This window comes from Diabrotica virgifera, chromosome 9 (assembly GCF_917563875.1).
Source record: "Diabrotica virgifera virgifera chromosome 9, PGI_DIABVI_V3a".
Lineage (NCBI taxonomy): Eukaryota > Metazoa > Arthropoda > Insecta > Coleoptera > Chrysomelidae > Diabrotica > Diabrotica virgifera.
The window spans coordinates 202,435,009-202,552,412 of record NC_065451.1 but is presented as its reverse complement, the minus strand read 5'-3'; the positions used below and the strand labels follow the sequence as shown (position 1 = coordinate 202,552,412).

Below are 117,404 nucleotides of genomic sequence, written 5' to 3'. Positions count from 1 at the left end.
GGGGCAACACCCCTTATGACGTACGGGTATGAAACTCCATATTATCCTATTCCCAGACCGCTAGAATATACATGTAAAATTTCATAAAAATCTGTTCAGTCGTTCTCGAGTTATAAATGGTGTAACTAACACAACATCGACTTTCTTTTATATATATAGATGTAAAATATTTAAATGGCTATTAAAAAATAACGGTCTGAGATAAAAAATTGAAAATTTAGGATTGTATGTATCTTTTGCTTCTACATCTCATAAAAATAGTAAAAAACGGTTTTTCCAAAAATTAAAAAAATATATCAGGGGGGGCAACACCCCTTATGACGTACGGGTATGAAACTCCATATTATCCTATTCCCAGACCGCTAGAATATACATGTAAAATTTCATAAAAATCTGTTCAGTCGTTCTCGAGTTATAAATGGTGTAACTAACACAACCTCGACTTTCTTTTATATATATAGATGTAAAATATTTAAATGGCTATTAAAAAATAACGGTCTGAGATAAAAAATTGAAAATTTAGGATTGTATGTATCTTTTGCTTCTACATCTCATAAAAATAGTAAAAAACGGTTTTTCCAAAAATTAAAAAAATATATCAAGGGGGGCAACACCCCTTATGACGTACGGGTATGAAACTCCATATTATCCTATTCCCAGACCGCTAGAATATACATGTAAAATTTCATAAAAATCTGTTCAGTCGTTCTCGAGTTATAAATGGTGTAACTAACACAACATCGACTTTCTTTTATATATATAGATGTAAAATATTTAAATGGCTATTAAAAAATAACGGTCTGAGATAAAAAATTGAAAATTTAGGATTGTATGTATCTTTTGCTTCTACATCTCATAAAAATAGTAAAAAACGGTTTTTCCAAAAATTAAAAAAATATATCAGGGGGGGCAACACCCCTTATGACGTACGGGTATGAAACTCCATATTATCCTATTCCCAGACCGCTAGAATATACATGTAAAATTTCATAAAAATCTGTTCAGTCGTTCTCGAGTTATAAATGGTGTAACTAACACAACCTCGACTTTCTTTTATATATATAGATGTAAAATATTTAAATGGCTATTAAAAAATAACGGTCTGAGATAAAAAATTGAAAATTTAGGATTGTATGTATCTTTTGCTTCTACATCTCATAAAAATAGTAAAAAACGGTTTTTCCAAAAATTAAAAAAATATATCAAGGGGGGCAACACCCCTTATGACGTACGGGTATGAAACTCCATATTATCCTATTCCCAGACCGCTAGAATATACATGTAAAATTTCATAAAAATCTGTTCAGTCGTTCTCGAGTTATAAATGGTGTAACTAACACAACATCGACTTTCTTTTATATATATAGATGTAAAATATTTAAATGGCTATTAAAAAATAACGGTCTGAGATAAAAAATTGAAAATTTAGGATTGTATGTATCTTTTGCTTCTACATCTCATAAAAATAGTAAAAAACGGTTTTTCCAAAAATTAAAAAAATATATCAGGGGGGGCAACACCCCTTATGACGTACGGGTATGAAACTCCATATTATCCTATTCCCAGACCGCTAGAATATACATGTAAAATTTCATAAAAATCTGTTCAGTCGTTCTCGAGTTATAAATGGTGTAACTAACACAACCTCGACTTTCTTTTATATATATAGATGTAAAATATTTAAATGGCTATTAAAAAATAACGGTCTGAGATAAAAAATTGAAAATTTAGGATTGTATGTATCTTTTGCTTCTACATCTCATAAAAATAGTAAAAAAACGGTTTTTTCCAAAAATTAAAAAAAATATATCAAGGGGGGCAACACCCCTTATGACGTACGGGTATGAAACTCCATATTATCCTATTCCCAGACCGCTAGAATATACATGTAAAATTTCATAAAAATCTGTTCAGTCGTTCTCGAGTTATAAATGGTGTAACTAACACAACATCGACTTTCTTTTATATATATAGATGTAAAATATTTAAATGGCTATTAAAAAATAACGGTCTGAGATAAAAAATTGAAAATTTAGGATTGTATGTATCTTTTGCTTCTACATCTCATAAAAATAGTAAAAAACGGTTTTTCCAAAAATTAAAAAAATATATCAGGGGGGGCAACACCCCTTATGACGTACGGGTATGAAACTCCATATTATCCTATTCCCAGACCGCTAGAATATACATGTAAAATTTCATAAAAATCTGTTCAGTCGTTCTCGAGTTATAAATGGTGTAACTAACACAACCTCGACTTTCTTTTATATATATAGATGTAAAATATTTAAATGGCTATTAAAAAATAACGGTCTGAGATAAAAAATTGAAAATTTAGGATTGTATGTATCTTTTGCTTCTACATCTCATAAAAATAGTAAAAAACGGTTTTTCCAAAAATTAAAAAAATATATCAAGGGGGGCAACACCCCTTATGACGTACGGGTATGAAACTCCATATTATCCTATTCCCAGACCGCTAGAATATACATGTAAAATTTCATAAAAATCTGTTCAGTCGTTCTCGAGTTATAAATGGTGTAACTAACACAACCTCGACTTTCTTTTATATATATAGATGTAAAATATTTAAATGGCTATTAAAAAATAACGGTCTGAGATAAAAAATTGAAAATTTAGGATTGTATGTATCTTTTGCTTCTACATCTCATAAAAATAGTAAAAAACGGTTTTTCCAAAAATTAAAAAAATATATCAAGGGGGGCAACACCCCTTATGACGTACGGGTATGAAACTCCATATTATCCTATTCCCAGACCGCTAGAATATACATGTAAAATTTCATAAAAATCTGTTCAGTCGTTCTCGAGTTATAAATGGTGTAACTAACACAACATCGACTTTCTTTTATATATATAGATGTAAAATATTTAAATGGCTATTAAAAAATAACGGTCTGAGATAAAAAATTGAAAATTTAGGATTGTATGTATCTTTTGCTTCTACATCTCATAAAAATAGTAAAAAACGGTTTTTCCAAAAATTAAAAAAATATATCAGGGGGGGCAACACCCCTTATGACGTACGGGTATGAAACTCCATATTATCCTATTCCCAGACCGCTAGAATATACATGTAAAATTTCATAAAAATCTGTTCAGTCGTTCTCGAGTTATAAATGGTGTAACTAACACAACCTCGACTTTCTTTTATATATATAGATGTAAAATATTTAAATGGCTATTAAAAAATAACGGTCTGAGATAAAAAATTGAAAATTTAGGATTGTATGTATCTTTTGCTTCTACATCTCATAAAAATAGTAAAAAACGGTTTTTCCAAAAATTAAAAAAATATATCAAGGGGGGCAACACCCCTTATGACGTACGGGTATGAAACTCCATATTATCCTATTCCCAGACCGCTAGAATATACATGTAAAATTTCATAAAAATCTGTTCAGTCGTTCTCGAGTTATAAATGGTGTAACTAACACAACATCGACTTTCTTTTATATATATAGATGTAAAATATTTAAATGGCTATTAAAAAATAACGGTCTGAGATAAAAAATTGAAAATTTAGGATTGTATGTATCTTTTGCTTCTACATCTCATAAAAATAGTAAAAAACGGTTTTTCCAAAAATTAAAAAAATATATCAGGGGGGGCAACACCCCTTATGACGTACGGGTATGAAACTCCATATTATCCTATTCCCAGACCGCTAGAATATACATGTAAAATTTCATAAAAATCTGTTCAGTCGTTCTCGAGTTATAAATGGTGTAACTAACACAACCTCGACTTTCTTTTATATATATAGATGTAAAATATTTAAATGGCTATTAAAAAATAACGGTCTGAGATAAAAAATTGAAAATTTAGGATTGTATGTATCTTTTGCTTCTACATCTCATAAAAATAGTAAAAAACGGTTTTTCCAAAAATTAAAAAAATATATCAAGGGGGGCAACACCCCTTATGACGTACGGGTATGAAACTCCATATTATCCTATTCCCAGACCGCTAGAATATACATGTAAAATTTCATAAAAATCTGTTCAGTCGTTCTCGAGTTATAAATGGTGTAACTAACACAACATCGACTTTCTTTTATATATATAGATGTAAAATATTTAAATGGCTATTAAAAAATAACGGTCTGAGATAAAAAATTGAAAATTTAGGATTGTATGTATCTTTTGCTTCTACATCTCATAAAAATAGTAAAAAACGGTTTTTCCAAAAATTAAAAAAATATATCAGGGGGGGCAACACCCCTTATGACGTACGGGTATGAAACTCCATATTATCCTATTCCCAGACCGCTAGAATATACATGTAAAATTTCATAAAAATCTGTTCAGTCGTTCTCGAGTTATAAATGGTGTAACTAACACAACCTCGACTTTCTTTTATATATATAGATGTAAAATATTTAAATGGCTATTAAAAAATAACGGTCTGAGATAAAAAATTGAAAATTTAGGATTGTATGTATCTTTTGCTTCTACATCTCATAAAAATAGTAAAAAACGGTTTTTCCAAAAATTAAAAAAATATATCAAGGGGGGCAACACCCCTTATGACGTACGGGTATGAAACTCCATATTATCCTATTCCCAGACCGCTAGAATATACATGTAAAATTTCATAAAAATCTGTTCAGTCGTTCTCGAGTTATAAATGGTGTAACTAACACAACATCGACTTTCTTTTATATATATAGATGTAAAATATTTAAATGGCTATTAAAAAATAACGGTCTGAGATAAAAAATTGAAAATTTAGGATTGTATGTATCTTTTGCTTCTACATCTCATAAAAATAGTAAAAAACGGTTTTTCCAAAAATTAAAAAAATATATCAGGGGGGGCAACACCCCTTATGACGTACGGGTATGAAACTCCATATTATCCTATTCCCAGACCGCTAGAATATACATGTAAAATTTCATAAAAATCTGTTCAGTCGTTCTCGAGTTATAAATGGTGTAACTAACACAACCTCGACTTTCTTTTATATATATAGATGTAAAATATTTAAATGGCTATTAAAAAATAACGGTCTGAGATAAAAAATTGAAAATTTAGGATTGTATGTATCTTTTGCTTCTACATCTCATAAAAATAGTAAAAAACGGTTTTTCCAAAAATTAAAAAAATATATCAAGGGGGGCAACACCCCTTATGACGTACGGGTATGAAACTCCATATTATCCTATTCCCAGACCGCTAGAATATACATGTAAAATTTCATAAAAATCTGTTCAGTCGTTCTCGAGTTATAAATGGTGTAACTAACACAACATCGACTTTCTTTTATATATATAGATGTAAAATATTTAAATGGCTATTAAAAAATAACGGTCTGAGATAAAAAATTGAAAATTTAGGATTGTATGTATCTTTTGCTTCTACATCTCATAAAAATAGTAAAAAACGGTTTTTCCAAAAATTAAAAAAATATATCAGGGGGGGCAACACCCCTTATGACGTACGGGTATGAAACTCCATATTATCCTATTCCCAGACCGCTAGAATATACATGTAAAATTTCATAAAAATCTGTTCAGTCGTTCTCGAGTTATAAATGGTGTAACTAACACAACCTCGACTTTCTTTTATATATATAGATGTAAAATATTTAAATGGCTATTAAAAAATAACGGTCTGAGATAAAAAATTGAAAATTTAGGATTGTATGTATCTTTTGCTTCTACATCTCATAAAAATAGTAAAAAACGGTTTTTCCAAAAATTAAAAAAATATATCAAGGGGGGCAACACCCCTTATGACGTACGGGTATGAAACTCCATATTATCCTATTCCCAGACCGCTAGAATATACATGTAAAATTTCATAAAAATCTGTTCAGTCGTTCTCGAGTTATAAATGGTGTAACTAACACAACATCGACTTTCTTTTATATATATAGATGTAAAATATTTAAATGGCTATTAAAAAATAACGGTCTGAGATAAAAAATTGAAAATTTAGGATTGTATGTATCTTTTGCTTCTACATCTCATAAAAATAGTAAAAAACGGTTTTTCCAAAAATTAAAAAAATATATCAGGGGGGGCAACACCCCTTATGACGTACGGGTATGAAACTCCATATTATCCTATTCCCAGACCGCTAGAATATACATGTAAAATTTCATAAAAATCTGTTCAGTCGTTCTCGAGTTATAAATGGTGTAACTAACACAACCTCGACTTTCTTTTATATATATAGATGTAAAATATTTAAATGGCTATTAAAAAATAACGGTCTGAGATAAAAAATTGAAAATTTAGGATTGTATGTATCTTTTGCTTCTACATCTCATAAAAATAGTAAAAAACGGTTTTTCCAAAAATTAAAAAAATATATCAAGGGGGGCAACACCCCTTATGACGTACGGGTATGAAACTCCATATTATCCTATTCCCAGACCGCTAGAATATACATGTAAAATTTCATAAAAATCTGTTCAGTCGTTCTCGAGTTATAAATGGTGTAACTAACACAACATCGACTTTCTTTTATATATATAGATGTAAAATATTTAAATGGCTATTAAAAAATAACGGTCTGAGATAAAAAATTGAAAATTTAGGATTGTATGTATCTTTTGCTTCTACATCTCATAAAAATAGTAAAAAACGGTTTTTCCAAAAATTAAAAAAATATATCAGGGGGGGCAACACCCCTTATGACGTACGGGTATGAAACTCCATATTATCCTATTCCCAGACCGCTAGAATATACATGTAAAATTTCATAAAAATCTGTTCAGTCGTTCTCGAGTTATAAATGGTGTAACTAACACAACCTCGACTTTCTTTTATATATATAGATGTAAAATATTTAAATGGCTATTAAAAAATAACGGTCTGAGATAAAAAATTGAAAATTTAGGATTGTATGTATCTTTTGCTTCTACATCTCATAAAAATAGTAAAAAACGGTTTTTCCAAAAATTAAAAAAATATATCAAGGGGGGCAACACCCCTTATGACGTACGGGTATGAAACTCCATATTATCCTATTCCCAGACCGCTAGAATATACATGTAAAATTTCATAAAAATCTGTTCAGTCGTTCTCGAGTTATAAATGGTGTAACTAACACAACATCGACTTTCTTTTATATATATAGATGTAAAATATTTAAATGGCTATTAAAAAATAACGGTCTGAGATAAAAAATTGAAAATTTAGGATTGTATGTATCTTTTGCTTCTACATCTCATAAAAATAGTAAAAAACGGTTTTTCCAAAAATTAAAAAAATATATCAGGGGGGGCAACACCCCTTATGACGTACGGGTATGAAACTCCATATTATCCTATTCCCAGACCGCTAGAATATACATGTAAAATTTCATAAAAATCTGTTCAGTCGTTCTCGAGTTATAAATGGTGTAACTAACACAACCTCGACTTTCTTTTATATATATAGATGTAAAATATTTAAATGGCTATTAAAAAATAACGGTCTGAGATAAAAAATTGAAAATTTAGGATTGTATGTATCTTTTGCTTCTACATCTCATAAAAATAGTAAAAAACGGTTTTTCCAAAAATTAAAAAAATATATCAAGGGGGGCAACACCCCTTATGACGTACGGGTATGAAACTCCATATTATCCTATTCCCAGACCGCTAGAATATACATGTAAAATTTCATAAAAATCTGTTCAGTCGTTCTCGAGTTATAAATGGTGTAACTAACACAACATCGACTTTCTTTTATATATATAGATGTAAAATATTTAAATGGCTATTAAAAAATAACGGTCTGAGATAAAAAATTGAAAATTTAGGATTGTATGTATCTTTTGCTTCTACATCTCATAAAAATAGTAAAAAACGGTTTTTCCAAAAATTAAAAAAATATATCAGGGGGGGCAACACCCCTTATGACGTACGGGTATGAAACTCCATATTATCCTATTCCCAGACCGCTAGAATATACATGTAAAATTTCATAAAAATCTGTTCAGTCGTTCTCGAGTTATAAATGGTGTAACTAACACAACCTCGACTTTCTTTTATATATATAGATGTAAAATATTTAAATGGCTATTAAAAAATAACGGTCTGAGATAAAAAATTGAAAATTTAGGATTGTATGTATCTTTTGCTTCTACATCTCATAAAAATAGTAAAAAACGGTTTTTCCAAAAATTAAAAAAATATATCAAGGGGGGCAACACCCCTTATGACGTACGGGTATGAAACTCCATATTATCCTATTCCCAGACCGCTAGAATATACATGTAAAATTTCATAAAAATCTGTTCAGTCGTTCTCGAGTTATAAATGGTGTAACTAACACAACATCGACTTTCTTTTATATATATAGATGTAAAATATTTAAATGGCTATTAAAAAATAACGGTCTGAGATAAAAAATTGAAAATTTAGGATTGTATGTATCTTTTGCTTCTACATCTCATAAAAATAGTAAAAAACGGTTTTTCCAAAAATTAAAAAAATATATCAGGGGGGGCAACACCCCTTATGACGTACGGGTATGAAACTCCATATTATCCTATTCCCAGACCGCTAGAATATACATGTAAAATTTCATAAAAATCTGTTCAGTCGTTCTCGAGTTATAAATGGTGTAACTAACACAACCTCGACTTTCTTTTATATATATAGATGTAAAATATTTAAATGGCTATTAAAAGATAACGGTCTGAGATAAAAAATTGAAAATTTAGGATTGTATGTATCTTTTGCTTCTACATCTCATAAAAATAGTAAAAAACGGTTTTTCCAAAAATTAAAAAAATATATCAGGGGGGGCAACACCCCTTATGACGTACGGGTATGAAACTCCATATTATCCTATTCCCAGACCGCTAGAATATACATGTAAAATTTCATAAAAATCTGTTCAGTCGTTCTCGAGTTATAAATGGTGTAACTAACACAACCTCGACTTTCTTTTATATATATAGATGTAAAATATTTAAATGGCTATTAAAAAATAACGGTCTGAGATAAAAAATTGAAAATTTAGGATTGTATGTATCTTTTGCTTCTACATCTCATAAAAATAGTAAAAAACGGTTTTTCCAAAAATTAAAAAAATATATCAGGGGGGGCAACACCCCTTATGACGTACGGGTATGAAACTCCATATTATCCTATTCCCAGACCGCTAGAATATACATGTAAAATTTCATAAAAATCTGTTCAGTCGTTCTCGAGTTATAAATGGTGTAACTAACACAACCTCGACTTTCTTTTATATATATAGATGTAAAATATTTAAATGGCTATTAAAAAATAACGGTCTGAGATAAAAAATTGAAAATTTAGGATTGTATGTATCTTTTGCTTCTACATCTCATAAAAATAGTAAAAAACGGTTTTTCCAAAAATTAAAAAAATATATCAAGGGGGGCAACACCCCTTATGACGTACGGGTATGAAACTCCATATTATCCTATTCCCAGACCGCTAGAATATACATGTAAAATTTCATAAAAATCTGTTCAGTCGTTCTCGAGTTATAAATGGTGTAACTAACACAACATCGACTTTCTTTTATATATATAGATGTAAAATATTTAAATGGCTATTAAAAAATAACGGTCTGAGATAAAAAATTGAAAATTTAGGATTGTATGTATCTTTTGCTTCTACATCTCATAAAAATAGTAAAAAACGGTTTTTCCAAAAATTAAAAAAATATATCAGGGGGGGCAACACCCCTTATGACGTACGGGTATGAAACTCCATATTATCCTATTCCCAGACCGCTAGAATATACATGTAAAATTTCATAAAAATCTGTTCAGTCGTTCTCGAGTTATAAATGGTGTAACTAACACAACCTCGACTTTCTTTTATATATATAGATGTAAAATATTTAAATGGCTATTAAAAAATAACGGTCTGAGATAAAAAATTGAAAATTTAGGATTGTATGTATCTTTTGCTTCTACATCTCATAAAAATAGTAAAAAACGGTTTTTCCAAAAATTAAAAAAATATATCAAGGGGGGCAACACCCCTTATGACGTACGGGTATGAAACTCCATATTATCCTATTCCCAGACCGCTAGAATATACATGTAAAATTTCATAAAAATCTGTTCAGTCGTTCTCGAGTTATAAATGGTGTAACTAACACAACATCGACTTTCTTTTATATATATAGATGTAAAATATTTAAATGGCTATTAAAAAATAACGGTCTGAGATAAAAAATTGAAAATTTAGGATTGTATGTATCTTTTGCTTCTACATCTCATAAAAATAGTAAAAAACGGTTTTTCCAAAAATTAAAAAAATATATCAGGGGGGGCAACACCCCTTATGACGTACGGGTATGAAACTCCATATTATCCTATTCCCAGACCGCTAGAATATACATGTAAAATTTCATAAAAATCTGTTCAGTCGTTCTCGAGTTATAAATGGTGTAACTAACACAACCTCGACTTTCTTTTATATATATAGATGTAAAATATTTAAATGGCTATTAAAAAATAACGGTCTGAGATAAAAAATTGAAAATTTAGGATTGTATGTATCTTTTGCTTCTACATCTCATAAAAATAGTAAAAAACGGTTTTTCCAAAAATTAAAAAAATATATCAAGGGGGGCAACACCCCTTATGACGTACGGGTATGAAACTCCATATTATCCTATTCCCAGACCGCTAGAATATACATGTAAAATTTCATAAAAATCTGTTCAGTCGTTCTCGAGTTATAAATGGTGTAACTAACACAACATCGACTTTCTTTTATATATATAGATGTAAAATATTTAAATGGCTATTAAAAAATAACGGTCTGAGATAAAAAATTGAAAATTTAGGATTGTATGTATCTTTTGCTTCTACATCTCATAAAAATAGTAAAAAACGGTTTTTCCAAAAATTAAAAAAATATATCAGGGGGGGCAACACCCCTTATGACGTACGGGTATGAAACTCCATATTATCCTATTCCCAGACCGCTAGAATATACATGTAAAATTTCATAAAAATCTGTTCAGTCGTTCTCGAGTTATAAATGGTGTAACTAACACAACCTCGACTTTCTTTTATATATATAGATGTAAAATATTTAAATGGCTATTAAAAAATAACGGTCTGAGATAAAAAATTGAAAATTTAGGATTGTATGTATCTTTTGCTTCTACATCTCATAAAAATAGTAAAAAACGGTTTTTCCAAAAATTAAAAAAATATATCAAGGGGGGCAACACCCCTTATGACGTACGGGTATGAAACTCCATATTATCCTATTCCCAGACCGCTAGAATATACATGTAAAATTTCATAAAAATCTGTTCAGTCGTTCTCGAGTTATAAATGGTGTAACTAACACAACATCGACTTTCTTTTATATATATAGATGTAAAATATTTAAATGGCTATTAAAAAATAACGGTCTGAGATAAAAAATTGAAAATTTAGGATTGTATGTATCTTTTGCTTCTACATCTCATAAAAATAGTAAAAAACGGTTTTTCCAAAAATTAAAAAAATATATCAGGGGGGGCAACACCCCTTATGACGTACGGGTATGAAACTCCATATTATCCTATTCCCAGACCGCTAGAATATACATGTAAAATTTCATAAAAATCTGTTCAGTCGTTCTCGAGTTATAAATGGTGTAACTAACACAACATCGACTTTCTTTTATATATATAGATGTAAAATATTTAAATGGCTATTAAAAAATAACGGTCTGAGATAAAAAATTGAAAATTTAGGATTGTATGTATCTTTTGCTTCTACATCTCATAAAAATAGTAAAAAACGGTTTTTCCAAAAATTAAAAAAATATATCAGGGGGGGCAACACCCCTTATGACGTACGGGTATGAAACTCCATATTATCCTATTCCCAGACCGCTAGAATATACATGTAAAATTTCATAAAAATCTGTTCAGTCGTTCTCGAGTTATAAATGGTGTAACTAACACAACCTCGACTTTCTTTTATATATATAGATGTAAAATATTTAAATGGCTATTAAAAAATAACGGTCTGAGATAAAAAATTGAAAATTTAGGATTGTATGTATCTTTTGCTTCTACATCTCATAAAAATAGTAAAAAACGGTTTTTCCAAAAATTAAAAAAATATATCAAGGGGGGCAACACCCCTTATGACGTACGGGTATGAAACTCCATATTATCCTATTCCCAGACCGCTAGAATATACATGTAAAATTTCATAAAAATCTGTTCAGTCGTTCTCGAGTTATAAATGGTGTAACTAACACAACATCGACTTTCTTTTATATATATAGATGTAAAATATTTAAATGGCTATTAAAAAATAACGGTCTGAGATAAAAAATTGAAAATTTAGGATTGTATGTATCTTTTGCTTCTACATCTCATAAAAATAGTAGAAAACGGTTTTTCCAAAAATTAAAAAAATATATCAGGGGGGGCAACACCCCTTATGACGTACGGGTATGAAACTCCATATTATCCTATTCCCAGACCGCTAGAATATACATGTAAAATTTCATAAAAATCTGTTCAGTCGTTCTCGAGTTATAAATGGTGTAACTAACACAACCTCGACTTTCTTTTATATATATAGATGTAAAATATTTAAATGGCTATTAAAAAATAACGGTCTGAGATAAAAAATTGAAAATTTAGGATTGTATGTATCTTTTGCTTCTACATCTCATAAAAATAGTAAAAAACGGTTTTTCCAAAAATTAAAAAAATATATCAAGGGGGGCAACACCCCTTATGACGTACGGGTATGAAACTCCATATTATCCTATTCCCAGACCGCTAGAATATACATGTAAAATTTCATAAAAATCTGTTCAGTCGTTCTCGAGTTATAAATGGTGTAACTAACACAACATCGACTTTCTTTTATATATATAGATGTAAAATATTTAAATGGCTATTAAAAAATAACGGTCTGAGATAAAAAATTGAAAATTTAGGATTGTATGTATCTTTTGCTTCTACATCTCATAAAAATAGTAAAAAACGGTTTTTCCAAAAATTAAAAAAATATATCAGGGGGGGCAACACCCCTTATGACGTACGGGTATGAAACTCCATATTATCCTATTCCCAGACCGCTAGAATATACATGTAAAATTTCATAAAAATCTGTTCAGTCGTTCTCGAGTTATAAATGGTGTAACTAACACAACCTCGACTTTCTTTTATATATATAGATGTAAAATATTTAAATGGCTATTAAAAAATAACGGTCTGAGATAAAAAATTGAAAATTTAGGATTGTATGTATCTTTTGCTTCTACATCTCATAAAAATAGTAAAAAACGGTTTTTCCAAAAATTAAAAAAATATATCAAGGGGGGCAACACCCCTTATGACGTACGGGTATGAAACTCCATATTATCCTATTCCCAGACCGCTAGAATATACATGTAAAATTTCATAAAAATCTGTTCAGTCGTTCTCGAGTTATAAATGGTGTAACTAACACAACATCGACTTTCTTTTATATATATAGATGTAAAATATTTAAATGGCTATTAAAAAATAACGGTCTGAGATAAAAAATTGAAAATTTAGGATTGTATGTATCTTTTGCTTCTACATCTCATAAAAATAGTAAAAAACGGTTTTTCCAAAAATTAAAAAAATATATCAGGGGGGGCAACACCCCTTATGACGTACGGGTATGAAACTCCATATTATCCTATTCCCAGACCGCTAGAATATACATGTAAAATTTCATAAAAATCTGTTCAGTCGTTCTCGAGTTATAAATGGTGTAACTAACACAACCTCGACTTTCTTTTATATATATAGATTTATAGAAGGAACAATTGGTAGCGTTTTACATTAACAACTATTGTTGTGTTGTTTATTACGGACCAAAAGCGTGAATGATTTAAAAGCACCTGAAAGCAATTACCGTAGAGGAATTATAGCCAATTAAACTCAGAATTTACCATTCCTGATAAACTAATAAGACGATAAGAGCTACAGTATGTAGATAAAGGTACAACTGTATCTTTGTTTATCGCGAGGACATACCTAACGTTATCTGTAAAGTACAAATACAGTATGCGGCAAAATAAACAGTACTGAAATATTTATAATTATTTATATCTTTAATTCTAGTCCGCAATTCTAGAAGGTCAGTCGGTTGATCCGTCTGCCTCCTTCAGCATTCCCCATATAGTCTAAGAGCTAGTGAACCCTCCGACTAACGGTCGTCCTGTAAGGCTAGAAATTTTTCTAGTGATAATTCATAGCACACCAAGGCTAAAAACCATGACCTGGCAGGCATCAGCGGTGGACGTGTATCTACAAGGTGAATCGAAAAGTGCAAATTTAGGGGGTAAAATAAACTTTCTCCTGTAAGGTTTAAATTTAAGTATGTGTTTGAGTAAGTCATTTAGAAGAAATGTGTACAATGACAGGCGATTCTGAAGAGCATAAGACCTTGCCAGGCGAGGGGAAAGATTAAGGGTTTTTCCTAAAATTATTCTTTTTGCATCGAACAAATTTTTTTTAGGTTTTTTGAATCATTCCAAACAGAAAACGTCTTTAGTGATTTTTCTCTTAATTTAATAGTTTTTGTTATATAAGCGATTGAAAATTTTAAAAATTGCTAAATAGGACATTTATCTAAAAATTTCAAAGTTGCCAAGGTACGTAGATATTATTTAAACATTGATTGATGAAATCCCAAAGAGTTTTTTGCAATACAATATCGAAAACGCCTTTGTTTTTTAATTGCTAATCAAGCGGGTGCGACACTGTAGTATAAGTGAGGACGTTTGAGTTGGCATAAATTCATTATCTCGAGAATGGGCAAATTTCAAGAGAAATCCTCAGAAATGTCGATTTTTATTTTTAAATTAGGACTTTTTGGCATATATATAATACTAGTGACGTCATCCATCTGAGCGTGATGACGTAATCGATGATTTTTTTAAATGAGAGTAGGGGTTGTGTGATAGCTCATTTGAAAGGTTATTTACTTCTCTATTCACTAATACAAAAATTAACATAATTATTTATACCGGGTGTACAAAAAAATTACCTTTTTTATTAAATTAACTTTGATTAAATTTGACAAATAGAAGAAAATTTTTTTTGTACACCCTGTACAAATAATTATGTTAATGTTTATATTACTGAATAGAGAATTAAATAACCTTTCAAATGAGCTATCACACAACCCCTACTCTTATTTAAAAAAATCATCGATTACGTCATCACTCCCAGATGGATGACGTCACTAGTATTATATATATATATATATATATATATATATATATATATATATATATATATATATGCCAAAAAGTCCTAATTCAAAAATAAAAATCGACCTGTCTGAGGATTTCTCTTGAAATTTGCCCATTCTCGAGATAATGAATTTATGCAAACTCAAACGTCCTCACTTATACTACAGTGTCGCGTCCGCTTGATTAGCAATTAAAAAAACAAAGGGGTTTTCGATACTTTATTGCAAAAAGCTCTTCGGAATTTCATCAATCAATGTTTAAAGAATATCTACGTACCTTGGCAACATTGAAATTTTTAGATAAATGTCCGATTTAGGGTTAAAAATGGCCGATTTCGCAATTTTCAAAATTTTCAATCGCTTATATAACAAAAACTATTAACTGAAGAGAAAAATCACTAAAGACGTTTTCTGTTTGGAATGATTCAAAAAAACCTAAAAAAAATTTGTTCTATGTAAAAAAGAATAATTTTAGGAAAAACCCCTAATCTTTCCCCTCGCCTGGCAAGGTCTTATGCTCTTAAGAATCGCCTGTCATTGTACACATTTCTTTTAAATGACTTACTCAAACACATACTTAAATTTAAACCTTACAGGTGAAAGTTTATTTTACCCCCTAAATTTGCACTTTATGATTCACTTGGTAGATACACGTGCACCGCTGATGCCTGCCAGGTCATGGTTTTTAGCCTTGGTGTGCTATGAATTATCACTAAAAAAATTTCTAGCCTTACAGGACGACCGTTAGTCGGAGGGTTCACTAGCTCTTAGACTAATACGTACGAATTAGGTGGCGTTAGGTCTGGTGAGTGGCGATCTCCCAAAATGATCATGCAGTATTCGAAGAGACTCCCTGGCCATGTGACAGGTTGCCTCGTCCTGCTGAAACCATTGTTGAGTTTAAGCTTGGACGGTTTTCGCGACCTTTTCCGTATGACGGAAAATAGCACTCCACGTTAAAATTTTTTCTGCAAAACTGAGAACCTCAAATTCAAGTTCAAATTCAAACCTCCTGAAGCACCATTTACACGACATTTAGGCTACGGCTCCACGGGCGAGAAATTGACGCTAGCAGTAGCCGTAAAACGAACTTAAGGTTCCGCGGAACGGAATAGGAATAGCCGAACTGTACCGACTACAGGACTTGTGCATAGTCGGTTCAGTTCGGCTATTCCCATTCCGTTCCGCGGAACCTTAAGTTCATTTTACTGCTACTGCTAGCGTCAATTTCTCGCCCGTGGAGCCGTAGCCTTACATACATACGTTATAACGACGCGACCGACGCGACGCTTCGGAAACCCCTCAGTAGGTACGTAGTAGGGATGGCGGTTTTTGACAAAACACCGGTTTTCGGTTATACCGTTTTTTTTTTGCTTACGGTTTAACCTAGCGGTTATAACCGGCCAAAAAAAACCGGTTTTTGGAAAAACCGGTTTTTGGTTTTTTTAATCCAATAGGTTACAAAGTTACATTTACAATACACTTTAGTTTGCGATAATCCATTCGACTCGATATTAATATGATCAAAATTAGTACTATCGAAAGAACATGCATTACTTTTAACACGTTTGTATATTTGTAGAATAGATACATTTTAACTAATTTAATACTTCCTGTACGAGTGTATCGTTTTGAAAACGTAGCGAAATTCTTGGAGATTCGTATTCGTAATCAGTAATTCGATATTCACAGTCGGAGCATTATTTTTGGTAATCAGAAAAAGTCATTCATCCACTTTCAATGCCAAGAGTAAAGTGTGAAAAATAGATGATGTGTGCATCTAATTCAACCAGACATTTCTTATGTAAATATTATGATTACAAATACCTTTTCAAGGAAATATTATAATAAAACTTAATAATTGTTTCTGGGAGATGTGAGATTGCACTTTCAGTTTGCTTCTGTATTTTATAAAATAAAATAAAATTTGAATTATGGTTTTGTTGTGAATAATTACTTGAGAATAATAATTATGATTGGGATCCGAAATAATACCTCACCTAATCCTAATCACCGTAAAAACCGAATAACCGGTTTTTACTTTAAAAAGAAAAAACCGGTTATAACCGGGACAAAAAAACAACCGGTAAAACCGGTTATTGCAAAGTAAAAAAAACGGTTTTAGGTTTAAACCGGTAGGTTTTTCCCATCCCTAGTACGTAGGTTTCGGCACATGACACATACAAATTTGAGGCATACGCATTTCAGTAGGTACTAGTCCAGTCCAGGGCGGATCTGTTTTGAGATGGACGTTGAGAGGTGACCCTAATTTTTTTGCAGAAATTGCTTGGAATTAACCCATATAATAATAATTGAGTTATCCTCCCACTCAAAAAGGTCCGAAACAATGTTTAAATAATCAAAATGTCAAAATATGAAGGAAAAAATCGATTTTTTTCTTCGTTTTTGATTATAACTTTAAAAGTATTCACTTCCGAGAAAAGTTACATTGGTTAAAAAATTTTAAAATTGTTACCTACCCTTGTTGCAAAATAGCAATAATTGCGAAAAAAACATACAAAAACAAGTATTCGCATTTTACGTTTTTTAACCATTTCTGCTACACTTAGGACCTTCATATTTCACCCAGAAAAACTTTATGATATGATAAAACAATACTGTAAATTTAGTAAGAATCGGTTCAATAGATTTTGCAATCCAGCTTTCGCAAAAAAAATTCATTTTTTCAAAATGTTTCAGGACTGAAAATAAAGCAGACAGCATTTTTTTACAAATAGATTTGCAATTAGCAATTTGCAATAGATGACCTTTTATTTGCAATTTTCAAAATTAAAATCGGTTAACTACCACGGCGTCAGGAATTTTTTTAAATAAACATTAATTTTTGGTGCTACGCGCAGGACAGCGGTGTTCGATTCACACAAGTTGATTTCCACCAAAATTTCGTCCAATCTTTATCTAATATATTATTTTCTTACTCTATATTTTGTTGTATGTTCATATTTTAATTCTTAAAAATCAAACTAATTTGATTATTGTATTTGAAAAATTGCTTAAACAATTGCATATGTTTAAAAATAATACACTTTTATTTTCTAAGTTAAAATATATGAACAACGAAAGTTTTTGCTAAAAAAAGTGTTAGTTCAAAGGACAGAGTATGTGTTTTTATTTTGCAATAAACAAATTTATTTATTTATTTCGAAATGTACTAAAAATTAAAATTTATCAATCATTATCAAAGGTCATTGGAATGCCCAATCAGAGCGAACGTATCCGCTGTCCTGCGCGTAGCACCAAAAATTATTGTTTATTTAAAATAATTCCTGACGCCGTGGTAGTTAACCGATTTTAATTTTGCAAAATGCAAATGAAAGGTACAGTATTCTTTTAATATGCAAAAAAATTCAACTTGCTGTCTGCTTTATTTTTACTGCTGAAACATTTTGAAAAGATTTTTTTTGCGAAAGCTGGATTGCAAAATTTATTTTGCAAAATCTGTTAAACCGATCTTAATGAAATGTATAGTATTGTTTTATCATATCATAAAGTTTTTCTGGGTGAAATATGAAGGTCCATGAATATGTACTTGTTTTTTATGGTTTTTTCGAAATTATTGCTATTTTGCAACAAGGGTGACAATTTTTAAAACTTTTAGTTAATGCTATATTGTAGGAAATTTAATTACGCAACTTTTATGTTGGTACAAATTTTCTCGAAAATGAATACTTTTAAAGTTATAATCAAAAAACCAAGAAAAAATCGAATTTTTCCTTCATTTTTTGACATTTTGATTATTTAAACAATGTTCCGGACCTTTTTGAGTGGGAGGATAACTCAAATATTATTATGTGAGTTATTTTCAAGCAATTTCTGCAAAACATATGAGTCACCTCTCAACATCCAAATGTACTAATATTTTTACAGATGCGCCCTGGTCTATACTGTTTATTTTGCCTCATAGCGTACTAGACCATACACTACAACCTAGGGAATTTAAAACTAAAGACACTGGAATAAATCGATTTCTATTCAGATATTAGCAAGGTCACTACTAAGGTACGTCATTTAGAGCTTCGAAGGTTTTCGGTACTAGATTGATGCAAACAGATTATTCAGGGTTTCTGGTACCCAGGATCACTGCTAAGTCACGTCACCTTCTGGAGTTTCAAGGGTTTTTGGCACTAAATCAATGCAAACATATTATGCGGGGGTTTTGGGGTTGATGATCACTAGTATGACATCAGAACCGACCCTCGGATTTTATCCAGTATGACTGTTATGCTCGAGTACTCTGTTTGCATCAATCTAGTATCGGGAAGCCTCGAAATAAGATACCAGGTGTTCCAGGGGTAGGGGAAGGACGTCGAAGATGACGCACCTAAGCAAAATACATTTTATTTAAGGGTAAAAAATATTTAAGCTAACTTTGAATGCTACGAGCCTGTAATTTGGACATTTCTATAACCAATTTCTAGGATTATTTTTAAATTCAATAAAAGGAAGTATTTTTTATGCGGTTTTAAAAAAAAACGCTTTTGCGCCATCTTACCTTCCACCGAGGGAAAGATGACGCACAGTGATGGTGAAGATGGCGCATGTAGGTATCTATATTAAAAGCGCAAGTGATATGAAAAGAAAATTTATTTTTTAATACTGAAAGTAAGAAAATGTAAACAAAGCTTTTTTAACATATTAACAAAAGTCACAAATGTAGTTTTCGGGACTTTTGGCTCCACTGCATTCTTTATGCACCCATTGTCCACAGCTTGTGCATCTGAACCATGTTTCCGTCTTTTTGCCGAAGTCTCCACATAATATGCAGATATCAGTTTCACCTCCCTCGTTGATTATGTCATCCAACTCATCGTCATTGCAAAGACCTTCTTCATCAAAATCGCTTTCTTCAGTATCGCTATCCTCCAAGATTTTTTTGTTTATTTTTTGTTTGATTATTTTTTGTACTTTGGCTTTCCCTTTATTTTTATTTAGTTTTAATCCTGCATCATTAACCAATACTTGTCTGGTTACTTTTTTCTTTCCTTCTTCCGACTTCGCCAGTTTTTCTTTTTTTTTATTCTCTTTTTCTTCTAAGAATTCTTTTAAAGGGGTGCTTGTTAGAATTTCAGAATGTTGCTTTTGTCGTCCATATTTTCTTTTAATTTTTTTATTGGGCAAAGGAACTGGAGAAATAAGTGAAAGAGAAATATGTGGACGTTTGGTTATTTCATTTTGTTTTGTGGGGGTTGTGTGACGACTTTCAGGAGACTGTCGGCTGGTTGATGGACGTGGTAATTCTGGTTCTCTTATAGATGGTGTTGTTATTAGTGGAGGTGTTCCCTGAGGTGCAGGTTCAGGAGAAACATCTCTATCCAAGCTATCATTGTTTAAATTATCAGCAGGAAAAAAGTCATCTTCTGTGAACTTATCAGAGTTTAACGGAAAAATTCCGCACGTTCCGAAACCAGAAACGGCCTTATCAATATTTGCCACCTGATCATATGCTAACTTAAAAATCTCGGCGACATCATATGGAGTAATTTTATCTTCAAACTCTGAGTTGCTGATCTTAGATTTTAGAAAGGAATTGCAATGGCGACCATACGCATATTTTAATGCAGAAAAAAATGACACATCAAGAAGTTGTAATTTGTGGGATGTGTGGGGTGGAATACTAACCATTATAATCCCATTCTCTTTGCAGTAATTATAAATATCCAGTGAAATATGGCTCGAGTGATTATCTAATACTAACAGCACGGGATTATCTGGACTAGACAGGACTTTTTTTTGGAAATGCTTCAGCCATAATAAAAACATAGACGTATTACTCCATCCATTATCCGTGCAGTTGTAAATCGCACCGCTTGGTCCATTTTTCTGAAGCTGTGGGCTCATCTTCCTGGGAAATATAAATAATGGAGGTATGTAGTTACCGGAGGCACTGAACGCCATTATTACCGTGATATTCTTCCCTCGTTCCCACGAAGAAATGATTCCAAACTGCTTCACTCCTTTGGGTCCAAGTCTTTTACATGATTCTTTAGGAACCGTAGATATACCGGTTTCATCAACATTGTAAATGCGATCTGGCAGAAATTTATATTTTTCTTGCACTGTTTCCAAATTTTTAAAAAGCGGTCTACTTCTATTTTATTGAAGGCTGTTATTCTATTAATGCTTGTAGCTTCTGGCTTTCTCAAGGAAATTTGAGGATTTCGTTTTATAAATCCTAGATACCAGTCTTTTCCAGCCATTTGTTTATTCTTATTAAAATTGTGTTTAATTTCATTGCGTTCTGCATAAGCAAATGCCATGGTTCTCAGCTCTATGCAAGTGATACCAAAAAATAAATTGGCCAGCTTGAGAACATGATCTAGTATCTCCTTTTCATGATGTGCCGAAAACAATGGGGCTCTACCAAGAGACTCTGATTTGACTTCCTTTAATAAATTTTTAACCTTAAGTTTTCTCCTCAATGTAGCTTCTGGTATTGAAAATGCCCTTGCCACTTCCCGAATTTTACGACCATCTCTACAAATTGCATTCAATGCTGCATTAAGAGCTGCTGCAGAAAATGATCCTCTCTGTGTTTTTCGTATATATTTTCCCATTTCTAAAAAAGAAAAAGATGCCTCAAAATGCAAAATAGACACTAAATAATAAATATTCTATACTCCATTGTTATTTAAGGTAATGAACTGAAAAGGCAAAGATGACGCACTATAACAGCAAAGATGACGCAGTCTGCGTCAACTTAGCCTGTTCAGCATAACCTACAAAAAATGGTTATCAAAATTATCCATCATCAAATATTTAACAGATAAATCCTCGCTAACTGAAAATAAATATCACCTACTCCCATGAATATGAAGAAAATCCAATGGAACCATTTTTAAACAACTTACCATTAATATTCGCAGTGTCAAAAATAACAAGAAATCAACGTGTATCGCGTTACTCTGCCTCACAGATACTAAACAGTACGAAAGCTGACCGATGAAGTTTTAAAGTAATAGTAGTTTCTAAAGGAGGGCGCCACGGGTATAAAAACTGAATTTAGTGAAGTACTTGATAAAATACAGAGGTGCGTCATCTTAGACGCTGCGTCATCTTCCCCGTCCTTCCCCTATTCTAATGGCGTATTCATGTTCAGCGACCTCAAAACCGGAATAATTTGTTTATATCAATTTAGGATGGAAAACCTTCGAAATTCCAGATGACGTGCCTTAGTAATAACCCTAGGCACCATGTGCTCCAGGGGTCGGTTATGAAGACGTGTTTATATTCAGCGATCCCAAAAACGCCTGAGTAAAAAAAATCAGCATAGGGATTACGTACACTCGATACGCATCGTATCCGCCATGTTTTCCCGTAAGGCGCTATGGGAAAACATGGCGGATACGATGCGTATCGAGTGTACGTAATCCGGGCCCTGACCTTTATATTTATTTTGACATGTTTATGCATTTTTGAGTGCACTGCAAATGCAAAATGCAATTATGTATTTCTACCCATTTTTCTATTGTAGACTTTTTTCTGACGTCATATCGAACACAATGGTCTACCTTGGTCTATACAGGGCAAACACTGAAATAACATACAGAGAGAGTCTGTAATTTGGAATAAATTCAATATCTCAAATACTAATTGCTTTTTTGAAAAATGCTCAGACCTCTCGATTAGTATTTCAAATTGTCCGTTTTGACATACAACAATAATGTATACAGGGTGTCCCAATTTAGAGATATGACGTCATCGTTGATTTTCTTAAATACTGCCATTTTGATAGCTATTTTGAAAGGGTGTGTAAAGTTATACACAACTACAAAATATCAAATTTTTATTTTCTACTATTTACAAGATAATAGAAAATAACAAAGGTATGTCTGTGATTTGGAATAAATTCAATAATTAAAATACTAATTGTTTTTTTGAAAAATGCTCAGACTCGTTGATTAGTATTTCAAATTGTCATTTTTGACATACAATAATAATGTATACAGGATGTCCCAATTTAGAGATATGACGTCATCGTTGATTTTCTTAAATGGCAACACTGTCATTTTGATAGCTATTTTGATAGGATGTGTAAAGTTATGTACAACTGCAAAATTTCAAATTTTTATTCCCTACCATTTACAATATAATAAAAAATCACAAAGTTATGAAAAACAAATAATCAAATAATTAAAAAAGTTAATTATTTCAATTATGCAAATACTCATGTTATTGTCCTCAATTATTGTCAAATTGTCAATGGGCAACGTTATGAGAATTTGCTTAATTGAAATAATTAAATTCAATTATTATTTGGTTACTTGTTTTTCACAACTTTGTTATTTTTTGTTATCTTGTAAATGGTAGAGAATAAAAATTTGAAATTTTGCAGTTGTGTATAACTTTACATACCCTATTAAAAAAGGTATCAAAATGACAGTGTTGCCATTTAAGAAAATCAACGATGACGTCATATCTCTAAATTGGGACACCCTGTATACATTATTGTTGTATGTCAAAAAGGACAATTTGAAATAATAATCGACGGGTCTGAGTATTTTTCAAAAAAACAATTAGTATTTGAGATATTGAATTTATTCCAAATTACAGACTCTCTCTGTATAATAATATTATTAATGGTCTCAGAAAACATCAAAGAAAAACGCTCGGAAATCATCAAAGGGAGCATTCAGGCAGGAAATAGATGTATGTCGTCGGTCTAATCTGTAAACTGTGAACTCCATTTATCCAAATTTTACAGGCGACACAAAAAACTATTTCTTTAATGATTAATTCGAAACTACGTATCTCCCATTTTAAAAGATAGGATGGTAAAACGGAAATAATTTATAGATACACATAATATATCACTAATATTTGTATATTGTTTAACAAGTATTTAATATTACGTACCACCAACTTTTTCTTGAAAATATCATGAAAAACAAGGGAGTTACGTATTTTTCGTACTAAATTTGGCGGCCAGAAAGATGCGGTGTATACGAAGAAGTCGCTATTTAATCATCTGGTAAAAACTTTTTTAGAGTAGAGTAGAGAGAATTTTACACTTTGGAAGAATAAAATTCTCCCTACTCTAAGGGTAAAAATATTCACATGCGTCCTTTTTTAAACGATAAGTAGGGACTTTTTGAAACAGATAGCAGAATAACTCATTTTCAGATAATTATGGAGTTACGCAGTTCACAGATTAGGACTACGATGTACAGCCTCCACAACACTATTAAATCTAAGAGAAAAGCAAGAAAAGCAAAAGATAGTATAAATAAAGCAGTGATTAGACCGGTGCTGAGCATGTATGGCTGTGAGACGTGGTCGCTGACCAAAGTATATAATTGAAAGAAAACTTGGGTGTTTTGAAAGAAAAATCCTCAGAGGAATCTTTGGATCTTATTAGCAATCAATACCTAATGAGAACAAATACCGAGGTCAAGAAGATGTATGGGGCCATCCACGTAGTCCAAGAGATTAAATCGCAACGTAAAAGATAAGCTGGTCATGTCGATAGGTCCCTAATAACCGCCCAGTCAAGATAGTCTAGGTTGGAAGGAAGCCCCCACAGGAAGGAGGCTCTTAGAACGCTCACGAATGGGATGGAGAGATAATATATTATATGATCAGATTTAAGAACAATGGGGCTGCCTACTGACCCAACTATCATGGATGAGCTCTGGACAAAAGTATCTTCAGCAGCCACTGATTCTTATGCAGGACGGAATATATAACCTACCAATATATTATATTATAAAAAATTCAAAAAATTAGTACATTAAGAGAACTGATTTTTGGTGTAAGTTGGAATAAAACATTTATTTCAAACATATTATTAAAAATAGTAATAGTAACTTTACAGTAATTAGGGGAGTGCAATTAGAACGAAAACATGCATTGTTTCGGAAAAATTCAAACAATCTTGTATTTTTCTAAAACTTTTTTTGTTAGTTTATATACTTGTTAAAGTAAAAAGTTCTACTGGCAGATTTGGCCGCTAATAGTTTATTAATTGTTTAAACAATAACAATTGTTTTGTATAAATAATTTTAAAAATATCGTTAAATTCATCATTTTACTTTGATCAAATATGTTTCTATTTTGTTTTTGATTATGCTGAATCCGAATATGGCATTGCAATTTGAAAATTCTTATACATAATCTTTTATACAGTATGTATGCGTAGCTAGGAACCACATGGAAAACTTCTTTATTATCAATTTTACGAAAAAAAGTTATTCTTCATAAAATGCTCTGGATAGTCAAAAATCTAAAACTTAACCATCAGATATCAAATTTTATCAATTTTATATGAGTTATGTCAAAAATATGAATTACGTTAAAGAGTAAAGTACCTTTATATTCCAGAATATTAAAAACAACATTTTTTTACTGAACATTTATTATTGTTGAAGCTTATTATTAAATGTATTTTAGGTAAGTTTTACAGAAAAAAGTTTTGATCACTTTGTATAAACATTTTTTTAGCTGGTAATTTTCGGTTTTTGTATTACATTTTTGTTATCTTTCTTAATTTTCTCAAAAAGAAATAGTTTATTTTATTTCTAAAGTAAAATAATTTAGTGCATTTTAAAGATTACATCCTAAGATTTAAAAAAAATATTTATACAACTGTAATAGATCTGTTCAAACTTAAGTAATACCATCTTAAAGTGGTGGTAATTCTATAAAACTACAAAGATTTCAAAAATTACATTTTTTGAGACGTCATATCATTTGAATTAAATTTTTGAGATTTTTTTTTGAATGAAACATCATTTAGTAAGATGCTTGTAAGGTAAATTGTGCAAAATTGAGAGTTTTATAAGAAAAATTGTATTAGTTACACATTTTTAAATCATTTTTAAACAACATTCATGTAAGGCTCATTTTCCGCCCACACCGTACTTATGACCATACATTTTATTCCTTTCTATTATAACCATAATATAGATTAATTATTCTTCTTTCATGCTCAATTTGTAAAATTTTATTTGATCCATTAGTTAAAGAATTACATTAAAATAACTCAACCATGCACTTACAGTGCATAGTTTACAGTGCGCCAATGTTTGTGAGAAGGGTGACTTTAGCGTTATAAATAAAAAATTATAGAGGATACAGATTTCATTTTAGAACATTCTTTATATAAGGTTTTTTTTGTAAAATTTTCTGAATTTTTCAATGGTCAAGTCAGTTTTTTTCTAAAATTTATATTTTCGGAGTTGTTTAAAAAAACCATCTAATTTCGTAGTTCATTTGTTTAATTAAAAATGAAGCACCCACTTCTCGAATAGAACTTTTTGATATGTTGTTTATTAACATTTCTTAATGAAATTACAAAAAGTTCTATCTTGTTTGATTTTTTCCGAAGTGAAAATCTATATGCACTCCCCTAAATCGTAACTTTAAAATATGATAGGTACATAGATATATTTTGTCTGTTTTTATCACAAATGGTAAGTAATTTTTGGTAGATACAGTTAAGAAGGATGATCACGGTTCATAATTTTCTTGTGGTATCAAGCCATGGAATTTCGTAGCCCATTCGTCAGCTGATTGGTCGGAAAATTCATTTACTGCCATAGAATAAGTAACTTCTTCGTTCACAAACTTTTGGTTGTGGTTTTCGATGTATCGTAAGTTCTTTTGGAATGTTTCAAATCTATATTGTTCCTCCTTTTTGGATCCGTAAGATTTCTGGAACTTTTGCTGAAAAACCCATAATCATTATTATAAAAACATACCTCAGAAAGAAGGAAGCATATACTCGTACCTTTATACAAGTGTAACCTAAATCGAGTATTCAACATGCATATATAGAAATTTTCAAAATTATGGAATAAATTCATTTTTTCGAGAATAGCCCAGTTTGGAGAAAAATCCCGAGACAAGTCCATTCTTATTTTTAAATAATTATGAATTTTTAGCATATATATCATACTAGTGACGTCATCCATTTGGGCGTGATGACGTAATTGATAATTTTTTAAAGGGGAATAGGTGTCGTGTGCTAGCTCATTTGAAAGGGTATTTAATTTTCTATCCATTAATATAAACATTAATATCATTATTTATACAAGGTGACCAAAAAATAATTTTTGAATTAAATTAATTGACGGAAAAGGAAGAATGTACCTATGTAATTTATTTAAATCAAAATACATTTTACTGCTATCAGGAAATACAAAAAATGTTTATTTCATAAATAAACATTGATTTTCGCTTAAATTAAATGTCAAACAGCCATTCTCCACCTCTTGGCAATTTGAACATTTAATTTAAGCGAAAAGCAATGTTTATTTGATAAATAAACATTTTTTCTCTTTTCTGACAGCAGTAAAATGTATTTTGAGTTAAATAAATTACATACGTCCTTCTTTTTGCGTCAATTAATTTAATTCAAAAGTTTTTTTGGCCACCCTCTATATAAATAATGATGTTACTGTGTATATTACTGAATAGAGAAGTGAATAACCTTTCAAATTAGCTATCACACAACACTTATTCCCGTTTAAAAAAATCATCGGTTACGTCATCACGCCCAAATGGATGACATCACTATTATAGAATATATGTCAAAAAATCATAATTTAAAAATAAATATCGACGTGTCTCGGGATTTTTCTCCAACGTAGCCTATTCTCGAAAAAATTAATTTATTCCATAATACTGACCCTCTCTGTATAAATACTACTATAGAGACATAAAACAAATACTATTTTAAATTTTTATTACATTTATTTTCCCCCTTAATGTAAAAAAAGTATTAAAAACAATTATGAGACACTTGTATTTCATTATACTACATTATTTTTTAACAATATAATTATTTTTAACTAAAAAATATATATTGAAAAATGTTCTGCAAATGATTTTGTAACTTCAGTTTTTTTTCATTCATATTAGCATGTTTATCAGGAAATAAAACTTAATTTATTTGAATTGTTTATTTCCAAAGCAATACATGAATCAATAGGTAGGTACTTACTATTTTTAAAACTAATTGAATATCATAATTCGCTTTTTTTAATCTATTATAAATCATTTATTAACGAAGTTTATTAAAGAAGTATCTATTAATCATAAATATTTATGTTTTACAGTAAAAATTACCTCAAATAATACTAAAAAAATATTTCTTGTTCTTCTTTATATAGGCAGTACTGCCTGTTTTTCTTCAACGGTGCCTTTCATTCTGCCCCTAAGTTGTCATTCCATCTTTTCCTTGGGCGTCCTATATTTCTTTTGCCTAAAGGTGACTTGTCCGTGGCTATTCTTACTATCCTTGATTCAGACATCCTACTTATGTGTTCATTCCACTCTTCTTTTTTGTTCTTTACCCAGGTATTTATATTGTCTACCCCACATATGCGTCTGATTTCCTCACTTCTTACCCTATCCTGTAGTCCTTTTCCAGCAATTCTTCTTAAGATCTTCCTTTCGTTATTCTCCAGATGTCTTCGTGTTTTGCTTGTATCTGGTCTTGTTTCGGCCGTGTAACGCATAACTGGCCTAATAACTGACTTATATATTCGGGCATTTGTTTACAATTTTAGGTGTTTGATTTTCCAAATTGTGTCGTTTAGGCATCCGACCGTTCTACTGGCTTAGTAACTTTGATACACTTTGAATTTTGAAACTCTTTTGTGGCGCGTTTACTTCAAATTTAGCAAATGTTATGGAAAAATCTTTTAAAATAAAACTAGAATTTTGTTTTGCATCAAAATGAAAATACATTTTCGCGCCACGTAATATCCATATCAGATCTTTTGTAGCTGGAATATTGTATAAGCCACTCATTTTTACGGCGTTTAACGGTGTTTTATTCTTGTATCAGGAGTTTTTCAAAGTTATTTATAAATTAAATGTATGAAGTTGAATGCAATGTTTCTCGATTACACGTTAAGCTTTATAAATGGTCGCCTTTGTCGCATTACCTCCCAAATGATCTAGTGTCCATCGAATGTACACTAATTTTTTTTCTATTCGAAATAGATTGAAAATAAATATTAAGATGGCCGATAAATAAACTCGAATTGCCCGTTGCCAGATCAAATTTAGCGTAGTAATCAGTGGCGTAGCTGACAGGCCCGCAGGGCCCGCAAGGCGGAGGGGCATCTTAAAGCCTTCAAGCTTAACACATTACCCGCCACATTAAAATTTTTTTGTGCCTTCAGGCTCCACGTTCAGAATCTCAATGTTAATGTGAATAATATTTAACTCACTGAGCGCCTGGGCCAAACAAGGCGCGAGTTAAATACAACTCACGTATCGTTCAATGTGTTAATACTTCTACTTTCTTTAAACTGGAGACCAAAAAATATTTTGCTAATAAGCATCAAAATAGGGAATTTGGAAAGAAATAATGAAGCGGGTAATTGACGTAACTCGTACTCTTTTCGGGTGCAATTTAGCGTTTCGTACTTTCGTGGACATGTTGGTAGTTTAGATGAAAGTGAATCCCAAAAAGTAATTTTTTGTCGGTGGTTCTTTTACTAGATAAAAATGATCCTGTTTTAGCCAAATTTATCGATAAAAACAATAACTAAAAAAAAACAATTTACTTGAGCCCCCAAATACAAAACGAAGTTATAAATTTGCTGGCTCGAGAAACTGAAAACAAATTGATTAATTTAATTAAAAAATTGTTTTTATTCAATAATTCTTGATACCACTTAAGATATTTCGAATCACGATCAGCTTAATTTTATTTTCAGGTATGTAGCTTGCGATGAAAATAATTTATCTTCTAAAGCATTCTTTGGGATTTGAAAGGTCTTGTAAATAAAATTATTTAAAAATTTATACAATCAAAGCACCTTTCCGTACAAAACTGCAAAGGAAAGGGGTATGATGTAGCAAGGGTTATGAGTGGTGTATATATATTCAGGCGTACAAAGGCGTATAACTGACATTGAAAAAACAGCTTCCTATGTTCATTGTATTGTGCATCCCATAAGCTGAACCTAGTGTTGAATGGTGCCGTTGTTGGTGTACAGGAGTTGTTTTTTTTTTTGGAAAGAATATGTTTTTTTAGTGCAAGTACTCTTGAAGTACAGTCGGTCTTGACGGTCCAGTTAGCTGGGGCTCAGTCGATCGACAAGTTTAGTGGATTTGCGATTTGCGGTCGCTGGTTCGAGCCTCAGCTAGGTCATAAAATTTATAAAAGGCCAACGCCGTAGTATAAAACTCAATAGAGTCTACGGCTTGGTCTGGAATAAACTGGCGTCTGATCGGCCTATGGAGGAGCGGTACGGGAAGGGATGAGGGCTTCCGGCTTGGTGATACTCCTCCATAGATCGCTACCGAAGGGCGTTGACGCCTAAGAACGGTGTATACATACATACTAAAAGATAGGATGTACTATGTACTATTATTTGCCAACACTTAAAAGGTTATGTGAAACTAGGTGGTCATACAGACATGATGCTGTTATGGCTTTGTGTCGAGCTTTCCGACAAGTAATCAAATCTTTAACGAATATTTCATTGCTATCTAAAAAACGATGAAAAATTATAAGTTAATTCATTATTAGAGCATATGAATAATTTTGAGTTTGTCGTTAACATTACTATTCCATCTAAAATACTGTTGTAAAATTTTATAGGAAAATTTTAGAAAATAAATTTATATCAGAGACCACGAGATCATAGATTTTCATCGCCCTGTATATGACCAAAAATTGTAAATATTTTAAGTTAGCTAGTAACCAGTGTTTTCGCGGAAGGTGAAATCGTTAAGTGATTTGTTAATGGTTCTTTGAACGGATATACAATTATGCGGTAAAAATTAGAAAGTACATTTATTTCGCGTTGAAATCGACAATAGGACATTTGTTAATGATTCGTAGAAGGAGAGACAATAAACAAATTTTATTTAGTTTAGAATATAAGGTTTTTTTTTAGCATATTGAAACAACGAAAAGTAATTTGGTATCTCCTAGAATTTAACAAAATGGAAAAGTTGTATACGAAGTAAATGGGTTCTTAAGAAATGAAAACATGGATGTATTGGGTAGACAGGATGTTTGTGATTGGCGGAGAATAATGGATGGAAGGGATGAGAGTGTTGAGTCTGATTTTGAGGAGAGAAAAAAGGGGCACTGTGTAATTAATATCGAGAGAGGACAGTCCAGTTTTTAAAAAGTGAGAAGTCGGTGTAAAGTGGTGAAATTGGCCTTTGCGAGCAGATCGTGGTGAAACGAAATCATTGACCGAGTTGAGAAGTTAATTTTCCTTGTGTCCGAGGAGATTCCTGTGTTCTGTCTAGAACGAGTAGCCGGTGGCATATTTACAGATGCTTGCGTGTGTAGACACCAGGGTGTTGAAATCAGTTAGGGTTTGGAAAAACAGTAACATTTACACATGCTAGCGCGTGTTGACACCACGGTGTTGAAATCAGTTAGGGTTTGGAAAAACAGTACAGTTACAATTACTAGCAGATTTGGACACCAGAGTGTTGAATCCAGCTAGCTTTTTTAGTAATTAATATACATGCATAAATGCTAACGGCTATTGACTTTGATTTTATATACCTACTGCTGTGGAAAAATATTTAAGTGATTTAGGTATTAGTAAATAATTAAACGTTGTTGGGATATAAACAATAATATATTAACACAAAAGAACAACATAAAAAATAATGTTGCTCTGAAGCTATTTGCTTGTGGAATTTGTATAATTAACTATTTAGATGGGAAATAAGCCACAATTAAATTGAAAAAAATAATTTTATTAACGTTTCGATGCCCAAATTGGGTGTCGTTGTCAAAATAAAAAATACTACCACAGGGTGTTTGGTAAAGAATGGGCCATAGCTTAACCTCAGGTTTCTGAGGTTAAAATAGGCCGATTTAAGCTAACTTACCTTAGTACAAAGTTTATAATAACCGAGATACAGGGTGTCAAAGTTAAACTTTTTTTTATTTATTATTGAATATTTCCTGACAGGCAAGAGACATCAACACGAAATTTGGTATGTGGGGGTTTTTCGGGACGAGAAAACTAAATTCCCTACCAAAAGTTATGTGTTGCCCAGAGGGCGCCACATACGCCTTTCAGCACTCATTTAATACGTTCAATTTTTTTTATCCGTCACTCCGTATAATTTTGACATTAAAATTTGTATTCCCCTATTAGTTTTACTTAAAAAAGGTATACTTCTTTCATCTCCCTAAACTCAACCGTTTACCAGATAAACGCATTTTAAATCTGCGGTGCAACATAATTTTTAGCATAATATCATTGTAGTTACATCAGAAAAATAACTTAAATCCATAAAATTATCCAAAAATGTATCGCAAATTTCTTCAAATGAAATTTGCGATGCAATGCCATAAATTTGAGAACTGGCACAATTATTATGGTTTTAAGTTATTTTTCGGGTGTAACTACAGTGATATTATGCTAAAAATGATGGTGTATAGCAGATCTAAAATGCGTTTATCTCGAAAACCGTTGAGTTTAGAGAGATGAAAGAAGTATAGCTTTTTTAAGTAAAACTAATAGGAGAATAAAAATTTTAATGTCAAAATTATACAGAGTGAGGGATAAAAAAAAATTAACGTAATAAATAAGTTCTGAAAGGCGTATGTGGCGCCCTCTGGGCAATATATAATTTTTGGTAGGGAATTTAGTTTTCTCGACCCAAAAAACCCCACATACCAAATTTCATGTTGTTATCTCATATCTGTCAGGAAATATTCAATAATAAATAAAAAAAAAGTTTAACCTTGACACCCTTTATCTCGGTTATTATAAACTTTGTACTAAGTTAAGTTAGCTTAAATCGGCCTATTTTAACCTCAGGAACCTGAGGTTAAGCTATGGCCCATTCTTTACCAAACACCCTGTATATTAAACAAAAATGTTGTTGCTTAGTAAAAAATTCTACTAATAATTTTTTTAATCTGACTCATTTATATTGGCAATTTATACATATATTATACATTTTAAAGTATTTTTTACTAAACAACAACATTTTTGTTTAATTTAGTAGTACGTATTTTGTATTTTGACAACGACACCCGATTTGGGAGTCGAACCGTTAATAAAATTATTTTTTTTTTAATTTAATTGTGGCTTATTTCCCATCTAAATAGTTAATTATAAAAATGAAAAGAAAATATTCGTTTTCGTTTTGATTCAATTCGAGTCTCTTGCCATCCTCTGACACCGTGTTTCCACAACGGTGGCTATGTGCCACAAGCACATAGCTTCAGAACAACATTATTTTTTATGTTGTTTTTTGTGTTAATATATTATTGTTTATATCCCAACAACGTTTAATTATTTATTAATACCTAAATCACTTAAATATTTTTCCACAACAGTAGGTATATAAAATCAAAGTCAATAGCCGTTAGCATGTATGCATGTATAACCACTAAAAAAGCTAGCTGGTTTCAACACTCTGGTGTCCAAATCTGTTAGTATTTGTAAATGTACTGTTTTTACAAACCCTAACTGATTTCAACACCCTAGTGTCAACACACGCTAGCGTCTGTAAACGTACTGTTTTTCCAAACCCTAACTGGTTTCAACACCGTGGTGTCATCACGCGCTAGCATCTGTAAATGTACCGTTTCTCCAAACCCTAACAGATTTCAACACCCTGGTGTCTACACACGCAAGCATCTGTAAATATGCTAGCCGGTGGGTATCAATTTGCACAAGATATCGAGCAGAAAGAAAACTGAATAGAGATTTCGAGCGAGTCCCGTTGTTTGTTTGTTGGTGAAGCAGTTTGGACGAGAAGGACCTTTCGCTACATCCTAGGAGCAAGAGTGAGAGAATCGAAGGCTGCGCAATCCAGGAAGAAGTAAAGAAGAAACAAAAAGGTTAGTCAGAATTTTTGTGAAACGGAGAGAGTTTGTTTTATATCCACACCATATTTGTTTATTTTTATTGAGCATTTCTATAACATAATTTAGTCATTCCAAAATTTAAAGAAGAGATAAGTAATCAATTCAAAAGGAGAAAAGTAAATTATTTAAATAAAATTTGTGTTAAAACAAAGGAAATATCAGAATTAAAGCTTAATTTATTAAATGAAAAAAAGTTGCAACAGAATTAAATTTTAGTATAATTTTTAAATCTTATATTTATGGTATATTGGATAAATAAAAAATATTTATAACATTTATATGACATCGAGTGTGTTTAATTTCCCTGTTTTGTCCCTGGATGAAGTAAGCAACTAGAGATACTAGAAGCCACAAACCTAAGGTAATGCATTATAATTAAAATAGCCCTGAGAATAAAATTTATTAGAGAATTCAATTTAATTTTGGTTTAGTTTTACATAAATAATAATTAAAATAATCAGGTAATTAATCAAAATAAGAATTTGCTGATCAATCTCATAAAAAGAGAGAAATACAGAGCATAACAATACTTAACTTTATTAATCTAACATCAACACTTGCAATCTGAAACGGCAGGGCAGAGTTAACAGTCGTCCTTCAACTTTTTGAAAAGAACTCGTGATAATCTTATAGAAATGAGAAATAGAAATCCGTTTTCGGAAACTTTAGCAAAAGCAGCAGGAATAGCAGAATAGTGGGGTATTACACCGGAATTTAAAAATAAACGGATAAAACATATAAAAAAAATTTATGATGAGCTCAGCTGCGACGAAAAAATAACTTTTAGCAAAAAAGTTTTGTAGTTAATGTTTTCAATGTAAATTTAGATATAATATTGCAACAACTTACTAATAGGTTTGTCGGATTAAGATACATGTAGGTTTTCACGTCTATTCATAAACTAATGAAAACTTATTAAAGAAACGCCAAATATTGTTATTTACACATATTTTAGTATTTATACTGTTATTAGTTGTGTTATGCTTATAATACGGGGGCCCACAAAAATTGTCGCGGGGGGCCCCGCAATCCTCAGCTACGCCACTGGTAGTAATCACTACAACTACATAAACCATTTCGGGAATAATCGTTAATTGGATTATACTTTTGTAGCTTAATAACTTCTAAACGGCTTATCCGATTTTGACAATTCGTAGGTTGCAATTTTGAGTAATTGTCGAAAAACCAAAATTTTCGAAGTTTAGTTTTTCAGTTTTTCGGCTATACTGAGCCGTGTGTATGTCTGATCCTGACGGCTTATACACCATTTGAAAGCTTAACTCAACGCTATTGATTTGGTGTATTTGTGGTTCTCCTGTCTCTTCTTGAACCGAAAATATATACCCCCAAAAAATATGCCGTTTTGTACCTATTAAGTCCTATAGCTGGCTTATGGGTGGTCAAAAGTCACAAACTACACCGGTTCTGAATCGGCTCTGACCCCCTCTTCAAACACAGAAAAAAATTCAGATCGGTTTAACTTTTCCACACATATACATACATACACACATACATACATATACTTCTTCTAATTTACTAACCGTTACACGTCATCCGCGTCATAGCTTGTGACGTCACATGGTACCAACACGAAATATTTAGGCGGTAGGTGTGTTCTTTTTTAGAACCAATTTGCCTAGTACACTGGAATTACAGACACTAGACATATTTTATTATATACGCGTAGAAATAATATTTCACGATTTCTATTAATGTTAACTTAAAGAAATACACAATAATATGTTTCATTTAATTTGTACCTATAAATGAATTATAAAGCGTTTTTATGAAGCAGATTTGTTCGGAACACACTGTAACTGTAATCGAACGAAGGTGACATTTTAGAATAAATTGGTAACATTTATTTGACAGTTGCGGTGATGACACTTCATATTTGTTTATATTCTTTTTTTTTTTTATTTTATTCTGGCCTTGGTTCAGAACCTTTAGCCACGTAACTGCATAGTTTATATTCTTTACTATAAGTATCTGTTTTATTATATTTACTGTTTTTATTATTTACTTTACTATAAAAAGATCCTCTACTATAAAAATATAAATTTCACCTAATTTTATCACGACTTGGAATAAACGAGGTATCTGACAACTTTTTTAGTTGTTATTATAGACATATACAAAGAAACCTACCGGCTTCATGCTAAGAGTTTGGAGCCGTTTTTTAATTACTAACAATGCAGTGAAAAAACGCTTACACTGCAAATCTTAAAAGATTGTAACTTAATTCTTGTTCTCTATTTCTAAGATTTTACTTATTTACATTGAATATTAATTTGTTTTGTTGTATAATCCACGTTTACAATAATTATGTGATATCTTTGATTTAAAATGGATTCAGGATTTTTTATACTTTGGCAACTATGTCAACTTAGATCTCTGGCGTAGATAATGACGTGCAACGGTAAGTAAATTAGATGGACTGTACATACATACATACATATCCACAAACATTTTCCCTTTTTTAATTAGAAATTGAGTCATATTTCTGAGCTCGGTAACTTTGAATGGTATAACCGATTTTCAAAATTAGACATGCGTTAGAAAGGTAATGTATTAAAAAAGTAATAAATCAGTACTATCAGAAGCCGCAAAGGTAGGAGTTAAATTTTCGAAGTTTTTGGGAGTTTTGGGGAAGAGAACGAAAAACAGACCCTAAATAGGAAGGGCCGTAAAATCCACACCCTTGGACCAAAATGGATGGTTGATATATGAATGGGTGAGTCTTTTCCTGAATTTTAAGATGGGAGCTGGCCCAATTTTCAATTCAGTCAGATTTATAAAATCGAAAATTTCGTGTATAATATACTTATAGTGTCGCGTGTAGGGGGGTGTGGGTGTGCGCCACTGGTGAGAACTGCCGTTCTCTAGTAATTCGTAATGTACGCAAACAATACATGCAAATTAAAAAATAACGAGTACAATATTGTAAGATTTGTGAAAAGTTAAAGACTAGAACATATCCAGAGACAAGAAGCTACAAAAACAACAAAGAAAATATTACAATGGAAGCCGAGACGATAAGAAAACGAAAAATGGAAGGTCCAGAACGAGGTGGTTGGATGACATGGAAGACGACCTGAAATATATAAATGTAGGACAATGGAGGAGAAGGGCACAATAAAGTTTGAGTGGAAGGATATAGCCAAAAAGGCAAAGACCCATTCAAGTTTATGATGCCAAAAGAAGAAGAAGTGGTGAACAGTAAATGACTTAAAATATACAAATATTGATCGCCCGCGCTCATGATCGTTTTCTGCGTGCTGGAAAACATAAACACTCATACAAGTATGGTCTAAAATGAACATCAAAAAGACTAAATTTATGATTGTAACAAAGAAGCTATACACCAATGTGAATTTAACATGTGACGATAATATAATTTTATCGTCTAGAGTACGCCAATGAAATAGGTAAAACGTGTTTTTGTACCGTCTCGTACGATATAAAAGTCGGAACGAAAAGCCTAGTTGATGACTATTCTTGAAGCGTTGATCGAAGAATAATAAACAACAACGAGGTATAAGAGGTGAGTTATCCCAACTATTTTCCGCCTTCGTTTTAGTGTGTTGAACGAATCCGACGGTTTTCCTTTTACCTATCCTTTTACGAGCGTTGATCGTATTTCCCTACATGTCTTTTCCGCTGGCGAGCTGAGCGAGCTTTCCTCTCCTTATATGTGCGTTTCATATTAATAAATGTAATTATTCCTAAACCACGCGATTGTCGGTTGTATTCATTCATGTACCAGATATCGTCACATCAACCCGAACCTAATGTTCGATATGTAGGTTTAAAATATATTTTATTAACGAAATTAACGAGTAGTAATTAAGACTAATTATTTTATCATTTGTAATGTTTTGATTCTAAATAAATGTCTTAAAAAGCGAACCTTCTGTCTTCGGCTGAATTTTTGTTACCTGGAGCAACAAACTCAACGACCTCGTTACAAACAATAGTACATAATAAGCAAGTTGAAAGAGTTAGATACGTCCTACAAATATTTAGGGGTTTGGTTCACTGATACTAATGACCAGACAAGAGAAATAGAGGCGAATAGAAATAGCGAGACAATCATTTATCAAAATGAAAAAGTTCCTATGCTGCCGGGACATAAATCTAAACTCAAGAACGAGAATGTTAAGGTGCTATGATTTCTCCGTTCTGATGTTGTGACATGGAAGCTTGGACACTAAAAAAGATAAACATCAAAGACATTGAGTCATTCGAGATGTGGTGCTACAGGAGAATGTGAAAAATACCATGGGCAAAGAGAGTAACAAATCAAGATGTTTTGCTGAAGATGGGGAAGGAATGCGAAGTCATAAAAACGATACAAACGAGAAAACTGGAATATCTAGGCCACATAATGAGAGGGGAAAAGTACTCCCTACTATAAGGCTCATAATCCAAGAAAAAATCTCGGGAAAAAGAAATGTGGGACGTAGGAGGATTTCCTGGTTGCGTAATTTAAGGGAGTGGTACGGGTGCAGTTCAATACAATTGTTCAGAACTGCAGCCAACAAAGTTAAAATTGCTGTGATGGTAGCCAACCTCCGATAGGAGACGGTACTGCAAGAAAAAGAAGGGGAAGAAGGGCACAAGAGAGGTCTGAATATAAGGACATAGTCAGACAAGCAAAGACCCATTCAGGGTTATAATGTCAAAAGAAGAAGCAGTGGCGTACCGATAGATCAGCGGGCCCTGGTTCCAGTTGGGATGCGGCCTGCCCGCCCAATAAAACCACAAATTGTATATCAAAAGTTTTTAATAAACGTTAAATATAAATCATCATAATATCATAAAATATATCGTATATTTAGAAAAACTCAAGCTAATTTACAGTCCATTTACTCACGGTTTTGCTGTTAATTTTATAAAACCGCTTGGATTGAGATGAAATTTGGCATACACATAGCTAACTTTGGCTAAGCTATGTGTGCTTTTGCCCTGGGGATAAGTTTCGCCCCTTTTGGGGGATAAAAAACGTACGATCAAGATAAGTCCGGATAAGTCAATTGGATAAACTGATTAATGCTAAGCAAGTTAGTTCTGTAGAGTTTTTCACTAAGTCAATACTTTTCGAGTTATTTGTGAGTAAATATGTTCATTTGTCAACAAGAAAAACTACGTTTTGAGACGGTTTTTCGCAAATAACTCAAAAAGTAAGTATCGAAAAAATATTCTTAGTAAAAATATAGTTTGTATAAAAGTGAAAACATGGTGTATATACGAAGTCTGTAGACCCAGTAAGAGCAGAGTTGTAGGTAGTGAAAAGTAGGTTCTTATTCGTCAAATTCCAAATCGAATATTTCAACGTAAAATAAAAAAAATGAAGCACTTTTCGGGAAAAACTCATCACAAGTTTTTTAAAGTTTTTAATTTGTTTTTTTTTTTAGTTTCTAGCATCAATATTAAGTAGGTAGATACTTATACAAATATTATTTAATTATCCTTTATTTTTCAAAATAAAGTTTGTCCTTTTTTTTAATAAAAAATCGTAAAAATCACTCCCTAATTAGCATCCCAAATGAAATTAACCGTTACCGCTTCATTACTTGACTTGTATTGTTTATTATATAATCTGTAAGTTTTATAGCCTTAAAGTGCTCATTTTTGAAAAAAAAAATGGATTTTAATTAAAATAAAATTTACTTAAAAAAATTAAATAGGTACAAATCCCTAGGGAGATAAAACGCTTAAATAAAAAAAAATATCAAAAAACCTTGGATAACGGTGGGCTTGAAATCTTTTATCAAACGACGAGTTTTTCTTAAAAAGAAATTAGTGTCTATATTTATTATCCTTATTATTCTTGCCACTATTTTCTATATATTTAGAATTTAATTTCAGTTATTAAGAATTACCTAGACGTATTGGCTGAAGGGTGAGGGTGCTATAAACACGAGTATCGAGCATCGAGCCTATTGTATTGTGATTATTTTTATGACACACCGTATAAAACTTGCATTGAATATCTCAGTTTCCGAATTTCTCTAACTTTGTAGTTTACCTCATTCATGGATCGTGCTAATATTATAAAAACTACAAATGTTTGAGTTAGCACGTGTAGGGTGTAGGCAGGCACCGGCGGTTAGTCTTTAAACAAGTATTGAATAAAGTGCTTCGGTAAGCAGGTAAAATGAGTAAGAAATCTTACAAAGCCGTTCCCTCTGTTTCTTAATAAATGTTGTTTTCAAATTTTTTGATGAATAGGTATAGGCCTGGATCCCGCGTATGAAAAAAAAGTTGATTAATAGCAAGCTGAAAATTTGTTAATAGCTTAAGGGTGTCTAGTCCGATAAACTTTGATATATGGGAACACTGGAACAGGGGCAGTTTTAATTGTGGAACAGGTTAAAAATTTGGAACGGTCACACCACGAAAACGGAACATTTATTTTGTCCGACAGAACAGACTTAAACTCTTTAAACTCTCATGCAAAAATCAAAGTGCTATTTATCACCTGTCATAATTCCTGTCATTTGACATATTCTACATGTTCCACTCATTAAAACGCCCATTTGGTGATGAAGAGCAGTCTGATTTTTGCATGAGAGTTTAATCTCTGTTCGAAGAGTTTAAGTCTGTTCTGTCGGACAAAATAAATGTGCCGTTTTCGTGGTGTGACCGTTCCAAATTTTTAAACTGTTCCACAATTAAAACTGCCCCTGTTCCAGTGTTCACATATATCAAAGTTTGTCCGACTAGACACCCTTAAGCTATTAACAAATTTTCAGCTTGCTATTAATCAACTTTTTTTTCATACGCGGGATCCAGACCTAGTATTCTTCGTTTTTATTTAAGTTAAGTGCCTACACAAAAATTAAAATGTATTAAGCAGTTAATTTCGTTTCCTCCTGTGTACTTATGTAGTTCAAAATGCCCCCATCAAATTAAAAACAAAAGAAGCAAAAAGCGATTTAGAGTGGGTACCTGTGGTTCCCTGGTTCCACGGAACCCGCGAAACCATGCTCACTACGCCACTGAGAAGAAGTGATGAACTGTGCATGACTTAAAATAAACAAATGTTTATCGTCCGCGCCCGGTACAAATGGAAACTCAACTATGTACTTACTTTAAACTCAGCAAATTGTTCTTCGTCACTCAGGGCATTCGCCATTACATAAAGACTAAAAACCACCAAAAAATATTTATACAACATTTTCAGTATGGCGTCGATACACGAATAATGAAGTAGGTAAGTACTTCTGCGAATGTAGAGGCACAACAAGATAATCAACAATTTTTTATGATTGGTGATATATTTATATTATTATAATTTTGATCTGAATGCATCAGGTTTGTCCTAGTTTTATCTGAATATCCGTTGGCATGTAAGGAACGTATTTTTCAATTAAGGTTATTAATTTATTATTTACGCCAGGAGAATTGTCGTGTTAAATGCGGAAAAATCTCATTTAATCCAATCGCTTAATTATTAAAAAAAAACAACTAATTTATACTATAATCTGATATAGACCGTTGCCTTCTTTTGTACTCAAAATGTTATATGGCCTAAGCAAAAAAGGAAATTTAGAGTTGAACCGGGTTTGTTTTTATGAAAATGGATTTTTTTCTTAATTTCTGCAACTTTTCCAAGGTTTTCATGACCTGCCGTTACCTATGCCTTCTTTGCAGGTTTTTAATCGTGAAAACTAACCAACTTTTAAGTGGCATTAAGGAGAAAATCATGGACGTTGACCTATTAACATTGCATTACATAATTAACACCCTTAGCGCACCAGTAGCCCTTATGCCAAAGTCTTTAAAAATAGAATCAATACTCCTCTATCGATTTGTAAAATGGCATAAAGGAGAAAATCGTCGAAGCACATGCGATTTTCTTTTCAAAAAAATCAATTTTCACACAGATTTCTCCAGGAAACCTCACAGTTTTCACATATTTTACTCTCCGTGATTTCATCTTTTAGTACTCTGAAAGGCATAAGGATTAAAATCGTGGCTGAACTGCTATTGAAATCCGATGATCTATTATTATTAGACAGGGCATTTAGCCTAATAGGCGAAGCAATAAAGCACCAAAATCGGCCTTACCTCCGAAAAAAAACGACAAGACGGATGTTAATAATAATTATTTTTGCATTCGATTCGTGAATGCGCCAGGAAACTTTGTGACCCCTAGCCATGAGATGATATTGTAAAACTTCATACAGAAACTGCATTCTTAAAGTGCATCTCAAAGGGACAATAAAAAAAAGTCAGAACTCGTCAATTATCGGCGGAAATGAGTTCAATTTTGTTACTCGGGGGTTTTTGGGGTCGCTAAAAACGAATATGACGTCGTAAGTAATCTCCGACATACCTGGTGCCCATGGTAGCTACTGTTTACTTCGTCTTGTGGAGTTTTCGGCAAATTAATTAAAACATTAGTCAAAAATCATTACTCGGGCGGTTTTTGGGGTCGCTACCCACATAACAATTTCATGTTCTTATTAGATTCATAGAACATACTTTTCAGAAAAAGTATATGCTGAGAATATGCGCAATTACCATTACGAATGTGCAGAGCAGATGCTGAGTATATACTACATTACAGTACTTAAACGTTCTATGTATACAGTGCTAGTCAAAAGTCCGTACCCCCCCCTCGTATCTTTTGAACGGTTATACATATAATAGTGAAATTTTGAGGGAGGAAATAAACGGACGTACGCCTTTTAACTAGTCATGACAGGTGACGTAATAGTGACAGATGACTTTACAGCGCCACTGTGACAGATAATTTTAAATGGGACCATATGGCAAGTGATACCTCATTTGAAAGGTATTGAAAATACCTATTCAGTCATACTAATTTTTTTGGGTTTAAGTTGATTTTGATTTTGGTGAATAAATGAAATAAATACAACTTTGTAGTTTCGCAGTTAATTATTAAAAATTCAAATGTCCGCCCATGGTTGTTTTATCAAAAAAGTTGACATTTTTCAGCTCTCTAGTAGTTTTTACGTCAACGTCAACCTTTTTGTCAAGTAACCATAGGCGGAGGTCTGAATTTTTATTAATTAAATGCGAAACTACAATTTTATATTATTTCATTTATTCATCCAAATGAGCTTAAACTCAAACAAAAGTATTATAGCTGAATGGGTATTTTCAATACCTATCAAACGAGGTATCGCTTACCATAGGGTACCATTTAAAATTATCTGTCACAGTGGCGCTGTAAAGTCATCTGTCACTTTTACGTCACCTGTTATGTCTAGTTAAGAAGTCTACTTCCGTTCATTTCCTTCCTCCAAATTTCACTATTATAAGTATAACCGTTCAAAAGATACGAGGGGGGGTACGGACTTTTGACTAGCACTGTATACTTAGAATGTACAACCGCACTTCTTTTCAGTATATACCAAGAATGTACTTTTTAGAACATTCCAAGGAAGTGATATAAACCTTCTATTTATATACTTAGAACGTACTACCGCACATCTTTTTAGTTTATACCAGGAACGTACTTTTTAGAATATTCCAAGGAAGTGCTATAAACCTTTTGTTTATATACTTGGAATATACTACTGCACATATTTTTAGTATGTGGGAAGAATATACTTTTAAGGTTATTCCAAGCAAATGCTATATTGCTCAGAAGTATGTTTTCAGCATCACCTAATCTCATCCTAGGTTCTACCAACTATCATATTTACATATTATTCAAATTGCATACGAGAATGTAATTAGTACATTTTACAATATTACTTAAAAAAGTAAGTAGGTACATATAAATTTTAGTTATTTGTATAAATATTATATCAGTAAATATATATTATATTGAGGTATTATGTGTATATCAACATAAACATGCTGAATTTATATATAAATATTATATAATATTTATTGAAACTAAACTATAACTAAAATTTATATATTTTGTACTTACCTACTATTTAAGTAATATTAAGTTACCAAAATGAATTTAATATTTTTACTCTGGGCTAATTAGCAAAATTCATGGAAAAGTTATTTACCAGCAATTTTATTGCTGGAATCGAATTATAAGATCCTATATATTAATAATATAGGTATGCAAAGTCCGCAGATAGTGTGCTACTTTTTTTATAAACAAAATGGCGCCGACAAATCGTATTTTTTTTCAATTATAACTCCGAAGATTTTAACTTTACAACAAAAACACCCAAATAAAAATTCACCGCAATTAAATTCTGCATAGAGATATGTTTTTCACGATTTGCTCCGACGAAAATTTTCCTCGGAAAATGCGGGTTTTCCTAACAAAAACTCTAATTTTCAAATAAAGTTTTAGGTAAGTAATTATTAATCAATAATTAAATAACGTAGTGACATCAAAGCTTTCTTGGTATAGATTGTAATTACAGAAGCCGGTGAAAATGAAACGAATATTTTAGCAACAATTCAATTGTTAATTAACAAATTACGATCGCAATAATAACCAAAATATTCATGATACATTGATCAAACTTATAAAGATTATAAAGATGAGATGCTTATTTAATATTTTATCGACAAAATATAAATTTTTCTTTTTTTTGAATAATCTTTAAATTTTGAAAAAAAAAATAGTTATAATACGTTGGTCTAATTAGTAAAGTACAAAGAAAGATTATTTACCAGCAATTTTATTGCTGGAATCGAATTATAAGATCCTATATATTATTAATATAGGTATGCAAAGTCCGCATATAGTGTGCTACTTTTTTTATAAACAAAATGGCGCCGACAAATCGTATTTTTTTCAATTATTGCTCTATAACTCCGAAGATTTTAACTTTACACCAAAAACACTCAAATAAAAATTCACCCCAATTTAATTCTGCATAGAGGCATGTTTTTCCCGTTTTGCTCCGACGAAAATTTTCCTCGGAAAATGTGGGTTTTCCCAACAAAATCTCGAATTTTCAAATAAATTTTTTGGGCCAGTAATTATTTATCAATAATTATATAGTTTGGTGAAATAAAAGCTTTTTTGTTATAAATTATAAATTCAGAAGCCGGTGAAAATAAAACGAATATTTTAGCAACAATTCAATTGTTAATTAACAATTTACAGTCGTAATAACAACCAAAATAATCATGAGACATTGATCAAACTTAGAAAGATTATAAAGGTGTGATGCCTATTTAAATATTTTGTCGACAAAATATAAATTTTTCATTTTTTGGCATAATCTTTAAATGTTTAAAAAAAATTGTTATAAACAAATTAACATTTCTCAGAAATTGTTTATTATATTCTAATTTTAAAAAATACTTAAAATGCGTATTTCATAGGTCTTGAAAATGAATGCTTTAAAAAAATTTTCCAACCATTTGCAAAAAAGTTATGAAACAGCAAAGTAACTATACGAATTCTCCGTTGTTTATAATTTGTTTTAATTGTTTCAAAGCTTAAAAGTGAGTCTATGGTACAACCTAATTACTCACAAAGAATGTCAAAAATTAGTGCAATGGTTATATTTTAATCAAAGATTAAAAATACTTTTTTTTTGTAATTTTTAGCGCAAACGTAGGCCTGATACAGAGTCGGAGCTAAAATGTTCACTCGAAGCGACTGACACGCAGCATACATTATTTATTAAAAGTGTACATCACGCGGCCGGTCGTCGCTCCGAGTGAAAATTTTAGCTACAGTACTGTGTTACTCTACTTTCGCGCGTGTAAATTACAAAAAAATATATTTATAATCTTTAATTAAAATATAACCATTAAACTGATAATCGATATTTTTTTGTAAATAATTAGCTTGTACTTTAAACTCACTTCTACGCTTTGAAAGAATTAAAAAAAATTATAAACACAGTAGTAATCGTATGTTTACTTTGCTGTTTCATAATATTTTTACAAATGGTTGCAAAAAAGTTTTAAAGGATTCATTTTCAAGATATTTGAAATGCGCATTTTAGCTATTTTTTAAAATTATAATATAATAAAAACTTTCTGAGAAACGTTAATTTGTTTATAACTATTTTTTTTAAACATTTAAAGATTATGCAAAAACATAAAAAATTCATATTTTGTTGACAAAATGTTAAATAGGCATCTCATCCTTTTAAGATTTCAAAGCTTGATCAGTGTATCATAATTATTTTAGTTATTATTGCGACCGTAAATTATTAATTAACAATTGAATTGTTGCTAAAATATTCGTTTAATTTTCATCAGCTTCTGGAACTATAATCTAAACCAAAAGGGCTTTTAAGTCACCAAATTATTTAATTATTGGTAGATAATTACTAACCTAAAACTTTATTTGAAAATTAAAGATTTTGTTGGGAAAAATTTTCCGGGCAAAATTTTGGTCGGAGCAGATCGGGAGAAACGCGTCTCTATGAAGAATTTAATCACGGTGAATTTTTATTTGGGTGTTTTTGTTGTGAAGTTAAAATCTTCGGAGTTATAGAGTAATAATTGAAAAAACACGATTTTCGTGCGCCATTTTGTTTATAAAAAAGTAGCACACTATCTGAGGACTTTGCATACCTATATTATTAATATATAGGATCTTATAATTCGATTCCAGCAATAAAATTGCTGGTAAATAACTTTTCCCAAAAATGGCCTATTCTCCGATAATCAGCCCAGACCAGTGTTCCCAGATGACTTTTTTGAGGATCAGGAGGTGTCGCCACGAACGATCAGGAGATTTCAGGAGACTCGCTCGCCTCAAAAATTGGTAGAATTCTGTAGTTTCAGTCTTTACGTTTATAGATTGGCAACTAGATGTCGCCACGAAAAATCAGTAGAATCAGTTGGTGGAGTATTTTTACGTTTATAGGTAGGCATGCAACTCTATAAAATCTGTAAGGGACGGCTGTGGCAACGCTAGATGTTGGCTAAAGCATAAAAATAAAAAAAATGAAATAAGATAAAATTCTGAAAAATTCAAACTCCATACAAAACCGTTCTTGAATCGTTACGCGCATGCGCAATGACGAATAATGCTGCGCAGTAACACATTTTTTGTTACTGCGCATCCTCGTAATCATTCAAGAACGGTTTTGTATCGAGTTGGAACAAAACCAGATGATTTTCAGAATTTCATCACTTCATCAGGAGGTTTAAGGACGCCATCAGTAGATCAGTAGGCGAGGGTCGCCATCAGTAGGTCTCCTGAAATTTCAGGAGGTCTGAGAACACTGGCCCAGACTATTTCAAGCACCACAAACAAAATAAAGATATTATGTATGTTCCTATTCCTAGTTCCTAGTATACTTTGTCGTTCGTCTTTCTCCTAACAGCATCAAGCATAGATTGGATACAAATACAAATAATGCCTGTGCCATGTGCCTGTTTAATGTTTGTGTTTTCATTTTCATAAAGCCTTTGTTAATTCTGGTTAATTCCTACGCAGGTAGAATGAGAAGGGTCATTTCCGTTTGCATTATTCCGATCTTTTACGATCTGGTTATGGTGTATTCTTTTCAAACTTTAAATTCCAATGATGTAAAAATACTTATGGTAACATCAAAATGAAATTTTTTTTTCTTTAATACAAATTAATTTTTAAACTTTTTTACCATACCTACAATTAAACCAATTTTGAGAAATGAATTCGTCTGGGATACCTATGTACCGGCAGTGGCGTGCTGGCCATATAAATGAAACGGTGCAATCACCGAGAGGCCGCGGCCTCTTGAGGCCGGTCAAATAAGTTTTTTCACAAAAATTTTAGATATAACAAAAAAATTGTTTAATTTCTAATCGAATGATATTAACAAGACATTTCAAAAACAATTTTAATTTTTGTTAATTATAAAATACAGTTTAAGTAAATGAATAAAACTCTATGTACATAAATTATTGCTACAGATAATATTTATTTTCATTCATGCAAGTATATTTCTGGTTTTCCAATTTCCTTCGAACATCTAATAAATACGTAGGTACACTGCAGAATATAAAAATGGAAAAAATTTTGCACAAGAGTTTTCCAAAAATATGAGAAACATAATGATAGACTCATTCAAATTTTTAAAAGTATCGAAAAACGATTTAATCAAGGAAAATCGTCATCTACATCCGGCACTCTACCTACATCCTAGAAATTTTGATACAATTAAAAATGGTAATACTTATACCTTTGACGACATCTAAATCATTTATTGAAAAATTAAGAAATTTTTATCCTACCATATCTGCGACTGCATTTAGAGAAGAACTCGTTGATTTTGCTGATAAATAAATTGTATTAAAAATAGGATTTTGCAAAATACTGAAATTATAGATAGAAGATCGAGTTAATGATGAATATGTTCAGTCTACAGAAAATATGAAGAATGATATTAATCTAAGTGATAATGAACATGAAGTAACAAATGACAATGTTGTTGATACCGTGAAAGCTTCACCTCCGTGTGGTACTGAAAAGTGTAAAGATTATATAGCTTGCTGTTACCCTGTCTTTCATAAGCAAAACTTCTATCATTGTACTTCGACTAGGTAGGTCATTCGACCTACCTATGTAGCTAGTTCCAACTACTTTGGATTTGAAGTTTTTAACCTGATGATGGACTGATAAGTCCGAAAACATTTGTTTTGTACTAGTGATGTACCCACTTAAAGTCCAACTTAGATCTTTTTTTAGAAAATTTTAATAAATTATATACCATCTACCTACAAGAGGAGATTTTTACTTCCTTAGTAATCAAAGTTTTATGTTTGATTTACAAATAATTTATATTTTTGTATTTCTGTTTTTGTTTTATAAATAACGAGTAAAATATTCTTATAAATGGAAGGTAAAATGAGGATGAGAGGCCGCTTTTCTATAAATTCACCGGGCCGCTTGAAAAGTTCCAGCACGCCACTGTGTACCGGGTGTCCCAATAAGAATGGCTCTCGGCCATATCTCAGGAACCGTTTATACTAGAGCTTTGAAATAAAAATTTTTATAACAAAAGTTGCCTCAGGAAAAGCCTGGAAATTATTTTCATAATTGTGGGACCACCGCTAGAGGGCGTAATTGAATATAAAAAATTAAAAAATCTAAATTTTACAAAATTTTCCTAATGAAGGGGCACTGGAAATCAGATCGTCGTATTCTTCATAAAATTCTACGCATATTTGATTTGACAAGTTTAGGTCTACCTTTGAAAATAAGAGGTGGGGGTGAGTGGGAACCTTGTTATGAAAAACTGACTGTGAGTCCGGTTCTGCTTAATCAAATTTTGCAAACTTGGTCTTGTTGAAGACAGATCTTTTTCGTCAATGTAAAAGTTATGATTTCGAACCAACTTACTGAGTAATATGCCAGCTAGAAGGCGTTATTTAATTTTTTTCAGAAATCTAGTGTTCCTTGGAAAATATTAAATACAAACATGCATTTTTAATACCATATTACAAAATTAGACAAAATTAGCAACAGAATAGCGAACACCGTATGTTAATACCTTTTTTCTATCTCTAGATATCTTACAAAACGTGTAAATTTAAAAACATAACTGTTACTGTCACCGGTAAATGATATTCATTAAAAGTAGTGTGCTATGGAAACAACAAAGAAACATTTTCCAGCTGTCAACGTATATTAGGTCTTTTCAACGCTTCTCATTTGTTTCGAGCCTCGTTCATATCTCGTATATTAATATTATACACGGATTATACGGCATATGACAGAGGCTCGAAACAAATGAGAAGCGTTGAAAAGCCCTATTACAAAGAAATAAAAACAACTATTTAGTGATGACATAAACGTTCAAATTTTTGCCATCATTTTCGTTGCAAACATTTACTCTTTCAAGAGTAGATTGAACAGCAGTCTCAATTTCTGCTCTCGATATGCTTTGAATGGCGTTTAGAATTCTCTGGATAATGTATTCTAGAGTAGTGTATGATGGGCAACAATTTGAATATTTAGGTCGTCACTAAGTAGTTCTTTTTGTTCTGTGTTATATTTAATTTTAATAGTATTGTTTCTCTTTATATTGTTGTTTTAATTAATTATATTTTTATACGTTGACATCTGGAAAATGTTATTTTGTTTTTTTCCACAGCACACTACTTTTCATTAACTTAGTTTACCGGTGATAGTAACATAGTCCTGTCGCCAGGGGTGGTACAACGGCCTCCTGTATTCAGATGGACTTACCCAAGTTTTTTTTATGTATTTTGACCTGTAGAACACGAATTTTTTGGGTAACAGTTGATCCGGATGTCGATAAGATTGTTATAAACCAAGAAGTTGTGGAATCACATAACAGCGATTTCTCGCAAAACAAAACATTTTCTTGTATTTTTTGGGCCATTCTAACAAAAAAATGTTCCTACAAATTTTTTCGTAGGATGCATAGTTTTCGAGATAAACGCGGTTGAACTTTCAAAAAATCGAAAAATTGCAACTTTTGAACCCGAATAACTTTTGATTAAAAAATAAAATAACAATTCTGCTTACCGCATTTGAAAGTTCAAGTCAAATTATATCGGTTTTAATTATTTGTATTACTAAAAATTTATTATTTTATTGTTAAAAAAAGCTATAAACAGCTAGTGCTTGAGTGATGTTTTTAATGATTTCTCATTTAAAATCGAACGAGTAGGTAGAAGAGGTAAAAGTGCAAGCGAGGCTATTTCTACGTAGCATGCATTAAAACGCATGTATTAGGGACGGGAAACACTATGTGTTTATAGCTTTTTTTAACAATCAAAAAATAAATTTTTCGCAGTGCAAATATTCAAAACAGATATAATTTGACTCAAACTTTTAAAGGCGGTAAGCAGAATTGCTATTTTATTTTTTATTCAAAAGTTATTCGGGTTCAAAAATTGCAATTTTTCGATTTTTTGAAAGTTCAACCGCGTTTATCTCGAAAACTATGCATCCTACGAAAAAACTTGTATTAACATTTTTTGGTTAGAATGACCCAAAAAATACAAAAAAATGTTTTGTTTTGCGAGAAATCGCTGTTATGTAATTCCTCAACTTCTTTGTTTATAACAATCTTATCGACATCCGGATCAACTGTTACCCAAAAAATTCGTGTTCTACGGGCCAAAATACATAAAAAAAACTTGGGTAAGTCCATCTGAATTAAAAAGGCCGTTGTACCCCCCCTGGCGACAGGACTAACAGTTATGTATAAAATTTACACGTTTCTCGAGATATCTTGAGATAGAAAAAAGGTATCGACATGCGGTTTTCGCTATTCTATTGCTAATTTAATCTAATTTTATAAAGTATGATTAAAAATGCATACTTGTATTTAATATTTTCCAAAGAAAACTAGATTTCTGAAAAAAATTAAATAACGCCTCCCAGCTGGCTTATTACTTATTAGGATGGTTCAAAATTATCACGCTTACATTGAAGAAAAAGATCTGTCTTCAGCAAGACCCAGTTTTCAAAATTTGATTTAGCAGAACCGGACTTACAGCCATTTTTTCATAACAAGGTTCCCACTCGCCCCCACCTCTTATTTGCAAAGGTAGAGTTAAACTTGTTAAATCAAATATGCGCAGAATTTGATGAAGAATACAATAATCGGATTTTCAGTGCCCCTTCATTAGGAAAATTTTGTAAAATTTAGATTTTTTAATTTTTTATATTCAATTACGCCCTCTAGCGGTGGACCCACAATTATGAAAATAATTTCCAGGCTTTTCCTGAGGCAACTTTTGTTATAAAATTTTTTATTTCAAAGCTCTACTATAAACGGTTCCTGAGATATGGCCGAGAGCCATTCTTATTGGGACACCCGGTACATACATAAATTTTATTAATTATTATAAAAATAATAAGTTGATAATCTATAAGGCTAACATTATTCTTCCTATATATACATATTTTTTTAAGATATTTTAAAAAAGTGCACACGTACAAGTATGTGTTAAGCACATACTTTTAAAGTATATTCGATGAAGGTATATTCCAAGAATGTACTTTTACGAATATTCTGAGATACTACGTACACGAATGTGCTCAGTATATTCGGTACGAGAATATTCTTTAAAGTATATGCAAAGAACATGAAATTTAGAATGTTTTTTTATGATACATGCTACGTTTGTACTATGCATGTACTAAAAAGAATATACTGTATCGAATGTTGGTAGTATATGCTTTGAACATGATGCGAACATCATTGTTATGTGGGTAATGACGAATACGATATCGGAAGTGATCTCCGGAGTACCTGGTGCCCAGGGCACCTACTGTTTAACTCGTCTTGTGGAGTTTTCTCGTCAAATTTATTAAAAAATTAGTCAAATATCATTACTCGGGGGGTTTTTGGGGTCGCTGACGACGAATATGACATCGAAAGTGATTTTCGGAGTACCTGGTATCCAGGATACCTACTGTTTAGCTCGTCTTCTGGATTTTGCGGCAAATTCATTAAAAAATTAGTTAAAATTCATTACTCGGGGGGTTTTTGGCATCGTTAATAGAGCGTCGTTTAGAGAAAAAAAAATTACCTTTCAAATGATGTGCCACTCGACCACACTTGCTATTTAAAAAAAGTGGGAGCAGATGTGGGGCAATAGGGGGTTACATTTGAGGGCATGAATTTTGCAAGAAAATTCGTCCCCCTCCCATTAAAAATTGACGTGTTTTTTTTTTATTTTGAAAAAGCTCTTGGTTTCTGAGTTTCTGGGAGGGGGGTGAAATTTTTGTTGGAACAGGAACAGACTGTATAATATAATATATATAACATAATATGTAACACACTTATTATGTTATTTCTGTTGCTTTTTCGGACTATTTTTTTATTGATCTGCAATTAATGGCTCTTCTTAAATACATTCTTAAATTGTTATCTCCTATGTAAGTGTATCAAGATTTGTTTTTAACGATATTGTCTATCTTATTTCTTTTCTTTATGTTTCTATTGATTCCGTTTGCTTGACCGGAACTTCTAAGTAGGCATGTTACTGCGCATTTTTTGTTTATTGTCAGATTTTCTGCAATTTATGTAATAGTAGGTTATACATAATGATAATATTTATTCAGATGAAAAATGTATAGGTACATATCTATTTAAAAATATAATTAAAATAGATTATAATAGGTTTGTTCGTAGAACGATCAGCAACCGTTGCCAACCGTCAGACGCATGCGCGTTCGTAGTCTACGAACGCTAACTGTTAACTGCGCAACGCTAACTGTTCACTGCGCATGCGTCTGATGGTTGGCAACGGTTGCTGATCGATTGGATCGTACTACGAACAAACCTAATAATAATTGTTGCTTTACATTTATACATATAGGTAATATTTATGGTAAATTACTGCAAAATAATTGTGCCTTGCACAACACAATAATAGTTATTTTTGTTGTACTTCAGCAAACTACGTAGGTAGAGAGCAAAAATTTCTAGAGATCAACGGGACGTAATATCACAATAATTATTTTTCTGTCTACAGTCTACACGGATGCTTCTATAAACTCTGATTACGTTACGGTTGATGCAGTTGTTATTACCAATACAGAACCTCACCAATTTCTGCTAGCGTGAGAATACATATCGAACACAATTCGGATGAATTGTATGCATTGTTCCAGGCAAAAAATAAAAATCCGAGATATGGCTGATATATTCTTCTTTCGGTGATATATTAGGTGTTCCTAACGTCTAACGTTGACAAATGCGATGTAAGAGATAGTGATGCGCAATATGTAGCCTATTCTATCTAAATGTCAACCTCACCAGCCCGTGAGATGATCTCGATCATGACCATGACCATCCGGTACATTCTGCTAGATAACAAACGAGGCTCTGACGTCCGAATGATTGCCGGTATAAGCAATCCCCCACTTACCGACCAACAGCTTCGGATGGAAGAGTCGGTAAGTGGAAAGACATCCTCTTGTCCTAGAAGTGGAAAATCATTTCTAAAGGCAGACGAACCAGAATTGATCAACGCTGGGAGATGCATAAGGCAACGGGAAACCAATACATTAAATGCTCATAGAGTATCCCTAGTTACATCATGACTAAGAAAAACATAACCAAACACTCTACTGATCATTAAACCCGGAAAACAAGATCCCGCAGAGGAGGAAAATCACAAGACTGCAAGGCCTCCTCGGTCGTTAACATGTATGCATTAACATAGCATGGTCGAAAATCTTGATCACGAGACAGCGATATGAAATGTCTAAGACTGATAATACAGGGAAAAATAAAAGGAGAAAGGAGTATAGAAAGAAAGAGAGTGTCATGGTTGAAATTTTAAGGGACTGGTTTAAATACAGTTCAATAGAACTCTTCAAAGCAATGGTAGATAGAATAAAGTTAGTGATGATGATATCCAACCTCCAGTTGGGAGATGACACTTAAAGAAGAAGGTTGGCAATTACATTGGTGAGTTGTTCACGGTCTTCAGCTAATCGAAACAGTTGTTCGTCACTGCGTATTCCTGTCCAAAGTGTCCAATCACGAATGTTCCAATTCCAATGTCCAATAGTCCAATTCTTCATTTGTTATGGTGCCGAGGTAGTTGTAGTGCTAGTACTTTCTACTGGGGTTTGATTGACGTATATTTGAACTTCTGTTATCCTTTTCTTGGTAAATTTCATGAGCTTTGTCTTGTTTAAGTTTATATTGGGTCCATATTATTGACTATAAGACGTGATTTAGTTCATAAGGACTTGTAGGTCTTTTATTCATTTCTGATGTTGTTTAGCCGGTACACGTTTAGTAGAATTTCAGAATATAGATCGAAGCTTAGAGGAAACAAAATACAGCCCTGCGCCTTACTCCCCGCATAATTTTCATATATTTTGTGTGTTCATCTTCAACTCTGAGATCTTCGGTTTGATTCCAGAAAAGGTTTCTAATTATTTTCAGATCTTGGTTGTTAATTCCTGCTTCTTTTAGTATTTCCATGAACTTAGCGTGCTGTACTCGATTAAACGCTTTCTCGTAATCAACCAGACATGCGTATACGTCGTAATTGACGTCTCTGCATCTCTGGAATAAGACTTGTACTAAAAACCAAGCCTCTCTCGTACCAACAGCATTTATAAACTCGACCTGGTTGGGAGAACTTTGACTTTCACACCAGTGGCGGCTTGTCCTATGAGGCAGGTGAGGCAGCGCCTCACCAGTATATCAATCGACTATTTACGTTATTTCGTTGTTTCATAATCAGTTTTTTAAATATAATTTAGCTTTTTGAAATTTCCTAAATAACTTTATTTTTATGGAAAAAATTAAAATCGGTACGGCTCTGACTCTTTATCTACGTATCCGTCTTCCACGTGCCAGTATTATATGCATCATGCATCTCATCCCAACTTTCTCAAATCATTACAGTTGAAGCTAGCCTCACACCATCCTTGTCTAGCATATACTACCGTTTCTTAAAATGGCACAACAACAACAGTAAAAGCGGCAAAATTTGAAAAATGTGCCACCGATTCTGGGAACAAAATTCATCTATCCTTGAGGCCGGCCTCAAACACGTATTTTTTAGTTACGAAGTTACTTGCCCTTGCTTCCCTTGTTTACTTAAGGTTCCGCGGAACGGTATAGGAATAGCCGAACTGAACCGATTACGTATATACGAATGGATTATTATATTTTAGAAGTTTATGGATATGTATTCAAAACATTGTTCATTTTAAATCATTGTTCATCTAATATATTGTTCTGAAGCTATTTCTTTGTGGCATTTATGTAATTTATTATTCTAAATGGGAAATAAGCCACAATTTAACTTAAAAAATGATTTTATTAACGTTTCCACTATTCCACTTCCAAATCGGACGTTTACATACAAAAGTAGTTTTTAAGTGTTTCAAAAATGTTGTATTTTGTGTTTATGTTTTTTTTTTGTAAAATTTATAACTAATAAATTATTTTTCTTTATTTATTTGTTACATTTACATACAAAATTAGTTTTTAAGTGTTTCAAAAATGTTGTATGTTGTGGTTGTTTTTTTTTTTTTAATTTTTTTGAACATAGTTATTCAAATCAGAGTGAGCAAAAGATTTAAGCGAATAATATTGCAACATGATTCCCACAACCTTAGCTCATTCCCCATATCTTCCATGATTTTTGAAAAAACTCACACTGAATTGTTATGTAAAATTTGAAGTTTTTGATATGGAATTTTGGATTTTTTGTCCGGGGATTATTTGTCCGGGGATTTTTTGTGGGGATTTTTTGTCCGGGGATTATTTGTCCGGGGATTATTTGTCTGGGGATTTTTTGTCCAAGGATAATTTGTAAGGATTTTTTGTCCAGGGATATTTTGTGGGGATTTTTTGTCCGGGATTATTTGTCCTAGCTTCGTCCTAACGTTGTGACGTCACAAAATCGACCTTCCGGCCATTAAAGAGAAGCTAACCATAATAATAAAATTCCTCAGGTGTAGTGTGCCTCACCACCTTCTAGGTACTATCACCAGCCGCCCCTGTTTCACACAGCTTGTAAATTCTTGTCTTCTATGTCTTCAACTTGGCCAGTATGGAAGACTAAGGAAGGGGTAGATAGACGTAGTAAGAACCGATACTTAAGAGATATTGAGGGTTGATAACTGGAGGAGAGCAGCTAGGGACAGAGATACTTGGAGGCGGATGCTGGGTGAGGCCAGGATCCGACTATGGCTGTTGCGCCATAGGAGAGAGATGTCTTCAACAGATTCTCCATATTTTTGATTAAATAAAGCCAGAATTTTGTGAAACATTTTATTGGTTTAATTCCAAACGCTATTTAACATATACATACCGTAACATGTACAACAGTTATTAAAAATAAAGGCGTGCGAGCGATACGCTAAAAGAAACAAACTATCAAGATAAACCTTACAAATACATAGATTGTTTTCTCTTTTTTAACATTAAAAGCCCAGAAACAGACGAACCACTCAGCAGCGCTACCCGGTGGTGCCACAAAGTGGCTTAGGCAAGCGATTGTGTAGCGCAAATGATTTTAGCGACCCTAGCTGCTAGTGGCGTCCATTATAAAATCACTGGAGCTACAAACTCGCCTGTCTAAGCCACTTTGTGGCGCCACAGAGTAGCGCTGTAGAGCGGTTCGTCGGTTTCTACGCTTACGACAGTATAACAATAAAATTTGTGAGAATTTTGGTAAACTAGCAACAACAAATTGAACATTTAGTCATAGGATTGACTAGACCATGCTTAAAAAATGCCTAATGTGTCTATAGCTGATACATAAAAGAACCATCATCAATCAGCCAATCGCGTCCACTGCTGGACATAGGCCTCCCTCAGTTTTTTTCAGTGTTCTCTACACTGGACCGCTTCTAGCCAGTTTCCCGTTACTCTTTTTATGTCGTCGGTCATCTAGTGGATAGTCGTCCTCGGACTCCTCGGCTTCTCTTATAGTTTCTAGACTTCCATATAGACACCGTAAAGTAAGACCGAGAACACGTAGCAGCGAAGTAGGCGGATCCTCAATGCCAATTTTAGGTCTCTGTTACATAACACCTTGGAAATCCTTCTATATAAAAGCGGCTTTAGCCTGCTCTATCCTAGATCTAATTTCGCCGTGACTTTCTGCGTTACAATTTAATTGCTGTCCAAGGTAAACGATTTTATCAACTTGCTCAAGTTTGGTATTATTTACATATATAGACGGTTTTATATTATGCTGTTGTTTACTTATTACGAGCTTATAGGTCTCCTGCTATATATTATGTCGCCATCGGAGTTGAGGGTGTCCACGTGGTCTTCTTTCAGTTGGGACTGCTTCCCATAACAGCCTTACTATTCTTTCGTCAGAATGTCTTGTGAGGTGTCCTGCCCATTGAAGTATCTTGGACTTTATTTCTTTTACTTTATTGGCGTCTGGGTGTAGTTCTTAGAGCTGTAGTATAACTGGTGGTATTTGATATTTTCTGCGTATAATTTCTAACGATTCTTGATTCTTCTATTGGAACATTGGACTACTTCAAAGTTAACTAACAAGTTTCCAGACTCGAGAGTAACTTGTTCTGAAGAGACAGCTTCCTCTGCGTATCTTCGTATATTGGAACATTGGACTACTTCAAAGCTAACTAACAAGTGTCCGACTCGAGAGTAACTTCCTTTGAAGAGTCAGCCTCCTCTGCATATGTATCGTTGTAGCTGTTTAGCCAGAAATTTTGTCAGTGGTTGTAAAGGGGGTCTGATACAGCTGACTATTGGTTGTAATGGCAACCCAGCCTTATGGACCTTCGGCAAACCGTGTTTGGAGCATCTTGACGACTTTTTTCGTGAGATGAGCTGGAGCTGTTGTTCTTTCTTGATATTTGCTACTAACGGTAAACAAGCATTGGTAACACGAAGGTCTTTTACCTCTTGTCTGAACAAAAGTAAGAATTTTGCCATATTAAATTATTAAACAAATACATCTTTATCTTTATGTAGAAGTATTCGTAGTATACATTAAAATGTTTTTCTTAATTCCACGTGCTTTATTATTATACTGTCACGATATCTATATACAAATAAACATTTTTTCATTTGACAAAATATATTCTTGAGTTAAATAGATTTATTAGTTTATTTCTTTTTATAAGTCTTTGCATCTGAATTTATAGATTTTAGTTTTACATCATAGGAATATATGGAGGGATAGAGGTCCTGTCACAAGAAACAACAAATATATAAATGTTGAAACATAAACAGTAATCTCTTAAAAACTCATCTAGTTTCTTGCAACAGTTAAAAATGTACAACCTATAACAAAGACACCTCAAAAATCTGGTAACATTAAACACTAAAGGTTTGTATTAATAAACGTTGTTCAAAAAATAAAACACGATTCGCGGACGACACAGTTCTGATAACAGATAACTTAAAAGAGATTGGAACTACCTATACTTACTGAGTTAGATGCCGCCTATAAGTTACAATAATAATTTCCAAATATAATTTTGGAAAGACACAATACATGACAAATCTTGTATCAAATTTTCAGGGACAGTCAAATTGTTGAACTGTAAAGAAGAATCACTTAAGTATGTTGCGAATATGGAGCTCTATCAGACATCTTCAAGAGCAACTTGTCAAATTATTTGAAAAAGAAGACGTTCCACCAATGTGTGCTTCCAGTCATAACTTACCACACCAAAACACTTTCCTTACACTAGGCCACAGCAATTAAACTCAGACTGACCCAAAGAGGAACGGAGCGGTCTGTTTTTGCTCTTCTTCTTTGTTTTACTTATCTATTGTACTCTTTGTACTTCTGTATCTCTTCTGGGGATTGGGTGTTTGGGGGATTTTTTATATATATAATTTTCTTTTCATCAATAAATTTGTTGGTTTCTTCGGTTATTTTTACTTTGTGTAGGGTAGTTCTTCTCTTTTACTCTGTGTATTACGTGCTTGTATGTTTCTTTGACGTTTCTAAAACCGAATTTCCGGACAAGTTTCCTCTGGTGAAGTCGAAGTCTCTGAAGTTCCATACATATTCCTCACATCATATATAACATATGTATATATATATATATATATATATATATATATATATATATATATATATATATATATATACAGAATAAGAAAGTAAAGTTAAGTAGGTATCTTTGAAAAAACTTAAGCTACAAAGCTAATCACAGCCATGTTTTGTTTAATCAGTTATAATAATAGTTTCCAGTTTTTTTATAGGTACCGCTGGCGCGGCTTTGGGATTATAGCAGGATAGTCTGCTATAATCAGTTAACCTTTTCTTTAATGCTCCTCATAATTAGTAGACTCATTATTATTGGAAATACTTCTATCAGTAAATCTTAAACATTATAAAATTTAATAGAATCCATAAGTTGGTTAGGATAATAACATTCCACCAAAACCTTTGGTAGCCTTCCTAAACTTATCTATATTATAAAAATTACTACACAAAATCATATGTATAGTAAATCGCATCATGACTTAACATGGTCGACATGTGAATCGATTCCATTCGATTCTCATTCCATTGCGGAGTGGTTTAAAACATTAAAGAAAAAACAGAAGAACCTTTTTTGTATATAAGTATGTTATTATTAAAAGTAAAATCAAATCGGTTACATCTGGCGTTCAACGACCTACCGCTTAAAAACTTCTTCTTCTTGTGATTCCTTTTGCTATCGGAGGTTGGTTATCATCATAGCTATTCCTATTATATTATTGGGAGCCGCTTGTAATAGTTCTTTTTCTTCGTCTTTGTCTTCTTACGTTTCCTGCTTGTGCCATGTTTGTTTTCAAGCCTTGGCTGTCGTCATAACTGCCTGCCTAGTTGGTTGTTAAAACCAGTGCCTATAAAACACGAACACACACACTCTATCGTCATTTTAACAAGCTGCCGGAATGATTCTCGCTCAGTAGGTAGATGAATGAATCAATTCCACAGTCTAATGTTACGCAGCCAGGAGGTTTATAGGTACACACTGCCTCTAAATTATTGTTCTCTATAGGTATATCAAACTAGGGTACAATTTAGATTTTAGAGCAAAAACAAATACATTTGTAGCGTGAAGTAAATAAAATGTTATAAATTATTGTGATTTTAGTATTAGTGTTAAAAAGTTATAGCCAAAAGAGAACTTATATTTACGTATACATAAATAAATTAATAAACGAGATTTTTGGGTGTCTTTTAAATTTCAAATACATATTAAGAACAAAACTTGTTAGTAATTATTATACATAGCTTATATTTGTTTTACTGCACAAGATGAGTCAAATAGACGATAAAAATTAACATTATACATTATACATGTATTTACCGCTTGTTTAGAATGATTTTATTATCGTAGTGTTAAGATGACCCTGCATTTCCTTCGATTTTGAAATTTTAACAACCTTAAAGTATAGAAAAGAAGATGGTTAATAAATATAACGTTTTAATGACACAAATTTAATATTTCTGATATAATTCAACAGTTTTTTTTTAAATCGTAAAATTTCTCAGAGCAGTCACAATTTAGAAAACGTTCACTAACGCCAACAAGCAAATGTTATTTGGCTTAGACACCTATTTCTGAATTAATTGCAATTCTCCGTGGGGTTAGACAGGGATGCGTATTGTCACCACTGTTTTTAAGATCTACTTTGACCATATTCTCAAAGAAGCACTTGCAAGGGTTGATGTCGGTATCACAGTCAGCGGAGATGTGCGGATGATAGCATGTTACTTGCCAGTTCTGAGGAAGAAGAACATAATGGAAGAATATAAAAGAAGGTAAACATGAGGGCAGAAGCAGATGAGCTCTCTTCTCTTTGAAACCCTTTTTTAAAAGTACTATAGTTAGTACCAAGTCGATCAGGTAGCCAAGCGGATCAGACGGCCGCCGGCCGACTCACATTCGCTTCACTGTAGAACGGGTTAGCGGACGGTTGTTCAGGCCTTGGTCCTGGCCAGAAAAACAAAAAGTCTAACGCAGTAGTTTAAAATTCCAAGTGAATCTGCTACTTGAATACACTGGTGTTTGACCGACCTATGTAGGAGCAGTACTGCAAGAGATGCGGGCTCGCGTCTCGGTGATAATTGGTGTGCTTTTGATAACGTCAAAATGATTTGTTAATATAAGGATTGCAGAGCTAAGTATAAATGAAAACAATATAGAAATAAGAATTTGACGTTCTAAAAGTAATTTGTCAGTATTAAATCCTGTCACCGATACTCTTTAACATACCTACACGGTGAAACATTATTTAAAATGGAGTGAAAACCGAAACTAAAGGTGTTATAGTCTACACAAAACTTAATGACTTTCATATTTAGAGGAATATTAAAAAATATGATGATTTTTACGATTGGCGTTAGGTTAGATTATTTTATGTCACCAATTAATTTATAAACCATCTACAAGAACAAAATACATAAATCTAAATAAAATATATATTTTTCAGGTACTTATGAAATTTTCTTAGAGCCAATATTTTTACGTGATTTTGAACTATATTATAAGAACGTATTTTGTTGATTGATGATCGCATCTTTCATAATTTTTTTTAACATATTTCCATATCTACTTAGTATTATTTGAGTCACCTTGTAAAAAGATACTTAGCCCTTTAAATAAGTGTACAAAAAATTACACGGTGGATCAGTGACTTTATATTTTTAGTTTTAATTATTTTTTCTACAAAACTAGACTGGCTTTTAAAGTATTGTTACGATTTCCAAATTGAAGCCGGTCTTGACGCGGCTGATTTATAAGGCTGCACCTACATTGGATCCGTATTTCTCCGATCCGACCCGATCCAATACCGGCCGACGTCGAACTGCTTCTCTGCTGTAGCTTCTCCTATCAATCGCTCGATATCGGATCGAAACGGATCGGAGAAATACGAATCCAATGTAGGTGCAACCATTTAATACCATGATTTTGTTTTCAAACCGACGTCGGATCGGATCGGAGAAATACGGATCTAATGTAGGTGTAGCCTAACTCGGCTTCTCGCGTATGTCTTTTCCAGAAGAACAGGGTTGGCCTATATAAACTGAATTGTTTGGGCTTTTTAGTCAGTGGTGAAGTGAATCTCACGTGATGTAAATGGCAGCTATGTACGCCGTTGCTCCCGCTTGGCGGCGCTAGTTTGAGGTCAACGTTTTGACAATTCGTGAAGTTTGTATATGGTGTTTTTGATTTCGATTTAATAAAAATACGGATCTTGGACTGTTTGTGCGTTGAAAAACGAATTGAGAAGGAATGCGAGAGATACTGGAAAAAAGGAAGGCCTTATTGAATGATAAGCTGTATTAATTAATCATCGTTTCAATGTTTTATTTTTGTAGCTCAGAGGGTATAGATCTTAAGGTATTTATTTGGTATTGACTCACTCCCCCCACGAGTCTGACATCTGTGATGATATCTGCCTTACTTTTTTATCAATTTACAATTCAGAAATAAGTTCGCTCAGCATTAATTTTTGTGTTTATTTCATTTAAAAATGTGATGTTTTCAAAATATGGCCGCCATGACAGTTGCGCATTTGGTGTAAATTTGGTTTAAGCATGGGTTGAGCGCAGTTGATTCTGCAATGTTGCCTTATTTAAAAAAAATATAATTCCTTATGGAAATATAGAATGTGTTAATTTAATTAAGTATACTTATTTGGGTGTTTGTCTAGGTGAAAGGCGGCCTTAAATTTAAAGTGAAATTAGAAAAATTTAGGGTTAGGTTTGATCAGGTTATGTTTTAGTCACTAAAAAATATTTGAATGGTACTAGGTCACTTTAATTTTCAGTTATTAACTTGTTTATATTATTTTCGATTAGGTTAGGTTTGATCAGGTTATATTTTAGTTTTATTCTTAAATTATAGAGGCTATTTATTGGAATCAGACAGCAATCATAAAGACCAATGGTAACACGTCAAGGCCAATTGAAATACGAGGTGTCAGACAGGGTTGTGTGCTATCACCCATACTGTTTAACGTCTACTCTGAGGTAATATTTGCCAAGGCTTTATCGCACTCTTCAGAAGGAATCAAAATAAACGGTCAGAGAGTAAATAACATCCGCTATGCAGATGACACGGTATTAATGACTGATTCGGACCATAGTCTGCAGATACTGTTGGATAGGGTTACTAAGAGTTGTGAAAAAATGGGGATGAAGATCAATACTGCGAAAACCAAGGTTATGAAAATATCAAGGAATAAAAATTTACCCCTTCCAATATATGTAAAACACCAACAGTTTGAATACGTAAACCAATACAAATATCTTGGTTGCTAGTTCAACAATCAACTTGATTATAAACAAGAAGTAAGAGCGAGAATAGAGGTAGCCCGCAGGGCCGTGTCGTGCTATGATGCGGTGAGGCAGTCGCATCAGGCGGCATCACAAGGGGGCGGCATAATCGGTAAAATCTAATATAATAACGGATAATTCAAGATTAGAACGAAGTTCTGAAAAGGGTTAGACTTTTGGCTTCACAATGTTTAGCTTTTCGTGGAATAACTGATCATTTGTTTCAACTTAATAATGGAAAATTTTTAAAGTTAGTAGGTACAAACTGCTCTCTGAGTTTGATCCAGTAATGGAAGAACATATCAGGAGAGTTTAACGAGAGTCTGATAAGTGGTTTGTGACTTATTTAAGGAACAGTAGGCAAGATGAATTGATAAGTTTAATGGGTCATGTTATTTTAAACAAAATTTTAGAAATAGCATAAATTGCTAAATATTTTTCGATAATCGCCGATTATACCCCGACGTCATATTGAACAGCTCTCATTGACAATAAAAGTTGTCGCTTTTAATTCTAGTCAGAATAAATTATCGAAGAATTTTTCATTGGTTTTTTTAAGCTAGTGATTCAACCTGTGAAGGTTTAACAGAACTTACTTTGACAAATTTTGAAAAGTAAAGCGGTGTAGTTTAAAGATGTTGCAATATGTAACTATAAATTTGTCAGAAAAAATGAAAAGTTACAGACAATCTAGCTATGTATGACCAAATGAAAATTACTGCTAATGAAATTGCAGAAAATCTTGATATAAGTTCCGAATTTCCAGCTGAAAATGAAATTCGAGCCAGGAGAAAAACAGCCAAAATTTGATTAAGAAAAATCTTTGGATGAGTTCTTAACAGAGGTAGATAAATTTAAAATAAATGTTTTAATCTATATTTTAATAGTTACCATTAATTCTTTGATTGGCCGTTTTTGACTTCTATAGAACACTAGAAAAATATGGTATGAATCTTCATTCAATACTTTCAACAGAAAAAGAATAAGAATTGGATATCGATTCAAATGATATTGCGTGATATATCTCAAATGACACCTTACTCCATAAAATGTTTTTTTAAGGTTTTGAGATTTTGAACTGTTACCAAAATAACCTAATTTCTTTATACCCAAACGTAGTTGTATCACTAAGATTTTTATTAACACTGCCTGTCTCGGTAGCTAGTGGAGAAAGAAGTTTTTCAAAATTAAAAATTATTAAAAACTATTTACGAAGGTCCATAAGACAAACAAAACTAAAAAATTTAGCACTCATTTCAAAAGAGTCGTCACTAGCTGCTACTTTAGACTACACCAATCTGATTGACAGTTTGCCAAAATTAAAGTCAGAAGGGCAAAATTTTAATTAATGTAATAGTACATTGTTTACCGGGTAGGAAAAGCTTAACATTCCTGGACGACTGTGAAGATTGCTAAGTCGAGGCGCAAGCCGAGACTTAGCAACACAGAGTCCAGGAATGTGGCTTTTCCTACGAGGTAAACATACTATTTTTCCGCAAATCGTTTAAAATTCGACAGATATTGATTGATTTAAAAAAAACGCGATAATTTTATTCCCAAATAAATGGTGCTTTGAAATTCCTAATAAAATTACTTGGGTTACTATGGAAACGTATTGAGGTTGAATTGTCAAACTTGACGCTTATAAATTTAATTGCTGGTGTTCTCGAAAGTAAAATGATAAGTGATGATGAAATTTCCATTCCTGGGACTCCTCCAGAGCTGGTTGAGGCAGTGAATACTGCTTCATTAGAATTATTGCCAAAGAAATCAAGAGAAAAGTACGAAAATGCATACAGACGTTTTATGGATTATCGCATGAGTAAAAATACGAGTTCTTTCTCAGAAAATGTTGTAATGGCATACTTCCTAGACCTTTGTTTAAAGATGAAATCTTCAACATTATGGGCCAATTATTCAATGCTGAAGTCAACCCTTGCACTTAAACACAATGTAGATATATCTACATACTCAAAACTTCGTTCTTTATTGAAACGGCAAGCTCAAGGTTATAGGGCAAAGAAATCTAAGATTTTAACGAAGGAAGAAATTGAAAAATTTATCCAGGAAGCTCCAGATAAAGAAAATTTAATGATTAAGGTAATTTACAAGGTTTTAATAGCAATGTGTTTTCTATCATTTATGTAGAACACTAACAACTGTACGGAAATATCATTTCCTTACAGTAAGGAAATGACATTTCCTTACAGTAAGGAAGTCCTGACTTTTTCTTCAAGAAATTTTGACAGGAATGTCAAAATTTCCTGGCGATTTGCGGAAAATGTTATTTAATGTTAATACAGGTTTCATTTAATTGAATGTGTGTTTTGTTTTTAAAATAGAAGTATTCGTGTCGAAATCGTAAATTCGTAAAATTTTTGTGTGGTTTCATTTAATAAAAAAAGTTTCAATAATACTTAAGGTGCGGCATTTCGAAGACTTGCATCATATTGAAAAGATGTACCACACGGCTCTGGTAGCCCGACAAGGGTTTATCAAAATAAAAAGCTTATTTTGTAACAGTCGCATTAATATCAGCCTTAGATGTCGATTTCTGAGTTGTAATGTGTGGTCAATACTTTTGTCTTAACGGAGGCATGGACACTCAACACAACACTGATTAACAAGTTAGAAGCCTTTGAACTCTGGCTTTATAGAAGAATCTTGAAAATACGTTGGACAACCCACACCACCAACGAAAATGTTCTGAGGAGAATAGGTACAGATAGGGAACTGATAAAAATCATTAAAGTTAGAAAAGTTAGCCAGATTTCATGGCTTAGAAATATTAGAGACTGGACCGGCCTTGATTCAACATCTTTGTTTAGAGCCGCATTGGACAGAGACAGATTTGCCAGTGTAGTCGCTAACCTCCACTAAAGGAGAAAGCACCACAAGAAGATGTTTTAGTCATTTTAAAGCATATTTAAAGGTAATAAATCACTTAAATTTTCAGTTATTAATTTGTTTATATTATTTTCGATAACGCTAGGTTAGGTTTGGTCAGGTTATATTTTAGTCACTAAAAAATATTGAGAACTTGAGAATTATTTCAAATTATTATTTCACATTTTTCTATATTATTATTTCAAATATAATTTTTTTTATATTTTCACTCCATAAAAAGCGATTGTAGATGTGGCAACAGTGTGAATGTATATAAAATTGCACATCTTAATCCCTGCGTTTATAATAAATCTTGATCTGAATTTTATAGTGAAGTATTCTGTTTTTTACAGTCGAATCTAGGGGCAATACGTAATCTGTTTCAACAAAATGTTTATTGGAGATACCTACGTGCATTTATTGTCGGCACATATTTATCCCTTCTTATTGCTACAATCCACTTTTTTCTCATCAGAATATCTTTGGGAAACCTGTGTCCTGATGTTCTCGATGAGGATAAATGCACAGCACAACATTGAGCGATTTTATTTTCTCAAGTTTAATTCACACAGCGAAACAAATATACAATATTTACTTAGAAATAGATTGATTTGAAGTGTTGACGTAAGTTGACGTGACCCCCAACTACACGAGCGCCACCTGCGTTGAGCTTTTCAGATTAGCTGCCATTGATTGTACACTCACCGGTACAAAATTCCGCCAGTAAAAATTTTTGTTTGAGTTCGACAATAATTTATAACTTTATTATTTGTACTCCGATTTTCAAGATTCTTGCATCAGTTTGTAGGTACATGTATTGTACAAAAAACATTTTTTGCTTAAATGGCATTATACGGGGGTGAATGAAAGCGTGCTATTTTTTTCCTAACTTTAAAAAATTATTTGGAAAAATTGAAGGGCTGATTTTCTTTCATATTCCTTTCGTATTATCTCGGAGGCATCCCTAAGATTTTGTTTTTTTGAATTATTCGCATATATCTTTTCTTGTAAAGGCTGTAGTAAAAACACTGCTTTGAAGGTTTATTTAATTAAAAATATAAACTCACTAAAATTAATAATACAAAACAAAATTAACAACACAAAACAAAATTAACAACAAAACAAAACAATTGAATAGCGGGTATGTCCACCTCTCGTAGCAACGACTGCTCGCAATCTGCTTGACATCGAATAAATAAAATGTGTTGTAGTGTTATCCTTGCTTGGAGAATAGCCCGACAATCCTCTACCAGGGCCATAACTATATCAAATTTTTTGGAAGCCTAGGATGACGGCGAATTGCTATTTTCAATTCATTCCATAAATGCTCGATAAGATAGAGATCGGGGCTGCATGTGGGCCATTATAAACTTATCAATCCAACCTCTATTTAAGATATTTCTGTTTATAAGTCAATCAGTGTTTTTATTTACAAAAAATTGTGCAGCTCTTACAAGAAAAAAAAAATAATTCCAAAATCTGTAAGTACTGTACGCTCTGGGGCTCAGAAAACTAAGACCCTGGGCCCTGGAAACTGATTAAGAATTCAGGGAAGAAATCGTGAACTTCTCTAGTGGTAAAGGATACACACTTTTTTTCTGTTGTTTTGTTTTAAAGTTCAAGTATATTTTTGAAGTTATACTTCTTTACGATCGAGAGTGAAATTTTATAATGCCGGGCGCATGCGCACACAGACAGTATGTATTTCGTTGCTAATCTTTCAAGATATGTACCTATGTATCAGCGTTGTCAGCGCAAATAAGTCATATTGTATCATATGTATAAAAGGATATATTAGTGTTCTTCGTAAATGTATTATTTATTATAATTTTTGTGTCTTTGGATTTGTCTTCCTTGGGAATAAGATATTTTATAATAATAGTAAGTAACGTGTGATCCAAAATTATTGTCACCATAGGTGGCCCTGAACGACAGAGATAGCTATACAGTGCATGTCTATTCTTAATTCAGATATACTTTCCAGTTTACGTCAACTTTGCAGTGTACGTCAACTTAACAAGAAAAGTTAGGTTATGTAGAGATGTTGGTGGTGGACATATACAGAATCTTGTTTGATTTTATTTATTATTGTTACTTATCATTTTGTTTTTTCTTTTTATTTTTGATTAAAGTTCTGTGTTAAAGGTTTTGATTAATTTTTTATGTTTTATATTGTTAATAAAAATTAATTGATAAACCAGTGATATAAATTCAGATTAAAACAAGACATACGTAATTTTTTGCACGGCTAGCTTTGATCCCAATAATTGTGAATCGCTCGTTATTTTAAAGTATTTTTGTATACGTCGCTTGGTCTATTAAATTTGTCAGTATGTATGAGAAATCTTGTAACCTGTCAAAGCAAAAGTAATATAGCTCAGTGGTGGAGCGTGTGACCGGAGATCAAGAGGTCCCGGGTTCAAATCCCGGACGATTCATATTATTTTTTTTTTTATATTTTTGGTATCGTTTTAATAAAAAAATTTTAAAAGTGGTAGGTAAAGAAAGTTAGTTTAATATTTAAATAAAATACAAATAACCTGTTAAGTATATTAATTTCGTTGAAATCATAATAATAGAAGTATAACTTCTTACGTGCGTACAAAGTACACACACATTCTCTTTTTATTTAAAAACCAATCCACTTTTAGCATTGTTTACCTAGAAGATGTTGAACACCCTCATGTCAAACTTCAAACAATCAACTAAACAAAAGAAAAATCAGCTTAAGGCAAAAAAATTTCTTTACATTCTTCACTAGATCTAGAGCTTGTATAGTTTACCTATGACAGCATATTTAGAATAACGACGAGAGTTTTCAACAAACTGTATTCTAGTTTTAAAATAAAAGTACATACCGCAAACAAAGCAATCACTACAGTGGCACTTGAGGCCAAATTCGGCAGTGTTTACGCGTTGCATACAGGGCGAATCAAAACTAAAGTTGCTTCTGAAAAATTCGATGTTGAAATTTTGTATGGAAAAGTCAGTCTAGGGTTTTAAATCATAGAATAAACTTGTATTATACATTTCCAGTTATTTAAAGCTTAGTAGTGGATAAGATAAACTATTGTAGTTTGGTGTATATTTTTCTGAATTTAATATTGATTCACCCTGTATACTCTATTTTCAATCACTAAAATTGAATATCATCGTATCTTACGCGCTAAATTTAAAATGTAATAATTATATTTAATAATTAATTTTAAAATATACAAAATGTAGTGACCTTGCCCAATTCCAAAACTCTTAGAAACGCTTCTAAAAAAAGTATCGATATGTTTCTAATATACTATCTTAAAGTCTCAGCTAGATATTATTTTGAAGGTTGTTCTGAAGCTATTTTCTTGTGGCATTTTTATAATTAAGTATTTTCTATGGGAAATAAGCCACAATTTTACTAAAAAATGAATTTATTAACGTTTCGAAGCCCAAATCGGGTTTCGTTGTCAAAATATAAAATACTATTGTATAATAAATACACAATAGTATTTTGTATTTTGACAACGAAACCCGATTTGGGCTTCGAAACGTTAATAAATTCATTTTTAATAGTATTTTGTATTTTGACAACGAAACCCGATTTGGGCTTCGAAACGTTAATAAATTCATTTTTTAGTAAAATTGTGGCTTATTTCCCATAGAAAATACTTAATTATTTTTAAGATCAAGTAAACCGCCTTCATCAGATACTTACAGACAAAAATATTGCATATTTCATATTTATACACATTGTTGCAGACTTTGTTACATATCGCCAAAACATATTTTATTTCTTAATATATTTCTTTATTAATAATACTGAGTACGCGTCTGTATTATGGTTCTTTGCAATATATTTTTAATTTACATCTGCAGACCAGTTTTTTTTCTGTTTGTCCAATATCCAAAATACTCTTAAATATGCAAATATAAGCCATAAATCTCACTCCTGTATTTTTTATCGTTCTATTTTCTCTAAAAGTCACCAAAAAACGTTTTAATGCTTGAATATACAGACTAGAAGGCAAAAACTTCGAGAGATTTGATTAAAAAATAAAATATTACAATATTTTTGTCTATATGTGATTCTGTCAAATTATTTATTTATCGTTTCCTTACACATATATTTAGAATTTTTTTTAATATTATTTTTTGCAAAATAGGCTTATTCATTTATGCGGTGTGTCCAAAAACCCACTTCAATATAGAAAACTAGCAGTTTTCTATTACGAAGGGCATTTTTGGACATGCTGTAGTGGATTTGTAACTTAGTTACAATTTTGTACAATTAAACAAAAAGGTGAAACAAGTGGAAGAATTTTATTAAAAAGGCAAATACGTTTATGCTCCCTAAAAACATTTTTAATTTAGTTCTAAAATTTTTAACTTGACATTTTACATAAAATTTTTTCTAATTTTTTTTGTATTTACTTTATTTTCTTGTTGTAGACATTCCTTTAAAAACATCTGTGTCTGTTGTAGTGAAGAGTGAAGTATTACTTATATTCTTCTTTTAAGTGTCTTTAAACTGATCATCTTTAACGGGTCTATCTAAGATGAAAATGCATTTTCATCTTACACAATTATATGTTTTGTAGGTTTTTTAATAAAACCCAAATTTTTATGTCATTCATGAAGTATTATTAATATAAATATAAATCCAATGTTTATTGATAAAGATATGTACATTCTAAATATGTAATGATTTCATTTATTGCCAATGTTATATCTTCTATATTTATAATATTTTTACTTATGATTAATATATTTATTTTTAATATATTGCTTATGCGATATGATTGTAAAAATGAGCAACAATTTAAAATTAGGGAGCATAGATTTTTATGTTTTGCCTTTCCTTCATCTCAAATTAATGGTTCAAGATATTATTAAAAATTATTAAGAGGGGGCAAATGTAAGGATATTATATTGACTAAGATTTTCTTCTAAATTTTGGCCTAAATAGGTACTTTAGATATAGTTTTTTATTTTTAAAAATAGATAAATATTTCACACCAATTTCCTCAAATATCAAATGTTAACCTAGGAGAAAATAGTAGACAAAAATAAAAAGAAGTTTTAACATTTTTGTTGATCCTGGTTTTGTCAAAGTGCTAGAAGATGTTTTGTGGGGTGGCTTAATTTGTTGTTTTTGTTTTCAGCACGAGGACAGTATTTCTTTTAGGCTTCTTTCAATATTTGAATAATATTATTGATCATGTATCCAACTAGGTGGACAAAAATTTAGAAGAAAAGCTTAATACTGTTATAGATTAATTATGAATTATAAAAAAATACAAAAATTGATTACTAATTATCACGTATGCGACTAGCTGGAATTCCTTAGCAAAATTTTGATTTTAGAATAGTTTTCTAAACTATAGTTCGTGTATTTAATACTACCGTTGCTAAAAATATATTTAATAGATGTAAAACTTAAGAAACAAAACTAAACTAAGGAAACTATTAACAATAATTAAGTAAGGATACCAAAAAAATCTTTAAAACGAATCCCGACACTTTCAATAGACAATTTTTTAAGACAAGCATAGTTATTTTCAAATGGAAGATTTTTGCCCAGAAATCGCTTAGATAGATTCTTCTCAGTTGATTAAGTTCCAAAGACTTTTCTGGTACAGTGGAACCCCGTTAACTCGGATTAATCGGGACCGCGGCCGATCCGGGTTATCGAAAATCCGGGTTAGCCGGAGAAAATGGTAAAAATTAATAAAATATGGTATGCTTAAAGATAAACTCCGTTATAATTGTCACACAGACACTGGTAAACCACGTTCGCATTCCACACAAAACCACACATACAAAGCGTCGTCAAGAGTCTCATTCTTAGCTTTATTAGCTTTGCACCGATTGTCCAAACTGTCTTTTGTTATCATTTTGAAAAAAAATTCTTCGATTTTAGTTCTATTTTTCTCCCAATCCGATACTGTAGATGTACCGACACCATATAATGCTGCAAAATCACCTTTATCAATTCTACTTAATGCTTCTAGTTTCTTTGCCATTGTCACTACATTTTTTTTTTGTTGCCCTTATAGACAAAAAACACGCACACAAAATCTGAATAGATTTACGAACGATTACAGAACGGAAGCGAACAATACGACTTTACTACACACAATACCGTCTCTGATGTTATGTTACTTAATAACAGTGATGACTAAGACCATTGTTAAAAAAAGAATTTTAATAGTCTTTTCTAAACAATGCTAAGACAGTTTCAAATAAATAAAGGATAATACAGGTGCCTGTTATTTTCGATAACACGACAATGAATGTGGTGTGCCATGAGTCATTTTTACTATGGTATATGTAGTTCAAATTACACAAATACCCATTATCTCTCAAATATGATATTACATAGAGTTGGTACAAAACCTCGTGAACCTTGAAAATGCGTATGCATAACCGAAATAAAATGAGCCCAAAACATACGACTATTTTATTTGCTGCGAATTGCGCGACAGTGTCCCATCTGCACCTGATATTTTCAGTAATGTCTGATTCAATCGTTTCGTTCGTATATTGACGTCACCAAATGAATGAATTAGGTTCACGAGATTTTGTAACAGCAATACATTTTTATTGTTGAAATGTTTGTCTGATAAAAATCGGTCCGGGTTAGCCGGAGTTCCGGGTTATCGGGGGCCGACTTATCGGGGTTCCACTGTACCTTATCTTGTAAGCTCATTAATATTTTTACCAAATATCTACCTACCAGTTTTTCCAAATTAAGGAAACAACTAAAAAATATTTATAATTTCATAGTATTTGTGGTTAACTGGTACCCATATTAAATAAAAGGGAAAACGGCTATATTGTTTACAAATTAATGTTAGTTTTTAGAAAAATTTAAAAATTTAGAGATCGATGCAAATAACAATAGCGATGAAAAAAATTGTTTTTGCTAGTTCAAATTACATAGATTTCGATTACCTTTTTTGTAGCAGTTGCCGCTAGGGCATCTATGCCATTTCGTTCGTTGCAATCCGGGACTGCACGCTGGGGTTTGTTTTGGTTGGATCAGAGAGAGCAGCATATGTGCCTCCTGATGAGAGACTAATAAGTTTCGAAACCGGTAGAGGTGCTTGCTGCACTCTCTGATTGGACTAGAATATGGTTTCGGCTGTATTTTCGTTTTGTAACAGAATTGAAAATGGTTATTCATTTTTTTTTTATTTTTTACATAGATTTCATTTCAAGAATTTAACATTACGATATGGAAGAACCACTATAGGATGCAGAAAAATAAGTATCCTTGTGATACGCAGATAACACAATTGAATTATACTAGCAGCGAATAGTAATATGACACGTATGCACGCCAATGGAGAATATTAAATTCTTAATTGCATGTCAAAAAATGCGTAATAAATATCTCTTAAATCCTACCAAATTTAATTTGCATATTTCAACCGGTTTTAGAGCAATAAATAAATCGCTAGTTTGTAAGAAAAAATTCAACATCCCGTATATCAAATTCGCAAACGAAGCATTTGCTGACAATATGTTTATGAAGCAAACGGTCATTATTTTTTCATGCAGAATTACCCCTTAAAGTTTGTCGCACTTATTTAGAGAAACCCTGTACTAATGAAGAACATGGCTAGTTGGTAAAGTACCTAACTTTTGTATTATCCAACATAAGCGAATGAATCAAAAAACAGAATGTTATCTAATATAACTTGAGGCTATAGTTGGGTTTTAATTTCAATATTTTATAAAAGCTAGAGTATTCCACTAGTATTCCATAGTAGTGTTGCGAACTTTGAGAAAAAACATAGTTTGATTGATCCACCCGCCATTTAATGAAAATTTATCTTGAATTTAAATTGAAAATGGTTATTCATTTTTGAAAATTTATCTGTTTAGCAACAATATTATTACAGCGATATTGTTAAAGAATAAGGCTATAACATATTAAAAAATCACTCAAATCGGACAACAGGTTTAGGAAATACGAGACATAAAAAATTAACCATTTTTAAGTTGGGAAGTTAATTTTGGCCCAGAATGTAATATAACTGTTGTAAATTAAATTTCCACCAACGCAACTCTTTGTAAACATTTTAACCGTTTCATCTTTCATTAATAATAAAAAAATAAATACAAAATATAGCCTAATTCGTAAATAATATCAACTAACTGAAAGGGTCAAACAATGATCTCAATAACGTTTTATCAAATCGCCTTAACCAAACAACAACATTCTCATCTAAAACAAAAACAAAATATTTTTAAAATGATAACCTTCGATATAGTGCATTATACATAATTAAAATGGAAAATAAACCGACTAGATTTTCTAAAGAACGTTTTGTTGTGTTGGCAGCATTGCACAAGGACTTGGTGCATGAGCAATGGATGACTTCAACGTTCTTGGTACCCGTTCTTCGGAAGCATTGCTTGTCGTCGTGGGAATCTTTGATGTATCCGCAGCCTCGTATCACCCTTGTTTTTCCTTCCACTAAAACAGAAATATTTATATGAAAATTAATACTACAGGGTGGCTGAAAAGTCCCTTTGCAGTAATAAAAATAATGTTTCATTTCAACACTGCGCCAATGTTTGTTGGAGTTCCGGCTCATGAACCGCAATTGAGACCAGTTGAGTTGAGACAGTTGCCAGGGAACTGCTGACAAGACGACCCATCACCCCATTTTGCTCTCACTGTCCGCAACCGCGTGAATGAAATCTTCCTGGACTGATGGATTGGACGAGGTTCTCCAAAATGTCCTTTACCAATGCATTGACAACCAAGAAATCCAGATTTGACAACGCCGGACAATGCACTGTGGTGTTTCATTAAAGAGGAGGTTAGAAAACGCAGATATGTTTTACATGAAAATTTGAGTTTGCCAAGCTTTTACGTCAATAGTAACCAACAGAAAGTCATAGAAACCTGGAAGCATTATTTTAGACCCTACTTGGAACACAAGTAGATATGGAAGATGAAATAGGTACGAAGCGCGTAGAAGAGAATGAAGTAGAGAATGACAGTAGAAGCTCCAACCATAGAAGTTTTCGAAGCTATTAAGGCCCAGAAAAACAATAAAGCCCTGGGAGTTGACGAAATTCCAGCAGAACTGTATAAGAGAAAATATACATTACCCGACGACTTTAAGAAAAGTTCAGTAGGTATGCCTGATCTATAAAAAAGGAGACAAACTCCAGTGCAAAAACTACCGTGAAATTTCTCTATTATATACATCATATAAAGTCCTCACGTATATTATAAACCAGCGGCTCCAACCACTAGCAGAAAATAATTATTGTAGAGTATCAGACGGGCTTCAGATGGGGAAGATCGACAATGTATCAAATATTTACAGTCAAGCAGGTCTTGTCTTGAGCAAATCATGGGAACATGACATTGATGTTCACAACGTGTTTGTACACTTCAAACGACTACGACTCAGTCAAAAGGAACAGACTATACTATATAGGTATTGGCTGAATTTTCAAAACCACAGAAGCTAATTAGACTCATTAAAGCCACAATGGATGAAACTCAGGCATGTGTACGAATACAAAACCACCGGATAGACTTTTTCAAAATCTCGCAGAGGCTAAAGCAGGAAGATGGGCTGGCCCCAACATTGTTTAACCTGGCACTGGAGTATGCGGTTAGGCAAATGCAAAGTGGACGAGGAAACCTACTGACCAACAGAACGGTTCAAGGTTCAACTGGCCGCTTATGCCGATGATATTAATATTATGAATAGAACATATTGAGGGGTCTAGATGCAAAACCGGACATTTCCACTTTTTGGTCAAAATAAGGTGAATACACCTTTGAAATCTGTGATTAAAGAGCTATATATTAACAATTTGATAAAGAGCAAAATTGGACAGTTCCTAGTAGTAATTTGGTGTGAAAGAATTGGTTCAGATGCAAAAGTGGACTTTTCCTTCAATTTGAGATAGGTAAATTGTTTTTTTTTTAAGTTTACTCGGAATGACATAAAGTGGAAATGTCAGGTTTTGAATCTAGACCCCTCAATATCAACAGGAGCACAGGAAGCATACGCAGAGTTAAAATCGCAAACAAAAAAGCTAGGTCTGGAAATTAACACAGAAAAAACAAAAATAAAGATACAGACGATAAAAAATATAGTACCACAAAACATTATACCTACATGAAGATGACATTGAAACGGTTGGAGAGTTTACATACCTCGGAGTAGAAATATAATGTCGACGGATCAGAAAATGTATAAATACGGAAGAGAATAATGCAGGCAAACAGAGCTTATTTTTTCCTCTCCCATATATTTCGGTCTAAAAGTGTCCACCAAAATACAAAGATGAGAATCTATAAAACCTTAATTCCACCAACAGCATGCTATGGCAGTGAAGGTTAAGTCTTGAAAGAAACATCCAAAAACAAACTCAACACATTCGAAATGAAAGTACTGAGGAGAAAATACTAGAACATGTAAGGGAAAACGGAATCTTAAGAATTCGATACAACAACGAGCTATATCAACTTTATAAGGAGACACCCCTGTCAGACTTCATTAGAATTAGTCCGTTCTTTAACGGTAAAATATTGCAAAATCTCTAAATTTTAAAGAACCGCTTGGATTGACATGAAATTTGGCATACACATAGCTAACAAGTAAAAGAAAAAAAGTGATATTGTGCCGATATGTGCTTTTGCCCTGGGGGTGGTTTTCACCCCATCTTAGGGGTGAAAAATATTCGTCCAAAGAAAGTCAGAAAATGGATAAACGGGCTAATTTTAAGTAACTTTTGTTCTATAGAGTTTTTTCACTAAGACAATACTTTTCGGGTTACTTGGCAGTGAATATGTTCATTTTTTCAACAAAATAAGCACGCTTTTAGACAGTTTTTCGCAAATAACTCAAATAGTAAGTATTTTGTCGAAAAATCATTTATAGCAAAAATATAGCCTGTAAAATTTTTTAAAAAATGGTGTATATATCACGTCTCTATACCTAGTAGAAGCATAGTTATAGCTAATGAAAAATAGGTTCATATTCGTCAAATTCCGAATGGAATACTTTACCGTGAAATAAACAAAAATGAAGCACATTTCAGGGAAAACTCATTACAACTGATTTAAAGTGTTTAAAAATAGCTTCATTTTTGTTTTATAAAAAAAATTTCTAGCATCAAAATTAAACAAGTTACGCTCAAAATAATGTTAGTCCCTGTTGGTTTTGGTAAAAAAATCAAGAAAATCACCCCCTAATTAGTATCTTAAATGAACTTAATCGTTACGACTTCAAAAGTTTCTTGACTCGTGTATATATTGTTTATATGATCTGTAAGTTTCATCGGTTCAAAGTCCTTATTATTGAAAGGGCTGTAGTTAAAAGGGGTTGAACGAGTCACTGATCACGAATGTATGCAAATTTAGAAACACCAAATCTGAATCAATTTTTGTCTAACAGAAAAACAAAAACATACATGATATTCAGAAAAGCAAATCTGACTTTTTTGTTTTTCGAGATTTTTGGTATCTCTAACAATTTTTAAATTATTTTGAAAAAAGCATATTTTTCAAAATTTAAATTTTTAAAAATTTTACTTTGAAACCAAATTTTTTCAAAAATAAGCACTTTGAATCGATGAAACTTACAGATCATATAAACACAACATAAGTAAAATAATTTGTGGAGCGGTAACGATTAATTTCATTTAAGTTGCTAATTAGGGGGTGGTCTTCCCGATTTTTTTTTTGCAAAAACAAAAGGGACCAATTTTATTTTGAGCGTAACTTGCTTAAATTTACTGCTAGAAACTTTTTGTAAAAACAAAAATAAATCTTTTTTTAAACACTTTAAAAAAGTTATAATGGGTTTTCCCCAAAAAGTGCTTAATTTTTTGAATATTTCACGTCGAAATATTCTATTTGAAATTTGGTGAATATGAATCTATATTTCATTGGCTATAACTCTGGTTCTACGAGATCCAGAGACCTAACGCGTACATCATTTTTTTTACTTTTTTATAAGCTATATTTTTGCTAAGGACGTTTTTTTCGAAAAAATACTTACTTTTTGTCTAAATGCGGAAAAACCGTCTAAAAATGTGGTTATTTTGTTGAAAAATGAACATTATTCACTCGCAAATAACTCGAAAAGTGTTGACTTGGCGAAAAAGCTCTATAGAACAAAAATTACTTAAAATTAGCCAGTTTACCCATTTCCGGACTTATTTTGGACATATATTTTTTCACCCTCAAGAGGGGGTGAAAGTCACCCCCAGGGCAAAAGCACACATCGGCACAATATCACTTTTTTTCTTTGACATGTAAGCTATACGTATGCCAAATTTCATGTTAATCCACGCGGTTCTTTAAAATTTAGAGCAAAAACCGTGAAAGAATGGACTAAATACAAAGATTGCAATGGGTCGGACATGTGATAAGAATGGGAGAGGATGGGCTACCAAAAAGAGCACTGAACCCTAGAATGCAGGGAAAGAGACCAGTTGGAAAGACTAGAAAGCGCTGGGAAGACACAGTTAGCAGCGACCCCCAAGCACTTTTAGGAGTCCGTGTATAGAGAAGAGCAGACACAGACAAACAAGGGTTGAGGCAAAAAATAAAGAAATGAACATACGAACGTGATGTCGTATCTAGTTGTTTTTGCAACAATGGGGGTATGCATACCGATGTTTTAGATAAAATATAAATGAATAATTAATGGTAGGGGGCTCCCCTAGTAGGGGAGCCCAAGAGTGGATTTTTGCAATTACTCGGGCGCGTCAGATTATGACATGGGGAGAAACCTTGTACCCTGTAAATGTACCCCTACCATATATTGGATCTTCCTACAGGGGAGTTCGTTAAAGGGGGCCCGAAAAAAAAATATATCCTTCGAAAAACTCGAAATTGTCAGATTAAGATAAGGTAAGTTAAGTACATACATGCAGAACAGTGTATATTTCAAAAATCTGACGGTTTGAGCGGGACGTAAGGAAATGGGTGAGTCACAAAGTTTCACAAGAAAAAAGCGAATATATCGAGAAATAAACGTCATATAGAAAAACTAAAAAATAGGTTTTCATAATTGATGGATTCGACCGTTACTTGATGGAAGTTCATTTTATCTAACAATAAAAAACTGAAAACGTTTGTTTTCTATACTTCCACAAAATTTATTATATCTAAGTGACTACAGCTGTTTCGGCGGAGTGCCTTTCTCAAGTAATATAGTTTACAATGTGTTTGCCTTTTTAATCTTCAACTGAAGAGGTTGAGGAGTGGGGAGCTGTTTGTCTCGAGTTGGTCATTCAGAATTATATCTGTATTTTTCAGTTTATTAATTTCCATAGATTCTAAAAAAGATAGCTTAAGGCCTTTATTTTGAATATGTAGAATTTTAAACTCTTCATTGAAAGAATGATTATGATCTAGAAGGTGAAGTGCGTATGTAGAAGTGTCTGTTTTTCTATTGTTGAATGCCCTTTTGTGTTCTGCTATCCGTTTGTCAAAAGTTCTGCCAGTTTGACCGATGTACGTTTTCGGACAGTCACCACAAGTTAGTTTGTACACACCACTCTGTAGTTGCTTTCTCTTTCGGCTTTTATTGTTCTTAATATATTTGCTTAAGTTGTTGTTAGTTCTGAAAGCTGGTGTTATTCCTTTCTTTTTTATGTATCTGGCTATTGTTGTTGTTATCTTGCCAGTATATGTGAGAGAGCAGAAGGTACTGGGTTCTTTCTGTGGTGGTGGATACACTAATTTCAGGGCTTTCTTATGGAGTTTTTGGTTTAAAATTTTGTTAACTGTTTGTTCGTTATAGCCGTTGTTTACTGCTATTTGTTTAATGATGTTTAGTTCTATTTCGAAGTTATTTTGCTGTAGTCACTTAGATATAATAAATTTTGTGGAAGTATAGAAAACAAACGTTTTCAGTTTTTTATTGTTAGATAAATAGGTTTTCAATATTTTTTAAAAATCTATCGAATGATACCAAACACAACCCTCCACGGAGAGGGATGAGGGGTAAGATCGAAAAACTGCAAAATACACGTATTCAATATTTTTGAAAAATCTATCGAATAACACCAAACACCACCCCCCACGGAGGTGGGATGGGGGGTTACTTTAAAATATTAAATAGGGGCCCCTATTTTTTATTGCAGATTTGGATTCCTTGCGTAAAAATAAGTAGATATTTTTTCGAATTATGGATAGATAGCGCTGTAATCGGAAAAAATCATTGTAGCCCAGTAAATGAACGGGAAATTCGGCGATATCGTGTAATTTTCAGGGGCAACTCCGAATTGCATGAAAATTTGGATTTAGGTTCTACTTACCCTCCACTTCAAAGTTGAAATTGTGCCGTTGGTTGCTTTTACTTGGGGGGTGATAGTCACCCCTTCTCGGGGGTGAAAAAACATACGTTCAAGATAAAACCGGAAATGGATAAATTTACTGATTTTAAGCAACTTTTGTTCTATAGAGTTTTTTACGTAAGTCAATACTTTTCGAGTTATTTGCCATTGAAAATGTTGATTTTTCGACAAAAGAACTACGTTTTCAGACTGTTTTTCGCAAATAACTCAAAAAGTAAATATTTTCTCGAAAAAAATATCCTTAGCAAAAGTGTAGCTTATAAAAAACCAAAAAAAAATGGTGTATCAGTAAAGTCTATCAATCAAATAAAAACAAAGTTGTAGCTCATGAAAAACACGTTCTTATTCGTCTAATTCCAAATATATTTCAAGGTGAAAGGAATATTTCAAGGTGAAATCACCGAAAAATTAAGCACTTTTCGGGAAAAACCCATTTAAACTTTTTTAAAGTGTTTATAAAAAGCTTTGTTTTAATTGTTAACAAAAGTTTTAGCATTAAAAATAAGCGAGTTACGCTCAAAATAAAGTTGGCCCTCTTTTTTTTGTAAAAAATCATGAAAATCTCGCCGTGTTTAGCTCCCCAAATAAAATTAATCACTACCGCTTTACAAACAATTTACTTACCTATATATTTTTTATATGATCTGTCAGTCTCACCGGTTAAAAAGTGTTTATTTTTGAAAGGGTTATAATTGAGAAAGCTTGAATGGGTCACTAATCACGAGTGTATGCAAATTTTGAACAGTCATATCTTAACCAATTTTTGTCTTACGGAGAAACAAAATAAAACTAGCATATTTATAATAGCAAAACCTACATTTTTTTACTCTTAAGATTTTTCTTATCACTAATACTTTTTAAGTTATTTTGAAAAAATGAAATTTTTCAAAACTTTTTAGATACTTTTTTTTTACTATAAAAACAAATGTTTTCAAAAATAAGCACTTCAAACCAATCAAACTTACAGATCATATAAACAATACACATACAGTTAAATTCGATGGTAAAGCGAAACGATTATTTTCATTTGGGGTGCTAAATAGAGGGAGGTTTTCACGATTTTTTTTACCAAAAAAAGGGACCAACTTTTATTTTCAGTGTAACTCGTTTATTTTTGATGCTGTAAACTTTTGTAAAAAACAAATAATGAGCCTTTTTTTTTGGATACTTTAAAAATGTTAATAAGGTTTTCCCGAAAAACGCTTCTTTCTTCGGTGATTTCGCGGTGAATTATTCGATTTGGAATAAGAACGTATATTTCATGAGCTACAACTTTGCTTTTACTCAATTTGTAGACTTAACTGGTACACCATTTTTTTTTTGTTTTTTTTATAGGCTACACTTTTGCTAAAAATATTTTTTTCGATAAAATATTTACTTTTTGAGTTATTTGGGAAAAACGGTCTGAAAACGTAGTTTTTTTGTCGAAAAATCAACATTTTAAATCGCGAATAACTCGAAAAGTATTGGCTTATAGTCCAAGTAATGAAGCTTAAAATAGGACAAAACCTCACAATTTTTACAGAATGGATCGATTTGCTTGAAAATTTGAGAATAAGTAGTTGCTAGTCCAAGGATCAAAATCTATATGATGCCGAAAGGCGCTTTTACCAAGGGGGTGATTGCCACCCCATCTCGGGGGTGGAAATTTTTTATTTTATTTTGACCGCAAAAGTTGGTAAAAACATTCATTCTCAGCAAAAAACGTTCTGTACATTTTTTTGATAAAATTAATAGTTTTCGATTTATTCGCTATCGAAAGTGTTCGTTTTATATCGAAAAAATCAATGATTTTAATCAGTTTTCTGCTAATAACTCAAAAAGTTTTTGTTTTATCAAAACAACTTTGCTTAACAAAAATGTACCTTTTGAAAAAATAAACAAAATGGTGTTTTTAAATTCTCTTTAAGACCAATAGTAATCGAGCTATACTTTATTATATGTTAGCTCTTCTTCGTCAAATGCTAAATATTGTAGTTTCAAAGTCAAAAGACGGGAAAACTATGCATTTTTAGAGAATAACTTGTTCAAACTAATCTAAAGTATTTAAAAATGTCTATCCCCAGAATTTAAAAAAATGTCTCTAGCTAAAAAATTAGGTGATTTATAAAGAAAAGAATGTCAGTCCCTATTTTTTTTGCGAAAAAGTGATTGGAAGCCACCCCATAATCACCACCCTAATTAAAATTAGTCATTGATCTTATTTGGTGTTCTTTATTTATGTATTACTAATAGGTTCTGGAAGTTTGACCGGCTTAAAATAATTAGTTTTTAAAAATTGGAGTTAAAAGCGAATAAAGAATTTTTGAAGTTTGGTAAAAAATGCTTTTCTCTTCAGAATAGAAAGATTAGTATCAGAGATACGAAAATTTTTTAAATATGAAATTGTAGTATACTTCATTCCCAAGAACTTGTTTTGCAAAAATTTTTTCTACAGAAAAAATTTAGTGAGCTATTGACAATTAAAACTTGTAATAACATGCAAAAACCACCTTTACCAACCCTTTCAAAGTCACCACTTTTTGCGACTGAGAATGTTAAAAGAATTTAATATTAATAGCCTTATAGATCTTGTACAAACCTATAAAACTATGTTTTAACAAACTTTCTAAGACAAAAAATATAAAAGTTACGGTTAAAAAATCAATATATTTTTTTGAAAAGAAAAAGGAGAAATTAAATTGGAAGCATAATAATGTAAGTTAGCGGTGTTTTCAGTCATTGGCCTTATCCATTCTTCTTTATTTATGTATCAATAATAGATTCTAAAAGTTTGACTGACTCAGAATGATTAGCTTTTAAAAAACTGGAGATAAAAGCGAATAACGAATTTTTGTAGTTTGGTAAAAAATGCCATTTTCTTCAGAATAGAAAGATTAGCATCAGAGATACGAAAACATGTTTAAATATAAAATTATAGGTTATTCAATTCCCAAGAATTTGGTATGAAAAAAATTTTTCTATGGCAAAAATTGAGTGAATTGTAAATGAGTATATATCGAAAAACATTAATTTTTTTGATACATCACTAACATTTTCGATAGCGAATAAATCGAAAACTATTAATTTCATCAAAAAAATGTATAGGATATTTTTTGTTTGAAATGAATGTTTTTATCAACTTTTGCGGTCAAAATATAATAAAAAATTTCCACCCCGAGATGGGGTGGCAACCACCCCCACGGTAAAAGCGCCTGTCGGCATCATATAGATTTTGATTCATGGACTATCCACTACTTATTCTCAAATTTTCAAGCAAATCGATCCATTCTGTAAAAATTGCGAGGTGAAAAGCTTAGGTACCTGGACTATTACGTAAAAAACTTTATAGGACAAAAGGTGCTTAAAATAAGTCAATTTGTCCATGTCCGGCCTTATTTTAAACACGCGTCTTTCACTCCCCGAGAAGGGGTAAATGTCACCCCCCAAGTGAAAGCAACCAACGGCACAAATTCAACTTTGAAGTGGAGGGTAAGTAGAACCTAAATCCAAATTTTCATGCAATTCGGAGTTGCCCCTGGAAACTACACTCCAAAATGGTCATTTATTGGGCTATTGTTGGAAATGGAAAATTAAATTAAAAAATGGAAAGTCCCTACTAAAATGGAAAACTTTACTTTACTTTTTTTAGGACCTAATCTTCACAACCTAATAGGTCCTCATAGAGCTCGAGGGACTACAAATTTAGCATAGATACTTTCCTCCACTACTATAATAAATAATTCACAAACAAAATTGTGGGTGCTACTATAGTATGCGATTTACTGTCGCGTTTCTACTATAGCTAGCGGTCTAATGAGGGATGCGGTGTATAAGCTGAATTATAATATTATAATGCCGATAAAAAATCTTTACAAAGTGAATAAAATGCATCATAATAACTATTATTTCATCTAACAATAAAACACTGAAAACGTTTGTTTTCTATACTTCCACAAAATTTATTACAACTATGTGACTACAGCTGTTTCGGCAGAGTGCCTTTCTCAAGTGAGTTAGTTTACAATGGTTTGGCTATTTAAAGTCTTTAACTGAAGAGGTTAAGGAGTGGGGAGCTGTTTGCCTCGAGTTGGTCATTCAGAATTGTATCTGTATTTTTCAATTTATTAATTTCCATAGATTCTAATAAAGATAGCTTAAGGCCTTTATTTTGAATATGCAGAATTTGAAACTGTTCATTAAAAGAATGATTATGATCTAGAAGGTGAAGTGCGTATGTAGAAGTGTCTGTTTTTCTATTGTTGAAAGCCCTTTTGTGTTCTGCTATTCGTTTGTGAAAAGTTCTGCCAGTTTGACCGATGTAAGTTTTCGGACAGTCACCACAAGTTAGTTTGTAAACACCACTCTGTAGTTGTTTTCTCTTTCGGCTCTTATTGTTCTTAATATATTTGCTTAAGTTGTTGTTAGTTCTGAAAGCTGGTGTTATTCCTTTCTTTTTTATGTATCTGGCTATTTTTGTTGTTATCTTGCCAGTATATGTGATAGAGCAGAAAGTACTGGGTTCTTTCTGTGGTGGTGGATAGACTAATTTCAGGGCAAAAACTCTATAAGAAAGAACCCAGTACTTTCTGCTCTATCACATATACTGGCAAGATAACAACAAAAATAGCCAGATACATTTAAAAGAAAGGAATGACACCAGCTTTCAGAACTAACAACAACTTAAGCAAATATATTAAGAACAATAAGAGCCGAAAGAGAAAACAACTACAGAGTGGTGTTTACAAACTAACTTGTGGTGATTGTCCGAAAACTTACATCGGTCAAACTGGCAGAACTTTTCACAAACGGATAGCAGAACACAAAAGGGCTTTCAACAATAAAAAAAACAGACACTTCTACATACGCACTTCACCTTCTAGATCATAATCATTCTTTTAATGAACAGTTTCAAATTCTGCATATTCAAAATAAAGGCCTTAAGCTATCTTTATTAGAATCTATGGAAATTAATAAATTGAAAAATACAGATACAATTCTGAATGACCAACTCGAGACAAACAGCTCCCCACTCCTCAACCTCTTCAGTTAAAGACTTTAAATAGGCAAATCATTGTAAACTAAATCACTTGAGAAAGACACTATGCCGAAACAGCTGTAGTCACATAGTTGTAATAAATTTTGTGGAAGTATAGAAAACAAACGTTGTCAGTATTTTATTGTTAGATAAAATGAACTTCCATCAAGTAACGGTCGAATCCATCAACTATTATTTCAATTTTACAAAAATTAATATCTACTTATTATTGTAAATACGTGCGAAATTTTTGACAAGAATTTTGATATTTAGCAAATCCGATATGTTCCCTTTTTAATATACAAAATCTGATCCATGCTGCAGATGCTGTGCCAACAGTATTCGAGTTTTAGGATTAATAATTTATCACACCAGCTGACGCTCCGAAAAAAGGAAAAATATTTCCATTTAAATCCACTTGAATTCAGATCGTATCTCTGCAAAACTATTTCTGGACCAATGCCCACAAAAGTTCTCTCTATAAACACGCCATATCGCACAGAAAGCTTTCAGTTTCCAGCATAAAAGCTGGACGATAAAGAGTTATTTGCCGCATAATCGTCACTGTCGATATTTCCTAGCTGGAGATCCCGATAAACCCAAACTCTCCCTAAAACTAAGGCCTCAAACGATATAAATCAGTGCTAATGTCCTCGGAAATGTATAAATGACAAATGATTTTTGTTATCTTAACTCTTTTTATGGGATAATCGATTTTTGATTGCGATTCTGCAGTAAAGAATGGTGATGATGTATAAAATATAACCCTCTTGGCGACTGTAGGTACAAAAAATTATTCAAACCGCTTTCGGAGGCAGAGGAAAAAAACGATTAAAAACTAGTGATGTAAAAAAGTAAAGGGTATTTGTCCAATACCCAAAAATACCGATTCCTCGTTAGAAATACTCGTTACTTTCGGTACAAGTAAACTAGCGAAATACCCAGATGTTGTAACCCCAATAGACCGGTCTAGTTAGACTCAAAAATAGGAGTGAGGTTACAATAATTACCATCAAGCTGAAAATTGTCAGGATTGTTCAAAATACCATCATAAATGAAATCTAAAAAGTCCTCATAAATCCGACCCGAGCTAAAAAATTTACGCGGGGTCAAAGATCACCAAATATGGTTTTTACCGGTTTTCAGCAAAACGGTAAGTTTTATCATAAAATTAGTTTCAACAAAAAATGTAGACTAGATAATTATCTATAAAAAAGATATTAATACTTTTTTCGTAAGAGCCACCGTTTTTGAGATACAACGATTCAAAGAGTTGAAAGAGTTCTAGTCGTCATAATAATATATGTATTTAGTGCACCACGTATATACATCACTGAAGCTGTAATACAAGGAAACAGGTGAACTGTTCTATCGGGGAACTTAACTTATATTACACTTAATAATATAAGATATTATAAATATCATAATGTTTCTACTATACAGCTTGCGGTCTACCGAGGGATGCAATGTTTAAGTTGTATTATATACAGTGCCAACAAACAATCTTTACAAAGTGAATGTAACGCGAAAATAATAAGAATTATTATTTCAATTTTACGGCTTATTCCCAACAAAAATAGTAAATTGATATGACAAAGTATTAACCTATAATAATTCTTCTTACTTATGCGTCTTATTCAATTTGAAAAGATGGGTTTTGTCGGAATAAACACGTTCTATCGGTACGTCGGCTAATCTAATCACCCTACCTATTCTATTCTAGAAGGGTTTGAACATAATAATGAAAGCCAACTTTCTGTCCAAAATGTTTATTGGTTAGTAATCATAAACATTTCAATATACAATAAACTGTATGCAAACTTAGTTTGTTTACTATTATGCAAATTACACCGTTATCTTCCTGGGTGGCGAAATCCTTCAGGTAGATGACACCCTCGAGGTATTAATTAGTCTTGAGTACTACTCCGGAGTGAAAATACGTGTTAAACCTATTTATTTATATATTACTTGAATGTGCTGAAGTTAAAAAAAACTAATTCAACTCCACAAGAAGTTATTTCCAACGGAATTATCTTTCTTCTCTCTATGTATGGAGCGCCTAAAAAAACTACGTGCTTAGATAAGTTTCGATATGCATGTTTCTTCAAAAATACTCGAAATAAAAAACAAGTGCTATTATCTTGTCTTCCTCCAACCTCAGCGGCTGCTCATCAACATCGTTTTCGAGTATATTACCAAGTTCAAGTGTGGCTTGGTTATCAGCTAGATCCAAAAGACTGGATGGAAATTAGTCGACAGTTCATTAGAACCAATTCAAACTTGACTCCCACCTGCGCCGGAAAAACTCCTGAACACAATTTTTTGCAACTGTAAAAAGGGATGTAGCGCTAAATGTAGTTGCAAAAAAGTTGGACTGTTTTGTTCGGTAGCATGCACTAATTGTCAAAACCGGTCGTGCTCCAATGTTGAATCACCAACAATTGAGGATTCATTTGATTCTATCGAGGAGCCAGGCGATGTGTCATTATTGGGGCAATTTACTTGCACCCAGGATGAACAAGAAGAAGAACAGGAAGAAGAAGAAGAAGAAGAACTAGAAGGTGAAGAAGAAGAAGAAGAAGAAGAAGAAGAAGAAGAAGAAGAAAAAGAAGAAGAAGAAGAACAAGGAGAAAAGGAAGCAGAAGTATTAGAAAATTATGAACGAGTTGGATAAATTTCCCTTTGTTTAATTTATACCGCTTTTTATAACTTTTAACATTTTTAACCCTTAATAGCTTAATTACAACTTTTTGAATCGTTGGAACTCAAAAACGGTGGCTCTTAGAAAAAAAAGGAATGAGACATTTTTGAAGTTATACTTCTTTACCGGCGATAGAGGGTGATTTTTTTATATGTTAAAACCTATCAGCACGGCGCATACGCATTATAACTTTGTTCTGATTGGATGTTCAAATGACATGTCAAAAATTATCCGATATGGCAGCTGTGGTTTGGAGGTAAAGGTAAAGGTAAACAAATGTATAATATATTAGTTTTATTGTTGTGAGGACAGAAACAAAAAAGTTTATAATATTGTAGTGACTTTTAAATAGTTTTTAAAAGCAACAGGTACGTAATAATTGTTAATGTATCATGGGTATAAACCTACCTATTTGATCTGCCAAAATACATAGTATGTAATACTTTTATTTATATAATTTGATTACCATCAAAATTTCTATCAATATTCACCTAATATATTGTTTTTTGACTCTATGTTTTGTTGTATTTTTTCAATTCTAAATCATTTCAATTAAAAATTAAATAATTTGATCAATTTTCAAAATATCAAAATATCACAAGTTTAATCCGTTTAGTTAGTCGATCTTCGTAAATAATGACACATAGTGTCCGTGGCTAAGCGGAGAAGGCGAATGAATTCCAATACCAACCGCTCTTATCAGCGCTGGTTCGAGTCCCAATAGAAACTTTCTTTTTTGTTTTTTTTAATACATTTTATGATTGTAAGTATATTTATTATATAATTGTATTTTCAGAAAATACGTATTTAGTTAAAAAAATTTTCGACAATTAATGTTCAGACATCATTTGTGGCTTGTTTAATGTGTTTGTGTGTGTTTTATTCTTTTATTATTTTAATTTTTGGCACTGTTCTAATAAAAATGTTTGAGAAGTAGTAAGTATAAATTAGTTTAATATTTAAACAAAATATAAATAAAAAGTATATTAATTTCATTTAAATCATATAATAGAAGTATAACTTCTTACGTGCGTACAAAGTACACACACATTCTTTTTTATAGATAATTATCTAATCTACATTTTTTGTTAAAACTAATTTTATGATAAAACTCACCGTTTCGCTGAAAATCGCTAAAAACTATATTTGGTGACCTTTGACCCCGCGTAAATTTTTTAGCTCGGGTCGGATTTGTGAGGACTTTTTAGATTTCATTTATGATGGTATTTTGAACAATCCTGTCAATTTTCAGCTTGATGGTAATTTTCAGCTTGATGGTAATTAGGCGACTACCAATGCGGCTTTCGAAGTGGAAGGTCAACAATAGATCAAATATTTACCATCCGACAAATATTAGAAAAAAACTGGGAATTCAACCGAGATGTACACCAAATCTTCGTAGATTTCCAGCAAGCATATGACTCGATTAAAAGAAGCAGACTATGGCTAGCAATGCTAGAAATGGGAATACCAAGAAAATTAGTGCAGCTCACTCAAATGTGCGTGGCAGACTCATATGCACAGGTAAAGATAGGAAACAGAACATCGACGCCATTTAGTATAACATCAGGGCTTAGACAAGGAGACCCTTTATCACCATTGCTATTCAATTTGGCTTTAGAATACGCAATAAGTAAAATATCGTCTGAACTAACAGGGGGATTCGCAAATCGAGGATCAAAACTATTGTTGGCCTTTGCCGATGATCTAGATGCAGTCTCTCATTCTACAAGAGACGTAAGAGAGGTGTTTTCACAGCTCGAGGAGGAAACAGGTAACCTGGGCCTTCGAATAAATGAAGAGAAGACGAAATATCTGCTGGTGACCAAAAATCCAAGACCAAGAGTTAGGCAGAACGTAACTATTAATGACCACAACTTTGAAGTAGTAAAAGAGTTTAAATATCTGGGAGCAGTAATCACAGAGGACAATCACATAGAAAAAGAGGTCTCAACAAGAATAGCTGCGGGAAATAGAGCATTATACTCCCTATCATCATTATTAAGATCTAAGCTGCTGAAGAGACAATCTAAATTAAGACTGTACATGTCAATTATTCGCCCAGTTGTTACATATGGGAGTGAAACATGGACTCTACATCAGCGAGAAATAAATAAATTGCTGATATTTGAAAGGAAAGTCCTCAGAATGATATTTGGTCCTCAAAGAGATGAATTGACAGGAGAGTGGAGAAGGCGCCGCAATGCTGAATTGGTGACTCTATATGGTACTGAAAACATCGTCAGACATATAAAAGCTAATCGGATAAGATGGGCAGGTCATGTAGTAAGATCAGAGGAAGACAGAGTGCTAAAGACAGTGTTCTTCGAGAGACCAGACGGTAGAAGATCAGTGGGCCGTCCCAGAAAAAGATGGAAGGATGATGTTGAAACCGATCTATCTAGGATTGGGGTACAACAATGGCAAATCGAAGCGCAAGATCGCAGACGATGGAGGGCCATAGTGGATGCGGCGAAGACTCACCCCGAGTTGTAAAGCCAGTCAAGAAGAAGAAGAAGAAGAAGATGGTAATTTTTGTAACCTCGGATGTGTAAGTTGACCGGAGTACAAACCAAACAAATACTTTGTCGATTGGCATGTCGGTATCGGTACTCGGTACTTTAGCTTCGAAAGATAAATCGATGTGATGACGGGATGAAATGTAATGTATGGGGTGAAATGTATCTAAAAGAAGCTCCTTTTTTTTACCACAGCTTGAAGAAGTAGCGAAGAGACAGCTAGCGTTTCCGAGCAGCATTCACACTGCACGTCTTCTTCTTTTGGTGCCTATTCGTTTCGAATATTGGCGATCATTCTGGCTATAATTATTTTATTAACTGATGCTTTAAATAGATTAGTTGTTGTTGTGGAGAACCATTTCCTCAGGTTCTTTAACCATGATATTCTTCTTCTCCCAATTCCTCGCTTTCCGAATACTTTGCATTGAAGGATTATGTGCACTGCATGTAGAAGGATTCATCATCATCCAGCCCTTTGTGTCCACTGCTGGACATAGGCCTCCCTCATTTTTGTCCATTGTGCTCTATTTTGAGCACTTTGCATCCAATTTCTAGACATTTTCTTGAGATCGTCAGTCCAACGAGTAGGTGGTCTTCCTCTACTTCTTTTGTCTAATCTCGGCCTCCACTCAAGTAATTTCTTCGTCCATCTCCCATCACTGATTCGGGCGACGTGTCCGGCCCAGTCCATTTCAGGGTGGCAATTCGGGAAATTACATCGGTAACTCCTGTTCTTCGTCTTAAGTCTTCATTTCTAACTCGGTCACGAAGCGATATACTCAGTATTGACCTTTCCATTTTCCTCTGGGCTATTTGCAGCATTTTAGAAGTTGTAACTGTCAATGTCAAAGTTTCGGCACCATAAGTCATCACAGCAATACACATTAAATGTTTTACGTTTTAAAGAAATTGGTATATCGCTTTTAAAGATGTCTTTGAGTTTTCCATAGGCTGCCCATGCTAGGTTTATTCTTCTTCGTAGTTCGCATGTTTGGTTGCCTCTTGTGATCTTTATTTCGTGTCCAAGGTATATGTATTTTTCCACTAGCTCTACTTCGTTGTCTCCAATATTGATATTTCCGCTAGGTACTAGGTTTACCATGAATTTTGTTTTGGAGATGTTTATTTTAAGACCTACACTGGCACACACTAACTGAAGTTAGTGTGTGCCAGAGAATAAAACTATGTCGTCTGCGAATTTCAAATTTGTTAATCTTCTACCGTAAATATTCAGGCCTCGCTCTTCCCAGTTAAGTTTTTTACAAGCATATTCTAGTACTGCGGTAAACAGTTTAGGCGATAAGGTATCGCCCTGTCGGACTCCTCTGCCGATTGGGATATGGTCCGTGTTTTTATGTAGTTTCACCGACATAGTTGCGTTCTTGTATGTATTGTAAATTAACCTTGTGTATCGGTAGCCAATGCGGCATGCTTGTAGTGCTTCCAGAATTTTATCAAATTCTACCGTGTCAAAGGCTTTATGGAAATCTACAAAAGCCAACACGAGTGGTCTATTGTATTCGATAGTCTTTTCTATTACCGTTTTATTAATGCCCTGTAGGTGATCATTTGTTCCAAATCCGGTACGAAATCCCGCTTGCTCCATTGGCTGGTTGAAATCAAGTTTTTTCTCAAGACGATTCGTTAATATTCTTGTAAGGAGTTTGTATAAGTGACTAAGAAGGCTTATAGGTCTGTAATTTTCTAATTCATAAGGATCTCCTTTTTTGTACAATAGAATTACTTCAGCATTGTGCCATTTGTCGGGTATATTACTATCTAAAAGGCACATGTTAAAAAGGTTTTTTATTTTCTTAAGAAGACACGTGCCTCCGATTTTGATTGCATCAGTAACTACACAATCCTCGCCTAGAGATTTGTTATTCTTAACTTTTCTTAGGGCTAGTTTTATTTCGTCTATTGTGATTTCCGGTAGCAGTTCTGATCCTTGGTTGACAGGACCCCTTTTCCTTGTTAATATTTCTATTTATTTTGTGTTGGCTTGTGTACAGCAATTTATAAAAGCCTTCAACTATTTTAAGGGTTTCCTCTCTGTTGGTTGTAAGATGACCATTTCTATCTCTATAGAGGATTAAAGTAAGTCAATTGATAAATTGTGCAGAAATCTGGAATAGAGAAAAAATCTTTACTTACCTCTTTGGACAATTTTTCTACACAAAGTTGGTCTAAGCTTCTTTTCCGGATCATCTGGATCTAGCAGATGTTCAGGAGTATTTCTATCAGTGCAGTTGATCATGCCGATTGTATATGGGTTGAAGGGATCACCGCATCTAGGGTCGTATTCTGAGTTGCAGTCATAACACTGTAGAATGCTACCGTATTCTGCATCTAATTTGTTATATAGTAAGTTGGTTTGAATTGGATATGGATACTCCTCTTGGGCTTTACCTGAAAATTTTGAATGTTTGTGAATGAACTAGTTTAATGAAAATATAAGTAGCTAAGAATATTCTAAATATTATACCAGATTTTGCTCCAACTGCGGACAAAACAGAGACCGATATTGAAAATTTCTCCGAAGATATTGACGATATTTTAAAATCCATTAAAACGCAGGATGTTACAATAATTATAATGGGAGATTTTAACGCTAGTAGAAATTAAAGAAGAGTTTTATGATGAACTAGAGTCCCCATATCAGTCATGCCCAAAAAATGATATAAAAATAATCTATGGAGACCTAAACGCCAAAGTTGGAAGAGAACAGCAATTCCAACCCACAATAGGCAGGCACAGTCTCCATGAGCAATCAAATGACAATGGCAATAGGTTAATAAATCTAGCAAGATCACTTAACATGGTGATTGCCAGCACATACTTCGCTCACAAAGATATACACAAAGGTACCTGGAAATCCCCAGATGGACTGACAGTAAATATGATAGATCATGTTATTGTAGACTCGAGACACCAATCGAATATAATAAACGTCCGCACCAGAAGAGGGGCAAAAGCAGCTTCTGATCACTACCTGGTCGAACGTAGGGTAAGGGCTAGAATTTCAAACATCAAAAAGGAAAGAGGCTCTAAACATGAACGATACAAGGTAGAATGACTCAAAGAAACAAATAAAAATAAAGAATATAAAGAAAAGATGAGCATCAAACTAGAAAACAGACTAAAACATGAAAACCCAAATAAGGAGTGGGAAGAGTGCAGAGAAATCATAAAAGAGACAGCTAAAGAAGTATTAGGCATAGAAGGTAAAGAAAGAAGAACAAGAACAAATGACTGGTTTGACGAAGATTGTCAGATTATAACAGACAGAAAAAACAGAGCATATTTACTGATGCAACAGGGGCACAGAACCCGACAAGCAGAGGAAGAATATAAACAACTACGCAAAGAAAAAAAAAAAACTCACCGAAAAAAAGAGAGAATATATGAACAAAGAACTTCAAGAAATGCAAGAACTAAGTAAATCAACAGAGACAAGAAAATTTTATCAGATAATGAACAAAAGCAGAAAAGACTTCAAACCGATAACAACGATGTGTAGAGATAAGAAAGGTAATATAATGACAGAACAGCAAGAGATACTAAGAAGATGGACAGAACATTTTACGGAAAAGCTTGAAGGAGATGGGAGTGAGATGAACCCTGATATACTATTAGACCAAACAGACAACAGAGAAAAGAGTCCACCAACAATAGCCGAGATTAGAACAGCAGTAGACAAATTAAAGAACAATAAATCACCGGGATCGGATCAAGTAGCATTGGAATTACTGAAGGAAGGAGGAGACGTACTACAGAAAACAATACATGAATTGATAACAAAGATATGGTCAAATAAACAGCTACCAGCGGAGTGGAATAGCGATATTATTGTACCATTACATAAAAAAGGAAATCAGTTAGAATGTGGAAACTACCGCGGAATCACGCTGCTGAATGCAGCATACAAAATAATGTCCAACGTCATTTATGAAAGACTTAGACCACACGCTGAAAAAATAGTTGGCAAATACCAAAGTGGCATCTGTAGACAGAAGTCAACAATAGACCAGATATTTGTTCTGCGACAGATCCTCGAAAAAACAAGTGAATATAACATCGACACACATCATCTCTTCATAGACTTCGAAAGCGCATATGACAATATAAACCGAGAATTCCTAATAAAAGCAATGAAAGAATTTAATATACCAACACAACTAATAGAACTGATAAAAGAATCTCTAAAAGTAGAAAGTAAAATCCGGATACAAAACGAACTAACGGAAACAATAGATGTGAAAAAGGGACTACGCCAGGGGGACGCTCTATCATGCATCTTGTTCAACATCGTACTCGTGAAAATAATGAGGGACACAACAGTCAATACTCGAGGAACAATCATTAATAAAACCGTGCAAATACTAGCATTTGCAGATGATGTGGACATAATCGCAAGATCAAGAAGAGAAATGATAAAGGCATTCAATCAAATAGAACGAGCTGCACAAAATAGTGTCCTTAAAATCAATCAGAACAAAACAAAATATATGCAGGTAAGTAAAAACGCAGAAATAGGGCAGCCACAAAATATAACAATAGGAGAATACAACATTGAGGGGGTAAAATACTTTACATACTTGGGATCCCTAGTCACGTCTGATAATAACGTTGCGGAGGAAGTGAAGAGGCGAATATTTATTGCCAATAAAAGTTACCATGGCTTAATCCGGTAACTAAGATCAGATAACGTCGCAAAAAAAAACAAAATGCCAGATATACAAAACCTTAATAAGACCGGTACTCATATATGGCTCAGAAACCTGGACACTCACTAAAAGAGAGGAAACATTGCTAGCCACCTTTGAAAGAAAAATCTTGCGACACACATATAAGGGCACAAAAGAAAACGGAATTTGGCGAAGAAGGTACAACTTTGAACTACTTATACAAAATATACCAGGATCCGGATATCATAACATTCATTAAAATAGGACGGCTGCGTTGGATGGGACATGTAGAAAGAATGGAAGAAGGCGAAATACCAAACAAAATATTCAAACAGATGCCAGTAGGAAAAAGAACAAGAGGAAGACCGAAGCTGAGATATTTAGAACAAATAGAAAATTATATAATAACCCTAAAAATAAAAAACTGGAGAAAAAAAGCACGAAACAGATCAGAATGGAAAAGAATCCTGGAACAGGCCAAGACCCAGAAAGGGTTGTCGAGCCAGTGATGATGATGATGATGAGATTTTAACGCAAAGTTTGGGGAAGAAAAAGTAGAAAAATATACAGGAAGATACGGTCTGGAAAACAGAAAGGAAAAGGGTGATAGGCTTATCGAATTTTTCCAAAACAATAATTTTGTTATAGCTAATACATTTTTTTAAATACCAAAGAAAAGGCTATACACCAGGGGCGTCATTTGATAGGGGGGCATTTGCCCCCTGACCCTGAAAATGGCTGAAATTTACAAAAAATACATCAATTTTCATCATTACATCATATAGAGTTCTTTTCATGAGTATTTTTCAGTGCGTCACAGTTTTTCTATTTATTTCTAACGCATTAAATTGTATGTGACAGAAAAAAACGTATGTCGGTGATTACATTTCGTCGGTGACATTTATAACATTTATTCTAGTTGTCAATAGATGGCGCCACAAATGACTTACGAATTATATAATATATCTACGAATATAATCTGTACAATTTATAAGACTATACAAATCAAAGAAAATACCATTTTATAAATGCAATAAACACAATTGATTTGTTTTTATGTCAAATTGCAAATTAGAATAAATGTTATAAATGTGTATTATCACGGACTTACCTTTTTTTCTATCATTTGTGACGCACTGAAAAATGCTCATGAAAAGAACTTTATAATTTATTGTATATATAATGCTTGCGCCCCCCCCCCCAATCAAAATTTCAAATGACGCTCTGCTATACACGTAAAAGACACCAGCAGATCAAGAAAAGATAATTGTAAGAAACCAGATAGACCGTCCTATGTATTGATTAGAAAAAGCTAAAATAAAGCAAAAACCTATATAAGTGCCGAAATTGAATCAGGTCACAACCTAGTACTGACCAAACTTAGACTCAAAATGAACATGATAAAACGAGGAACAACAGATGCCCAAATTAATACAAGTGTGATTTTTAATTTCAAATATCTCGTTCAAAAGAAACTTTTTAATTAGTCTAAGGGATTTTCGGCCCTAGATAATAATTTAGTTTTTCATTCTGCGTTTAAATTTGTTAAAAATATTTATTAGTTTTTTCAGGATTTGGAAAAAATGGACACTATGTCCGTGGTGATATTTTCCAAATCGACCATTCGCTATCTTTGTCATACAACACACTGAGTCAAATAGAATATGATGACAAGACAGTGACAATTTTAAATATTTGACATGGCATCGGGAATATTTGATTGATTATAGTTGATTAAATAATATTGTTAGTGTATTTGATAAATAATTGATTTAAGAGGTGAACTTAGTAAAAAGTAAATTGTTTGTTATTTATGGACGATCCAAGCAGATAATTGACCTGGGTATATTCTGTGATCCAAGTATTTTGTTGTTAAAGATGTTCAAAATTGTAAGCATTCCATAGTAACAATATATTATTAAAAAATCACTTTAACACTTTTTCTCTTTTCTCGATTGAGTATTAGTTTTTGTTGTACAGTATATAAATTATTACAATCACTGAATACATAATTAGTGAAAAAATTATCATATTTAATTGAATTCATAATTTGCAATTATACAAGTAACAGTTATCCAAGAACATTCAAAAGCCATCTCTTTAAAGTTAATGATTACATTGTCAAGTAGTAATGTTTACATATATCCATACCACTGAGAATTTTACTACACGTAATTTGCCGTGTAAAGACAAAAAAGTAGGGATAGCCGTAAAATATTTGCGAATTATGTACGGATGGCCTTAACATAAAAACAAATAAAATACAAAATTAAGCGAACGCAAAAAGAATGGTTAAAAGAACAATGCGCAAAAATAGAAGAATACCAGAGAAGGCATGACAGTTTTGACACACACATAAAATGAAACAATTAGGTACGTCACAACAATAGAAAAAGAAAACCGGCAATACTGAAAGATACAAATGAAGAGTGGATATACAGTGTGCACGTAAAGGTTGGAATTAATTCATTTTCTCGAGAATGGACAATTTTGGAAAAAAAATCCCGAAACAGGTTAATTTTTATTTTTAAATTACGACTTTTTGGCATATATATCATACTAGTGACGTCACCCATCTGGGCGTGATGACGTCATCGATGATTTTTTAAATATGAATGGGGGTCGTATGATAGCTCATTTGAAAGGTAATTCAATCCTCTATTCAGTAGTACATATAAACAGTAACGTAATTATTTATACAGGGGGTCCAAAAAAATTTTTTTTACATTAAATTTATTGACATAAAAAGAAAAATGTATGTACATAATTTATTTAATTCAAAATACATTTTACTGCTCACAGAAAACAGGAAAAACTGTTTATTTGAAAAATAATTATCGCCTTTCGCTTAAATTAAATGTTCAAACGGTCAAGAGGCAGGTGGGTGGCTGCATTAATATTGAATTTAAGCAAAAAACAAGATTTATTTGTTTAATAAACATTTTTTTCTGTTTTCTGAGAGCAATAAAATGTATTTTGAATTCAATAAATTACATACATTCCTCTATGTCAATAAATTAAATTCAAAAAAAATTTTTGTACACCCTGTATAAATAATTATGTTAGTGTTTATACTACTGAATAGATAATTGAATTACCTTTCAAATGAGCTATCACACGACACCTATTCTAGTTTAAAAAATCATCGATGACGTCATCACGCACGCATCATTATTAAAAATAAAAATTGACCTGTTTCGGGATTTTTTTCCAAAATCGTCCATTCTCGAGAAAATGAATTTATTTCAACCTTTACGTGCTCACTGTATATAACGGGCCAAGTGACAAAAAATCAATATTTCTGTTTTTCCATTATAATGGTCTATTCAGCAATGTCGTTAACCTGCATTATGGGCCAAGTGACAGTTGCATTGGAAACAGCTCTAAATAAATTCAACAAATAGCGTCCGCCGCTAAGTATAGTGTTCCGTTTCCTGATAAAAACTCATTTTTCTCGATTTTGTATTTTTGTCACTTGGCCCGTTATATATCTCCACTCTTCAAATATACTCTCCACTCTATGTTGTATTGAATACTAATGTTTTAAAGATATTGAAAGAGGAAATTAAAATGGCATTAAAAAAATACTAAATCCTTTGTAAAAGGTATATTTAAAAGTTTTCGTATTAAGAAATCCATCATCAGTGTAAAAATCAATAGTGTGCATGCCTGAGCCACTAAAATGTTTTGGGTATAAACCCTTTAAATGTTAAAAAGTTTTAGAATTTAACATATATTGTTGTTAAAATTTTGTGATGTTGCAAATGTTCTTCACAAACTTCGAGGTCTTGAAAAGAATGAATAAAGAAAAGGAAGTCATATTTACGATCAAAAAACGAAAACTGCAATACTTGGGACACATTACAAGAGGCGAAAGATATGAACTGCTTCGAATAATTATGCAGGGGAAGATAGCAGGAAAAAGGTCCATAGGAAGAAGACGAAACTCCTGGCTAAAGAATCTACGGGAATGGTATAGCTGTAGCAACAACGAATTGTTTCGGTCAGCAGTTTCGAAAATACGTATAGCCCTGATGATCGCCAGCCTTCGGAACGAAGATGGCACTTGAAGAAGAAGAAGAAGAAATGTTCTTGAATATTATCCTGGGCAACACAGGACTCTTCCCACGTGGTTGCAATGTAAAGAGGAATGAAACCTCACACATTGGAGTTGAAAGGCAACTGAATGTAAAAGAACCTTAGAAGGATTTCAAAGACAAACTGTCTATATTGTGTCAAGTAGTAAAGGAGGGAAAAGTTAAATAACAATTACTCGAGGAATTCAAAATAATGGCAGGAGATACTTACAAAAGAATGAAAGAACCGAAACCCGACAGCCTGATAGAGTAAAAGTAAGGGATAAAGAAAGAAATATATAATTATTCCAAGCTGTTTAATTCTACGTGCCTTAGTAATTTTCCAGAAACTCTACGTTATAAGCATGATATAATAATAATTCCTGTAGGTAGCTATTTAAAATCCATCAAATTTTATATCAATTTCGCGTAAAACTTGTTCTGCACAATATTTTGAGTGAACTCTGCACTATTAGCAGTAATGAAAACATTACTTACGTATTGATTTTACTTTTTTCCACCACCTAACGTAATGGAGTAGGTTACATAATTAACTCTTGATGTTTTATAATTTGATTACGCGATTATCCAACTACAATTTCCTAATGTATAGCTGGTCAGTACTTAAAAGTACACTTTTAAAAATAAGAGTAATTTAGAGCAATTTAAGTGTGGCGTTTTTAATTCCGATAGAATTATTTCATCTATCAGCAAGAAATGAAAGGCAGAATTTACAAAGGATTCATCAGACGAATATCTAATGACAAAATACGCTGCAAAAGTGCGACCTGACATAAAGACGACCAAAAGAATGTTAGAAACAGCAGAGATGAAAACGTTTCGAAAAATCGATGATAAAACAATATGGGACAGAGCTCGAAGTACAGATATACGACGTAGATGCCAGGTGGAGAACATTAGAGGAAAGTCGCCAAATATGGAATACCATTTTGTTTTGGGGATATAAAAAAATACCTTTATAGAAAAGAAAACAGTTTAATGTTATGACAAATCAGTCAAACATTTTTATGTAGTAATTAAAAGCATTCCATTAAATATCTTAATTTAAAAAATCGAACAAAAAAACAAAATCCCAAATGAGTAACCAAATATGGAATAGGTATCCATATATGGAATATAAGGATAAACCAACATAGCAATAATAAAAATAGACATAAACATCTGAGATCAAATAAATTTAATAAGAAAATTGTGAAAAATGAAAGAAGTAGCTTAATTCACTTGCAGACATCACATATCCTTGTATCAAACTTTGGACCAGCACAATCATAATGATCCCACACATTATGCACTTATTCCACTATTCCATAATTAGGCACCAACGACTGTCCATATTTGGATTTGTACATTAGTTCAAACTAGTATCAACATTTTTTCAAGTCGTAATGTTTTAATTATAGAAGGTCATAAAATATTAAAATAAAGGTACATACCTACTATCGATATACTCAATAGCATAACAAGTCTGTATTCATGCATAATAACCAATAATACTCGTTGAATATACATATTTACCTTTGAAAATTTCTGCGAGACGATAAAACAAAACGCGCCTGCCAGACACGTATCGTTGGCGCATCTGACACAGAGGTGTGAATACGATAATAAAGCGAGGGACTGAAATAGAGGATGGTCTTGTAGTGCGCTTCCAACTTATATTTTCGGAGAAATCAAGGAATTCCATATTAGGGCACTATTCCATATTTGGTTACTTTCCTCTAAGAACTGGGTAAGAAACAGAAGAGTAGATTGAAACGATGCATATAAGCTGAGTGACAACAAATATAGTAGTAAAGATGGCGAGAGACGGTTCTAAAATAGGAAGATGATCAGTGATAAGACCAAGAAAACGATGGAACAACAACTTACTGAAGGCACATTGAAAAAAAAACAGAGTGATGTCTACGTAAAAAGAAGAAGAAGAATCTCATCTGTGTCAATTCCTTTGTTATTTTTAGATAGTTTACTGTATATTTATTGCATCTTTCGTTTATGAATCGTCAATGATCGTCGGATCATCAACCTCTATTAGTCCAAGTAATGAAGCTTAAAATAGGACAAAACCTCGCAATTTTTACAGAATGTATCGATTTGCTTGAAAATTTGAGAATAAGTAGTGGATAGTCCAAGGATCAAAATCTATATGATGCTGAAAGGCAATTTTACCATGGGGTGGTTGCCACCCCATCTAGGGGGTGGAAATTTTTTATTATATTTTGACCGCAAAAATTGGTAAAAAGATTCATTCAAAGTAAAAAAAAACGTTCTATACATTTTTTTGATAAAATTAATAGTTTTCGATTTACTCGCTATCGAAAGTGTTTTAGTTTTATATAAAAAAAGTCAATGTTTTTAATAAGTTTTCTGCTAATAATAGGCTATTGATTATGTTTAAAATAAGAGAGCTAAAAGGAACTACAACGTTAATGGGATTTTATTATGTCGCATGGTCAATGGACCTCTAAATTTGAAAAACGCGCGGAGTGCTACCATTTAAATGGGTGCGTTATTGAGAAAGGGGTGAATTAGTCCCTAGGCACTGGGTGAATTAGGGTGAGTTCTATGCACTTTTAGTACAAACACGTCTACAGAAAAATTGTTCCAGTTTTAACAGTAACAAATTAATAATTATTTATTAATATTAAATATTAATTATTATTTGTTAAAGTAACAAATATTTTTTTTACAAAAATATAGTCAAAAGAATAACAAGAAAAAAACACAAAAGAAAGCAATTTTGTATTTAGCCCCATAACTTTTTTCCACACGGATATAGGTATAGGCATTACTCCAGCGAAAAATAACTACCATCCTTCTTCGTTAAAACGACGTGTAGTAGAGGTCTCTAGGATTTAGAGTTTCCGAAATAGGATTTTTCAAAGTTCGCCGCTTACATCATTTTTGGGCCATTTTCCCCATTATTTCGCAAACATTATTCTGTAACTTTTTTCTACGCATCTCTAGGTATATGAAATGGTAAACTTAGTAGAAATAGAAGTCAATTACCTTTCAAATGGTCTATAGTCTATTGTATAAGGTTTTACGACTATTTTTAAGCAAGTTATGCTTTTTCAAGATTTTATACTTTTATGATTTTTGATTTTTTTTATGATTATTTTTAGAATTTTTCATTATGTCTTTTCTTCTTGTACATTCAGGTATATACATTGTGAAATAAAAAAAGCACATTTTCTCCACTTTAAAATGGTGTATTGCAAAAAATTCTAGAACTATTTTAAAACAAGATATCCGTAGGATATCCAAGGGTATCCGTAATTTGAGGAAAATTTTAAAATTTTTAATTTTTTTCAATTAGAAGAATATAATGGCATATTTTAACATAATTTTTAATTCCAAATAACTTTTCTTAATAACACTTTTCGATTTTTTAAAATATAAAGCTACTTTACTCTTGAGCGAAATTCATATTTTTTGACATACCTCGTACACTATTGACAAAATTTATATCTGATGTTTGCATCTTAGGTTTTAGACTATGCAGATCATTTTATAAAGACTAACTTTTTTCCTTAAGTTAATAATAAAAAAGTTATCCATATGGTTCCAGCTTAGTGGGACCTATCGCATGTGTATGTGACATTTTGAAAAAGCATATCTTGTTTAAAAATAGTCCTAGAATTTTTTACAATACAATATACAAAATAGTTTTTCTTTTTTATTGCACAATGTATATACCTAAATATACAATAAAAAAAGTTGTAATGAGAAATTTAAAAATATTCGTAAAATATATAAAAAATCATTAAAAGTATACAACTTTGCGTAGAAAAAAGTTACAGAACAATGTTTGCGAAGTAACAAGGAAAATGTCCCAAAATCGCTGTGAGTGGCGAACTTTAAAAAATCATTATTTGGAAATTATAAATAATAGCGACTTTTACCAAACGTCACTTTAAAGAAAAAATATGTAAGTTTTTTTCTGTGAAGCAATGCCTATACCTATATCCCCACTGAAAAAAGTTTTGGGACAAAAAACAAAATTACTATCTATCGTGTTTTTTTTTGTTTTTCTTTTGAATATATTTTTGTAAAAAAAAATATTTTTAACTTTAAAATGTGATATTTCTATACTAAATTTAACCTGAAATAATTTTCCTGTAGACATGTTTGCACCAAATGTGCATAGAACTCACCCTAATTTGCCCTGTGCCTAGGGACTAATTCACCCTTTTATCAAAAACGCACCCCTTTAAATGGTAGCACTCCGCGGTTTTTTCATACTAACAGGTCCATTGACTATGTGAAATAATAAAACCCCGTTAACGTTGTAGTTCCTTTCTAAAATACATAATCAATAGCCTATAACTCCAAAAGTTTTCGTTTTATCAAAACAACTTTAATTAACAAAAATGTATCTTTTGAAAAAATAAACAAAACCGTTTTTTTTAATTTTCTTTAAGACCAATAGTAATCGAGCTATACTTTATTATATGTTAGCTCTTCTTCGTCAAATGCTAAATATTGTATTTTCAAAGTCAAAAGATGGAAAAACTATGCATTTTTCGTGGATAACTTGTTCAAACTAATTTAAAGTATTTAAAAATATCTATCTCCAGAAATGAAAAAAGTCTCTAGCTAAAAAAGTAAGTGACTTATAATGAAAAGAATTCCAGTCCCTATTTTTTCAGCGAAAAAGCCATCGGAAGCAACCCCCTAATCACCACCCTAATTAAAATTAGTCATTTTCCTTATTTGGTCTTCTTTATTTATGTAAGTATTATTAATAGGTTTAGCACAATTTCTTTTCTTTTCATTTTTTGCCACGCGATATAGATTTCTTATATCTTTAATTTTGAAATTTTCCTCAATTTCTTCCAAGAGTTTTTCATTGTATTTTCTTTTCTTTTCGGTTAATATTTTTTAGTTCATTTTCGTTGTTCAGCATTTTGCGACACTTGCAGCATCTTCTGATTCTAATTTCAGCATTCTTATTGTCGTAATTTACTGCGCTCCTCTAATTCTTTTCTACATTCATCATCGAACCATGTTTTTTATTTTTTTAATTTCTTCTTTACTGTTTTTGGCTGATTTTACCATACTTCGCTCTTCTTCTTCGTCTTCTTTGGTTTTTTTATCTTCTCGTTAAATGATTGATGATAATTTTTTTTTTCATTGTCTGTCATTATTTTGTGAAATACTTCCGGTAGATTTTTACGTGAAAGAATGATTTTTTTACAGATATACTAGTGTAATAGTGAATATTTTGCCGAAACCTATTATTGATGAATATAACCATTTTACATTTTGAAAAAATAATTCCGAAAAAAAAAATGTGGAACTCCTAGAATCATGCTATCATATCGATTAAACAGTAGAAACACTATATATAACAAATTTAGTCCAATTTCTACCTTTTAGGTTACCATCGATTTTACATATTCCCGCAAAATCCATTACCAGTTATGTAACGTTTTTTTGATAATCAGGAAAAAATAACAAAAATAAGTTTATTATTCATAAAATGTACCTATATCACTAAGTCAAACAAAATGAGATACTTAATGCAGTCTCATTGATAATATACTTACAAACTAGAAGAAATCCTAATACAACGATGACACTTTTACACAAGACACCAACAAACATTTTTGTACGTTTTTTCTTAACTTCATATACAGCACTGAAGTGTTCTATTTTTTTTAATCAAGCAACTCTTTCGGGCGATTTGAAAATTGTGGCTCTCCGATTGTCTTATCTGGCCGACATTTGCTCTATGAAAACGTAAAGAGCGCTGTTGCCAAATTAAATTTTTTTCTGATATATCATTGTTTTTATAAATGACAAACTTTTGTCATTGATAAGAACTTACAGGGTGTTTATATACCTATTTGAACGATGACGCTATATCCTACAGAGCTCTCTTAGATCTTAGTATTATTATTTGAGCCGGATAGCTCTGCGCCGCGCCGGCGAGAGCATCTAGATATTTTTAAATATCTAAAAGGTCCAGGTCGACTCAGCCTGAATACAATGAGTACCTTGAGTAAAACCAGTACCTTGAGTAAAACCTTGAGTAATAATATATCGTTGAAGCGTAGCGCTAGCCCTGTTACCTCCATTATAGTAGGCCCAAGAAGAAGATAAAAGAATAATTAAATATCTAAAAGCCAAAAATGCACCAGGACCAGACAGGGTCACGAACAGGGTACTAAAAACTATCCTAAGGAAAGCAATCGTTTACATCACCCAAATGATAAATGCGATGCTCAAACTAAGAAGATTTTCTAAGAAGTCGAAAGAAGCACAAGGGATGAGCAGGAAAAATGGAGTATTCAGGATACGGCACTTGGATACAGCAAAGAAATGCCGTGCATTCTTTCGTCCCATCTAAAGAGAAATTTCAAGGTTCACATATCGTGGGCTTACTGCAAAAATCCGTTAAGTTCATGTTTGGCTATTTTTCGGCTTTGTTCATAGAGAGTATTAGAAAGAGAGAAATGATCGACTGGTAAAACTCCTTTAGTGAAAGCACTTATCTAAACGTTAATACTAAATGTGAACAAAATATACCTACTAACTACCTTATAACATAATCTTATACAAGCAATAAGGTATCTGAAGGTAATATCGCCAAGCTAAGGTTTACAATTTTTTTGTTGGATAGTGGGTCATTTTAAAAAAGATGTCACAACTTGAGCTATTCAATGAACTACTTGAAATTACGTAGAATCCACTAAAATAATAACTTGGGCATTTTTACACATTTACTGGACAATTAAAAAAAAATCATCTTTGGCGATATTTCCAACCCTTGTTGGCAATATCGCCAACCTATTATTTCGAATGCAATACGGTCTAACAATTGAACATTATACTTCAAAATGATATATTTGCTCAAAAATAACAATAAGTAAGTATTTAAGAACAAGATTTTTGTAACATAATCTGGAGTGGTTAGCATATCTGAAAATAAAGTGTCATGTTTTTCTTCATCTGATGTTTCCATCTCACTTAACTCTATATCATCAGAATCACTGTTGCTTGTCGATGACTACGGCAGAGCGCTCTTTAATTTTTCCAACCTTCGACGTAAGGCAACCTTCTCCAAGTAGGGATGGTAACGCCAAGGCGTTATTACCATCCATTGGACTTGGCGATATTACTGACATATGCACATAAATTGTTTATAATTTGGTTTTCGAAGATAAGCAAAACTATCTTAAAAATCTGAATGCATCATTTTATTCCTTAGGAAACAAAGTACAAATCACTGAAATCAAATAATATTACTCATCAATAACGCCGCTCCAATCTAATAAACACAAAAGATGTAAAATTATAAATGGTAGGTTCTACTTGGTAGAACCTACAAGATGTAAAATTATAAATGGTAACTTCTACACCGAACACTGATACTCAACTGTCCTAAACACTGCTGGCGAATCTAAGGTCATCGCAAACATGATCACGTGATTTAGAATACTATGAGGAACATACCCATGTTACCATTTATTATTTAGCAAACTTACTTTCTGAGAAATCACGAGTTGGCGATATTACCAAGCTAGCGTTATTACCTGCACATACCTTCTACTTTAAGTTGCTTTAAATGGATCTTACTTTTATTATTTTTTGTAATCAAAAAAATTTCTTCGACAAAAATCCTTTATGTTTATTTAACAGGTTTACGTTGTAAAATAATAGCAACCTAGAATGCAAAAGCTACTACAAAAATCAGTTAAGAGCACATAGCCGATATTGCAGAAATATATATTTAACAAAATGATGCAATGCAATACAGCTAAAAACCGTTAAGGCATTTTAAACGACTTCTGCTGTTTATCACAATGGTTTTCGGGAAATAGCTTATGCAGCAAAAATCACATAAGTACACCTAACTTGTTTTGGCAGACTATTTTGTGTTAAATATTCATTGTAACGAATAAACCTCATGTGTTGCTTTACTACGTTTTATAGTTTTTTAGTCAATAAAATGATGAAAAGTGGCAAAAGTAGATGTGAAAAATTAGTGTTAATGACATTAGAAGAGGAGAACCATAATTTGGGTATGTATTTAATAGTGGGTTCTAATATAATTTTTAATTTTACAAAGAGTGAGGTTATGTTTGATTAAAATTATGTATTTTTATTTTAAAAGATCTATTAAACAGAGTATGTACATAATATTTTCTTGCTGATATTTGCAACTAATTATTATTATCAATGAATACCTACCAATTTAGTACGCAATTACTTTAGCTAAAAGCGAAGTACCTAAAAGCTTAGATAATGTTTTATTAGTATACTTTTAGAACTCATAGGATGTTAAATTTATAATTCTGTTGTTTCAGATAATTCCCCTTGTTTTGGAGGTGGACAGCATGCACAGTAGGTACTATAGAGAAAGCAAAGAAATACGTTCCAGTTTATACCATTCAGGATTGGTTTAATATTTTTAGAATCGCAAGATCAAGACGTGTCAGAAACAAAAAAAAGTACTAGTCCTGTCGCCAGGGGGGGTACAACGGCCTCGTTAATTCAGATGGACTTACCCAAGTTTTTTTTATGTATTTTGACCCGTAGAACACGAATTTTTTGGGTAACAGTTGATCCGGATGTCGATAAGATTGTTATAGACCAAGAACTTGAGGAATCAAATAACAGCGATTTTTGGCAAAACAAAACAATATTTTGTATTTTTTGGGTCATTTTAAGCAAAAAATATTTCTACAAGTTTTTTAGTAGGATGCACAGTTTTCGAGATAAACGCGGTTGAACTTTCAAAAAATCGAAAAACTGCAATTTTTAAACCCGAATAACTTTTAATTAAAAAATAAAATAGCAATTCTGCTTAGCGCCTTTGAAAGTTCAAGTCAAATTATGTCGGTTTTGATTATTTGCATTGCTAAAAATTTATTGTGTTATTGTTAAACAAAGCTACAAACAACTAGTGCGTGAGTGATGTTTCTATGATTTCTCATTTAAAATCGAACGAGTAGGTAGAATAGGTACTATAGTTGATTTTTTTACCAAGAGGAGTAAACTAAAAAGACAGATTCACACCCAAGAAACTTACTAGAAAAGTCAACAAATTCATCTTCTATTTTCGTTGATCATATCAGCTTTAGATGATAATCCATACATATTATATTATACTAACACATCACTAAAGAGTTCTCTAAAAACTAGCGTTTTTATATAAAAGTAGACTAAAAATCTCAAAATTAAAGGAATAATGCAGAAAACACAAAAAATCGCCGATATACTTAATTAACCTATAAAATGACAGAAGTGCCAAAATTTTATAAATGTCATTAGTGTCAAAATTTAATAACAGTGGAGTAAACTTGCCTGCGGTTGGACCAATTAGAAGCAAGCATTACGGCGCGGTAAATTTGAATCACTCCTCTTGGTAAAAAAACAAACAATAGTGCAATCAAGACTATTTCTACGTTACATGCGTTAAAACGCATGTAAAAGCACGGGAAACCCTACGTGTTTATAGCTTTGTTAAACAATAAAAAAATAAATTTTTACCAATGCAAATAATCAAAACCGATATAATTTGACTTAAACCTTCAAATGCGGTAAGCAGACTTGCTATTTTATTTTTTAATCAAAACTTATTCGGGTTCAAAAATTGCAATTTTTCGATTTTTTTTAAGTTCAACCGCGTTTATCTCGAAAACTGTGCATCCTACGAAAAAACTTGTAGAAATATTTTTTACTTAAAATGGCCCAAAAAATACAAAATATTATTTTGTTTTGCCAAAAATCGCTGTTATTTGATTCCTCAAGTTCTTGGTCTATAACAATCTTATCGACATCCGGATCAACTGTTACCCAAAAAATTCGTGTTCTACGGGTCAAAATACATAAAAAAAACTTGAGTAAGTCCATCTGAAATAACGAGGCCGTTGTACCCCCCCTGGCGACAGGACTATACGGGCTATAATGTTCGACAGATGAATTTTTCAGATTTCAGAGACCTTACAGATTTATCAACAAAGTTAATAAAAAACAGGAATAAAAATACAGAAGGAAGCACAGTAAATTGGCTAAAAATCAAGTGTCTAAAATATAAAAAAAAAAACAAAACCAGGAGTAATTCAGTATAGGTATGACCAATGACCATACTTCAGAGTTCAAAGTAATTCAAGTATTTGGTAAAACTCCTCCTAACTCTTTTGAAATAACCCTTCAAAATTTATATTCAAAAATAATTCCAATAACAGGAAAAAAATAGCCTGCTGCAAATGTGTCGTAAAGGAGACATCCCAGAAGAATTTCACGGTTGGTACAAATCTTTGCCAACCTCGAAATCAGCTGTAGACGAAGTTCCTTTCTCAACCAATAGTGATGAAGATATTGAAGACTGAACGAATTTGTTAAAATACGCTATAACATTTTTGTTGTGGAAGTTTAAGATTAAACTATTAAATACATTTTTGCTATTTTTTATTTAGCATCCTCTATAAACAATAATAATATTGTAAGCAAAATATGTATTTCCGAAATATATCAACTTCTCAAACTTGAATTATTTTCAAATAATAATCAGAAGAAATTAATAGTTTAGTTTTAATGAGACAGTAAACATTAAAAGTTAATTTTCTCGAAACAAACAATGACGGACTTAACGGATTTTTGCAGTAAGCCCACGATATATGACACGCCCTGTCTGAAGTCGGAATGATAAAGGGTGGAGTGCCACAGGGGGGAGTACTCTCACCCTTTTTGTATACCGTACACACCGCGGCATACCAACCACCCCGAAAACCATATTTAGCCTATATGCCGATGACATAGCAATAGCAGCGAGAAGTCTGGACCAAAACCTAGCAAGAAGATGTCTACAAGATGCTCTAAATCAGTTGGAAGGTTGGTTCACTTAATGGATATCGCAGAAAACCAAGAAAAATAGGCAGTCATGTTCCAAAAAAGATTAAGGACAAAATACGACGAAAACAGACCGGCGAAAAGGTAGTCACATAGTTAGGTAACGGGACTAAATCTTTTTGGAGGAGACTACTAACTCAGTGAGCTTTATTAATGGACTGTTTAGCATAGGGTGAATTTAAAATAAAAAAAATAACATTAAAAAAAGCAGATAAAGTAAATTGCAATGGAAAGATTTCCTACCTTGTCACTTCTCGTTGAACAAGCTGGAGCAGGCTGCTATTCTTCGTACTGCTATTGTTGAGTTGTAGAAATCACTCGCGAGGACTATATTTAGTTTCAATACACTTTACGGAATTGTGACTGCTTACCAAGAGAGTTGGTTGGCGAATGTCTTTAAAAATGATACGAGTAGGTAGGTAATTATATACAAAAAACTTTAAGGTTTTTACTTGAAAAGAGGTAAAAATTAATACTCACTGAATTAGGTATTAGCCTACTCGTATATACGGTGTGTCCCAAAAACTAATAAATAATTAGAAACAATGGAAATAATAAATTCTTTCACTAATAATTATAATATTGAAAAGAAAATTAATTAAAATATTCTTTACAAAAACAAGAAAATTAAAAATTGTTATTCCTAGTGGTGTGGACGAACCAGGGACCTATGAGTTGGCATTTCACTGGATCTGGCAAGTGAAGTAGTTAGAATAGAAATATTTTTTACCTTTACGGAAAAAAATACAAAAAAATCCAAAAAGATATACAAAAAAAAACTAATAAAAACACATACACGAGGCATGTGAGTACCTATACGCTGTACACCTGGTGCATGCCTCACCCTTTAGGTTATTAAACATTACTACTTCACACCACTTACCTAATGAATTTATATTGAGTTCTAGGTCATCCAAAAGAGGACAAATTTTTTCCTCCCAGCAAGGTACCCCTGATGAAGCAACCGTGATTTCTGATGCAACCGTAATGCTCATTATAAGATGCTGTCTTCACCCAGAAAACCAAATAACGTTTACAAAACGTTGAAAAGACGTCATAATTATCACCAAACCACGTCAGTTTATCACGTTTTTTTGACGTCGAAAGTCACGTGAATGTCCCACCATAACTGACGTCATTTTATCACGTTTTAGATACGTGATGTCAAAAACGTAGTTTTGTCGTTTTTTAGATTATTTTTCATTTTATGGTTTTAAAAATACACAATAATAATTATTCGTATGAGCATTGTTGGTATTGCAATTTTTCATTTAACTGTTTTAAATTTAGCTTATAGGCTAAAAGTAAAACGAAATGGAAGACTTTATAAAAAATGCATAGAATTACAATCAAATTACAATACCCTCATTAACATCTCAAAAATAATATATTAATTTAACGTAACGCTGTCCATTAAATCAAAAAGAATCGTGAACACATAATAATTAGTTCATTAACAGAAAATAAACACCAAAACACCAAAAGTCTTATTTTACCACACAAAGCACGTAAACAATAAGTGAAGTTTGGAGTCAATGTCATGTCAATATACAACATTAAAACATTATAAGCATTAACTGTTTAAGCTCCTCCCATTTTTGTGACGTCAGACTTGGGCTGTCTGAAATGAAAACGTGTTTTTAACGTATTTTAACGTCATTAATCTTACGTACTTAAAATCACCTACAAAAGACATTTATACGACGTAATGTTCAAACACGTGTATATATTCAACCAAAAACTGACGTTTCCTCGACGTTATTGACGTCATTTGGTTGCCTAGGCAGTTAGCATTTGTAGCCTCTCCTACTCAATTCCTATACTCACCCCCACGAACTGTGGTCTTGACCACACGGGTGAACTCCGGACACCTGAGCTACCTTGCTGGAGTTATGGTAACCGACCCCAATGGAAGGCTGGGTCAGGGCAGACGAGGAGGGAAGAAATATGGTCCTTCGAAAAGGGGGTTTTGCTACATACCAGCCATCAGCCATCCATACATGGAAAACACTAATTACTAATTACTATCTACGAAATGAATATTATTGCATCGGAATAGAACAGGCTATCAAAACAAACGACGAAAGCTACGGACAAAGGATATTCGATTAGGAATCTGGAACGTATTGAGTTGGTACCAACTCAGAATCGCCACGACAGCAATAAAACAACTAGAAGGCCTGGAATATAATGTAGTAACTAAGGAAATGAGATGTATAGTAGGGTGGGGCGAAAACAAAGAAAAATTTTTTTTAACAAATTGATATATCCTATATGCGGAAAAGCGGTTAGATATTATTGCAAAACATTATCCAAAATTTGGGATTTATAGAACAATATCTTCCGGTGCCCCCAGAACTTTAAAACTTTACAAATTAAAAAAAATTATTGAAAAAAAAAACATAACGTTTTTATTTTATATTAATGTTGTTTTTGCTTGTTTACAACTCAGAACTTACTACAACATAGTTTATTAAATTACTTACTGTAAAGTTTGAAAAAAATCGGATTTTGTTTCAAACTTAGGTAATACTTGTCTTGACAAAAGTCAATTTCTTATGAATCCATCTCTTGCTTCAGCTCCACAAACCAATAATGATGCTTGTGTCTCTAGTTTGACACATATTTCCACTGCTTGCGAATAACAAGGAAATTTAGAAATTTCAAATTTATTTGAAGTCGTGTCATCAATCATTTTTCTAAGTTCATCTGTTGACATTTGTTTTGTTATTAGTGATTCTGATATTACACTAGTTTGCAAATTAATTAAGTCAAAATGCTCTTTGGCTCCAAAATTTATAGTTGGAATTTTAAACTTACAAATTTCCTTGGTTTCTTGGCCATTCTTAGACTTTAATATGCGCCTCAAACCTAGCTCTCGGATGTGGGGTTGTTTATCACCCAACATGGCTACGAGAATATTCTCTGGATGTGCAAAATATCCATTACCTTGAATGACTTTGTTCACTATTTTCTTTAGTTTTAGTGATAAATATTGCGAGCATTGAATCATATTAAATAAATGAATTGGCCCATATTTAACTTCTGGCTTTACTTTGACTGAAAACCAAGTGGGAACATACCCATTTTGCAGATAAGTTGCCAAAATATTTAAATCGGTAGTCGGATTTAAAGTTCCTACATAAAGTCTGTTTGCTGCTGTAATCCATCTCGAATGCGCCATCTTTCCCGGTTGTCGATATTTTAAGCTCTCTGGACCTCGATTTTTGACACTTCGCTTCGTTATCGAACGTATTCGCTTCGTATACTAAACAGATACGAAGCGAATACGTTCGATAACGAAGCGAAGGGTCAAAAATCGAGGCCCTGATACGGTACCATTACTTACAGCTTTGCTTATTTCGTACAAATATTTTTGGTCTGTACTTAATGCATTAATATCTACTTCAGGAAGTTCACTTTGAATTTTTCGAAATTCAAAAACAGGTAGGGTTTCACAAGTTTCTAAAAGCTTTCGTATTTCACCCGAAAATCCGGTAGGTTCTGCGGTTTCTCCATCTAAATACTTCATCTAATGTAATGGTAGCTCGTTTCCATGTAAAAGACAAACAGAACCACTAATGGTTTCTTAATTTGAAGTTCTAATTTGCGAATTGCACCAGTGTGAACGCCAGTATTTACCGCTGTTCCATCGCATCCAATTGCAACCAAAGTAGAAATCTCACATTTCGATTTTAAGAAATTGAATAAATTGTCTGCAATATTTTTTGCTGAACCAGATTGTAAAGTAAGATGTCCAAAATACTCAGAGTTTGGTTCTGAAACTAACTTAATATGTTTTTCCGTAATCAACTACATATCACAATTTATATAAAAAAAATGATTTTAATTTTAATTCATGAGAATTTTACTGTCACCGTTGCATTTGGTTGTCTTTTTAAAGACAGATCACATGCTATGATTTTTTACGACGGTATTCTTGAGTTGGGGTTGATTTCATGTAATCGAATGAACTATCTTTCAGTAAAGTCGTCCTAGGAACGCAACTCATAAATATTGGCAATATCATTTTAAAGTCTTCTACTTTAAAATGTAAAATATATGTCTGAATTGCCGATATAAATGAGTCATATTAAATAAATTATAACAGAATTTTTTACTAAGCAATAGAAAGCGTCTATTCACAAATGTGGGTGGGGGCACCACTAAATAACATCCGATTGAGCAAAGATTTTAGCACAAGTTAAGATTCAATCCTAGACCACTTTTCGGCATATAGGCAAATTATTATTTAAAAATCGATTTTTTCGCTCCACCCTAATGTATAGGGTCTTTCTCTGTGTATGTGATTTCTTCAGTATTTGCCACATTTTATCTCATTTTACATTATCGAAGATCTTGGAGTGGTCAACAAAGCACAAATATCTTGTTAGATAATATATAAGTAGTATCTAAACAAATCTCGAGATTTTTCTATAATTTGACGAATATTAATAATGTGTTTTTAATAATTGATTTTAGTCTTTTATTTATGATGGTTAGAACTACTTTGCTCGCATGGGATATCAATGCTACTGTACGGTAATTAATGCAATCTGTCGGTAAAACTTTTTTATATATGGGAATAAACGTGAGTTTATACTAGTTTTACCATTAGAGCTTTATGAGTTCTTTTGCCAATGTGTATATTAATTTCTTCACCTTTAATTTAATTTTCTAAAGAGAATTCCTAATAATTATCGACAACACCGCACATTTCCTATATGACGTCACTTGCGCTCAACCCCCTTCGACGTCGTGACGTCACCGCGCCCTGCGGATCGATCATAGTGTGCCAAGCGGTGCAGTACTTTGAGTAAAAACAGATAAATAGAGGTTGGCCGTCAGGGTTGTTGCCGAGGGTAACGCTGGGGGTGAACTGTCCTTCCTCAACATTTTAAATTATTTCGTTTGGGTGGGTGTTTATCATAACTTCGGTAAATAGACTTACTTTTACTTTTTAATTGGGCGGTTTTATGCTGAATGCTGCATACAAACAAAAATGAACTAAAATAGGTAGAGATATCTATCTTGTCGTTTCCCCATATTACTGAGGGTCGTCATTACTTCCAATACCTATTCCTAACAATGTTTTCCATTGGTCTCTATCTTGAGCTGCTATAAGAGCTTCGCAGATTGAGTTTCCAGCTGAATTCTTAATTTGGTTGGACCATCTAGTTGGTGATCGTCCTCTTGATCTTCTCCCCGGAAGCATCTAAACATTCCGTATATGTATTTGGAACCTAGGAGTTTTCTATTGGTTCGTTGCAGCACGCGGTCATATTTTAACCAATAGGCGGCGAGGTCCCAAACGCATATACGGAATGTTATTCGGTTCCAAATTCATATACGGAATGTTAAATATTCGTACACCGAAAAAGATAAGTTTTTATTAGAGTCTGTTAAAAGGAGATTAATTTTAAAATACTTGTTACTGTATTATTAAATAAAAATAAAACAATTATAGTATTTGGAATGTTATTTGGTGCGAAATTCATATACGGTATGTTAAATATTCGTAGAACAAAAAGACGATTTTTACTAAAGCCAATTAAAATGGACTGGTGTTTAATAGTATATTATGCAACGAGCATTTAATGATGGTCATTATGAAGCGAGTATAAGGGATACAAAACGAGCCGCCTAGCGGCGAGTTTCGTATAGAGTACGAGCTTCATAATGGTAATTAAATGCAAGTTGTTTATACGATTTTTTCTATAATCATTCACAAAAAAATATATTCAAATTTATTAATTTTGTAACGGAAACAAATTAAGTAGTTTGTCAGTCTGACAGTTTGTTTACATATTGAGAACTGTCAAAGAGTATGTATTTGATTCGACATTGGTTACTGCGCACGTGCCACCTTTATCGCGATTCTATTGGTTAAAAATCTGTATCCTAATGAAAATATGTATCATAATGAAGTTCGTTATGATACAGGTAGTGACATCATAATTATTGATATATTGTATGAGAATAGAAAAATTATTGTTAATGTATTATTAAAGATCCACAAGGAAAAAGGTTTTCCTGTAGTTGGCTGTATACCATATAATACAAAAAAACTAATAAAGTCCTTTATAAAATGTCTATATTTAAAATCCCTAAAAAGGGCTACATCTACTAGCACAGAAAACGACAATAAATATCGTTCCCATACCACCAGATTGACAACAGGTGGAATAGGTACTTTCTTTGGTTACAACCTCCCGAGATTTTCAAAAATTATAAATCAGTGCAGATGGCAGATGGGTTGTGAATTATTTAAAATTCTCTCATCTTAATTTCCTCGGCATCCTGTATGATTTATAATTTTTGAAAATCTCGGGAGGTTGTAACCAAAGAAAGTAAACCTGTTGTCAATCTGGTGGTATGGGAACGATATTTATTGCCGTTTTCTGTGCTACTTCGCAGTGGCGGCTGGTCTGTAAGTGAAGGGGGAGGTCATATCCGGTAGGTAGTTCAAGATTTTTTTGGAAAAACAAGACCTACAAATCCCATTTTAAATAATTTCTTATTCCATCATCTGTATTGGTTTCTTATAACTTGTTTTGCAATATGTTGTTTAAATTTAAGCGGATCTTTATTTGACAAGTAAATATGAAATAAG

General features: G+C 32.5%; 2 protein-coding genes across 2 annotated transcripts; both read right to left on the bottom strand.

Annotated features, from left to right (window-relative positions):
• Window positions 1-24,963: 24,963 nt before the first annotated feature.
• LOC114336858 (cathepsin L-like proteinase) lies at window positions 24,964-41,358 on the bottom strand. Its single transcript, XM_028287246.2, has 2 exons — window positions 41,137-41,358; window positions 24,964-26,884 (listed from the first exon to the last, which is right to left on the bottom strand). The coding sequence occupies exons 1-2, from the start codon at window positions 41,221-41,223 to the stop codon at window positions 26,669-26,671; spliced, it is 303 nt and encodes a 100-aa protein (XP_028143047.1). The 5' UTR covers window positions 41,224-41,358; the 3' UTR covers window positions 24,964-26,668.
• A 27,753-nt stretch (window positions 41,359-69,111) lies between these two features.
• Window positions 69,112-105,663, bottom strand: LOC114336851 (uncharacterized). Its single transcript, XM_028287239.2, has 3 exons — window positions 105,481-105,663; window positions 93,301-93,555; window positions 69,112-75,042 (listed from the first exon to the last, which is right to left on the bottom strand). Exons 1-3 carry the CDS (start codon window positions 105,536-105,538, stop codon window positions 74,813-74,815), a joined length of 543 nt encoding a protein of 180 aa, XP_028143040.1. The 5' UTR covers window positions 105,539-105,663; the 3' UTR covers window positions 69,112-74,812.
• Window positions 105,664-117,404: the final 11,741 nt, after the last annotated feature.

What these genes read in the sequence shown, in the direction of transcription:
- LOC114336858 (XM_028287246.2), bottom strand. Translation starts at nt 41,223, where the DNA reads ATGTTGTATAAATATTTTTTGGTGGTTTTTAGTCTTTATGTAATGGCG. An exon ending in AACAATTTGCTGAGTTTAAA is followed by an intron (nt 26,885 to 41,136) that starts GTAAGTACATAG and finishes TGGGTTTTTCAG; the next exon opens with CAAAAGTTCCAGAAATCTTA.
- LOC114336851 (XM_028287239.2), bottom strand. Translation starts at nt 105,538, where the DNA reads ATGTTTGTTGGTGTCTTGTGTAAAAGTGTCATCGTTGTATTAGGATTT. An exon ending in ATTAGGATTTCTTCTAGTTT is followed by an intron (nt 93,556 to 105,480) that starts GTAAGTATATTA and finishes CAAAATTTTCAG; the next exon opens with GTAAAGCCCAAGAGGAGTAT. An exon ending in TAGAAAAATTGTCCAAAGAG is followed by an intron (nt 75,043 to 93,300) that starts GTAAGTAAAGAT and finishes TTTCTGTTTTAG; the next exon opens with TGGAAGGAAAAACAAGGGTG.